We start from the raw sequence: 137,644 nt of genomic DNA, 5'->3' as shown, positions 1-137,644 counted from the left end.
ATTTAACCAGCCCACTCCCAAGTGCACTTCCTCTTTTCAGTCCTAAGACTGCACTTCTATAGCCCTCAGTGAACTGGGCAAAAAAAGAGCAGAGAAGGCCATTGAACTTAGGAAGGAAACAGGATGAATGACGCCCCAGAGTCAGAGGAAGTTAGAGAAAGTGGGAGACAGGCGCACATAAAGAACCAGATCTCGTTTACCTTTAAACTTTCTGCCATTGAGTGCAAACTGAGGTCTCCTCTGTGTTGGTTACAAGCCTGCTGCCAAACACACGAAAGGCCAGTCTGATTCCCTGAAGTCAGGAGAGCATACCTGTTCCAGTCTCAACTGTCTTGTGAAGAAAAGGCAGTGACACTAAAAGGCTGGCTACTTGAATTGTTCTTCTCTGGTTTGGAGTATCACCAGAAGTTTTTGCCAAGACTTTACAAACTTTGCTCAGCTAAATAAGAAGCATGTCAATCCTTCTCTGACCTTATCTTTCGGCTTCGTTTATCTAGCATAAAACTGATTACTTCAAATCAAGAAATGATGTGACATCCTCATGTGAGAAACAACACTGTGGAAATGGATTGGCTTTTCTCTTGCTGAAAAAAGAAATTAAGCTGGTTTTGTAGCTTGTCCTTTTCTGTTAGCGTGCAAGCTACTTTCAGCCCTAGGCCAATCATTGCTCCTGCCTCTTCTTTCCTTCTCTCCTTTTCTCTTTGGTTGCCCTGCTCCGCTGAGAAGTTTTTTCCTGTGCTATATTTGACCATGTCGTATGTTCATTGTTACTTAACCATTTGATCATGACCCATTTTTTGGTCTGACTTTTATCAGGACCTCAGGTCGTAAAATGTATCACAGGGTCCACATTGTGGGCTTCGTGGTCAATTAGAATACATGAATGAGCTTGGTGTTTCTCCAAACATTTTTGTCTTTCATTCCCAGACCGCCACAAAATTCAGAATTATGCACAACTCCCTGTTTCATTTTGCTTTTCCTTTCATTTTCCTTAGAGGACCTTATGCTAGCCTGCTTTTCAGGAGAGTGCAGTTCTTTCTGAGGCCTGTATCCTGGAAACATGCCTGAAATTTACCAGCATGTAACCAATGCGGAAAACTACAGGGGGGGTTCAGTCTCTTTAGGATTATAGAATTAGAGATCAGCTCAGATGTTTTCTTCCAGAAAGGAACAGTGACGTGAAAGGTTCAGTTAAGTGTTGTTTGCAGTTCAGCTACAGCTTTTATTCTCCTGTTGTTTCAGCGTCAAATAGAAAGTATTACGTTCAGGTCCAGAAGAAAAAGAGTGTATTTACTCCTTGGGTGAAAGAAAACAGTTGGCAACTGATTAACCAAAGAATAAACGGAACACTATAAATGCAGAGCTTTTTAGTTTTGAAGTGTTTATTGATGCCCTGAACTAACCCAGAAAGCATTTTTGTATATTTCTGGTACAAACAGGGATTTTGTTAAAAACAGCCACAGTATACCGTATCAGCTATCCTGTGCAGGTAGCTAAGAGATACCTGAAAAGTTGAGGCTACACCAAATAATTTGGTCTCTTTTGAGTTAGCCATCCAATGAAACAGCTGATCTGCTAGCATCCATCACTCACTCGGCCATGTCAGTGCGCAAATACAAAGCTTCCCTTTGGTTAAAAGCACCTGTGTGGCTGTCTGTGCTCTCCTCTCTTCCTCCCTTTTTTGTTGATGGAAAGAAGTGGAATGTGATCCTGTATGACACATCCCATAGCGGCACAAACTCTCTACTGTGGGGGGACTTTCAGTACTCATACTTCTATATGAGGGTAGGAATTTCCATTGACCAGCGCCACAGTGAGTTTTTATTTATAGCACGGGAATGACCCTCGAAGTGTGCTGGCATGAAGTGCTGTTGCAATGTGTGAGGGGTTTCTTCAGCTGTGACCCCCGGACCAACATGTTCTTCTTATGGTTGTTTCTTTTGGTCAGGACAGTACATAATAAGGGTGTTGGCAGATTGCGTGTGTGCATCTCTGTGAGCCAGTAAAGAGATGAGTCTTACTCAGCACTGACTTCAGGGAAAAGAAAATTACATTCAAAGCCTTCACAGTGCTGCAGAACAAAGATAAACGTTTTATAATTCCTCTAAGTCTTGTGATGATAGGCAACCGGGTCCAGCCAAAGCCTGATGATACTCCTCTTCTGATGTTTCAGGGATTCACAGCGAGAAGGGTGTCATCTGCGTAACACCTGTGGCCAACAGGGAGTCACTGACATCGTTTGGGGTTTGCCCTCTGCCAGGTGATATTAAGTGTTGTAGTCCTGTCAGCTCAGCAGAGATGAGGTTTTCCAGACACCAGCTGAAGCGACCACATCTATGCAAGGCTACCAATCATCCACCACCCTGAGAGTGTTTATGCAGACCTAATGTTGTGTATTCAGTGGCTCTGCCTGATGTTTACACAGATCAGACTTGAGCCAGGTAAAGACAGAGAGGGCAGGGTAGGTTATGTCCTGCTGAGTTTGCCAAAGAGGTCCAGACACTGAACTTGCAGTGCTGCAGCAGACAGTAAAACATAATCCAATAAAACACAGTAAAAGAAAAAGAGTTCATGAGCATGATTTTGGTCTTTTGGTTCTACTATTTCAAGTTTTAAAAGCAAACTGTGTAGAAATATCCATGGATCTCAGTACATCAGTCAGTCAGTCTCTCCTGCAAGATTTGTGAAACAGATGGCACAAATGTAACCCATCCCTTTGCTTTATGTTTGATCTTGTGACTTTGTCCAATTGTACCAACTTGCCGCACATGTTTGGTGGAAGAAAAGTAAAAAAAAACATTTAGAATGGGTGGCTGATGTTTATTTTTGCTGCTCTTCAATACCTGAACAACTGTTGCAAAGAATCAGTAAGCAGTATATTCAGGACTTTAGTGAAGGGGTGTTTTGTTGATTATCTTTATTGTATTTAGTGGTTGTTCTTATCAGTGCAAAATAAAAGCACAGTTTCCAAAGCTTCTGAAAAATCAGACATCCTGGAAGGAGTGACTCATGCCTCTGTTGACAGAGCACCAAGTCCACTGAGTATTTTTCCTGCTTCATTTGCTCCAGTTTACTTTGGGCTATGACCTTGATTCATTGCTTTTGTAATATACATCCAGTTCCAGGATCATTCATTGACACCACTTATGCCCCACTTATCAGCATGTTCATCAAATCCTCTTGGTCTTCTCGTCTGTCACACGTGCTGGAACGTTTTCCTCTGGGGTCAGAGTGAGATGAGATCATTTTACTCTATTCTTACCATTTCTCTCAGGGGACTCAAAAACTCCACAGGGACAGTCTTACTATCCCTCTGAACTCATTTCATCTTTCTGTCACAGAGCACAAACACAGAGCTCAAACTGTAGTACTATGCATCTGCATTGATCGCGTGAGGTTCTCTGTGGTGTAAAGTAGCTCGCTGAGTCCACGGGGCCATCACACATCAGAGGTTGCCAGGTGTTGGATTACAGCACTCCTGCGTCTCATTGCACAAAGTGAAGCAGTCTGGATGAATAAATAAATCACTCAGGGCCTGAGAAGCCCAGAGACACACACTATCTTGTGACACCTGCACCATTAGGTCTACTGCACAGGTACAAAAAGCTTTTTAGCTTGATGTATCTAGTAAGTTATTGATCATTAATATTTCTTTTAGCTTCTCTCATCTTATAAACAACCAGCGGAAAAACGCTACATGTTCAGATTCTGAGACGACATAATGAAGCTCTATGTTTGTTGGAATAAGTTAATAATTGAGAAATCTGTAACCAGTGGACAAAGTACATTTATGCAAACATAGACACACATTCAAACATCCATTCATACATAAAACAAAATGAAAGATTCAAATATATGCGGCTCATATTTTTTTTAATGAGTGATGAAAATACACAGCTTCTTATTACATAAAAGATTAAAATTAAAAACTGAATTAAAAGCATCAACAATGACTCAATCTGCAGTTTCTTTTTCCACTTGTTTAATATGAATCATATATTAAGTAAAATGTTTATTCAACAAAAAGTTGCTTGAGAATGTAAGCCTGAATGACAGTACAGTATGCAGTGTTGCAATGATAAGCACTTGTCAATCTCAGACACATTTAAATCTGATGCTGAAGCTGATTGGCTTAAAAAAGAAACACATAATCTATTACAATAATTTAACTTGAAAAAACACTACTATGATTAGTTAGCCATTCAATTAGTTTCCTTTTTTAAGACATTGTGTACAACAACCAGCAATAGACACAGCCCCTGTGTCCAGATGATTCCAAACATGCACAGATCTGTGAAGATTTTCTCTCTTTCCATATGGATAATTCTTTCTGCTGCTACCGCTGAAGGCCTTTTGTTGACCTACCTTCTACTGAAAAATATTCCAAAAATTTGGTTTCAGGCCAGAAAAAATACCTGGTCAAGCTATGATTTCATTACTCCCAGACCTTTAACTTGTAATCTCACCGTTTGATGGATCTTTTTTTTTTTTTTGAGTCACGTATATGTAGAAAATCTAAAGAATTCGGTAAAACCTAATTGGGTTGTCCCTACAATTGAAAGTAGTGTTTTTGTTTTTGTTTTTATTTCTAATCTTATGCACCAACAAACAAATACAAAAATATGTATTTATCTGTTTGTTTGTTTATTGTGTTGCATGGAACATGAAAGGGTTAAAAATTAAATTGACTTCATATTTGAATGTTGCTGGGTGCTGCCCTGTTGGCTATGGCTGCCTTTTGCAGCAGCTCTCTCTTCTTTGTCTGTTTCTTGATATTTTTTTGTCTCTTTTTTTTTTTGTAATCTTTGTATTTGGAGTGGATCATTACTTTGTGTGGCTCATTTGTTGGTCACGGACACCAAACTTTTTGAGGCTTTAGCGATATTTTTACTACTTTTTCTCCCGTGTTTGTCTGGAGATCCTACATGTAACCATGGCTGCATTGTTTACATGCAAACTCAGCTGTTAGCAGCCTGTAGCACGTCAATGCTAACTGGTGTAAGGCCTGATGTCTTCCTACAAGGTGAGGAGAAGGAGGTGAGGACGACATGCTGGTTCTCAGGTGTGAGCTAAGAAGAGACAACATGGACCTGTCCTTCAATCCATCTTTATTGGGAACATAAGATCTATCTCCAATAAGATGGACGAGCTAGCTGTGCTAACCCAGCAACAGAGGGAATACCAGAGGGGAGAGTAGCATCATGCTATTCACAGACATGGCTAACAGAGCTAACATCAGACACCAGCACCACATTTGAAGAGCTTCACCTGCTGTGGGTGAACAGGATCTAGGAGACAGAGATGGAGCATGACTGAAGAAGCTCAGTCCTGGACCCTGTGGTGGTGGACGCTGGCTGAACTGGAGAATGATGGACAAGCTGTCATCATATATTTTCTTATGGACCTTTTTGCACTTTCTATACTCTTTCTTACCTTTGTTTCTTGATTGCTGCTGTGACTTCAATTTTGTTATACTTGTTACAATGACAATAAAGTTCTATTTGTTTCTATCCTATTCTATTCTTTTCTATTCTATTCTATATCCCTTGCATTCAAAAATTAAAAGTCAGGTGTCAAAAGGTTAAAAGGAGAGGTTGTTAAAAGTTTAGACTGAGGATCACCTCTTCATTTTGAGTTCTTCTAAACAAACTGGTATTCATGATACAGTGTATCCACCATCTCCATCCATGCCAAACATGCTGCACCTCATTCAACCCCAATGAAATGTATTTGGTGTAATTTGAACAAAGAATACTCAACCAAAATAACATCAGCCTTCTTTTCATAAACTTTGGCGACATCTTACTGGCATATGTCCATGATGGTTTTCTTCACAAACTTTGTCCTTTGAGGCTGAGTTCATGCAGAGCCTTCCAATCTGTCTGAGCAGACTTTCAAATTCTATTTTCCACAGATTGTCATCATTCAAAGTCAGTCTTTACTTCCCTGTTTTTAAAGCAAATTTGTGAAAATACAGAACTCTCGTCTGGGTGCCACACAAGCTAATGCTGATCTTTATTTACATCATTGCTCCAGGACAGCCAGTGTGCCAGTTATTTGCAGTATAGCTCTTTTAATATCCCCTAACCGCAGCAGTTACTGTGTTTCAGCTATGATCACTTGCCAGCGGTCTTATGTCACTTGCCGTCTTCATGCAGTTTCATAATCTGATATCTTTTTTGATCATTCCTAACCATGTGTGGAGATGATGCATGAAACACAACACATAAGGCCAATTGTTTCAAACAAGTTTTTCAGCATGGTGTTCATGCAGTTTGTCTGATGCTAAAACCACATTGTTTATTTTTTGTTGCTAGGTGGAGGTAGTTGATTGCGAGGTTGACCCAAGTTTTAGTGGTATCGAGAATTTGTTATGCTCAGTTTTTTTAAATTCTGCACATTTCTCGCTTAAAAACAAACATTTTATTTTATTTTATTAATTATTTTTTTTTTACAAAGGAACAAGTTTAAATACAAGTTTAAACAATACAAGTTAAATACAATACAAGTTTAAAGGCTCATCTTAAAGTTTATAATACCTCACTCATATGCACCCGTATGATTGGGTACTGTTCCAATAAAGAAAAAAATCTCAAAAGCAGGTTCCTGAACCCATCGTCTTTTATCTACAGTGAAGACAATAAGCAGAGAGACAAGTCGGGTCACAGGGTCAATTGAAACACAGGCTGTGCTCACAAAGAAACACACGAAACTGTTGTCATCCTAACAAGTCTTCCACATAATTTCCCACTCAACGACTCTCACACCTCCCATTGTCCAGAATAAAGCACAGACACTTCTTACTTTCTGTTTTCTCGAGCCAAGTCTGGAAGGAATCATTGATCTCTCTCTGTGCATTTGCTCTGAGCAGTCCAGGTTTTTTGTGCAGACATGGATCAGTTTCCCTGAACCTTATGTAAGCACAGTTTCTGTGCACAGTCTGTGTAAACAGTGCAATTGACCCTACGGTTGTGCTTACGTTTGCTGCTTGTGGTGATGCCTGCAGGAGTTCTGAGGTTGGCCAAGTTCTGCTGACACACCAGCTCGTCATGGGAGGCAAATGGCTAATTAGGGAGAGCTGTTTGTGCAGTCGTGGAAAAAAACAAAAAACAAAAAACACTACAAATCACAGACTCCTCACAGACACCTCTTTTGTTGTCATTTCCATAATCACGATCAAGGATACATTTTCAACCTTCATAATGTGTTTTGGTGTTTTTTGAAGTAAGGAGGCTTGAGATGTTGACTTTGGCTCATGACAAAATATCTGACATCTCACTTTTCACTTCAGTCTTATGCAACAGAGACCTGAAGGAGCTCTGTGGGGTCTCTGTGGGTCTGAGTGTGCTCTGTGGGAGTCAGGCATGGCATGGAGAGAACGCTGGATGAGGGGTTAATGTCATTAGGGGAGGAAAGTTGAGATGAAGTCATGCATGTGTAAATACCTCAACTTTGCTGACCTATCTGCCTCTTGGCCTGGGATGTACCTAAAAAAAGGGTGTGCAACTTTTACACCCCTTTTTCACATCATTTAATATTGACTTTATATACGTATATATTTTTGTTACCTTTTTGGTCTTTTACTATTCGTTTTTTTAAGTATAATCAAACCAATCCAAAAGCATACAGAGGAAAAAGCTTGGTAAACAAAGCTGAGGCCCCGTTTACGTGACAACATTTCATCTAAAAATGCTAAAACACAGTGAAATCACAGTGAAAAAAATCTGCGTTTACACGAAAACACAGAGGGACTGAAAACACTGTAGTAAGCATGCCAGGCCTCTAGCCTGTGCTATAACTGTATTGTCCAGAAGCCGCTTTTTGGAGATTTTAACCAAAGTAGAGTTGAGCCGATCATCTGGTGTATTGGGGAATACTAAGTGCGAAAGTGGAGCAACAGATGCACATTTTGTTGAAAGACAGTCAACAGATACAGCAGATTGAGCAGCACAAGTACAACATGGTAGTTCGCGACGATCGTAACAAATGTACTGTTGTCTATGCGCTCGCACGGAGTGGATTGTGACGTCAGGGTTTCCAACTGAAAACGCCGGCTTGCTTTTTACACAGCAATGGTGTCAGCAGCGTTTCAGAAAAATCCCACTCTGTAGGCCATTTTCAAAAGTTTGCGTTTTATGGTCGTCTGAAATGCTTTTTCCGTGTAAACGCGAGGCTGAAACGCAACAAAACTCTTGCATATCACCCTTAAACCGTTGTCGTGCAAACGGCCCCTGAATCTGATTAGATTTGTTTCGACCTATGACTTAGGTTTTGGCCGCTTCAATCATCCACCACTTGCTGTTATAAAAAGAGGAAAGATTGAAAATTGAGTGTTTAAATTTTAGATAAGACAATCCTCCACTTGATGAATTTCACCATTTTGTACTCATTTGTCCACATATCTGGTTGACAAGAGATCACTTAATAATAAAGGTGCGTATGAGCAAGAAGCTCCAGGAAAATTGAGTTCTAGGAACTAAATGGTTTCTTTGGCCCATTGTTGTCTGTGTTTACACTGCATCCTGGAGACCTGTGAACATTCTAAATAGAATCAGACTTTTGCCTTGCTTCTGAAGCCCCAAAAGAAATGTGTTGTTGCCCCTTTACTATCTGTGCTGGGCTACAGTGATGTTTTAGATGTGCACCTCTCTGCGTAGAGCTTTCACAATCTGGATACTGTGTATCATTGAGCTCTGAGGTTCATCGCTAATTTTAACCTGCTTTTTTCTCATGTATGATGGTCTTTCCTGTTGTCACGTAGACTAATGTCATTGTGGACAAACAGTGAAATAAAAACTGTGTAGGAGCTCCACCAATCAGAAATGTCTAGCTTGCAGGCCTTGAAAAAGTACTTCCCTACAGGCAGGGCTGTTTTAGGGGATAATTTAGGTAACCCATACCCAAATATAGACACTAGTTCCTGAGATCAAAATGGTCAAAGCTCCTCAAAAAGTCTCTCTTCTCCTTGGAAAGTTACTCCAGTTGAAAAGCATCTTTAGCTCTTGCTAGCTCCCTTACCTCAGGGCTGCTGGATTTGGAAAGCTTTCAAAACTGACTGACGGTGCTCCCCAAATTCCTGCATTGAAATGATGTGGATAGAGGAGGTTTAAGTGTTTGTTCATCCATCTGAAAAGTCAAGTCAGAGTACTGGCACATTTATATAGTGGAAAAAACCACCTATAATGTGTTCCCCCAGGCTTTGTTACTTATTCTTCAATTCTATAATTATCCTTCAGTCGTTGCCACAATGGCACCAAAGACAGCACCAATGAAGAGAGGAACAAGTTCTGTTGTTTATGTATCCAGCAAGGAGTATGTGCATGATCACTGACACATATACATCCCTCTTGGTGTTGAGAATGGAAAGTGTTCCCATGTCTGCACAGATCATATGGAGAGAAGTGTCTGAAAACTCCTTAGGGTCTAGTCTACTCCCCCCTGGTCTCTGGCTATTTTTAAGTTGTTCTCATTAAGAACGAATGTGTCCTCTTATCCTTTGGCACAGGCTATAACTTACCTCTCTTTCTCTCTCACTTAAAGGCCGGCAGGGCTGTTTATAGCATCATCTCTGAACAGTTACTTCCACCATACCACCCTCTGCAATGTAAGTCTGGAGAAGATCTCTGCTCCCTCGATTTTTATAAAAATTCTTTTTTTTTTTTTTTACTTTCTCAGGCACTTCAGCTCACACTTAGAGAGACTTGTCCTAGTTCCCAGCTATTATTTTTGAACTTTGAAGAACTTTGGAAGACAATGGATTGGAAATTGGGATTAGGCAGGAAAATCTTCTTATCTGCCTCAGTTCATTATCTGAAATCAGTGTATTTCCTGCTGGTGTAATTAGGCTGTGCCATTTCTGTGTTGCTGACAGACAAGGCAAATGGACATGAAGTTCATTCAGGCGTTTGTGTGTTGACATTTGTTTTCACAGTACTAGGATCTCTCTCTCTCCTAACAGGGACCTGCTGCCAAAATGTCCTGAGCCAGTCTGTGTTCTCTGAGGAGGAAGGGCAAACACCCTGTATTGTCTACCAGTTGAACAGCTTTACATATGCAGCCCCTGCCATTTGATCCCATGTCATCATTGTTCTCTCTGTCCTTCTTTTGTCTGATCCCTTTCGTGATCTCTGGGATTTAGTACTGGTAGATGTGGTGGTGGGTTCTGGGGTCAGAGTTACGTAACATCAGGATTATTCCAAGGGACAAATTGAGTTGGACAGGCTGAAACTACTGGAGACTGCAGATACATTGTTTAAGAGGAGCCAAAGGCAAGGATCCACTTTTCTTTTAAAGAAAAAGCTAAGGAAAAAAAATATTTTATTCAGCTGGGGAAATTTGTTGAAGCTTTTCAAACCCCTCTTCCCTTCCCTTCCCTTCTCTTCTCTTCTCTTCTCTTCTCTTCTCTTCTCTTCTCTTCTCTTCTCTTCTCTTCTCTTGTGGTGCACTCTGATTTGGACACTGTCCTTTACCCTGTGCATACAAAGACAGATGAGTGGCACCTGTGGCAGTGGCCTTCTCTGGCCTGAATCCCAGTCCTGCAAGGATTCCCAAAAACCCCGCCCTGAACACTCACAGAGTCTGGTTTCTTTTGGCACCATAAAGTGACAGAAAGAGAGCAACAAATATTTAGAGGCTTAAGGGAGGGGTTGAGGAGGTTTTGTAATACTCACATCCATGCTGGTTGGTATTTGTTACCCTGGATTGAACTCATCTCTGTCAAACTGAATTAATGATTTGTCAACATGCTGCCAACTCATCAGTTTCACTGGCCAACATCTCTAACCCCATTCCCTGATAAATGAACAAGCCAGGCTGCAGGCAAAGTAAGTTACTTAACAAACCTATCCAATGTTTCTGACCTTATACAACTCAAATTCTTAAAAAAAAAAAAAATAGGACAGTGAGAAAATGTTGATAAAAATGTGATTGCTTGCAACTAATTCGACCCTATAATATCTAAAAACAGTACAAAAACAACACATCAGACATTGAAACTCAGACAAAATATAACGTTGCGTGATAAATTCATGCTAATTGGAAATTTAATGTCAACAGTCCAATCAAAAGTATTAGGACAGGTGGAATAAATACTAGAGTTGTGTCAACAGTTTAAAAAAGATATTCCTCAGCGTTCTTGTGAAGGATTGAAATCCAAAACCAGATGGCTGTGATCTTCAGGCCTCCAGGCAGCACTGCGTTTCACAACAGACTTAACTCTTGGGTGGAAATCATTGCATGGGCTCATCAACACTTCCATAAACCATTGGCTGAGAACATGCAAAGGGGAAACCAAAATTAAACATGATCCAGAAACAACAACAACTTTTTCTGGGCCCATCTTGAGTTAAGATAGACAACTGTGACTGGAGCAACATGTGCTGCCATCCGAGGACATTTTTAGGAAAGCCTTGCGTACACCAGCAAGATGATGCTTAATCACATCCTGCACATATTACAAAAGCACTAGAAAGTATTTGTGACCCTTGCAGTAGATTTGTGGTAAACATAAAGCATAGTGTTGCTATTCCAAAATAAAAAATGTACAAGCACATGTACATACAGTTATTGGAAATGTATTTAAATACACAACAGACCAAATGGACAGAAAATGCAAGAATCCAATATGGATAGTTTGTCATTTGAAAGGGGGCTGTTGTGTTTTGTTTTGTTTTTTCCTCAGGCTTGATACCATACCTGTGGTACCCCTGTAATAGCCTTACACAATTCAAAGCTAAGAAAAATCCTTCTTTCTCTCTTTGGCTGCTGTGTCTTTGGAAGTTGTCACACTGACCATCCGAACCATGCCTCAACTCAAGCATGATTAGCCCCCCACAACGCCAATCCCCTACTGGTTGCAGAGTTAAGCAGGATTTCGTCTTTTACATAGTCATCACATTGTAATACATTAAAAGGATGGCCCGTTTAAGTCTTCACAAAGCGTCTGTTTACAAGAAGCACCATCTCAGAGTGAGCACATTGGTGAGCACAGATAATATGGCTACGACTTAAGTTACTTTTTGGCCTTATCTTAAGTTGTTTTGGTCCAACACGCTCTCTAACACCCAGAATTAACTGATTAAGCAAGGCTGTGATTTTTCAGTGGTCAGTGGTTTCAGGGATTATATGTCACGGATATTTATCTCATATGTATATTTTTATGATGTGTGCTGCTGCGGTCACCGTGATCTCAGTAGGTTATTTACCTGGTTAAATTAAGGTTAAATACAATAAAAATACAATGGAATGTCATGTCCTTATTGCGTACACGGGATTGTGTTGGTGTATGTGAGCAAGATAAGGAGCAGTCACACCAACCAAACAAACTGGATTTTAGAACTGAGGCATGCCTGGGTCAAGCAGCAGCCTGTGGTCTAAGAATATATGACAATACGGAAGTGCTAAAATCTGCTGTTTCTTGAGTGTCCGCTTGAGGCTGGCTGCGTAGGTACCGGAAGTCACATACACACCAAGCCAAAAAAAGCTGTTTTCAAAGCAGAAATTAACTTATTTACAGCCTGGTACAAAAAACATCTCCTGTCTGAATCGCGCATTTCACTATCAGCACACAATTACTGGGGTGATTCTTTTTTTATAACTTGGCGGTTCAATGGATATTAATGTTGTGAGCTCGCCCAATCAGAGGCACAGCTCAGGTCATGTGACCAATAGCTGTACGCAAAGCCCTTGCCACTACCGATATGGCTGCAATAGCCAATGTGCTTCATTTTCTGTTTCAGAAACAGACGGGTGACGTTGGGGAGTTTTATACAGTCTATGAGCTGGGCACGCCATGGATGGCAAGTGTGACCTCTCTCTTAAGGACTCCCCCTCCACAAACCTACTTCCTTATGACTAGCCAGCCCTCTGAAGTTCTGCCAGGGCCAGAGCTATAGGCAGACCTTGGTGCTTGAGGCCTGTGTCATGAACCAGTACTTAAACAGTGTCCTATTTTTTTTTAAGTAAGTCTTGTGAAGATTCTGCGCTATTTTTAGAACAGACCGTTTTTTGCAGTTTATAGACTGATTAAAGGATTTGTAGATCATATCCATAAGTAGTGATAAGAGAATCTACATGTTTAGCATTGACATCCAGCATTATTACATTTAATCCATGTTAAAAAAAATATGGGAAATCAGAATAACCTCTGTTCATAATATGATCCTCTTTTTTCACACTGGCTTTGTGCTAGGCTATATCCTGTATGCCTCATGTACACAAAGCATTTGCTGATGAGCTAACTATGAATGAGGTGTCTTTGCAGGCAAAAGATGTTATGTCCCACAGACCACCAATGACGTAGTACGGTGACTTGCGCTGTAGTAACTCACACACATTTCCTCCCTCCCCCTCTCCCTCAATACCATTTACAGCATCATCACTGTCACGCTGTCCCAGCATACTGCAGCACAAACCTGCCTGAATCATTCACCCACCAAATGACCTCAACTGCAGCCATCAACACATCACTAGAAGCCTGCTTCCGCACAGCCGTCACAATAGCAGAATGTCATTAACACATTTCCCATCACCTCCTCCACTTTCACACCAAACTAAAGGCTACAGAGTCTGACTCCAGCATGACTGTTTGGAAAGATTACTGCTGGGAACATTTATGTTTTAACAACCAGTTTATGGACATCCTCTGTATTTTATGTCATTACAGTAATCTGTAAATGTCACTGCACTTACCTACTGGAGAGAGCCAGGGGGGTTATTTTGGCCAAGTCCTGTGTTCTAAGATTGGCCTTTAAAACTCCTGCTCCTTTGCTCATAATGAGGATACATACAGTGATTTTACCAGAAATTATTTCACTATGTATTAGCCCCCCTGGCCTCCACAGTCGCCAGATCTCAATCCAATAGAGCACCTTTGGGATGTGATGGAACGGGAGATTCATGGATGTGCAGCCGACAAATCTACAGCAACTGTGTGATGCTAAAATGTCAATTTGAACCAAACTCTCTAAGAAATGTTTCGAGTACCTTGTTGAATGAATCCAGGCCATGAAGGATTGAGGCAGTTCAAAAAGGGGTCCAACCTGGTACTAGCAAGGTGTACCTTATAAAGTGGCTAGTGAGTGTGTGTGTGTGTTGTGTGTATATATATATATATATATATATATATATATATATATATATATATATATATATATATATATATATATATATATATATATATATATATATATATATATATATATTTAAACATTATTGTTGCTCATACATGTTCGCTGCTATCAATATGTGTCTCTCTTACTCTGAAATGCTAGGTGCCTCCCTGTTGGTTGTGGCTGCCTGTTGCAGCAGCTCTCTCTTCTTTGTCAGTTTCTCATTACTTTTCTGTCTCTTTTTGGTCATCTTTGTATTTAGAGTGGTTCATTACTTGGTATGGCTCATTTGTTGGTCATGGACACCAACTGGTTATGTCTTAACTGATATTTTACTATTTTTGCTCCTGGTTTGTCTGAAGATCTTACATGTAACCATGGCTGCATTATTTACATGTGAAATCAGCTGTTAGCAGCCTGTAGCACGTCAATGCTAACTGGTGCAAGGCCTGATGTCTTCCCACAACTCATTGTCATGTTAAAGGAACCAGTCAGAGATGATTCCAGCTTTACAACATGGCGCATTATCCTGCTGGAAGTAGCCAACAGAAGATGAGTGCACTGTGGTCATAAAAGGATGGAGATGGTCAGCAACAATACTCGGGTAGGCTGTTCAGAAATGCTTTATAGCAGCTCTCTCTTTTTTGTCTGTTTCTTGTTATTTCCGTCTCTTTTTGGTCATCTTTGTATATTAGAGTATATATATATCCCACCGAGGAGGACAAGAAAGTATACTACTTGGTTTACATTTAAAATCAAACGCCCTCTCTAAGTAGTTTACAATAATAATAATTACAATAACATCAACAAAAGAAAAGAGTGCCATATAGAAAAATATTCTTCTCTTGTAGCATAGAGTTCTTTTTAACAGACAGAAACTTTGTGCAGATTCAAACTTATTGGTGAACAGTGATGTGCCCCAAATGGACAGCCTTAGCAAGTGACAGAAAGAGAAATTTATAAAAACAAAGTTATTTGACCTTTTTCAACAGTTGCCAGAAATGAAAGGTTATGGCTCATGCTTACTAATGCTAGATACATATTTACTTTTCTCTCTGCAAAGCATATGAGTTTGCATGTGTGTGACAGGTGTACTGTGTTGAATCCTTTAATAGATTAATCTAGCCATGCATTTGTTCCTGTAATGCACCAAATTTGTCTAATATTAACTCTGTATTGTGTTTACATACAAAAAAAAGGTTTACGACGATATTTGCTTTGAATGTATAAGAATAGGGGCACTGACATAGATTGTGTGCCATCTAGTTGTATACACTTTGCCACAACTTGCCCACATCCACCTCCTCTCTTTGTCTTGTGGGACTTGCCATCTCAGCTGCTTCTGCATCTTCACGTCTGTGTGGTATTTTTCCACTAAACCTGTGGAGACACATGAGAGGCCTGGCCCTTCATCACAATAGCTCAGTGTTTTTTCTGTGTGTGTTTTTTGTAAAGTAGCTTTCACCCTTTATCCTGCCTTCTCTCTCTCCTTGTCATCTTCCTCTGTAGCATCACTGCAGCGCTCTCTGTGCTCGGAAATTTCCACACTGCAGCAAAGAGAGGGGCGCAGAGGAGGGAGGGGGAGAGAGGGAGGGAGGAGGAGACTTTGGATGATGATGGTGGGAAAGTATGAAAAAGGTATTCAAAAATTTTAAGATGTTGTGGGAGTTGGGAGATGTTTACATGTTGTAAAACAGTAAGATAAAGACTTAAATAAAAGAGACAAATGAGCTGTATGTATCTACAGTAATGAATCAGGGCTTCTGCTGGGGTGACAGGAAACATAACATGGAAAGCAGAATATGCATGCAATGATCATCTATTTTCTAAATGTTTTCAGTATATCTTTATAACAGAAGAAGGAAACTAGGACAGTTTCATAGATTAGAAAAAAATTAAAGGGTGAATTGCTTTGATATTACCAGCCAAGAAAATATTTGAAGAGGAGGCAGAGCAGTGTTTATGCAGAGAGGAGCAGCTCTTTGGTCATGGTAACCTCTGCAGAAACGTGCAGCCATCATCACGTGTGCTGAGTATAAGCAGAAAAGCACTGCAGTACCCCAATACTAAAGCTCAGAGCTGGCACTTATCATCACTCCACTCAGAGCCGCAGCTTTAATCCACACCACTGCTCCCACACATATACCCACTTCTTCAAATTATTGTTGCACTTCTGACAGACAGACAGAGCTGTCTGATCAAGCACATTTTCTGATGATTCATGCAAATTTAGGACTTAAAACTTAAGACAGTGGATGATATAAATGTCAATACGGCAATCCCTGTGGTATCATGACATCTTTTTGACTTATTCTTCAATTTATTAATCCCTTGTTCGATCCTTTGTTGGATGTGTATCAAAAGAAACGTAACCTGGCTATTTCTTCCTTTTGATCAGTTGTGGAAACAAGTTGTAGGTCAGATATTTTTTTCCCCTTTATCTCTGAGTTTAGTCTTCACCAACTTATGAGGTATACATTTCACTTTTCATCCTTAATTAGTTGTTTGCATACAGATATTTGCTGCAGAGGTCTTGTACAGGAAACTTCATGAGGTTCAGCTATGCCTGTTGAGGCTGAGAGCTGCAATCGTGAATCATAACAGTAAAGCAATTAGGTTGCAGGCTGGAAAGCTGAACAACAACCATAAAGAGAGCTTGATATAGTGAAAGCCAGTGTTCGTACGAGGTTTGTCCGTGTGAGTTTTCGTTTTATTCAGTTTTGAAATCAAAGTGAGGGTTCTGGCTGCTGTAATCATTTTTATATCAAAATTTAAAGTGATAATGACCAACAAGTCCACAGCAGCTTTCTGAAGATGTAATTTAGGATCTTAACCCATATTTTGGAAATTCTAGTCAACCAAAGACTGAATATTGTCTGAAGTTTCTGCAAATCTTTTTAATGAAAGGTTTTGAGTGTCAATGTTGTTTCGGGGTATTTTTCCCCAAAACGATTGTCTAGACTCCCCAGTCCAGGTTTATGAAATCCACCAGGCAGTTGTTAACACCCACAGTTTGGATCTCATTCCAAGTGGTTTCATCCACCGGTCTAAAGCCGCGTTTCCACCAAGCAGACCGGTTCGGTTCGTATCGGCACGGTGCGCTTTTTGCAGCGTGTCCACTGACTCATCCCCGGACAGATCCCAAAAAAACTGAGACGAGCCGACCTACTTTTTTAGCTGCGTTTCCACCAAGCAGTCCGGGTCGGTTCAGTACGGTTTGGGACGGTTTGGGTCAGTTAAGTCTGATCCCGTTTGCGTTTCCAAAGAAAACTGTGCCCTCTCGTGGTGGGCGGAGTGTAAGCCGGATGCAGAAAGCCGCAGCTGGTAAACAATAGCGCGACGCTGTAGCAGCTTACCCCGCTAATAAATCCAACAAAGAAGAAAAATGCGACACAGTAAACAAAGAGCCTGGATGGAAGACATGCAGCATTTCGTCCTCTCTGTGATTGGCATGTAACTCTCTGTTACTCTTCCAGCATCTGGCTTACACGGCGCCCACCACGAGAGGGCACAGTTTGCTGTGGAAACCCAAACAGGATCAGGCTTAACTGTACCAAACCGTCCCAAACCGTACTGAACCGACCCGGACTGCTTAGTGGAAACGCAGCTGTAGTCTGTGGAGAGCAGTAGGGACAGGATGCAAACTCAGCTATGCAATCCCTGAACTCCTGAGCTCCCTTTCATTCATGTTGACTTAGTCCCCATTTACAAGCTTTAAATGACATAGAAATAATGTCAGCTAACTATTCAGCCCTAAAATGTTTCCAATTGCTTCCAGAAGCTAGAATCATTTGACAATACCAGTCAGCTGCTGGGTTCTAAGTTTGGATCATAGACTGTATAATTAATGGACAAAGTCTGTTTCCGAAGTTGATTTTTTAAGCAAGTCTGCTGGTGCGGTCCTATTGGAGGTGACACAGGCTTGGAATCTTCATACTAACAGTGACAGGGCGCTCATCAGTCAATAGAATGCAGACTTTTATCAGCAGGTAGAGCACTGAAGCTAACACTTAAGAGCCAACATTTAGCAGTAAAAATACTAAGGCCTTAGTAATCTCAGTTATTTTTGCACATACATGCTGGCTACTAACAATAAGTGCTTCTCTTACTCTGAAATGCTAGGCACCACCCTGTTGGTTGTGGCTGCCTGTTGCAGCAGCTCTCTCTTCTTTGTCAGTTTCTCATTACTTTTCTGTCTCTTTTTGGTCATCTTTGTATTTGGAGTGGATCATTACTTGGTATGGCTCATTTGTTGGTCGTGGGCACCAAATTGGTTTTGTCTTAAGTGATATTTTTACTATTTTTGCTCCTGTGTTTTTCTGAAGAATTTACATGTAACATGGCTGCAGTGTTTACATGTGAAATTAGCTGTTAGCAGCTTGTAGCATGTCAATGCTAACTAGTGCAAGGCCTGATGTCTTCCCACAAGGTGAGGAGAAGGAGGTGAGGATGGCGTGCTGGTTCTCAGGTGTGAACTAAGAAGTGATGTCATCGACCTGTCTTTCCATCCATCGTTATTGGGAACCAGCACGCCATCCTCAGAGATCTATCTCCAGTAAGATGGAAAAGCTAGCTGTGCTAACCCAGCAACAGAGGGAATACCAGAGGGCAGAGAAGCATCATGCTATTCACAGACATGGCTGACAGCCAAACACCAGACACCAGTGCCACGTTGGAAGAATTTCACTCTATTCTATTCTATTCTATTCTATTCTATTCTATTCTATTCTATTCTATTCTATTCTATTCTATGTGGTATTATCAATTGCATCTTTTATATTTCGAACCAAATAAGAAGAGGCTTTGACAAATCTTTCTCAAATACAGACTAGATTCCAGTGTCATGTTAAGGATTTAGGGATGTACCAACAGACGTCACAACACTGTAAATCAATAAACCTGCCCCAGGGATTTGTTCCGAACAGATAGATTGAATTGGACAAATTTAATGTGTTATTGATCTGCATCACCCATTGTGCGGGAGGACTGACGTGTGGCTTTAAAATTAGGGACGATTGAGACACGTGCACTTCTTGTGCTAATTATATTTTTTATTTTATCCAGTTCCCAATCTGAGATGCTTCTATTAATAATGGGAGCCTGCCCTAAGTGCCACTCATTTCAGTTAAAAGCAGAGCTGTTTGAGGCCTCATTTAGATTGCAGATAGAAGCTCACGCTGCAGAGACTATCAAGATGGCTTTTTGGGTCAGCACTTGATTAGACTCAGGTATTATCACGATAATGAAATAACATTTTGTGATGCTATGCCACATGACAGAGTAGTTTCTATGATTTATATACGAAGGAAAAATATAAAAGACATGAACAGACACATGCCCTTAAGCTGCAATGCTGAGAATTAACATAACATTTTTCAGTTTAATCCGTGTCTCCCAAAGCATCTATGAGAAAACACGAACAAACACAACTTTTAAGTTCAGAACAGTACATAGATAAAAGAAAATGGGAAACTTACATCAGAGCAGGTATGTTTCCAATATTTGTCTACTTTAAAAGTTCTGTTGGTTGCTTGTCAGTATAAACAATGCATGTTGCAATGTTAGCTTATAAAAAGCAATTTTAATATCATTTTGAAGATGTTCTGTCTCATAAAATAGAATATGGTGCCTTCCCTGAACCCTTGTTCTTGCATAATCCTGCTTCTAATTGATGACATGAAAATAAGACCAGACCTAAGATAGGACTTGCTGTTGGTATCCCCACGTGTTAATTTCTTTGCTTATTTGCATCATGGAAATGCTGCTACTCAGCCTCTTGTCTATTGCTGTGAATTATTCAATCTTCAGATGGGCAGTGAAACCTAAACAGCTGAGCTCTTGTTACAGTCACAAACAGATCTTAGTTTCTCAGTCAGTCCATCCACAGTTTTCAGAGATGCTCAGACTGTTCAGACAGGGGCATGTTTGCATAGGTAAAATGTCAGAGGATATTTCTGCATTGCTTCCTATTTAGAGGAAGGGTGTGGTCCAGTTAACTCTTCAGGCTCTTACATTGCCTCTTATTATATATCAGTGTAAAGAACCAGTGCAGAGTGGGCTAATGTGCACAACTAAGTACTTAAATGAATTTAAATATACCCCAATTACTCATAAATACTGAGACTCTGACATAAAACCATTAACATACAGCTCTGGATCTCATCCACATGAACTTTCTCAACTGCATTTCTAAGAAATGTAATACAAGGAACCCGTCTTTGTTTGGATAATAAATGCTGTTTGGGAAATGTGTGATAGCTCCCAGAACACTCAGCAGTAACTCATTTCAGTCAGCAGTCCTGGAAAACACATGAAGTCAGACTTCTCTCTTCCCCTCTAACTCACAACAGATAACTTTCAGGTGCTGTTTTTCAAATAGACTCCTGATATTCACAATGTTGGCAGTGAGTCTCAAAGTCAACTAAATCATATGGACAGTGTGTTATGTAATTAAAGATTAAATGTGGGAGCAGTGACAGTATGTTTATGGGCTGCAAGTTGAGAAGCAAACTCTCAGCTCCTGGCAGTCACTGCCTCAGGGACTGTCCACCAACATCCATTTCCCCAGCATCTGACTGGGAGTGCAGGCCCAGAAATGAAAGCAGCCTGGTTTAATGTGTCTGACAGCGTGAGAAATCCATAGTTTCTCACCATGATAGAACTACGACCATGGTGTTAAGTAAAATCAAATTAAACCTGTGCCTAGCTGCCAGCTGGTGTTGTCTCAACTGGTCTGCATAGTGCCAGCTCTTGTACAAATCAGCACGTCCTCACTGCTCTGCAGACAGAGTAAAGTTCAGCATCTTGTGAATTCTTCTGAAACATGAAAAACAGGAAAAAGAAGCGATTCAAAAACAACTCTTACTATGCCCGTCCATACATAGATACAGTCAGGCCCTTCACATTTGCAGAGAGACAGTTCAGTGGCCTGATTCAATCAGAAGTTTAAATAACTTCAATTTGCTTCAAGACTTTAAATAAAGCAGCATCAACTCTTAGTTAACTTCACAGCTGAGATGACCAGTAAAGCAAAAATGGAAATATCAAAAACTGTAGTTCCTTTAGTGTCCACTTGAGGCTGACTCTAAAAGTGAGTCAAACCTTTTAAAATACTTAATTTTTTAAATATGAAATATTAAAATTTAACTCTTTTAAAGCAAACAATTAAATAGATGAATTTTTGGTCTGATAATCCTAATTTTATGTGAGCTAACAGTGAGGTTGTACTTCTGTCCTGACCTCTTATAATTAAGCCACAAAAAAAAACAAAAAACAAACTCATAAATAATTATATGTAAGTTCACAAGATGTGAACGCTAAATGCTGTTAGCATTCTGTTGTGTTTGGAGCCTTGTTACCTGTGGGAGTAACAGTATGGGGATTGCATAATCTTACTGTTACATTATTATCAGACATAATCCAGATTTGATGTGATTTTAATACGATTGTTTGGGATCTTTGTTGCATGTTTCTTCCTGTTCTTCTGATGCCCCATGGTTTAAAGACTTAATCTCACATCCACACAGAGGTACTGTGTCTTTACATAGTAGGCTTACGAGTTATACACTTGGAGCTTAAACTAGAGCCTCTCATTTTGAAATTGGTTGTGAAAGGGTATTTGTGCGTTTTTGCCCAACACTGTCTTGTACAGGCTGTGCTGCATGTCAATATAATGTCATGGGGTTTGGATACAGCCAGATTGGATTCAGTGGATGGTTACATAATACAACAGGAACACACAGGAACTATATTCACCCCTTCCTCTTAACCACACACACACACACACACACACACACACACACACACACACACACACACACACACACACACACACACACACACACACACACACACACACACACACACACACACACACACAGACATAGTCACACACACCAAGGCATGTACACACAAGCCCAAACCACAAAATACACACTTACACACTCACACTCTCACACAGCCCTGATATGTGAGGGAACTCCAAAAGCTCTTCCATCTGCAGACTGAAAACAAAAACACCCCTTCCTCACCGCGCCAAGTGGGGAGGAGTCTTGCTTCTGACTTTTACCAGATGATGTTTATCCAACTTTTCCTGGAAAAAGAAAAAACTGCTCTCCACCAACTTTTCGGAGACAACTGCACAAAGGGGTGAGCACGGTCATGTTCACGACCTTTGACCCAGTAAAGAATCGACACTGCAGTTTTGACTGGCCGTAAGCATGTTTACATCAGAGCAGAAAGGAAGTTAAAGAACACAAAGCCAGCATTTTGTTTCTGCTCATTAATTTGGATTTTAGAGATAAGCAGGTGTAGTCTTTGTTCTAGATGCAGGGCTGAATCCCTCACTTTACCATTTGTCAACTCCCCATTCCATGTAATCCTATACAGTGCCTCAAGGATTGCAAAAACAAAAACAAAAAAAACTTGAAAGAAACATTAATCTCCAGGAGTTAAGCTCCACTGCACAGATTGAAAGTCTGGTCAGCTATTGTTACTTTTAGCCACAAGAAACTGTTGAAAGCATGGTTTCTGCAGCATGTTTTTAAAGCTCAGACCCCTCTCAAGTTAACTGAAGCAGCTCAGTCCATGTATGGTAAACCACCCCCAGCTCTGTTTGTTTTGGGTCAAATCTTCACTGTGCTTGAGTTTGAGCTCAGACAGCATCTATATTTTAAGTGTGTGGGACGTGCATGTGTGCACGAAAAATCAAAATATTATGCTTTCTAGATTTTGGCAGAGATAGGATACACGTGACCTTCTGGTTTGCACGTGGAGGGCTGAGTAAAAGTTTTGTTTATATAAATCTGACCTTTTTCTTGGCTCACTCTTCACATGTTTGGGTCATATGGAACTTGTTAAACTATGGAGGGCTGCAGGGAGAGAGCTAAAAGATCTGCAAGCTCACATAGTAAACACATAAAAGAGCCACAGATTCAGGGCAGTATTTATCACGCCAGATTAGTGAGTTTAAGCTCAAAAGCAACAGTAGTTGATCATTGCCTTTGAGTTGTTGTCTATTAACTCCAGGTTGAGAGAAAGCCTGCAGGGTAGATAGCAGAGATAAAGCTACTCATGTTTCTTCCTGATAGAAAAAAGTGATGTAGGCCATGACGTCTGAAAGTTTGTTTTCTTGACTCAGTCTCCTCCCACTGTGCTTTCCTCCCATGCAGGACTCTGCAGCATGTATATGTTTTCTGTTAGCATTGAACTTGAGCCAAAACACATTCCAGCAGTTAGTTGCCAAATAATTGATCATTTTAGCACCAAGAGGATTTTATTTTATTACAGTGATCTGTTCTGTACTTTTTCAGGTTTTCAGGGACATTTGTGTTTTAAAGAACAATGTCTGCTTGACTTGCAACTCTCAACCACAGACCTGGTGCGCCATGACAGTAACACTCATTAGAAAGGAAAAGGAAACTTTACAGTAAAGCCAGACTTTAGTCTTGCTGTTTCTGTTCATGTGTAAACAACAACGTAACTTTCGGATTCGTCTTGCTTTGATTTGTTCCTGTATTGAAGCTTGTATCTTTACGCCTCTCAGGAAGGAATTTATATGGGTGCTTCAGCCTGGTCCTAAATAGTAAAGGTGGTGACAGCAAGCTGGACTGCTAATGAGACGTCTCAGGAAGCATTGCTGAGGCGAAAAGGGAACTTTCTTTGTTCAGAAGAAGAGGATTCTATGTTAAGTGTTAACGCTGACTTTCAGTTCTCCTCCAATTCGCCAATAACATTAGAAAAACAGATTCATCATTGGTAGGTTTGATTTTATTTTCTTAAAAACAGGCAAATCCTATCATTTTCTGATAAGTCTGGGCAGTGTCAAAGAGCGAGAAAAATGTTGCTACATGCAGAATTCAAACTACTTTTAATACTTTATCATTTCAAATGTGATTAAGATAAAAGCAAAGCATTAAGCTAAGCTTAAACAAAGAAAGGAACAAACACATTAAATTACACATGAAATAAATCTAAAATTAAATTTAAAACATATATGTTGTAATGTACCAAATTATATTAGACCAAAAGCTAAAAAACATTTTACTCAAACACCCTCACAGAGATGTTTTGTGGTATGCAGCACAGAACTGGAAACATACACATCCATCCAAATAATCCATATGGGCTGTTAAAAACATTATTTTGTGTTGTGTTATGCATTGTATGTCTTTTAACTGGTTTTATTTATGTTTTACAGACTGAAGTTGTAAAAGAACAATGTTTACTTTTTCTAAAATGCTGCTATTGCTCCTGAGTTAGCTTAATGCTAATTTAAACTGCAGTCCCTTGGCAGGTTGGAACAACTAAGTGAACTGAATTATTGAATTCCTTGCTATGTTATGCCACTATATGCCACGCCACAGCATGGAACATCACTGAATGTTCATTACATGATGTATATGTCACGTCATGTCATATTGTGTTGTCACGTCATTTCACATCATATCATAAGTAGCTAAAAAAACAAGACTAAAGGATATGTTAGGACATGTCCTAACATATCCTTTAGTCTTGTTTCCTTTGATCTCTCATTGTATTGAATTATGTATCATAATTTACAGTATCTGTAATATAATGGAAAAGAAGAGGGACCAGAAGACTTTTTTTAAAGTAACTTTTTTGGCACTGTTTGAAATGTTCTACTGGACAGATTTCCAGGTTAGAAAAGGGTTCAAACTGCCAGGTTTGAATTACAGGATGTGTGAAATGGTTCAAATGCTGCACTTGTTGGAGATATTCTCTGTATATCCCCTGCCAGTGCCCCATCAGGCTGTCCTACTTGTCCATGAGTGACCCTTGACTTTGGAAGGATATTGAGTGGCCTGCAGGATGTGGGGCAGAAGGAGGAGGCTGGGCACTAGAGATCTGTCTTAGTCTGAGCACGAGGAGCAGACTTGAAGTTTGGAGAGTACCCAAAAGCCTGCATGCTGACGGAACCTGTCCACCCAAATCCCGGACATGACCTGATTTTACCTCCAGGGGAAATCAGACCTCAGGGATTCAGTATCAATTCACAGCTCCCCCCTCTTGGGGGTCAAGAGTCAAATCTATGGTTGATTGAGGGGGGTTGCTAATTTGGCAGGGTGAAGATGTGGATTTGTGTGTCAGCAAGGCTGGTGACAGACTGGATAGAAGTCCCTGGGTCTATATATAACCTCAGGCTGAAGTGTGATATGAATGCTGTTTATGTTTACATGAAGACTTAAATTAAAAAGATAACTCAGAAGAAAAAAATTAATTTAAAAGTCATGAAGTTAGTTTGATAGTGTTTACTTGCACCTCCTTCCTGGAAGCGTAGAAGTTAAAGTCGCAACCTTTCTGCATCCTAAACCTCATTTTTTAAAAACCTATGCAACCTTGATGATCTCTTCCCACACTGCTCATACACATGCAGACCTCATGAGGCTGTTCCCATGGTGATGTGTGAAGCATTGATCTGCTGGCTGCCGAAACTAGGACATGACAGTGAGGCTGTTGAACACATCTTTTTATTTCCACCACAAGCAAGTGATATCCAGCTCAAAACATAAACAGTGATGCGCCCTGTGTTGTTTTTTTTGTCCACAGCTTCACCTTTATCTGTTAACCTTAAATACTCTACATGACTCATGTTACATGTGAGACTTGAGTTTGTTTACCAACCTTATTCCCCCACCTTTCACAAAACCCAACCCTGAGGATGCAGATATGCTCTGTTGCTTTCATCAAACTGGGTCAGGTTCCTGTTGTCTGTTAGCAAGGTGTTATCTCTAATAACGTATGGAGAGGGGTGTGTTTAAAAGATTGTAAACACTGTGCGTCAAGACATCTCGTGACTGCGTATATTTATCTTGGTCACTTGCCTCTGCCAATTTCTGATGACCAAAAATATATGCTGCTTGTATTGACCCAGATCCAAAAGGGCAGGGTTGTATTTTTTTACAACTTCCACTTGTGAATATGCAATAATATGCATTAATGTCCACAACTTTGTTTTAGTCGAATCAGAGTTTCAAGTGCACGTGAGTGTACTTGTCTTATATGGTAATACCAAGCTGCTAGTAGTCCAGCCAGTTTGGGCAGTCACTCTGCCTCAGAGAAAGAATGTGCTCCTATTAAAGGGCTGCAAGAATGCTCTTTAGGAACGTGTCAGTGTCCTTGAAGTATGTGGGGTTGCACTTTGGAGGTTGCATAGGTGCCCTTAATTCCTTTGCTTTACAAAATGAAAAGATTTGAAAGATCAAAACAACTGAGTTACTACAGGAGGGTTTTTACTCAGCCAGCAAACATTATCTCATGACTTATGAATACTGTTTGTTATATTCTTTAAGAGACCTGACATCAATTCAGCATGAGTATACGTCTTGCAACTTTGCCAAATAACTTCAAGCAGGCAGCCCTAGCCTTGGTCCTGGTTTCCTGTCCAATCCTCTACAATAAAAGGCATAAAAGCTTTGAAATACCATGGGATTTGGATGTGTGCCACAGTTTGAAAAAAAAAAAGTAATTTGGGAACAGATTTATATGTTTTCAACTATAAAGGTGGATTGTTTTGAGATCAAAGTCATGTCAATGTCAATGTCATAGGAAAAAAAACTTACAACATTATAAGAATTAAGTCAAAATGTGATAAGAATAAGGTTGCTGGAGTCAAGATTGAAGCTTTTAATTTCCGGGATCAAAATCACGAGGTTAAGAGAATCAAGTATTTATGTCACCAGAGTAAAGTTGTCAGGTATGATATTCAACTTGTAATGCTTTAAGAAAAAAAACAAAAAAACAACGCAAGTGTGATGTTACAAGACTTTGGTAATGGTATCAGGAGAATAAAGTCAAAATGTTGCAAAATAAAAGTTGTCTTGACACAAGAAAATTTGTAATGTTATTAAATTAAAGCAATAATGCAAAGATATTTAAGTTATTATTTCACAAAATGTAAGTTGAAATTTGTACGAGAAATAAAGCTGTTATGTTATTAGACTAAGTACTATTATAAGGGAAAAAGTTTTAATGTTACAGGTTGTAATTTTAAAGGATTTATGAAAAGGAAGTTTTGATACCAAATGACAGACATAATTCCTGTAACACAACAACTGTAATCTTGAGTTAATGTTTTGTTACAAAAAACACAACAAATAATGACTAGGAAAATCATAATAAAAAGTACGGCTGACTATTACAATCTTTGTAGCGCTCACATTGACACAAATAGTAGATGTAGCAAATACAAGTTGTCTTTTTTATTGATTCAGTTTATATATAACTGTCTTGACAGTTGATTATTTATCAAACTGTCATCAAGATAAAAATAGAAGGTCCCCACAATAAAATCTGTGTGCAAAGTACCCATCTACTTTTTCACTCTTCAGATGTTGTATCTGACAGCCCTTCCTCGTGTAAACAATACTTTGAGTTTATGACCCTGTCTCTTGGCTCTATAAGGTTTTATTACCAAGTCTCATGTTTCAATATTTGCCAGAGAATGTGCAGCATCATTAGAGGAAGTCTTGACCACACAATGGATTATTTACTGACTGTATACTGCCCTGCCTCACGTTTTATGGTTTTTTCGTTACTGTTTAACCAAACCAGGTCCCATCATTGAGGAACCCTGAATCCTGCTTATTCACCTTCTGATGCTAACAGATTGTTACAGTGATACTCATATTTCAGTTACAGAGTAAAAGGATCTTTTCTTGACACAACTTCAGCCTTTGCTTTTTCCCTTCTTTTACTTAAAGAAAATTAAGTCTCCTTTGGAAACAATGAGGACAATTTCCAAGATGTGTGACTCACAGGAAATGAATTGTGTATTTTATGATGATGGCTGATAACAGAAAGATGCTTTAATTGAATCATCATCATCCAGCAGCCTGTGTCTTGTTGTCAGATGAGCATTACTTTCCGTTGTAGAAAAGCAAAGGGAATGCTATTTGGAGCGTGGGTGGTAAGGGGGAGTACGGGGATAAACAGCTTTGTCCTTGACTTCTCAGTCAGAGTGCCAACAGCACTCATCACCATCAACACACTTATATTTACAAAAGCAGCCTGTAGTCTAAATGAAGGAGTATATGGGCCCATCCCTTTCTCTGGCAAGCTCACCCGTGTTCCTCTTCCTCACGTGTCTGGGAATGAGGGGGAAGGGCTCAAGGAAACGCTGGAAAAGGGGATGTCAGAATGGAGCAATAATCCTTTGTGATTTCCCCCATGAGAGAATTTTAGGGCAGTCTTTACCTCACAGCTTGGATAGAGCCCCTAAATTCGATCTTTTTAAATCTTTATTCAAAATCAGTGCAAAGGGAGTCCATTAGAAGTCCATGAAAAGGCTTGAATCCCCACAAAACCAAAACTGTTTTTGATATAGTCTGGTTTAAAACATTGATAGTTGTTATAGTTTTTTTTCTCCCTTCAAAGAGCCAATAACAGGTTGAAAACATTGCTGACAATGCAGCATACTTCTTTGTCTTTTGTTTGTGTTGGATATTTAACAGGCTCAGTGTCACCCCTTGTGTCCACTGGCAAAATCAGTCACCAAAGCTGATGTTTTCACCAACCACAGGGTTTTGTTTGCCTCTTTGGGTCAATAATAGGCCAAAGATTGTGGATAAAAGTAATCAAAACATCTTTGGTTTACACCTGAATTAAATGCAGGTTTCTTAAACCTTAAGTGCTTCTGTCGCCTTGCAGGGGTTGATTGCGCTGATAGCACAAAGAAGCAATGTCAGATTACTTGTGATAATTTTGTCTTTTTCAAAACAGCAAGTACAGTTCCCAACATAGTAGGTGAAACTTTAGTGCCAGAGTAGTTACTGACACCACTGATTTGCCAACAAGGGCTATGATCATTTGTGTTAGTGAAAAAGGAAACCAATGGATGGAATGGGGATCTTGAAGCTTAAAAATTGGAATTCATTAATCAACAGGTTGTCCCAAATTCTTCTGTCCAGTCTGTGAAATAGACCTTTTAGAGCATGGTACAACACGACAGCCCCTTATATGCTATGATTGCACTCAACAGGCTGTTCTGCCCTGAAAGTTCTGATGCCTTCTTTCCCCACATCCCACCACTGTTATTACAAAACAGCAACCTTAAGATGTTGAGCAATTGTGGACAAAATAATAATAATACAAGGGCATGACTGACTTTAACAGACGGACACATCAGTTACTGTTTGCGAGGAGGCAAAAGGCTTGCCTTGAATTAGTGTCTGTACAACATACTAGATCACAAGTTGGGTTGAGTCAGCATTTGTAATTTGAAAACCACAAGGGAAAGATGTCTAGGATAGGAACTCTGCCAATGAATAACAGAGACTTGTCTATAGATTGCTCTGTCTACAGTTGTTACCTCAGAGGAAAGATCAGAGCCAGAATGGCTTTGCTCCACCATTTCACCTCTTTGTCTTGGACAAAGCATAACACGACATACGTTTTCTGCCTTGAATTAGTGATATTTAACCAACCAATGAAAACACAATGCAAACACAAACATGGGCATACAACCAGATAAGATTAAAGCTTGGCAGCAACTATTACAGGCAGCTCTATATTTGCTTCCTACTCATAGGCAGTAAGAATGAAGACTAGCTTGTTGGTTAGGCAAATAGTTATATAAATATCTTCATAATTTTAAGAAAGAGCACAGCACATTTACGTTTCTAACTTCTGCATACCAATTAAAAAAATGATTGGTGTCAGATGAGTAGATACTTTACTGAGAGACTATGCAATATTCAAATAATCCATTATGCATACTGGACCAAGCTTTGGTCAAATGAGAGATGAGCTGGAATGATTGTTAATCTTAAGGGGACAAAGAGGTGCAGAAAGATGGGTCACACTCCCTGTGTCACACAATCCAGAACAGTTTCATTTTTCTCTTGATCATGTGATTTATTGATTCATTTTGTTCTTGTACATACAGCAGTGAGAGAGACTCCATTTGGTCAGCTGATTATAGATTTCTCTGTGTTATTGTTACACTTTCTTTCCATGTAGAAAGGATCAGTTAGTTGCTCAACAAAAGAAAAAGGTCAAATCAAGGGATTCACTTCCTGCCCCACGTTTGATACATTTCTGTTAGTGCTGATATGGCTGTATGAGAAAACATCGAGAAACTTCAACTAGGTTACTGGTTTGTGGGTTTTACAATGACCACTGTGTTTGTAGAAGGACATGCACGATACAGTGTGCACAGTGGAGGCTGCTGGCCATTGCATCATTGGATTGAGGGCCCTGTGGCACAGCCTGGACCTTTTGTTCAGAGGCACGGACCCATGATATGAGAGGGGAAGCCGTCTAAGCTGACATAACTCTGACGCATCAGTGAGGACGGGATGACTGGGCGAGTAAGACTGCAACTCATCTACATGGACACTATTCATCGCTTGTTTTATGCTGAGACAAAAAAAAATGAAGTAATCACTGGTTGTCACAGTAAAAAAGCTAAAACTTCAATGCTTTACTTTGGTTACCAGTACAATACACCGTAAATGAGTCTTCATATATGGTTCTTGAATGACTGCTAATGCTGGACATGTTCATCTATTGGGGCTTTGGCAATCACACAAAGTGGCCTGGGTTGTCTAGCATGATTACATTACCATTATTCTGTTGATCCTGGGATCAGAAAATTTAAAAAAGCCCTGTTCAAACATAGATTTCTTGACCCACACTACATCTTCGCTTCTTGTTCTCCTCAACATTTCAAGCTGGACATGAGTGAGTCCCACCTTTGAGGCCAGCCCCTTGTTCCAATGCTGATCATTTAATCCCCTGCATGCCCGCGTCTGGGATCTTTTCTTTCCATTTGTAATCCCAGTGCAGAACTGGAACATCAGAGATTAGTGCGTGATCAGGCTATAACTGTCCACTGACCTGAGCTGTCTGCCGGACTCAGGCTTTGTCTTGCCCCGGCAGACAAACTCATTAGGTCTACTGTCTGTCACCCAGTTCACAGTTTGCTTTGCTTGGTGGGCTGAGCAAAAATCTTTTACTTAACACTAAGCCAAAAAAAAAAAAAAACTGGTGGAGCTGCTTTAATATGTAAGATACTTTCAGAGACACTTGTCTCAAAAACCAGCTTTGACTTGCAGACGAAGCATACCTCATGGTAGTTTTGCATTTACTCAACTGCAGTCCACATTGATTTGCTGGAATTTGAGCTTGCATTGTCTTGATTTGCTTTCCCTTCAAACAAAACTGTAAGACAGGATGTCCAAAAATATTTCTATGTGGGTATTATTTAAAGCAACCACTGGGATGTGTGTTGTGGTGCCAGAGGATGTTGCTCTCTTATTTCTAGGACACAAATAGGAAAATGTTTCAACAGCACTTTGTGTGTCAGAGTAAAACACTTGACCTGCATTTGTGGAATTACTTGTATTATGTAGGATTGTGCCTATGGCTGGCTGTAATGGGTTTTTTGACACTATGATAACTTTCAACAGTTATAAATTGCTGCCTTGTTGGGGATTAAAATACAACTTATTTATTTATCTATCTATCTATCTTATATTTATTTATTTTCTGCATGGGATCAGAAAATGTTTTGTGTTAAGAGACCTGTATTTGGGCAACATCTATCTAAGCAAGAAAATAGCATATTACGTCATTCCCACACACCAATAAATATGCTGTCTGGAAAGACTTGGGCAAGGACTCTTAAAGTTATTATCAATAATTTTTTTTGTATTATAAACTTACATTTTTTATTGTTTTGGTAAATGAAATTGTCCTTTAGAGCCCAGAAACCTTTTACTAACCACTTAAAGTCACCTCAAAGTGAGTGGGTGAAGTGAGTCACTGGTTGTAAAGCCTTAAAGTCTACCTGGAAGTATTTGGCAAAGTCCCTCATTGACCAACTTAGCTTTCAATATCACAGTGCTATATATGAACTTGCATAAGTGCTTGCCGACATGTTATGATGATACTTTGTGTTGCATTAATTGTAAGTGGTATCATCAGTGACAACGTTGTGGGAAGTGTTTTGTGTTGCATTCAGCAAAATCTTGGGTTTCTCTGTTGGTTTGTTTGTTTGTTTTAACTTAATCAAAACGCAGTTTTTGCGACCATAAACGTGTCCCCAACCTAAAGTTTAAACCCTCACATGGCCAACTACTTTAAGATGCCTGATGTCGGGCACAACCAAAAATTGTGTCATCACAATTGTCACGTGACATGACCATAGTTTTAACTCTGACATGTTTTAGTGAAAAAAGGTGAAGGTTGTTTTTTTCAAGTATTTTTTAAAGCCAAACAGGTCAGTACATCAGTAACACTCAAGTCTAAAACACACACACACACACACACACACACACACACACACACACACACACACACACACACACACAGGAAACTGTGTAAACTGACTAAACGTTGGGGTGTTTTCTCCTCTAGTTTGTGCTCACTGTTGACTGAAATGAAGGACCTTTAGTTCAAACTGTATTGGTTTCTGGTTTTTATCTTCCTTTCTTGCCTCTATGGTATTTTGTCCCCCAGGTATCAAATAAATATCCCAATATAAGAGGAAACATGGAGGGTAAATAAGTTTTTTTTTCTCCTCAGCAACAGTGGCGATTTAACTTGTGAGATTACTGTCAATGTTCTGTTTTTCTATCTCGTATTTTTCCTGTTCTCCCCTCCCCCAGTTTTCTCTTCTTCCTCTTTGTTTGCCTGATCTGCTTGATCCTCTCATAGGTGCTTCGTCTCCTCCCAGCGACAGCAGCGGCTCCGCCATTGGCTGGTTATCATATGGGGCGGGACCTCAGCGCTGCCTGTGCTGGTTTTCTGTCTGGGCGACAAGCTCTGCCCTCAGTTTCGGTAACAGCTACAGGAAGTAGAAGGCAAAATCACACGTATTTTCTAGACCCTTTTAGGCAGCTTCAGGGCTTAAAACGGAGCCTTTAATTTTACGTACAAACACGGAGATTATACAGCCAAACGAAGGAGGTGTTACATTTCTCCTCCAACAAGGAATAGAAAGGGAATACGGCATTTTTTTCGCTGCCTCTGTCCTTCCTGTACAGTCCTTTGTTTTTCAGTGCTGCGCTCGAGCAGGCGACCAGTAGCGCCCCCGTGCGAGCCAACGGAGAAAATCTTGAGGATAGGGAGCCTAACGAGCGGTCGAGCCTGTAGCCTCCCGAGCACCGTGGGCCCCCCCAGTTCATTTATCCGATGCGGAGTGAGGATGAGTCCCGCCCTGGAAGCCCTCATGCAGGCGGACGGGTCTCCTTATCCCGGGAAAGGGGTCATGCTTGAACCCTTCGTGCACCAGGTAGGAGGACACTCCTGTGTGCTACGTTTCGGGGAACAAACAATCTGCAAGCCCCTCATCCCCCGGGAGCACCTGTTCTACAAGAGCCTCCCTCCGGAGATGCGGAAATTCACCCCTCAGTTTAAAGGTAAGACTCCCCATCCTGTATCCGTGGAGGTTGTCAAGCTGTACGGTTGAACTGCGCATGTGTGAAGTTGTTTTGATACCAAGCTTAAATCCGTTCTCCTTTCTTGTCCTCCTTGTATTATCAGCTTGCATTATATAATACACTCTTTGCATTATCATTACTCTTTAGAAACACATCTGTTCAGGTGATAAGGCTTTATGTTGCTTTGATTGAAGTGTTGTGTAATGGATTGATATAAGGGCTCATGGTGGAACATGGTGTACATAACAATAAAAAAATGTACATGGCTATTTCCTGCAGCCTCATAACGTGACTTGTGTACGGTGTCACCGTGTCCAATTTTCTGGATGAGATCTTCATGTTAAGAAGGCAGTGGGGGGTTCGTGTAGCATCCAACGGCCTGACTACCTGCCAGAGGCCTTAAAAGAGCCGTCTATCTTTCAAGATGACTATGGTTGCAGGATAATGTTTCCATGGAAGATCAAAAATAAATGAGACTGATTACTAAGAAAAAGAGCCGAGGATCTTGTTTCAGGTTCATCACAGGAAAAAACATGGATACACATATTCACCCACAGGCATGCTTTTCATTAATCATATCATGTTCCCTGGCTGAGTCCAGGTCCAGGATCTTTCACAGTCACACCCACAATCAATGACACCCAGTAAATGCTCTTTACAGACGTCTTGAGGTGGCCTTATGACGGTGGCAAGACGCACGCGTGGTATCTGATCCCCAGTAATTTAGTGTAGGACTATAAAAAGACCCTGGATGAGGAGTGGGACTGAAAGAGAAGGTTGTAGAGGACCTGTGAACTTGAGATACTCAATGGTTTTTCTGTGCTTCACATAAAGAGGAAGGGTTCTTCTGTGGTAGTAAAAGAGTCATTTCTGGGGTTCATTGAACTCACACAGATATGGACAAAAATATTTTGACACCTCTTCTTCTGGACTGCTGCTTGTCAGATCGTCCAGGCAGCTGGGCTATGATCATTTCCAAGAATGCATTTTTCATTAAATTGCTGGACTTTTTTAACTGAATTAACACAGGCACTCATTACTTCCCACACTCACTGAGGTGTTTGGTGACAGTGCAGCTCTTCCATTAGGACAGACTTAGGGGGTGGGGCCTCCTGCAGGCTGGTGATGTCAGCACTTATGACATCAGCTGAGCCTCCAGCTGCTGAAGACACTTGGAAGCTGGGTCCTCAGGCCGACAGTGTTACATGTGAAAACACCTTGCTGCAGTGGAAACATTTGTCTCCATAAACTGAGGTTTACTGTTTTATCCTCTGCTTTACCTGTTCAACTGCAGCTGTTAGTGTTGGGATCACGTTTCAACTTGTACACTGCGTTCCTGTCAAGCGCTCTCTGTATCTCTTCGATCATTTTGACCACTTCCCCTCCTTCCTGTCTGTGGTTCTTCTGTCTCAGCTGCTGCAGTGGTGATGTTTATTCTCGGAGCGACACCTCCCCCACACTGCACAGGGATGTGTAGCACACAGCCCCTTCAAGGGTCTGCTAGAAAGTGACTGGGGTGGGGGTCAGGTGATAAGGATGTTTGTGGACTGCGTCATAAATTTGAAGCGTTCTGGTTTGGTTTTGAGCTTGTAAAACAGGTTGAAGATGGATGAAACAATCACATCCAAACAATGGTTGGGATTCTCTTTCAGTGAAGGACTGTGTTATAAACTTTGTGGAGTCAGGCTGATGAACTGTCACTGATCCAAATGTTGTATGAATTGTTTAAAACATCATTGTAGCAGATCTGGCTGTATTGGTGATCACACAGTATGTTTCTGTTTTTGTGGAACGTGAGAACTGGACTTCATCTTTTTCATCTTACTCAAGACTGCTTTAATTCTGTATTGTGAGCTATTTGTGTTTGCTCATGAAGATGTCTTGGTTGTTCAATAAACGCCATGCATGGGAAGACAGTCAAGCCTTGTGTGGTATTTTGTGTCTCATTTCTTGTACATTCACCTGAACACAGTCTGTACACACTCAGATGTGACTAACTCTATTTTGTAAATGCTTCTCTTACACCTGCTTGTCATTTCTTTAGCCTCATCCTTCATGGTGTGAGTGTTTGAAGAAACATCTGCATGACAGTGTTATTCTAGTTCTGGGAGTGTACTTGAAATGTGAATAATACAAGATCGTATCACCTCTGTTCTAGGTTAGTTGCTTGTTCCCCTGAGTATTGCTAACAACAATCCCTCCATGGTGCTCCTTTTTACCCCTGTCCAGGTGTGGTGTCAGTCAGTTTTGAAGAAGATGAGGAAGGAAACCTGTGCCTCATTGCATACCCCCTCCACAGCGAGCTGGGGGATCTAGAAAACAAAGACCCCTCAGCAGACTGCGAGCCAAAGACCAAGATGCTGAAGTGGAGCAAGAAGAAGCAGTCCTCATTACTCCTGGAAAACGACAACTACAGCAAAGAGAGAACTCGACACAGCAGGAAAGAAGACAAGATCATAAGGTGAGGAGGATAACTGCTGAATGCTTAAAGGAGAAACAGTTAAAAGAAAAACCTCTGTAACTTTTTGTTCCCTTTGTTTCCTTTATAACAGTTACAACCGTGATGAGACACAGCAGCACCAACAGCCAGAGGTTCTCTACTTCAGCATGGATAAAGGAAATGTAGTGCCACAGATCAAACACAACCCCTGGAGTCTCAAATGTCACCAGCAGCACCTGCAGAGGATGAAGGAGAATGCAAAGCACCGTAATCAATACAGTATCCTTTCTATGATTGAACAGCCCCTTCTGGTTGTTGCAGTGTGCAGTGGAGTCATCAGATGGGTAAAAAAAAGTACATGCATGTGGTTTTTCTTTTATGGTCCTTGACCCCCTTTCACAGAATTTATACTTTTGGAGAACCTGACATGGCGCTACACTGTACCATGTGTCTTAGACTTGAAAATGGGAACTCGCCAACACGGTGATGATGCTTCAGAAGAGAAGAAAGCTCATCAAATACGCAAGTGTCAACAGAGCACGTCTGCCTCTATTGGAGTGCGATTGTGTGGCATGCAGGTATGGATAAACCTAGGACACATCTCTTCTTTGATGAAGTTTTTGTCTTCGTAGTGCTCATGTTTCCCTGTGTCCTGCAGGTATACCAGTCAGACTCAGGCCAGCTGATGTTCATGAATAAATACCATGGCCGTAAGCTGACACTCGCAGGCTTCAAGGAGGCTCTGTACCAGTTCTTCCATGACGGGCGCCGCCTGCGTCGAGAGCTGCTGTCCCCAGTGCTCCGCAGACTCCGGGAAATGCAAGCTGCCCTCGAGGCCTGCGAGTCCTACCGCTTCTACTCCAGCTCCCTGCTCATCATCTATGACGGTGACCCTCCCAGGAACCCCACCAGACCTAGACACCGTGGTGGGGAAGAAGGGGATGAAGATGAGCCATCTGATGAAGACGAAGATGATGAAGAGGAGGGAGGGGCTTTTGGTTTTCCCCGATCCTCTTCAGCAGGCAGCAGTGGCAGTGTGGCAGCAGGGAGCAGCAACAGCAGCAGTGGCCGCTCGTCCCACAGCGCAGGAGAGGCCAGTAGCCCAGCAGTGGACGTGCGCATGATTGACTTTGCTCACACAACCTGCCGGCACTATGGGGAGGACAGCGTGGTGCATGAAGGACAGGACAGCGGCTTCATCTTCGGCCTCCAGAACCTCATCACCATCATCTCTCAGCTGGAGGATCACAGCACAGACTGAGGCCCAAGCAGAGCCAACCTGGTCTTAATTTGAAGCATGGGAAAAGCTCTATGTGGCTGAAACCCTGCTAACCCAAGGCGCAATGCCTACATGGGGTCTGAGCCTCCTCTGCTTGGAGGGAACCTCAGACGCCTCGGGGACTTGGTCTTAGGGGCGGGGGAGGGTGTGCCTGTGCAGTAGTTACTGCTCCCTCCCTCACCTGCTAGAGGACAGGGCTGCCTGAGCCCTCACTTGCACTTTCCTCTTTCTGAGACTGCTCCTTTTCTTGGTTGTATATGGCCGGAGGATTCTTGTGGGAGATGGTGGTCTTTTACAAACACAGGGACTCCTGTAGCTAACCACTCCCCATCCCCGCCCTCCACCCTGCTTTGGTACAGACGTGTTTTTTCATTGTTAAGTTCTCTCTGAGAGAGAAAGAGTTAGACAGAGGTCATTGAAGCTCAAGTGTAGTTCTAGGAGCCTGACGTGGTGCTTTACCTGTGATAAGACATGGATTTCGTTTTTACTTTCATATTTGGATGAAGTTTGGACTTTACTCCCCCAACAGCACAGCACATTATTGTGGGGAAGTTGACTGTACAAGCCCTTGGCTGGCTGGGTCAGCAGCCTTGTAGCATTGGCAACTTAAGCTTCTGAGAAAGACATTTTGTGTTTATACTGGTGTCTCTAAAGACCTCACAACAAACATTTTTTTTCGTCTCGACTGGGCGCTCTGATTTTTGTTAGAAGATCAAGATTATTACGTTTAGAAGAAGAAGGGATTTGCCTTTTTTCAACAGTCTTTCTCCTGTACCTTCTTGCCTATAAACTGAAGACTTTTTCAGAGGATAATTTCCTTGATTTGTCACTGTCTTTGTTTCCTTCTGACTTTCTCCTCTTCATTCCTTTAAACCTTTGACTAAACAAAGAGAATATATTGATTTAAACACTAGCTACAAAGACTATTAAAAGACTATTTATTTGAAAGGATTGTTTAAAAATAAAAAAAAGGAAAACAGCTACATTCCATATTACCACTTTAAATGTTCTGTTCTGATACTGACTCTTGATTTATTTTATTATTGCAGGAGCTGATACCTCTGTTGTGTACCTGTGTGTTAACAGTGTCTTGAAAAAATAAAGGCATTCATTTGTGGTAAAACCTTGATTGTGTTTGTGTTTATTGTTAGTTAATTGTAAGACCTAAGGAGGCAGTGTGATGGAGTACATGACTCATTGTCATAGAGAAACAATGAGTTCATACCATAACTTCATCAACCTTTACCTTATGCGGCACAACTACAGAGAAGTGACGTTCATCTCTTTCATGACACATCTTAGGGACCAAAAGACCCTTTTAGTGAGCAATGCTTTAAAAATGATGCCCTAAGAAGGAAATCCCTCCAAGCCTCACCCTGTGTTCCACTAATATCAACCAGTGGAGATGGTTTTAACACACACCTCCCATCACAGCACTGTATTTAAATGACAACTGATTAACTCTCCTGGTTAGTGATATGATTAAAAGAGATCAATTCATTAAAAAAAACAAAGGGTGGACTGGCATACTGTGATTTAATCAAGTGTGGTTTAGAATTTTACAAATGCCTGGACAGTGGGAACATTGGTTAATGAGATAATGATAGTATCCAGAGCTTTTCACTGCTAAATAATCAAAACTGAGGATTTTCCCCAGAAGACTGAAGACATATTGTGTTTATGAGAACACAATGTTCTGTTTATTTACATAATTTACACCGATCTGATCAACAAGGAAGTCTCTGCCAGCAGAATAGGGTTTCCTCCCACGGTGTTTTTCTGTGTGTTCACAAATATTGTGAAAGGTTGCAACCCTCACATTGCATGCGTCAGTGTGGGTCCATAAGTAATCTGTTTAGTCAAAGCATTTGGCCTGGTTGCTACTCAGTCGCGACATCGGTGCCTGATCTGTGTTAGTCCAGCTCACATTGCACACTTCAAACAGGAACAAACTTCCAGCTTTAATACTAAGTAGGAAGTATTACCTGAAAGCAAGGCTCAACGTGCACCAACAGCTCCGAAGCAGCAACCTCAGATGACCATTGTTGCTTGAACTCCACAGCTGAAGATGTTGGCTGTCAACATCATCAGCTTGGTAGCAGGCCTAATCAGCTCTCCAGCAACGGAAAACACTCGGAGCTAAGGAGGCTATGTGAGTGGAAATACCAGCTGTGTGCGGCAGAGAAAGCTGCATCATACTTCCCAAACTTAGCAAACCTGCCTCAAGCAGAGGGTTGAGTCTCTGTTGACAGTGCAGCAGATACCTGATTTCATTCCTGGACAATTGGCAAATGTTCAAAACAAAGACCAATTAATTAAAAATAATTTAAACAATAGCTTCTCCTTATTTTTAAGTCCTTTTGTTGTTTCTGCAGGTGAAAAAAAAAGTGTGAGTGTCAGCTGACGTTCAGTAAACAAACTCCAGGCCCTCAGGAACAACATGCAACATTCACTTGTCATGGAAAGACTGACTCAGACTTTCTCAAGCCTATGTTTTGTTAATGCAAAATTCAATGACAACAATACTTGTGCAAATATTCTTGAAAAAGCCAAAAGAGTTCATTAGTTGTATCTGTCACTTTACCGCGATGGTTTGTAAACGTTAGTTATGGCTGTGCATTTTAAACTAGGCATGTCTCAAAAGCTTTTTTTCTGCTCTATGCCATGCTGGCTCATATCTCTTTGTCAGTTAGAGGTGTTTATGCAGTATTTTTAACTTTCTTGAACTTTCATTTAACATGATTTAAAATGGAACATTGAACTGAAATATAGAATCTGTCTTCACAAGTGAGTCCTGGGCCAGACAGTGAAACTTTAAAAACAAAGCACACACACACACACACACACACACACACACACACACACACACACACACACACACACACACACACACACACACACACACACACACACACACACACACAAAAAAAAATAAATAAACAGATTACACCAAGCATAAGTTACGTCAAAAATAAATCAAAGAATTCTACTGCAAGACATGTGCATGCACTGCTCACATAATCCTTAATCCTGTGCTTAGTATATTTTATATTAATAAAATAATCTTATTTGGAGGAAATTTGTAACTCAAAGCAAGGTGAGTGAGGAATTTTATAATAAAAAAAAAACACTTTAATGCACGTGCAGACATATGACGAATGGCCACAGGTCTGGAACATTGTCGGAGTCCTCCGTTTTTGTGCATTTATCATCAAAGGGAAGCAGAGGGAGACACCGACAGTTTAGTCAAAGCACGAGAGCCACCAGATGAAAAGGATTACCATTTCCTGTTTTCTGATCTAAAAATAGCGAAATGTTTCCTGCTCATCTGCTGCAAGCTGCAGAATCGACTCAGATGATTATTTTCTGCTCCAAAATAAGACTTGGACTGAAGCTTGTTTGAATTTTTTGAACTGTGTATCTAAGAACTCATAGAGGCAGAATTTTTCAGTTTATTTTGTACAAGACATTTCTGCTCCTGTTTGCATTTTCAATAAGTGTCTTTTCTGTGTTGTGGCTAAATAGATGTGTACTTAATGAAAACAAATCATGTAAAATTGAGAAGAAAAGTAAAAAAATAAAAGGGTGAATTGAGCAATTAGCATCTATTTGTTTTCACAGGGTGAGAAGTCTGGCCTGATTTCAAAGGTTTAAATTTAATCAGGCTGTTGGGCCAATGTAGCTGTTGTGCAATGTGCAAACAGATCTAATAAAGCTGCACTGACCCTAATAGCTTGCAGGAAAGTGTGAGTAATGATGTAACCACTGATGATAACGCTTGGTAGTACATTTCTGACGTGGAGACATACATGCAGGTGTTTGTGTTGGCTTCAACTAGGCCTTCAGTGAGTATGCTGTCGGTGCACATGGTGGGTTCAAAGGTAAATGAGAATCTAATCTGATGGCTTGATTGTCCCTCTGGCTACCTGAGCTTATCTCTTAGAGGGCTCTAAATCACAGTCTACAGAGATGATCTTGTGTTTAAAAAAAAAAACAGAAGCCGCTCCCTGTGTGACAGACCGGTGAAGTGGGATGTGAAAAAATGTGATTTCTGGAGTGCAGCACATGCTGTCACGCTCTCCCTGCAGCAACAACAGAGAAGTCTATGAGAGCTGAAAATAACACAGACAGCAGCTTGAAAGCAGGGGCGCTCACTCAACAAACATACCAAATGTTTGGAAATAAATGTCTATGACCAAAAAGTTTTTAATTTTAAAATTTTATTCTACATTACTTTGTTACAAGAACGTTTTTTTGTTTTCATACAAGGTACAACAGTTGTAAAATTTTAGTTTTGTTTTATTATAAATTAATGTTCCTTCTCCAGCTTTGACAATCACACAGGCCAAGAGAGGCATCATTGATATATTTGTCCTCTCATGATATTAAGTTCACAAGGCAAAGAACAACAGGTCTTAGAGTTAAACAGACACACACACATTGGCAAGCGTATAAAGAAATGTAGTGGTTGTGCTGCCAAGCAACAGTGTTGTGACAGTCAAGCTGAACTAGTTTTGTTGCTTCAGCCAAATGAAAGATTAAATAAACGATAAATAAGCCCTCACTGCTATCAATCGTTCATACATCATAATATACTGTATGTTACAGCAGCTCTTGCTCATGTGTAAAAGCTTCAGAGAAGACCTTCTTTTATCCCTTTATATTCATTTCCCTGTCTTATTTAAGAAGTGATGAATGGTCCAAGCACGAATGTGTGTGTTATAATTGGATGAGGGAAGATGACAGCTGAAGCAAATGATCATGTGGCATTACCAAATGGAAGTAATAGCTAAAGGTTGAAATCAAAGTTATGGTATGACAAGTGTAAATGTGTGAAATACATTTTTACCAAACAAGGCATTATGGCATCCAATAATATGTATTACCTTGATACAACTGTGTTGTGATGAGTCAACAGTACATTACAATTTTTTCCCGGTGGATTGGCTCATTGACTGAAACTCTCAAAATAACATGGACAAACCTCCAAACAACTTTGCAGTTGTTCACAACATAATTGAATTTCCCATTCATTTATTAAATTGCAAATGTCTCAGCACATCTTTGCAAATGTTTATAGTTTTTCTCAGTCGCTTTAGTACATTTCTCAAATTACCCTCACCATTTGCAAAACATTCTCAAAACCCTTAGTTCATCCCTAAAAGGAAATTTCTGTGTCAGTGAACATGTCAGGGCATCAGAATGACAAGTCCTTGTGTCGTCAGCATAACAGTGTACTCTGGAAGGACTTTCTGATGTAAACTGCCTAAAGTTTTGATGACAGTTATTGTAAATTATCAGATACATTTTCGTGGATGTGGGAGGTTGGTTGAAAGAGACTGTACGAAATTCACATTTTGACTTTCACTGTTTGTGCTGTAATTGTTGACTGATCCCATCACTGTGATACATAAAGGAGAAGAAGGTTCCTCATAGCACAAAGAAAAAACAAAACAAAAATAAAAGAAGAAATGTTGAATATAGGACAGTGCTGTGGGAATTACAGTACAGTGCAGTTTTCCTACACCTTCTCATGTTCCTATGTGCTGGGCTACAAATTCTCATCCACAACACAGCAAATATCTTCTCTGTCCACAAAAAGTCTGAATGATTGTGGACACAGTTGTTCTCCCAACTTTTGGCTGCATCCTTCAGCCAAAAGAGACTATTCAACCGAGACCCATGATAGTCCATTTTGAGTAACATGTTTTAGCAGCAAACAGCAGAAAATTGTACAACAATCATTTGCATGGATGTCCCAAAGCATTTGTAACATGTTCAAAGAAATGAGAAACTCCTTTTTTGAGCAATGTGTGATGTCCTTGTGACCTTGGAGGCCACTCTTCCTGTAATTTTTTGTTGTTGTTGTTGTCTTTGATTTTTTTATACATTGTATAATTTATATACATTGTATAAATTATACATAATTTTAGCAAGACAAAAAATGAGAGCAGTACCCATTGTCAATGAAGGACTAGGCTAAGACTGAGGTATATTTCAATGGTCCTCTGCCAATGTGACAAATCAACTGGACATTTTTACTTGCTGTGCTTAATGTTATGGAATCTTAATGCCAGAGGAACAATGTTTTTGGTGGTACTGACTATTTATATGAGAAAGACATTCAGTTCCGAGGCATGAGTGAACAGATTTGGGAGAGATATGAGCTTTGCAAGTGAGCTATGGTGTTATGCTGAACTGTAAGACTGTTTAGCCCAATGATCTCAGAGTTTTGAGAATGTAATTTTGGTTTCAAGAAAAGAGCCAAACCAATGAAGAAAAACTGTAAACTGGTCATACAGGAAGAGATGTACACATATGCAATGTGTAAACATACATGAAACACACATCCCATACAGCTTGTCATATAGCCAAACACTGTGATGTCACAGCGTGTTACACAACCCTCCTTGAACAGGGGTCAAAAACACGGTCAGATAACACTGCCAACCAGTGTGTTGGATCAAGTGACTGTGGATCTGAGAGAGAATTTATGATTCAATAAACCAAATCATGATGTGCCGAGTCCCTAGAGCTGTTGGCCCATTTTCATATCAGGCCTTTTGTATCACATGTATAACACCTCTATAGGTTTTCATGTCTGAATCTTATCACTTTAATAACCTTTGTAACTGAAAATCCAAGGACAATATTAATAACAGGGGATCTGCTGAAGACATGAAGATAGATAGATAGATAGATAGATAGATAGATAGATAGATAGATAGATAGATAGATAGATAGATAGATAGATAGATAGATAGATAGATAGATAGATAGATAGATAGATAGATAGATAGATAGATAGATAGATAGATAGATAGATAGATAGAAAACAATGTGGTTTCATAAGCAGAGTACATACAGAGAAAACCAGTCTTTGTCAGTTTTGTTTTGGACAGGGACAAATGAGGGTTGGATCAGTGTTATGTAACTCCTCGCTGGTGTCAAAGAGTGTATTGTCTTATTGCTTAGCCATCAGGGGTTCTGTCAGGCCATCACACATTCTTATCTCCAAATCCACAAGAGTCAACTGTTGTTTCATAGTCATCTGTCAAACAATGCCACATAGTCTATTCCAGATACTTGGAAGAGATCCTCCAATGAATGAACACAACTCTCTGACAAATGTTCTGACCCATGGTGTTTTGACGATGGTAGTGGAGGGCTGTTTCATAAGCATTTAGACAAAGAGATTTTCAGTCATATCCAGCGGTATCAGCAGACATTTCAAAAATAGCTCTGGTTTAAATTTTGTGTGCTTATGTTTACACTGGAAACAAGCAGAGTATGTGTAACCAACAGTCATATTTTTTGCGATTTTGTGACAAACACAAACTTAAAAACTTATTAAATTAGTTGATTTTCTGTTAATCTATACACAAGTCAGTCTTTCAGATTGACGTGTCTGCTGTATTATGTTTTATTTATGTTTACAGTATGTCAAACATCCCACTTTACAGTTACTTGGCAAAAATGTTGATTACCTAATCATATTGTGCAGTGCACATGCATGGAAGCACTTTTGTTTGCTGTGCAATTTCAATATCAATTTCTGTATGGCCTATTGTTAAAGTGCCAAAGAGACAAAGTCCCTCACTAACCAAGACATGGATTAAATGACTCACCCATTCACGCTACACTAAGATTCTATTCGGAGGGCTAGCTCATTCTCCCTTCAACCACCATAAAGATGTGTACGAGTATGAATTCTTAAAATAACCCAGAATAGGACATGACAAGCACTCTGAGCTGTATGTGTACAGTTCATAGTCTGCAGGCATCTGGATTAAACTTGACGACTGCTGTCCAGGACAGGGCACTGACCCTTGTAAGTTAATGTTGTGGCTTTTCCCCCCACATCACATGGACTCGTTTTGGTTCTCTACTGACTGCATTAAATTTCCCATACATACATTTTCCACTTCATATAAGCAGTGACTTCAGGCACTGTTCCTATGTTAACTACAGTGCCCATAGAAGGATTATAATGAGTGGGTTGTCTGTTCGTGGGAGGAGGAGGTGTCCTTAGTAGTCACTGAACACTTTTTTAATTACTGTAATAAAGATTATATCACTGAATGCTGACAGTAGTTTAATGTCACTGTGGATTGTACAGATAGTCAGGACATGTGGAAAAGACAATTCTTCAGATTGTTTCATGCTTTTTAATTCTTTTTTTATTATTATTATTATTACATTTTAGGCATGATCACAGGAACACCTGTCATTTAAAGACATTTCTTGTTCATGTGGTCAAGCCAAGAGAAACATCTCTGACCTTGTGTCAATTGGTCAGTTGTATTTATGTTAAGAACAGAGATAAACAGGTTATATAAGACAGATATATTGGCACTGCTCTAAGCACAGCTGTTAAAGCAAGATTAGCAGGGGGACAAAAGCAAAAACAGAACACACACTTCCTCGCTGCAGTGGTTAAGGATTTAAAGGTGCTATTATTCACAAAGCCTCATCACCATGCTAGACACATCCCACGTCATTTCTGTTCTGTTCTCCCTCAAACTCTCTCTTTCTACGGATCTAACAGGACTAAAGGTTTAAGTATAGCCACACCTGTTATAGTTGTGCTAGCTGAAAGGCTCCAGACAACTAGTTAACCTGTAATAAATTCTGTCCCTCTTTATCACCAGTAAGTAGAAAATGTTTTTTTGTTTTGTTTTGTTTTGTTTTGTTTTGTTTTGTTTTGTTTTGTTTTGTTCTGAGATTATATAGAAGTTTCATAACCTGACAGATCATGTCAGGTTTGAGAAAAATGTACTAAAAAAAATAAAATTTTAAAATTTCTCTCTCATTCAGCTCCACTAGCTGATAGCTAATTCTACCAGCCCCTCAGTCATTTTTGTTTTAAGTCATGCTAACTATCAAGTATGAGCAGATTCAAAATGCTCAAGTAAGACTGGAACACGAGAAACAGTAAACTACTAAACATGCTAGCATTGTAGCTGTGGTTACGTTAGCATGCTAACAGAAGTTGTCACTATGCATTGAGAATGCATTCCTTAATTCCCTAGCTTGATTTCCTCCTTACGTCACCAAAGAATGATACCTTCACATTGGCAGAAAATTGATTTACTCTATAAACCTGAAGACTTATAAATAAAAATAAAAACCATGGGTAGCCCATAAGATAATGACAGCAAAACGTTCTCTGATAGCATTTTGCTCACTTAAACTGTAGCTGGCAGTGTTTATTCATGCTAATATGACTGAGCTGCTCTTTATTAACTCTGCTTAGACTGTGTGAGAAAATGTCTGGGGGGTGTTAGGGCTCTAAATGATTACTAGATGATTATGTAACCTGGTGCGTGAGGTCAAGGACATAATGTTCCTATGTCTGCTGGACCACTAGTGTGGACTAAATCCACCAGTTAAGAACCATCAGCCTTACCCCGTGACCTCTGGTACAACATACTGTTTGATTTTCATGGTGAACATCCGAGATTGTAACAGCTGTTTGCCACAAAGAGGACCTGCTGAATCAGAGGAATCAAGGCAGCTTGGGAATCAGAACCTATGTCTTTAAACAGCAGGATCAAAGAAATCTGCACTATATCAAGGAAATCAGAGTCTTTGGGTGCATGAGAACTTTTTCAGACAGGAAACCAGAGAAACATAGGAAGGTATTTTGAAAATGCCTGGACTACTTCAGGTTGCATTGCTGTGTTTCTGTTACACAGTGACAGCCAACAGCAAACACATTGGGATAGGAAAGCTGAGCTTGGAGTGACTCACGCTGCTGGATCTCATGGAGGTCTTGTGATCAGTACACCCACCCAGATACTGGATGCATCGACTGTTCTCCCCCTCCCCCCAGGGAGCCCCATGGACAGTAGTGGGTGTTGGGAGATGTCACAGAACATAGTATTATCCTGTCACTGTACATCCGATTATGGCCTTTGTAAGTTGCTTGCATCTGCCCCTTTTTTCATCTTAAGCTCAGAATCTCTCTGTCCTGGTGGCCTGACAGCATGGCAGTCAGTTCAATATGCACAAGAGCAGCAATTAAAGCATAAACATAAAGAAAATGTTAAAATAGAAGGGGAATGTGTGCCATTACACTATGCAAAGCGGGGGATTGGGAGTACAATCAGTACAATAGATTTTATGTATGAGTGGATGGTGAACCATGAGGAATGATACAAATGTTAGAAACAAAGCAGAGGGGAAAAAAGAAACAATAGGCGCAGGAAGAAGTGGGAGAAAGAACTCGACATTTCTCTATGTTACCGTAAAATACTCTTATGTAACCCCAGCTTCCAAATTACCTACATTACACATACGCTGAAGCATGTGTGAAAAGTTTTGGGAGAAATATACATATTTCATGAATCTGGTATCTCACTGACATAAAATTAATGTAGCTGGGTAGTTCAAGCCGAAGATACAGCTAGCTTCAACCTTAACTTAAAAAGATAAAATTCAACAAAGATCATCCATTAGCATCCTTTCACCTCCCAAGATTGCAGCGTACAAAACATGTGCACAACATGCCAAAAAAGAAAAGGAAATAGAAATCACATACTTTGATTATTTAGCAGGAAAGCCCAACAATGGCAACACAAAGACAATGCAATGTCAGACACAGCAAAACCAATACTGTTTTAATGCCTGCTACAGCTGAGGTCAAAATTATAAAGCACCTCCATGAAACCTTGTGATTTTTTGTTTGCAAAAAAATACCATGTGCTGTTCAATAGGTCAATTAATTTACACAGCTTTTCCAGTCTAGCTTTATTTTAAATGCTTACATTATTTTTATTTGCTTATAAGAGCCCAAAGCTACCAGGGTCAACATCATCATACCCCTTTAACCCTTTAGCTTTCACTTTTTAAATGCAATGGATATGAAGACTATTCAAATTTTAACCCTTTAACCCTTTTAACCTTTTTACCCCTCAATTTGAAAATGAAGGTCATCCCACACTTTATACAGAATAAAAACCTCTCTATGGTTTTGAGCTGTCACTTAAGAAAGCATCATGCCAAAAATAAAATCTGGAGAAAAGAATTGCTGGTATGTACAAAGCAGAAGAAGCATGCCAAACCAGGCAGTGGTAGGAAGCAAAACATGCAAAGACTCTGGAATGAAAACTAGTGAGTGTCTAAAGACCCTACAACCACCAAAAATGAATTAATGACTAAGCCGAGTCAGGAATTGTAGTGTCAAACAAGACAGTCACTAGAGACCAGTACAAAACGGGACAGTAAAACTTTCACTTTGAACATCTTGCGTCATCTTTACACTATCTTCAGTTAAACATTGGTTTTAATTGATTTGCAATTTGTTAATTCAAAAAAAAATCAGTCAACAACTTATACAGTTTTATTATGGTGTTTTGGAATTGAGGTTGTGGTATAACTTCATAACTGAGGTTTCATAACTGAGGACACCTTATTTATGATCATGTCTGACCACACTTGTTGTGTCTTGTAATAACAGCTTGTGTCCAAACACAAATGCTTAACTTGTTGCTGTTACTCATTGACCGGTTAGTATTTTATAACATTTTTATTTTTCTAACTTACTTATTTTATTTTATTTTTTAGATCAAACCTGTTGTTGTGTTACCATTGGCAGGATCAGTTATGGTGTTCTGCTTGGCTGACTAGGTACACATGCAGACTGGGTGGCTTTTAAGCTCCACTCGCTGATTTGAACACCAACACCATGTATTCTGCTGGATATAAGCATTTATTTTGTACAATCAGCTGTCAACATGCCTCATTGGTAATATTAAGTCAAATGGACAAGGACAAGACAAGACAAGACAACTCCAGCTGTAGAAGTCCGTTGAATCCACATCCTCATGAATGTTACAACTCCACTGTAACATCAACAGAGGTTTGCTTACTCTTAGCTATGTGTGGCACTTTCAGTTGGGCATGAAATGACCCCACCCTAATGTAAAACAAGTGCTCTTGCTGCCAGAGGGAATATCTATGAGACAGGTGCTTTTAAGGACTATGCTCTTCAGTATCATGTTTTGTATGCGCTTTATTTATGATCTCAACACAAATGACATCCTCATTTCAACTCCACCCATTTAACGTTGTAGTCTGACATAGATTTGTCTTGTGACTTTTGTTTATTTGAGAGAGCACATCATCACTTGTGTCAATAGGTCAGTTTGGTAATGAACAGAGGGTCCAGTACTTTATGTGATGATCTGTATTTACTGTTCCTGGAGGCTGTTTCAGGTAAGAAAAACTGGCATGTTCTTTAAAAAAGACACCCCTGCATTTCATCATAGATGTCTTGCAGCATGAAAATCCAGTTCAGACTCCTTTTGGTTGGTAAAATCGTAGACAATTCTTAGCTGAGCTTTGGCTCTCTCCAAGTTAATTTCCCCCCCCCCATGCGCTGACCTGGTGGGCACTCTGCCATCAGAGAGTGCTCTGAACGACTGATGTTCTTTTTCTGCTTCGCTCTTTGTCCTGCCTTCCTTTCAGCTATGCTTTAGACATGCTTTTACATAACCCTGTTGACTATATCAGTATTAGTTATTGCATTGTCAAAAAAAAGAATAAAACAATGATTAAAAATGGAAAGAAAAGTTATTTTTGTGGCTTAGAAGTACTTGATTTCAGTGAATACATCTTGCGGTCATAGAATGACAGTTTTACTGACAAACAGTAGATCAAACTGCAACAGGTGACATCTAAATTGATTTACTGCTACTCTTCTTATGTTATTGATTAAGTAGGCCATTAACAAACTTCCACTCAGAGTTCACCACAGGTTGTACCCCAGTGCAGAGTTTTTCAAACCTTCATATCTCTAACCCATCTCAGCTTCCTCAGTGCTTTCCTTTCACTTTGACAGTTGTTACATACAACATAATTATCTTTCCAAATGAGGCATTCATTGCAGGGACCTAGTGTCCCACTTGTTTTGGCAACAACTTTGTACGCCACCATTTAACTCTGGTTGATGGTCTGGTTTGCTCCTTGCAAGTGCCTTTACCAGTTTGATCTTTTTCAGGTCACTGCTGCTCTCTAGTGGACATGTTCATCTTTACACAAAACGAGATCACAGGTTAGGGAACAAAACCTTCTTCTGTAAACTTAAAACTTGTAGGAACTAATTAATTTTATAACCTGTTATCATCTGTTATATTCTTACATTGTGCTAGTTTTTATGTTGGCATGCTACTCCTGTGAGATCACTTAAATATTATACAAATAAGAGTATTATTATAAAATTATTTTAAAATGTGTGGACCAAGGAAAAAGTGAGTTTATGCAAGATGAAAATTTGTTCTAACAAGACAATTCTGCTGTCATGTGTTAACCAGTCAATAAGCTAAAGGACAGGGGGATTTGTATGGAAAATGCATCAAAAGGGCCCTCATGGATTTACCTGTCAGAAAAAAATATATATATATATTTGGAGGCACTAATCATTCATATATGTATACACAACATTCTAGTCCATAAATCATACAAGATCCTGATGCCTGTCCAGTGGACCTTCCTTGTGCTAAGTGGCATGACCAGGTTCCCTCTAGTGGCCTGAAGGGTGAAAACTTGATAAACTCTCTGAAGTGCTTTAAACAGGTCAACAAGGCAATAGAGCGGCTGAGAGAAATATAGGTAGATAGATAGATAGATAGATAGATAGATAGATAGATAGATAGATAGATAGATAGATAGATAGATAGATAGATAGATAGATAGATAGATAGATAGATAGATAGATAGATAGATAGATAGATAGATAGATAGATAGATAGATAGACAGACAGAGAGAAGAGTTAGTGTGCTAAGGTTAGATAATATTTGCTAAAGTTAGTTTTATTAATAGCTGTCTGTGGGGTCTCTTGAAAAGGTATAAGGTTCAAAAGTTTTTGTGCTAGAAATTAAGTCATTTTTAAAATACAAACACTGATGTAGATGCCTTTAATAACAGGAAGACACTTAAGTTATTTGGGTACCTGTTGTGTTCCATATTGATGCAGATGGAAAATAAGGACAGTTCTCATACAAATGCTGCTAAAAAATAAATAAATAAACATTCTAATTATATATTAAAAAAGGATAAACTCTTGTCACCGGGCAAAGGAGGAAGCCGACTGACTGGGAACAAGGTGGGTGCTTAACAGGACAAGCTCAACAGTTGGTTGCAGCCCCCTTAGGACATGCCATGCAGTTTTAAAATGAAATGTAACACTTATGTCACCTCATAGTTTTTATGCTGCTAACAAACAGATGAACTCATGACTGATGGAGTTGCAGTTAGCAACAATACATGTGCATAAAGAGGAAAATAGTGCTGTGAGGCAATATATCACATTCAGGACCTCCCTCTGTAAAACACTGTGTTCTTCCTGTAAAGCTTCTAGTCCTTTAGTCCACAGAAACGCAACCCCACCGCCACCTTTGTACTTTCATATTGATTCCAGATGGCATCATATATATGTACAAGTTTTCACAGAAGCATGAGAGCTAATCACACAGTGTGTGCTTCAATGCACATTTGGCCATGTACATACAGTAATGCTCTGCCCTTTCTGCTCTGCCATTTCACAATTATCCCATCCTGACTCTTATGTTGCTGTTTACATTAATTCTATGACACTTTCTGAAGATAGCACAGCTATTGGGCATGAGTGAATGAGCACTTGGAGTGTCAGTGCTTACATGGTAAGTACTTGTGCTTGAGTAAAGTGTGCAATTTGGAACTTGAAATGCAGTTTTTTTAAAGTTCTTTTTGACATAAATTGTAAAACTATAGAATTTTATAAACATCATATATCTTACCTTTTCAATTCAAAGAAATGATATGGTAATCCATAAAAAAATAAGATGAACAACAAGATAAATCCATTATACTTTGTCACATAAAATTATTTATGACATGCGTGCTAAATAAAAGAAAGATGAATTTTTTTTGCAAAGAAGTAAGTAAGGTTTACATTAAAGCTTGATGAAGTGATTGCTTGACAAAAATTCTGTCAGTTGTAGTCTCTTTTTTCCCTGCTTTTCAAGCTTAGGTTGATTTTTCTACAGTATAGGCCTATATATATTTACAAAATGTTTTTAATTCAAAAAGATAAAAGAAGTCCTGGTACATTTTTGAGTTCTGGTGATTTAAAAAGTGCTAGACAACAGGCCTTATTCATAAACATGTATTACATCTCTTAAACAACAATTTAGGTAGAAGACCAAGTTTTAAGTGTAATTTAAAAAAAATATAAAATTAAAAAAAATAATAAAATAAAACTAAAAACAGGCAGAATCAGACTTCCATATAATACTGATTTATAATTTCATATCAGTGTCAGATAATTTGGAATAAGTATCTCAATTGCTGTGTGTGTGTGTGTGTGTGTGTGTGTGTGTGTGTGTGTGTGTGTGTGTGTGTGTGTGTGTGTGTGTGTGTGTGTGTGTGTGTGTGTGTGTGTGTGTGTGTGTGTGTGTGTGTGTGTTTGTGTGTGTGCGTGCAAGTTTCGACTATTTTACCTGGCAGAAACAGGGTTCCTTAAGTGTCATATAGTAGACCTTTCAGACTTGAGGACTATAGCCCTATTTTTCTGTAGACAGGGGGGGAAAGGAATCAGACAGTCAAAAGTGTGTCTCGAGCTTGTAAGTCAAACCCTCACACAGCTTATGCGGCACAGTTCTCTTAGTCCCCAAGAAGAAAAGTAAATAAGTCCCACCCAGAAACTCTAAAAGGCTTCACCACTTATAGGAGTTCATGTCACTGCAACCTTATCTTTAAGAAAGCTTCATGACATTTCATTGTAATTTAGCAGCCTGTCTCTTTAAATCGTTTGTGTGCGTGTCTGTAGTGGTGACGTGTCTCTACAGTGTCTACGGTCTCCTCCTTCTCCTCTCCTCCGGTGTCTCTGTAGTGTGTGGTCAGATTTACTCAGTAAAGGAGGACACAGGAAGACAGCTTGACCAACATGGGCAGTAAGTAAGACTATGGCATTCAGCTTCTATGACACTGTTTAATGGCTCTATAGAGAAAAGACTAAAATACTCTTTGAACTGTTTAAACTTTGTCAGCTATCATTGTTAGCGCTAGCATTCATAGCAGGCTAACTCAGCTAGCGTTGCCTCCTGGTTATACGTGCTTGTGTACAACTGTGACTGTTTTCTCTATACAATATAAAGAATAACTCCCCTAATCTTTTATGTAGGCTAACGTTCTTCCTCTGAAAAAGAGGATACTTACGGGTTGACAGCTTCTCTAATGCTAACTTGTTAGCCACTCATTCAAAGGCACTGACAGTCTAAGTGATGACGACGCATAACAACGCTGGTATCATCCCCAGGCTGCAGGACGTACACCAGCAGTTTTGTGTCAAAAAGAAACGTGTGAAGTTAGTCATTTAGAGATCCGATGATGAACCTGGAAGCACTTTTATGAATCACGTCATATTTGACGTGTAATTTATGCTAGTGCCGTACCATTGTAAGAATGACTGTGTGTTGAGTCCGCCCACCATTCACTGCCACGTCCTACTGATGGCCCGCTTTTATTTCACGTTAACTCACAAACACACTCATTTCTGTCTGTTTTCAGTCAAATTCCTGGAGGTGATAAAGCCATTCTGTGCAGTGCTGCCAGAAATCCAAAAACCGGAGAGAAGGGTGTGTTGTCATACTTGTGTTTGGTGTTTATACATGTTTGTTCAAATTGTGCTACGTCGTTTTTTGTAACATTCCATAATGTGATCAACCAACAGATCCAGTTCAGAGAGAAGGTTCTATGGACTGCCATCACTCTTTTCATCTTTCTGGTCTGCTGCCAGGTGAGAGTCCCCCATGTCTTATCACTTTATCTGTTCCTGCAGTAAGCTTAGTTTCAACTAGTCCTAAAGTAAGGTTTATTCTAGAGCCCGACCAATATGGGATTTTTGGGGCCGATGCCGACACTGGGGGCAAAAAAAGCCGATATCCTATATATCGGCTGATATATATAATAAATTTATTGATATACACGGGATATATACTGTATATAATCACAAATCATTATAATACCCATATGATTCAAGACAGTGACAGAACACTATTAAATTAAAACAAGGAACTTTAATTATACAACTGTCAAAATAAGAACTGTAGTGTAAACCAATGATAAATAAGAACAAGCTGTAAACACAATAAGAAGTCAAACTGTAAACACCTTTAATAAATAAGTCAAACTTTCAACACAGTAAGTATAAAAAAATTACAAATGTAAACACACAATGAGCAACTTACACGACGTTAAAACGCCAAATTATAGTCGACTATTATTATATTATAGTTACAATTATATTATATATAATTATATTATAGTTACAATAGATAATGGTGGACGTGTGAAATAACAGTAGCATTTATCTCTATTTTAAAAAAAAGCAACTTACAAGATGTTAGAACGTCATTCTATAGTCTTACATTAGATAATGGTGGATGGAGGGGGCGGGCACAAGGGCAGTGTGCAGCCCAACACACAGACACACAGGAACAGGAGCCACAGAATCTCCGTGGAGCAAAAATTTTTCTAATCGGCTACATTTTGGCCGATGTCGATTAATTGGTGACAGGCATAATCGGCCGACCGATTAATCGGTCGGGCTGTAGTTTATTCCATATCCGTAAGACTAGTTTATAAAACTTTTACGGTATAATGCACGCTATGACCACTTATGATTCTAGACCACCTGGTTCTCAGACCTTTATTAGTGATGATCCATGTTATGTCATCAAGTCTGACTAAAATTTTGTTGATAAAAAGTGTTTTCTGTGTTCCACTGTTGTTTTCGCTATAACCTTATTATGTTTTTTTTAATTAATTCTCAAATATCTGGTACAATATTTGTTAACAAAACAGAAAAAATGTGCCTAATTTTGTTCCAGAGATCAGCATGTGTTATAATTTTGTCTAACAACTTTAATGTTGAAATGTGGGATGATGTGGGGGTGAGAAAGGTGTTGAAAAAAAATAGAATTTTCTGAAAAATTAATGTAAAAGTGGGGTTATTCTAATTGATCTGTTGTTGAACTGTTGTCTTTCCAGATTCCTCTCTTTGGCATCATGTCATCAGATTCTGCAGATCCCTTCTACTGGATGAGAGTAATCCTAGCCTCCAACAGAGGTATCCCCCCAGCCAATAACTCAATCGTGTTTGAAACGCAGCTGCCCTCTCTTGCCGGTGTATCCTAACCTGAGGTGTCTTCTTCCAGGTACCCTGATGGAGCTGGGTATCTCCCCAATCGTCACCTCAGGTCTGATCATGCAGCTGCTGGCTGGAGCAAAGATCATTGAAGTTGGAGACACACCAAAGGACAGAGCCCTCTTCAATGGGGCTCAGAAATGTGAGTAAGATCTTATCAGGTTGTTATCTGTGAACATGTGGTAAGAAGTAGTTTAACCGCTCTTCTCTTTTTTTTTCAGTGTTTGGAATGATCATCACAATTGGTCAGGCAATTGTATATGTGATGACTGGCATGTACGGTGACCCTTCAGAGATGGGTGCAGGGATCTGTCTGCTCATCATCATTCAGGTATGATGTTTTTCTTTCAGTAACCATCAGTTTCTCAACCTTTGTTTTCATCTGTATCAGCTTTTAGTCTACCCTGAAGTTCTCTGAGTCTGTTTTTATGATCATAAAACACCAGGGCAGCTATGATATCAACTTTTAAACAAGTACTAATAAAAGGAATATACATTTCTCTTCAGATAGAAGTAAGAAACTGATGTCACTGGCAAACAGAATTCAAAGTGAAGCAAGGTGTGCATGTTGGGTAATCCTCATATGTCAGCACATGACATTAAAGTTGTCACTGTCTAATGATTGTGAAGGGAGTCAGTAGTTTTGATTGTTGAGTTAACAAAGTGAAATATGCTGCAGTGCCACTCCTTGAAGCTGTCATTGTTATAAAGTCCTGTAATAAAAAAAAAATCCATTATTCTGTCTTCTTAAGTGCTTTCTTAGCTGACTGTACCTGTTGTGTGTTTTTCTCCCCTCAGCTCTTTGTGGCTGGACTGATAGTCCTGCTGTTGGATGAGTTGCTCCAGAAGGGCTACGGTCTGGGTTCAGGTATCTCACTCTTCATTGCCACCAACATCTGTGAGACAATTGTGTGGAAGGCCTTCAGCCCAACAACTGTGAACACAGGAAGAGGTAAAAAAAAAAACACAGAATACTATTTGAACCTGTGTTTTGTACTGTTGCAGCTCTTCTGTTCTCTGCAGAGCTGAGCATCATCCCTGTGTCCTCTTGTGATTTTAGGTACTGAGTTTGAGGGAGCCATTATTGCCCTTTTCCACCTCCTGGCCACTCGCACAGACAAAGTGCGTGCTTTGAGGGAGGCCTTCTATAGGCAGAACCTTCCCAACCTCATGAACCTCATAGCCACTGTATTTGTTTTTGCTGTTGTCATATACTTCCAGGTAAGCTTCTGTCTTTTCACAGAGTTTAAAATAAGAAAGTAAAGTTTAAGACACTGTAAAAAGTTGAATAAATCTCACATTTCACCTCTTCCCATAGGGATTCAGAGTTGATCTGCCCATCAAGTCAGCACGCTATCGCGGCCAATACAACACCTACCCCATCAAGCTCTTCTACACTTCAAACATTCCCATCATCCTCCAGTCTGCTCTGGTCTCCAACTTATACGTTATCTCCCAGATGCTTTCCACACGCTTCAGTGGCAACTTCTTGGTTAATCTGCTTGGTACTTGGTCTGTAAGTAATTTTTTAGTCCCACATATATTTTTCCATTTATCTAGCCCAATACAGAAAATGCCTTTAAAATGATCATTTCAAATACTTTCATTTACCCTCCAGCTTATTGAAGCTTGTTTCTTCTCTTATGTTTGTAGGATGCAACATCAGGTGGTCCAGCCCGTGCCTACCCCGTAGGTGGTCTCTGCTACTACCTCTCTCCCCCAGAGTCCTTTACCTCAGTCCTGGACGACCCGGTCCATGCCGTCATTTACATTGTCTTCATGCTTGGATCATGTGCCTTTTTCTCCAAAACCTGGATTGAAGTTTCAGGCTCCTCTGCCAAAGATGTAAGTTGTAACCCTCTATAGAACAAGTGAAGGGTTTATTTTGAGCAGACTGTTGTAAAGCCCATCTTTTTTTCACTTTTGTGCAGGTGGCCAAACAGCTGAAAGAGCAGCAGATGGTGATGAGGGGACACAGAGAAACCTCAATGGTCCATGAACTGAACAGGTGAGCTTCTCTTTGAAAGGATCATTCTTGCCATTCATTTACATAAAGTCTGACTGGTTTGAATGGTTTTCAACTTTTATCTTTTAAGTTAAACTTTAAAGTTTTTGCCCATTTTTTATTCAATGCTAAATGCTTCATCAACTTAGGAGCACAAACCCAGAATAATTAAGGTCCAGATTCTACCTTTCAAAGATTTTGTCTTAGATGTCAGTAAGTTGTCCACACCAAGTTTTGATCCTTACACATACTGATTCATAGTGTGATAAACACATTTTGGTTTTTAAGAACAAGTCCACATATAAGAATGATTAAGTCCTTTGGCTCAGAGTCATCTGTTGATTTGTTTCAGCTGTTTTGAAAGATTTTTTTTTTTTATAAAATCAAAACGCTGCCTCACAAGAAGGGAAAAAAAAGTTATGACCTTTATAATCTAAAAGCAAAAAGGTCACTTTTTTATTTTTTATTGAAGTCAAAAAGTAGAGTAGAAATTTAAGGATACTGTACTCTTTGTCACTTGTCTCTTTCTTCCCAGTAAATATGCTGAGCGAACTAACCACTGTCTTGTTTAGTCCATATATCTTACCTCCAGACTCGAGAGTGGACATTTAACTCTGCAGTATTTGCCTGAACTTGATGTGTAACCTCAGTTGTTGGGCCTTTTTTTAGAAATAACTTTACAGCATCTGTGATGAGTGTTTTGAAATCTGTATCTCTTCCATCTGCTGCTCAAAAATTCAGAGCAAAGCCCGTGTGATTCAGTTTTTTTTTAATAACGTCTATGTTTAATCTTCCAGGTACATTCCTACTGCTGCTGCCTTTGGTGGACTGTGTATAGGTGGTCTATCAGTGATGGCAGACTTTCTGGGAGCCATTGGCTCTGGCACTGGGATCCTGCTGGCTGTCACCATCATCTATCAGTACTTTGAGATCTTTGTGAAAGAACAGAGTGAAGTGGGCAGCATGGGCGCTCTACTTTTCTAAAAAAATGAACAGTATCAACCTACCTTTATAAACTTTCTAAGAATTACCAACATTGAATTTATTCCACATCCACGTGAAGCTCCAGCATTGTCAGCTCCCATGTTTCTCTGCAGTTTGAAGAGTCTTGGGGGATCTCCACTACAACAGGAGCTGCTCAGCGTATTGCTCCTCCACCCACTTCCATTGTAACAGAGAGAGCAACATTTCAGTACACCAGAGTTTTCTCCGACTTGATCTCCCTGAGATTCATGTAAAGGCTTCCTCTCCTCTGCATGAAATGAAGTCCTTTTGGAGTTTAGTCTTTTTTTCCAGACTGACTATAGAGCACTTCAGTATGCAGGCATACTTGACACAGAGGACAGTGTGTGCATAAAAACATTTGGTGTTACCTTAGTTTATACATTTACTTTCATCTTTTTCATGATTTCTGTGCACCTGTCAGTTATGAGAGGTGTGGACAAGCGAACGCTGAGTTAAATGCTGTAATTTTCTGGATGTGAGGTCATGCGTCATGGCTGCTGTTTGAACAGGGTCTTGAAGAAGAGGAAGTGGAGCTCACCCTGGGGTCCAACTGTCAAAAGAAGTCATTATTTTTGTAAAGTCATCTATAAATGATTAAAAATGGGTCCCTCCTTGATTTATGGCATTTCCAAAGGGATGCAGTATCAACTCACATCACATCTTATGTTTGTTACGTTATTGCTCACATTTATGTTGTGTTTTGTTTTTAATTAGTTGCTGTTAATGTCTTGGCATTCATTTCCATCCACACCTGGCAAACTGTGTTTTTTCTGTACATAGGCTATAGATTACATAACTTTTAATTTGTCATATGTGTAAGATAAAAGCTTTTGAATACGTAAAAATAACACATTTCAGAACAAACATTCACAGTAAAACTTTTGTGAACAAGGATTGATCTCTCGACTCTGTTTCTTGTCTGGAGTGTTCTCCAAATTTGCACCAAGTCACTTGTTGGTCCTGTGTGCAGCTGTTTCTGACATCAGAGGAACACATTGTGCTTTGCTGCTATCATAGCAACAAAATAATTACCCTCAACAGATTGAAACTCCACAACAGAGCCTTAATAAAGACAAATCTCTGTACTTTAATATTTCATCCTAAATAGCTTATTACTGGTGTCCTAGTGTGTGATGTTTACATGGCTCTACAACTTTGCCAAAGCAGGAGGGGTAAACCACCGTGCACACAAACATTGTTTCAGTGATGCTTGCTTGGACAGAAAACTTTTGGATCTTATGTATCAGTAGCACAGGACAGAACATTACAACAGTTACACATTGTCCATACTTGGGAAGCATCAACCTCAAGCAGTGAGAAATAAAGTAAATGGAAATGCAAGAACTGCAATTCTTTGATTTTACCCCAATTCTCATGTAACCCAACTGGTTTAATGGGCCTTACTCGCTTTGGTTAAAAATGGTACAGTGAAATTAGCTGAACCCTTCTGTAATGACCCTGGGTTATGGGTTCAGTGAATTGTTCCTGTGAGCGGCGCAGCTCTGTCTCCTCCAACACAGAGCATGAGTGTGGCTGTGAGTGTGTGCGTGAGTGAATCAGGTGCTGACCCAGGTGTGGCCTCTGATTGGCCAGTTCAAACCAAATCGCTGATTCATGATTGGATGAGCTTAGATTTAGTGACTTAACCATTAAATCCTACTGGCAACATAGTTGCTGAATTTTTTTAAATTTATGGAATCTCTTAAAGTGTTGGTTAGACTTTGGGTAGCTAAATTAAGGTTTAAAATGAATTAATTATACATAAAAATAATCATACATATTGTGTACTGTGGAGGTCTAAGGAATCAAACACGTGCTTAATTTGCAGGGAAAACCATGGATTAGATGGGTTAATACTGATGTGTGTGAAAATTGTAGACCTGCTTTTGCAAAAGAGCAAAAGAACCCACTGGGTGATGGGGAATGAGGGGGTGGCAAGAACTATTTACAACTGTATATATCATTCACTGTTTTCAAGGCTAAACAAAAGTGAAGGTTGATTTAATAAATAAATAAAAGTACGCATACAGATTTTTTTTTAAATCTTTTTTTAACATTTCTTTGTTTCAACAGGTACATGCAAGAGAGTTAGCAAGGAACGACTGTATCAATGGTGGCAGATTAGTTTTGAAAACAGCGCAATGTGGATATTCTAATGTTTCATCAATTAGCTAAATTAAATATCCTAACTCTCTTTTTGTTTGTTTGACTGTTTGTGTTTGTTTGTTTGTTTGTTTGTTTGTTTGTTTGTTTGTTTGTTTGTTTGTTTGTTTGTTTGTTTGTTTGTTTGTTGTGAAAAGTCACTCCTACCCTCCTGAACCTTGTGTCCGGATGGTTTGTTTTTTTCTTTTTCCGGAACAATAACGAACAACAGCTATGTTGCAAAGAAGAACCTGCACTGTTACTTTTAACCACTGAGTGGCGCCAGTTTATCATTTGAAACTATAGACAGAGCACTGAAACCATTTGCTGCGCACATAAGAGCTTCCACAAATTTTCTCCTGCAGTGGCTGTTCCTTTGTTTTGACATTCATGTATCAGAATCAGAAATACTTTAATGATCCCCGTGGAAAAATTAGTTAGTTCCATCCCTTCCAAGAAATATAAAGGACAATAACATGAGGAGGACAGGAGTGGGGGTACTGAATAAGAATCAGCTTTTTTCTCCAAGTATTTCCAGAATACAAGGAATTTGACTTCGGTTTAAGCTGAACTCTGTTCAATTGTTGTGAATAGAAAAACACTGAGAAACACTAAATATTAAAAAGTAGAAAAAAAAAACTTAAGTAGTAGATAATAACAATAATTTCAATATTAAATAAAGAACTTTGTACAGAGTAGAATAAAGATATATACACAATTTAAGTTAAAAGGTTAAAAAGTAGTGGACTACTGCGGATCAGAATTCAAAAATCATTCAAAAAATGTTTACATTAAGTCATGTTATGAAAAAATTGAATATATCTAATTCTGTGTGAAAATAGAAGGGGGATCAGAGCAGAAATCAATATGGTAAATAATTATGATACAAGTTACACAACTTTTAGAAATCAATACACTGAAATGTGTTGTGCTGTGCTGTGATGTGACATGTTGTGTTGTGTTGTGTTGTGTTGTGTTGTGTTGTGTTGTGTTGTGTTGTGTTGTGTTGTGTTGTGTTGTGTTGTGTTGTGTTGTGTTGTGTTGTGTTGTGTTGTGTTGTGTTGTGTTGTGTTGTGTTGTGTTGTAGAATGGATTTAATCAAAGTGTTGACCAACACTAATGTTCTGTTCAGTTTTGTTTAGCATTGAAAAATGTTTTGATTTGTAAAAAGGAAATCAAATGTGCTCTTGATGGAGCTAACATTATATTTAAAATAGATAATCACTTAAGAATCCTCTGATCTACTTACTGATTCATGAGTCTTGTCTTTTGATATAGGATGGATGGGGCCTCCACAAACTTTTACAGTTTAAAATGTAGTGTAAGTGGCAGATGTAGCTGTATGGATGTTGTTTGCAAGTGTAATATTTAACATGATGGCTTACTAAAGAGATTTTAATGAAATTAAGTACAAATTACAATATCTCTTCCTTTAATTAAGCAAATAAGGATGATCCAGCAACATGGAAAAAAACTCAGTTTAACTTCACAAAAACAAACAAGGCTTTAAATGGCAATGGGAGGGAATGAGTGACAATCATATACACCTCTGGTTGAATCATTTCTCAATTTTGTTGTAATGATTTGTCATCAAGACTTTGCAAGACCAAACAACACACACTGTTATCCCCAGCATTTTTACTTGACTGCAGTCAGTCAAAGGTCAGGGGTCATACTAGATGACTTTATTGCAAACGACTGTTATGTTGGTTGAAATACTCCAGATTTTGGAGATTTTACAAGAAAAGTTATTTTTAAATATTAATAAGTTTGTATATTGATTAAAAACAATTAAAAAATAGTTCTGCAACAGAGTTTGATTGATTCATTTCTGTTATTTGAAATGTTTTTTCCTCCCTGCCTACAACTGCTCTTTCAAAAAAGAAAAATTTAATATTGTTACATATAACATTTATAGCATTTTCTTTAGATGTGCATAGAAGGCACTAACCCTCTTTTCATCACAGTCATAATAATCTTGCATAGCAAAAATTCCAAACATATGAGATTAACTGTTGTAGCTCATACCATAGTATTCAAGTAGCTTCTTTCCTAAAGGTGAACTAAGACTTAATGAAACTCATCATCCAGTGTGAGCTAGGGGTCTGAGTGGCTATATTAAACACTATAGCTGTGCTGCAAAATGTCCTAAAGAAATGTTCTTGTTCAGCATGTCGAACATTTCATTCAACTGAAGTGACAGATTCATTTGTCTTTTTAGGATATCCTCAGCCTGGCAATACCAGATTAAACTAACACATAATCCTCTGTTACAATGTTTAAATAAGAATGTTTATTAGAGATTTATCATATTCTAAATCACTTCCTTGCAGTTATTACTTTTTCTAAATGGAATTACTTAGCGTTAGCTAATCAAAACAATTGAATCAAGTATTACTTATTGGCTCTCTTACAATAACTCCTCTCTCAAGACGCAATTTAAAAATTGTTGCACCTGTTAGCAAACACTTATTATAGTATCTGAGTGTATGTAACCTACTTTAAAAGATTATGTCTATTTTTTCATTTCATCAAGTATGCATTGTGTCTGGGCAGAAAAGAAAATGTACAGAATAATGTGAATGGTCTTCTTCAGTGGTGGAGAAAAATACCAGGAACAGGAATTCATACATCATAGTATAATTGTGGTATCAGTGGATAAAAAAAAGCAGTTTTGTTATATCTGTGAAAAGAAAAAGCTGTGCTGTCACTAGATCCCTGACTGTAACTGAAGCTGCAAGCAGGTGACACTGTAATCCAAAGAAGGTGATGAGTTTCATATCAAACACTCTGTGACCCCATAGCCTATTTTCTGACAAGTTTAGCAAAGAGTTTATCATGCAGCTCACCTATGGGGGATGAGGAAAGGTTTTGAATATAAACATCACGCCCTTCCCCCACGGTTATGTTACGTGACCTAAATATAATTCAGTATGAAGCTTCTAGCAACAGGCGGTCTTTTGAGGGGTTTCTGTGAGGACACTGCGGTTTCAGGCACATTTGGGCTATTTCACGACGCTCATGTTTGCACAAGCAGCTTCTGACCTACATTCTCTCTGTCCCAGCCAATCTCCAGCGATATTTTGGCTTTCAGCAAACACAATCTGTAGAGAGAAAGGAAACGTGACGGGGAGTGGGAGGGTCTGTGGGAGTCACGGTGAGCACCGCCCAATTCGCACGTGCCAGCTTTTCCCTGCAAAGATCGTCTATTGTAGCACTCGGTCCACTCCTCACTCCAAAGACTGTATTAAATTCCGGTTTGAATGAGTGGGCGTCGTCTCTGGCTCAAGCGTCTGCTTATGCAGCACCCCGGAAGGTAAGGCACGTGGACAGGCTTTGACACAAGTATTTGTAGCATTTACTTTGTTACCATATGGCTTATAAGTGGGTTTACTTCCAAGACCTTACATTTGTCCCTTTTCTTACTTCTTTACATATGACACTGGAAAAAAGGAAAAATAGATAAATAAATAGATAAAACAGAGCATTGTTTACTACAATGTGAGGTGAGTGTGTCATAGCGTATTCACGTGCCTTTAACTGCTGGATAGATGGCTAACAGCATGTGATGGGTGTGGACCACAGAATCCTTGTAAAATCTAAAAATATTTTCTGTTTGTTAAAGTGGGACATAATAATGTACGGCCTTGCTACCTTCAATCTATCATATCATACTTAATTTTCTTTCGTAGTTCTCCATTCTTTCATCCATCTGTGCACATGTTAAATCATAGTGTTTAATCTGACCTTAATAAAGACATCAGAGTCTGGGATCTTCCTAAATTTACTGACAAACATAAATCAGCTATTCCAAAAAGTTCTTTAAAGCTACAGTAAGAGAAAAGTGAAAATGTTTTTAGAAACATACGTGAATACGAGACAGGTGTACTTCAATATTAGCAATAAGTCTGGCAGTGGCTTGCACATAAAGATTAAATTTTGTTTTTACTATATTTTTTGTTGTTTTATAACAAATATTTAACAAACAGTCCAGAGGGTCAAGGTCAAGTGTTGATGAGTTGAATGATATGCCACATAGAAAATGAATTTTTAAACCATTAGGTGAAGGTAAGCTGTTCTACTCTGTGGTGTAAATGTCTAGAACCTTAGTATCCAAGATTCTCTTATGAAATCCTTATTAGTCCAAGAATGTTATTCCGGAAAAGCAACAAAGTTGTTCTTCACAGTTACTACCAGCATATAGTATCAGTGATAAATATGTTTCTTGCATTTTGAGCCCAGTTGGTGAATTTCCCAGGTGTAAGACTTTAAAACTTTAAAAATACAGTTAATTTCTGAGTTGATTATTGATTTAATTCATTTACTGCATCTCTCCAGTTAGGGGTATTTTTAGGACTTTCCCAAAATACATTGACTAGGGATCTACCGATCCAGGTACTGGGTATCTGATCCAGTGCCTCAAAGCTGGCTCATTATCAGTAGGAAAGGGCCAATCCATAGTGACAAGGCAGGCAACCAGCTCTATGCTTTTTTTTTTTAACTGCACTCTTGGTTTCTTGATTTGGATTTTTACCTCTGATGCACTTTCTTTGTGTTTTGCTGCATTGCCAGTCTACAGGCTACAAGACAGTTGAATACTAATTTCTGTAAGTTCTGAAGCATTGTTTTGCTGGCAAACATTTAAATATTTTATAGTTATGAATGTATATAAAAATATCAACTTCAGTAGTTCCATATACTAATTTATTGCCTTTTACTCTAAACATTACCTGTCTTATTCCATGATTGGGCATGCTGGTTATTATTTAACACTGGCATCGGATCAGGACACCCAAAGCCCAGGTATTGGTATCGGCAAAACAACTAGCTCGTATACAGCCACGCGTCTTCCAGCACTGAAGACACTCAAAATTGCTTCTTTAATTATTTTGTTTATTAAACACCTTAATGTAAGATTCTCCCCAATCCCCCTCAGCCAACTAAGCATTAGTAGCATATACAGCAATGGTTCTGGCCTGGTCCCTTTCACTCAGAGAGTTCTCCCAGTTTCTCCAGTTTCTCAGAACCTAGTTAAAGATATTACATACTGCAGATGATGAAATTTGCAGTCATGTTATGAAATTGGTTCAAATTTAATTCACAAGTTGTAATACTTAAATGAAACACAGAACTATCACGTGTTTTAATGTTTTGCCCAAGCTTATTAAAAATGTCCTGCCAACATTTATCAAAAAAAAAAGAAAAGAAAAAGTGTACAGTCCTCAACAATGTATAAATATTTTTCTTTAGTTTTAAGTTTGATGTATTTTTTGGCATTGCAACAGATAACTTTCCTGAAAACATAAAAATAAATCAATAAATAAATGTTAAAATTGAATTATTCCCCCTGGGGAGGCTAGCACAACGTGCCTTTGGCACAAATATAATGTGATCAACACTTGGTGATGTTATTGTTTATAGAGGCTTATCTAGTATGTTCAAAGCCCATGGTCACCTGTCTCACCGATGATAACAGTGAGTGGCAACAAGAAACGCTACAGGAGTGAGACCTCTCGCGCTCTTCCCCTCTCTTCCGCTTGTCGCCGAGCCCATGCAGCTCATTTGCATAAAATGTGTGTCAGTAGGGCAGCGTGAGCTCACATGCCATGCGCACATGCTGTAGAGCTTTAACCAGCATTCCAATGTCGAACGAGCCCAATGTGCCGTCTCCACGCGGGGCTCTCGGCCAATGAAAAAGTGCGAAAGAGTAAAAAAGAGTGGGGGCATGAAGAGAGGAGGTGGGTGAAATGTTTTCAGAGAGCGTGACAGAAAGAGGAAAGGAGGGGGAGAAAGAAAGAGAGAGAGACATCCCTGATACACATCAACAAACAGGCGGTTGACGGGACACACAAAAAGAGAGCAGAAAAAATGGTCACATTTCTCAGGCACCTGAAAACGTGCTGGTTATTTTAAGACGCGTGTTGCTTATTGATGAGTGGGGAGTGTTTAAACTACTTCTACTCTGGTCATGTTTTAATGGTGACTGTACATGGCAAGCAGTTGAATGCTTTGGGACGTCTGTAATTTAGAGAAGCTCAGTTCATTGCCACCTTACCACTAGCTTGGTAACTATCGTAGGGTGAGAAGACGAGGAGCCGTGTTGCCCTGCATCACATTGAAAGATATTTGGATCAAGACGAGACCTGTTCCAGTTTTTCTCTCAGTAATAGCCTAGTGATTTTATTTATCGTCGCTGATTGGGTTTCCTAGAGACCCCCAATGCCCTGTGCACACTCGTGTTGGTCTATTTTTTTGGATAACCTCTATATGCCTTGGCAGTTCATGACTCTTTCACCTATATCAACGAAACTCCTCGGTGACAAGCAAAGGCAGTCAGTCCAGCATTGAACGTCTACATTTTAACAGCACGGAGCAGCAGAACAGCGGTCTATTGGAAATCATGGAAAACAGTCCTGGTGGTAAGTAAAGATATTATGTCTACTTATCCTGAAATATAATTTAAAGAGCTCTAATTTCAGAGAAATGGACAATGTTGAATTATGATGGGAGTTAACATTGCACAGTTAGATATTAAATATAAGGGGTAAAGCTGGAATATGAATTTTATTCGAATGATTTATCAGCCAATGTATGCATTCAGCAAATGTGTTTGTAAAAAAAAAAAAAAAAAAAAACATAGATACCACAAATGTACCACATACATTTAAAAGGTTTTTTACTTGTTTCAGTGCAAGCAATTTTTAACAATATGTATTGCATGTATGCAGTTAAAATGAGAGAATTCCCATGCTCAAGTCTTACATGGATATTTTTCTGCAGCTTTGAGCTCTGAAGTTGCTTTATTTTCAACTTTCTGTGCAGCTTTTGGTTGCCTCACTATTGATCTTCAGCTGAGACTTGATATATAATTCAGGGTATAAAATGTCATAGTTTCTGTGTAATTTAGCAGTGTAACATATGGCCAGTTGCCAAGTGCTTCTGGGCTGCAGTCAGGGAAGAGTTTTGAGCCAGTGAGCTGAGCACCGGGAGGAAAGTCCTTTCTCGTCAATCTTTGTGGTGGACTTCCGATTCTCTGCATGTAAACAAACTCCCGCGCAACCCCAAACGCCCCCTGACCGGGCGCGTTCTCGCGCCATACAGTAGAAAACCACTTATCAGATCTTTAATAATTGTTTTTCTTATGTTGCTGAATATCACTACGTACAGGATGGGTTCAAATTTAGAAGGAGCTGTAAAGTGTGCCCTCCAGTCGTAACGACCCGAGGCATACACTGAGGGTTGTAGTGTCGTTTGTCTTTTTCCCTTTTTTTTTTTTCTTCCAATGAGTGAGTCATTACACTTGGCTGTCTCATGTCTTCGGTTGAGGTGCAGCTTTTCAAACACATGTGAGTATGTCTAGAGCAGTCACGCCCACTGGGTCAAAGCATAAAACCGTTGCCAGGTTTTTTTCACCCATATACTGGACATGACCGGAAGAAACATTTAACTTTGTAAACGTCCAGTTAAAGTCCGTTTTACTAGAATCCGGACCGCAAATTGTTCTCTCAAACAAGTAAAGCGTATCTAGTTTACGTCGTAGCTCAGTTGTGGGTTTCTTCTCTAAAGCTTAATTTAAACAACTTGTGTAGAAATGAATAGATTTGGACCGAACCAGCCAGAGGCTACTGTATTTCAACACCAGTCTATAACCTACTATACATATAGGTCAAGAGAGCAATCTATTTCCACATCAACTCAAGTCATACATATGAACAAAACAGACCCCCGCTATCATTATCAACACCTTTTTCATCTTTTAGATCTTACAGCCAAGGCAGGGTATTCCTATAACATCAGACAATAAAACGACCTTGATTAGCAATGGGTGTTTTGACCGGCATTACTTTTCATCTGCTTTCGCACAAGTGCACCATGGGAAGTAGCCTAACCGTCGTGATAATATTCAGAATCATGCGCCTGGTTTTTAATACGCAGTTACCCCGCCTCAAGCGATAGCACGTGTATACAGCCTCAGTATCCACGTGCCGCGCCTGATTCCCAAGCAGCCCGCCCCCCCTCCGTCGCTCCTCTCCACCGCGTGCACCCTGCTCGCGCTCAGCTCGCACGGGGATTCCTCTTTATTTGTAGATAGCTTGGTCAGTGGGTCAGAAGGGTTTAACAGTGTTTTCTCTCGTTCTGGCTACCATAACTGGTTTAAAATATTTACGTTATTACAGTCGGTCATATTAAATGTGATATATCTCTGTTTGGTTTGTGATAGGCTTATTAACCCACATTTGGCTGCTACAACCGTTTTTTTGGGAGGGAGGGGTGGCTTGACTAACCCGTTCTTGTCATTTTGCCCATGTGCCACCAATATTCAGAGGTTGAAGTGTTGCAACAATAACAAGCTGTCTTCCATACAAGTCAGTATTATGCAGGATTTGAATTATGTCATGAATCACAACATGGGCTTTTACCTTTATTAACACAATTCTACACAGATCATTTAAATTAAACATAAATAAGTTGTAGTAGCTTTAAATTGGTATAGATGTGGTTACTTTTCTCTGATTTGATTTATGGGGATTTGTTTTTCTGCTGTGTATGAAGGAATGTCATTTAGTTAATGTTTCATCTTTTTCTTGCATGTTTTTCAAGGGCAGCAGGTTAACTGGTTTTGTAAGCATTTCATACCACTGTATGGTAACTGTTTGAGCACATAGAATATACAAAAGCATTATGGAGGTAATTGAAGTTTCTGTTGAGGGGAATTCTATGGTGAGGACTAATGACAAAATACAATGTAACCACCAGAGTACAGGGAGCTGACCTTGTGACCTAAAGTTACCACAAGAAAATAATATCACAAGAAAATAAAGATAATCAAATTGGTCAGTTTTCACTGGAACAGAGGACATTGTAGCATTTATCAAAGTATCAAACATTAAGTTTGTTTAAGTAGATCAATGTGTCACATGTCTCTCTTACAAACCTGACAATAAGCTTAATGTTAAGCTCTGATGTCAATCCTGAAACTAGATTCGCTGCAGTTGTCAGCGTGACAGATGATCCCACACCTAGATAATTCATATTAAAAGCCAATGTTGATTCAGTTACAGATTGTGTTTCTGTGTAAGGATAGAGTGTAGCCGTCCACCCTTTATGGGTATGGACTAACAAGACCTGCATGTAAACAGCTTTAAAATTCCATAACACTCTCAAGTTTAACAACATGCAACAGAATCATTAATGTCTGGCAATGAAAATAAGTTGGAGGCTCATGTGACAAAAAATATAAATTGCTCTCTGTTGCTTTCAGAGAACAGTCCCCCTCTATAGCTCCCCCAGAATGTATACACATGACATGCAGCCCAGTTTTTCACGTGCAGTGAGGCTTACTGCCCGTGCACAGATGTATATGTTCACATGAGAGAGTACAGACTAGAGTTCAGAGTGGGTGTCTCCGCCCCAGACATCATGGGAACATGGTGTCTATAGTTTTCCTTCCATGCATGCATGTCCTGACATGAGAGGGGAAGTCATAGTGAAAGGAGGGGCGATTGAGTGTTTTGTTTATGCTAGAGTTCTTATGGCTCTGTGTGTATGCACAGGTCACATGTTGTAACCTGTGCAGGGATGATATTCCCAGAGCACGTTCTGGCACCCAGTCAAACCAGATTCCAGGAAATGCTTACGAGGGGAAGTATATGGAATGTTTTTATGCCACGGGGCTGGAGAATATGAATGTGAAGGGTGGGTGTGGAGTTCATGTGGCAGTCGGGTGTGACCTGGTCCCCTGCAGGTACAACACATGTCCAATAAAACTTTATCTTCCTCTGACAAACACACCAGAAACTTGCACATGCAACATTTGTGTGTGAGGTCAAGTCACCGTCTGACACTGGAGCTGCAACCACACACAGGCCATTAGGCTTAGTGTACCTCACATTCAGTGTGTTGACACGTGTGGGCAGTGGAATTAAGGAGGCTCTTAGAGATACACAGAAATAAAGCACGTGTGTTCTCAAGGAGAGAAAGCGCAAGAGCTGAGGGAGACTTTTTCTCTGATGAGTCAAGGTCCTTAAGAGGAAATGTGCACAGAATGACAGAGTGAGAAGTCCAAGGATATTGTCAGAGATAACATTGCCTACCACTACTGTTAGACAAATTATTTACTCTTCTTAAACTGCAGCTGTGTTATCAAGGCTTGCTGCTCAGTAAAAATACAGCTATTTGCCCAATAGTAACCTAGAAAGTGCTGTTATGATCATCATGACATGAGCCCTGATTGTGAATGAAGATTGGGACACACAGTTTCTCTACAGACGCAACATTTGGGTTGGTAGGCTGTTATGCTCCAGTATTCAGATACCTGACACAGTGATCTAATAGCAAATAAAGGAGGGCAAACTTGAAATTGAGGACATTGGTAACATATATCAGCAGAAATGGGCCTTGAAAATTGTATTAGTAAGTTGAGATAAGGGTTATTTAGTGATATAGATGTATAAAATTGCTTAATATCTAACTAAAAACCTGAAGTAAATCTAAATAAATTGTGTCATGAAATGGCTGTGAACAACATGACTGCAACCCTCTGCACAGTTTCAGGAATGCAGAGATTCGAGGTAACTGTGCCCCACTCTCTTCCCTCTGTGTCTGTAGTCACATCATTAAAGCAGCTCTCTCTCTATTCCAAACGTGATCAGCCCCAGCGCTTGTTATTGTGCTGCTGCTGTTGTCTACACGGGACTGCGCAAAGAGCCTTGTGAGCCGGGCGGGAACTGTGTCAAGAGTCCATGTGAGCTCCCGGTCAGGTGGCTGGCGGATAGATGGGTCTGCAGGCCCGCAGCCAGAGAGGGGAGGGTGGGAGGGAGGCGGAGGTTTAGAGGGGAGGTGGTTAGAGAAGAAGGGGAGGAGGGAAGGGAGGAAAGACTGGATGCTGAAAGCAGGCAGGCAGCTGGCTGGCTCAGCCTGCACGTGAGGGGCAGTCTTTCACATTGAAATAGAAGAATACTGTCTTCAAAACAAGGGGGTGTTTCGGGAAGGGGGGGGTTACGGGTAATGGGGCATTTCCGACTTGATGTGACAGCCAAAACAAAGGCGTGTTTATATCCTGTAATAATACATAATGTCAATGATTTACTGTTATTTTATGATACATATGTTAGGGTATAACATAAAGATTTTTTTTTTTGTGAGTAATTCAATGATAAGCAGGTATATTTATCACATTGATGTGATGCTTGTGTTTCCAATCGGATCCTAAGATTTATCCAAACCTGGGTGTGAGTGCTGGCTCACCCAGTAGATCTGTGTATCAATCTTTCAGAGTCTTTGTGTGTTTAGATTCTGTTTATTCTCATAGAAGTCTTCAACTGGCACCAAGCCTATTGGCATACAAAGCTTTTAAACAGATATCCAGGTCAGAGCTTTTGTTTCTCTTGCTGACATTTTTTCTCAATAATTCATCAGATCAAATATCTGTCGTCCAAACATGATCAGGGGTTGTGTGAGTGTGTGTTAAAGTCTGCCAAGTAAGCTCACTGAATCAAAGTGGAGCATTGCTCAACGCTTGTACTCCCACTCACATGTGAACACCGACCTAGATGAAGATGGGTGAACTGAGTTCTTGCCTCTTTCTGTTTCTCCAGGTGGTGTTATCTTGTACGCTGGCTCGTCCGGCAGTGCCAGCCCCAGCCCTGGCAGCCCCTCAAGTGGATACCAGACCCAGTCTCCCTCCTCCCATTCGCAGCCCTCCTCACCAGAGGGCGCTTCCTTTCAGGAGATCGGGGCTCTGAAGCAGAGAGGGGAACAGGGGGGAGGAACTCCTCCCCCAAGAATGGTCTTCCAGTTTCCTGAAGTAAACAATGCTCCAGTTGCCCAAATAACTACTGTATCATCCGCAACCTACGGCCACCCAACAGTGGCCAAAAGACCTTGTGGATTCACTGGCACATTTACCAGTAGGTACCCCCCACTCTCTTTCATGTTGGCCTGCAGGCTCTTTCTTTTTGTTTGTCCTTTCTGATGTTGGATTTGTGCATCGTTCATAGAAACCGGAGGTATGGTGCTTCTGTGTAAGGTGTGTGGAGACATTGCATCTGGGTTCCATTACGGCGTTCATGCCTGCGAAGGCTGCAAGGTATGTGTGAACAAAGATTGTATTATGTCATGTCTTTGTGTTGAGAAGGTCAAAGCACTTACACTATGACAGAAAGATAAACTCTAAACTCCTTATCCCTTTGTGTCTCCTCCAGGGTTTCTTCAGACGGAGCATTCAGCAGAATATCCACTACAAGATGTGTGTGAAGAATGAGAAGTGTCTCATTATGCGCATGAACCGAAATCGATGCCAACACTGTCGCTTTAAGAAGTGTCTCTCCGTGGGCATGTCCAGAGATGGTGAGAGACGTGTTACATGTTTGAAACAGTGTTTACACACGTCGCAACCAGGACTGATTTTTTTTGTGAAAGTGGAGATAGAAATGTGGTCCAAACATGCAAACAAAGTGGAACATGATTAATGTTTACTACCTGATTGGCGTGATGGCAATTAAAAAAGGCTGCCAAGCAGGTCTCATTCCTCCTACCAGAACTTTCTTTCTGTGCTCCTTTTCCTTTGCCTGTTTTTCTTCCCTGTCTCCCTCTCTCTGTGCCCTGCTTTCTGATTTATGGCGAGAGGAGCTCTGGAGTCCCAGCAGTCATCATTCACAGAGAAACTGTGACAAATATAGTGTATTTTGGGAAATTGGGGCACAAAGTTGTTGATTACTCGATGTGCTCACCAAGAAGTAAAATCTTGCTCTTTTTTTTCCTACGCCCTGACATTTACAAACAATGATATTCTGCCATGTTAATCACTGGTACATCCAAAGCTTGAGTTGAAATGGAAAAATTTCCTCACACAGTTAATCTGCTCCCTTGCATTAGTTCACTGCACCACAGGACTCTAATCTCTGGGGATGTGAGGAACTAGGTGATAATAAATCATGTTTTTTTGAGGGAGCTAACATTTTTAGCTGACCCAAAAAAGCCAAAATGCGAGGCTGAAAAATCATCTCCTAATTTATCTGGTCACAGGAGGCCACAGGCAGGTTTATACAAGTTTTAATTATCTAAAAATGTGAAGAAAAGTCAAAGTTAGAAAAAAAAAGATTCTATGTAGACTAAGAATAATTCTTTTACAGAGCCACATAGCCACTTTTCATTTTCACATCATGTCTTTGACTTGACAGAATGATCCCCGCTCACCGATTCCTTTCTGAACACCCAATCTTTTTTCCTTCCCCTCCACCTTTCCTACCTGCCTCTCTCTTTATTTTTGACCTTTCCACTTCTCAATATGTTACTTTGATAATGACATCATGTTCAGCTTTGTTGACCCAGTGACCTACTTCCACTGAAAAAAAGAGTGAGCGAGTGTTCAACGTCAAGGCAGAAGGAGAAAGAGAGGGAGGGAGCGCAACTGGGGGAGGTGGAGTAGAGTACAAGGAGCTATAAATAGGGCTGTCAGTGGAGGTGCTGTACTGAAAAGGGGGAAGGGAGGTTTGCAAAGGCTGGAGAGGAGGAGGATGAGATGAAGGCTTAAATGTCTGAATTGGGGTGAAACAGCTGTGATGGACAGAGAATAGTTACAGACAGCGTTGAGGTCTATGGATTAGTAATCCCTATGGCGATTATAGCCTGAGTGTCAACTGTAGTATCCGTATTAAAACAAGATGTGGTGTGTCTATGTGTTGTCCAAATGTGTCAACAGTTTTAAATGTCCTACGCGTTTGCTGTGTAGGTAGCTGCCAGTAAGAATTTAGTGGTGACATCTAAGTTCAGTGCCAGCAAGTGCTAACAGAGAATGCTCTCCTCTGTTTCCTTCAGCTGTGCGTTTTGGCCGCATTCCTAAACGGGAGAAGCAGAGGCTACTGGATGAGATGCAGAGCTACATGAACAGTCTCAACGAATCAGCTTCCATGGACATGGAGGTGTCACCTCCTCATGACGCCCCCTGTAGTCCACAGAATCAGACAAACGAAGGAGCAGGCTCCATATCGCAGTCTTACCGCAGCAACATGATGAACAATGATGAGAACCCACCCAAGATGGCCGCCGGCAACAGCAATAGCAATGTAGGCACTCCTTCCTTCCAAAACAGCACAGTGCAAGAAGCTCCCCTGTCACATTCTGCAACCCAGACTCAGCACGCAGCTCAGGCGGAGCAGGCGAATGTCGCATCAAGCTACCATGTCCCCATAACCTGCCCTGTAACCCACAACAACAACAACAACAACAGCGAAAACTCCTCTTCTAACACCAATGTAGACAACGCAAAGTACACCTTCTCCTCCAATCAGAATCAGTGCCCCTTCAGTGGCAGTCAGTCATCTCAAGCCTACTCAGCCAATCAAAGCAGCTACTCAGCCAGAGACTCCCAGAACCAAAGTCCCTGCCCCTGGAAGCTAAATGGAGGAGCCAAAGTGCTGGTAAGATCTTTTTTCACATCAAAAATTTGAACACGTTTTTATTCAAGTCAAAGAAAAAGGTTTTAACACTTCCTTTCCTGTATTCTTTTTCGCCTCCTCTCCAGGCTTGTCCTCTCAATTCCTGTCCAGTGGCTCCTGCCAGCCGCTCCAGTCAGGAGGTGTGGGAGTCTTTCTCCCAGTGTTTCACCCCTGCTGTCAAAGAAGTAGTGGAGTTTGCAAAGAGCATCCCAGGCTTCCAGACTCTCAGCCAGCATGATCAGGTCATGCTGCTCAAATCTGGCACTTTTCAGGTAAATTCAGTCACAGTGGGAAGTGGCAGTTTTTATTATCTACTCCTCCCATACTCCTCCTGATGCTGACCTGGTCTCGTTGTGTCCACAGGTTTTGATGGTGAGGTTCTGCTCACTGTTTGACCCCAAGGAGAGGACAGTAACGTTCCTCAATGGGCAGACGTACTCTCTGGCGTCACTTAGGGCTCTTGGTATGGGCTCCCTACTCGATGCTATGTTTGAATTCAGTGAGAAGCTTGGATCTTTGGGTCTGGAGCCGGATGAGATGGCCCTTTTCATGGCTGTTGTGCTGGTTTCAGCAGGTAAGATGCGGACTTGTGCATGTCAACAAGCGCACACTGTAAACCCACTTTGCTTGTCTAACCCGTATTTCTCCTTGCCTCTTTTCTCCAGATCGTTCTGGAATAGTTGAGGTGGGAGCAGTAGAGCAGCTGCAGGAGAACCTTATAAAAGCACTGCGTTCTCTAATCACCAGCCGCCGCCCAGACGACAGCACCCTTTTTCCAAAGCTGCTGCTACGTCTGCCGGACCTGCGCACCTTGAACAACCACCACTCTGACAAGCTTTTGGCTTTCCGCATTGATCCTTGAGCTCAAAGAGCTAGAGCTAACTGAGGCATTTGCTTTGGGAGAATTCCCTGTTCCCATGCAAGCCTGGCCTGCCACATACAGCACACTGGCCTATGCATGATGGACAGCTGTTGTGGGAAACGTGCCAGGTCCGATGCTGTGAAACAGCAAACTGGGAAAAGAAATCAGTGAAGGATGTAGGCACAGTGGAGTTGGAGGCTCCTGAACTCAAACCGATTCCTCCTCCTCCTCCAGTTGTTTCCAGGTTTGCTCAACAAAAAACCAAGACTGTGTTCTTCCTCGAGTTTTTCAAATACACATAAGACCATCAAGTCATCCCTTCTCCCTCCTGAGGCTTGTCAGAGTTATCAGTTTTTGTTCTGAAGACCAAAAAGACGAAGAAGTCTGCTGTTCCTCTTTAGACTTTGCTCTCCTTTACCAGCTCTTAAAGCCAACAAGAGAGAAGCGCATACTCCGGCCCAGAGAACCAGGAACAGAAACGAACATTCACCAACAATGATTTAAAGCTAAAGTCATGCTACATTGTGTAAAGGGCACTTTCCATACATCACAAAGACCTCTTACATCAATATTTTACATAGCAATAGATACACCTGATAAGTTGGACTGACAGTTTGTGTGTACCCTGCTCAAATGGAATAAGCTATTTTCACAAAATGTCACCCTGTGGGAAATCTCTATTAAAATTATCAGTGATTGAGAAGTGTGTAACATTTTTCAGAAATGAGATTAAGCTGCATTTTCTTTATATGCGGTAATCAGGGAGAAATTATCGGTCATTTTAGACCGCTCTGAGGGGTTATGTGTTTCAATGTTTTGTTGTATATTTTGTATATAACCTTTATTCTTGGTTCTTGATAGTTTGCAGATTATTGAGTATGTAAATGAAGTTAGTGTTGAGTTATTGTATAATGTCACAAATAATAGATTGCTATACAGGAAGAAGCATTTAAATTGAAGATATATTATTGAAATAAATGTATTGTCAACTGACTGCATCACCTTGTGAATATTTTGTAAATGTTTTATGGCGACAACATAGAGTATCATTATTAAAATAACAATATATAGCATTTATTTCCTTGTGCTCATTTTTTTTCCCATTTCTCTACTTTCTTTAATGTTACAAATATCCTCCCCATGGCGGCATACTATGGAGCTGTAGCCTAGCAACAGAAGCAATGAGCCAATCATGCTCCAGGGCTGGGAGCCATTGAGGTCCTCATTACTAACAAGGAACAACACTTGATTATTTGCATATGTGATAACAAGTAAATGAATTTTCAAAGAGCAGAAGGACAAAAAGTGATGTTCTTTGCCACCTTTAGACTGAAGACAAAAGGTGGCTGCTTTGAATAAGACTCACCAGAGATGGATGATGTCTGAAGGAGCGTGATTCATTATGACTGTAGGAACAATCATAGGCTGGAGGTCATAAATGTGGTTTGAAAGTTTTCTGGAGTTTGATAGCCAGGGTGTCAGACAACAAGGGGCCCAGCTCCTATCACTGTTATCAGCACAGTAAGTCCTGGCAGAAACATACAATTTATTAATTTCAATAAACAGCTACTCTGGCCTTCAAACTATTTCATATAATCCTGCCATGTTTATGATTCATGCACTTGGGATATCTTACATAGTGCTCAAATCAGAAAAGAAACAAAATATTCTCTTTAAGACAAACAAAAAAAGCAAAGATTCAGAATTAGTACTCTTGAAGGAGTTTGAATTGACAGCTCTCCACCCATATGTACTCTAAATCAAATCATATGGGACAGAATTTTGATGAATTTATCAGGATAAAAACAACAACTAGTTAAAAGCAAAAAATCAGCTCCAAATGTATGAATGCCTTCACAGCTGATAGTCTCAAATCAGTGGCATGGATCTCCCCCCAGGTGTCAGGAAAAAGAAAATAGCTGTCAACAAAAAGTTGCCCAGTCCACTTAAGTTCTTTATGCAGCTTTACAAAAAAAAAAAAAAAAAAAAAACAGCCCCTGCTGCAGCTCAGGCAAAGCCAGTGTTCTAGTCATTTCTATGAAACAATCAATGATCTTCATGCGCCACCTGCTGGACAGAATTAAAACAGCAATAACTAATTTTAGCTAAGGCAAAATAACGTGTTTCAGTTGACAGTAAGGCAAAGACTATTTCTGAATCCAGCTTCAGTTATTTATAAATCAAGTTCACACCTTTGATTAGAATACAACACAGCCCCATGAGATGCACGACTGACACATCATTGTGCAGCGATACACTAACTTCTCTGTACTCTCTTAGTTTACTCCTCAGTCTTGGACAAAAAAGATAATTTCAACTGTTTTTTTTAACTATTCCATTTTCAGTTTTGTGGAGTACACAAACGATACAAATAAACCAACAGTATAAAGGCATACTGTAAACATAATATATGCATACAAAGGAAGTGTCAGTGTTGAACCTGAGGCACATCCCTGACAGGTCAGATTTGAATGAATGTAATTTTCTGGGGTAGAGTATAGTTAATGTAGAAAATAATAGTTAATCATTCCATAACAGGCATTTATAGTAGTTGACAAGCTGTCTTGAAATAAACCTTCCCATAACTGTTAATCAGTTGCAACATTGAGATCTTTCTCTCATTTCACTCTAGACTTGTGCAAACCCGGTTTGGGGCCCCCATTCATCAATAGGTGATACATTCCAGAGATGAAGATGTTTATTATAAATCTTTGAATAACAAGTGGAGAAACACCCATTACCCTATGTATGCACAATGGCTGTCAGGAGCTTTTGATAAAACTACATGGGCTTAAATCAACAGATAGCGCTTTTGAATTCAATGTTAAGTTTGACGTTAATGTTTATCCAGAGAAGAAGTGTCAGTTAAGACGGTGCATGTGGTTTATGTGATGAAACAAAGCATCCACTTGCACTCAGTCCAGTCTAAAAAGTCAAAGGGAGAATGTGTTTGTCCTTGGTATCTTTCTTTCTTTACTCAAACAGCAAAGAAGCAGAGGAGAGATTTGATAACATTTTAACTGATTCAGCGTTTTAACTGATGTAGAAGTGTGTGTCTGGAGTGTTCTCTGCAAAATACTGAAAATACTGTTTCTTATTTTCTGATGCCACCTGGTGGCTACAAACATGAAGTGCATATTTAGAAGCACACAGTAAAAAAGCTTTTTATTCTATATTGATGGGAAATAAAATCATGAAAATCAATAACCTCGAGTTATACTAATGAAACAATAAATCAATTACCACGTTAAATTGAGATTTGATTTCAGAGCCCCGAAATGCTTTCTCCACTTTGAAACAACCCTACTTCTGTGATCTGGCTTTTGTTTGTTAATAATTCCCTTTTCTAAACAAATGTAATAATTATTGAAAAGTTAATAAAAGCTAGAAAAAATATTCTTAAAGTTGAAATTTCTTCACGTACTTTGAAGCATAGTCTGCTGGTTTCCAAAGGGGGTTCCCAGCCAGAAGCAAATACTGTTGGGGGGGCCTTGGCATAGTATAGTTTGGGAACCCAGGGGCTAAATGAATCGACGTCACACCTGCCAATCAAGCTACTACCTGCGTCTTTCCTTTTTGTGCACGTTTCGCTCGCTAACCCTAACCAAATTCGAACAGCTGTGTCTAACGAAGAAGCCGGATTTATCTGCTAAAAGTCGGAAAACAATGGAAAGGGAAGAGCAGAAAAAGTTTTTAGCTCCACTACAACTTCTGCCTCACAGCAAGAGAAGACATGTAAAGAGTCACCTGGGCTACCTTCCGGCGATGGTGAAAGCGCAAGAGTGCAAAGTGGCTTGAAAGTGAGGTAGGGATTGCTGTGTTCCTTATAGGCACAGGTATATCAATTTTTTTTAATTTTTTTTTTTGCTCTGAAATTTGTTTAAACGTGTCCAAATGTGCTAAGCTAACAGGCTAGCTTACACACTGTGTTTTCACCAAAGCCATGTGTGTTGATTTCTTCTGGCTTTCTTTCTGGTCAGATGAGGAGTCTTCTCACCTGAGGATTACATTTTAGTTTTTTGGATACCAATATTATGAAGAAAGTAACACGACTGTCATCTCCACCTGTTGTCTGCCAGTGTTTCTTTTTATGTTTTGGGAGGTTCAACCTAGCTAAGAGAGGACGGGGTGGATTCTTGATGATTGTGTCTGGAGACTGAATAGATTATAGATGTAGCGTCCATGACGTCACCCACATGTTTCTGATACAGACGTTTGAGGCCCACTGTGGATGGACACCATATTGCAAATGCTGAAATTAACTTAGCCCCGATGAGTTTGGTTAGGTCTAAGAGGCAGGCCTTTACCCTCCTCACAGACAGGCGCAGGGTGCCCGCCTGTCAGTCAAGTCAGCCCTTGCTCTAAACACACAGATAGATAGCTAGTTTAGAAGACAACCCATTGTGTTTTGTTCTGGTTCCAGGATTGTGTGCTTTCCTTTGGGTGAAGAGGAGTGATAGAGTCTCACACACACATAAAAACACACGAAAATGATAAGTAACAGGAAGTCTTTGAGTTATAGAACAAGTGTTGTATATGGATGAATATGAATCAAAAGCTTGTCATCAATTTTTTCTGTCTTGTGGAGAGAAAATGGTTGGCAAGGCATTTTTGGAGTGTGGGAGAGTCCTGTTCTGTGGGCATTTATCTTCATTCTGAAGGATCCTGCTTGTCTTTAGTAAGATGAGTATAGCTTTTCTTTATGTCTTAAGTTCTTCTTTGTCTTCTACTGAAGGGCCCCACCTTCTCTCGATATTAAAAGGTCCTGTCTGGCCTCATGTCAAAAAACCCTGTCCACCTTTATGTGAAAGGGCCCATGTGTCTTCATGTTCAAGCTTCCTGTCTGTCTTAATTGCGAAGGATACTGTTGCTCTTTGTAAGGTCCTGTTTGTCCATGTTGGAGAGTCTGGCAAGTGACTTATAGGTCCCATTGAGATGTTGGCCAATGTTTACTTCTGGTGTAAAGCTGTGCTTTTTTTAATAGGTATATATGTGAACTGCAGTTTTAACTGTTACAAATCAGCTTTATGTTTTAAGACCAGATGTTGCCACTTAATCAACTGTGATCTGTGATTCAATCCAACCCTTTCTCACAGTTTAGACCACTTTCAGATAAATGAAATTGATTCAGGAGACAGCATTTAATCAGAATCAGAATCAGAATCAGAATCAGAATACTTTATTGATCTCCCGAGGGGGACATTCCATTTCAGTTACAACCCCTCCAAGACATATAAGAAAACAAACATGGGGAAAAACAGAAATGAGATGAAACGTAGGAGCTGCCAGCTACCCAGCGCCCCTTTGCAATAGGTAAGAAATGACAACATTGGGAGAGGAGAGGGGAAAAAAAAGGTCAATTTCAGGCTTTGTCCCAGGGGGGCGTAGTTTGAGATCAAGAAAAAAACACCTCAGCATGAAGCACATAACAGGTGCTTTGTTTGCAATGTACAGATATAAAAAACAATCTTTCGAAACCTATTTTTGCTTAATGTTTGGAGACCTAACATCAGTAATGCCACTCTTTTTGTAAAGCCTAACAAGCTGTATTAGTCCTAAACTCCACTAGTTGTATTTAAAAGCACTTTCCAAGTAAGAAGGAATTTCAGCCACGTGTCTTGATTAGGATTGTATTCAATTTTCAGTTAGAGTCATTGCTTGCGAAGAAGTGAAAAAATTCTATTTACGATTTTTTTCTATTAGCCAATCTTATAAAACAAAAATAACAAAAACAAAAGGAAAAAGCATCTGATCTGTGACAGAAATCTCATATCAGATCCATGGCATATGTAAGCTGTTGTGTCAGTCGTCAAGAGTTTTGCCAGCTTTGTGTATGTGGGAGGGGTGAGAACTTGTCTGAGATCAAAGAAGGACAGGAGTGCCATGAAGTCACTTTTCCTGGATCGGTCATTGTGGTTCCCGTCCCTCATGACCATCAGCTGCATGCCTTTGTCGATAATGTCTGAGAGGACCTGAATTTTGGCTTTTCATGGTGACATATTAGACGTCTTTGTGGTCTTGTGTCATGTTTACGTTCAGTTGGCCTCTTGGTCTGGCAACGAAAGCTTAAATGAATATTTGTGAAGTAGATCAAAGGTGGGAGCTGTCAGTAAATCTCATTATTAAGGTTATGTGTGTGTGCGCCATAATGTTCTTAACTTTAATCTCATTAGTCTGACGTACCTGTGACTCAAAAAGTCCCTTATACAAAAAAGTGATGATCCTTAAATTACTCCAGTGTAGCCACAAATAAAACAACTCTGAATAGATCTGTAGAATTTTTACAACACACACAAATCTAGATAAAAAATGCAATAAAGAAAACATTTGATAATGTGTTTGATTTAAATGGGACCAAAAGTTATGCATCAGAAGTATCTTTGATTAAAATACATAGTTTTGCTTTGTAATATATAAGTTGGAATAAAAACAAATAAATATACTGCTGTGATCTTTATTCTGCACCACTAAAATCAAGATTACCATGAAATATCTTTTAACATTTCTTTGCCCCTAAGTTTTCCCTAACTGGGGCAAATACTTGTGTAATACATATGTAATTCAGATATGCAACTGCTATGAGTCACTCTGGAGAGCACTGGGATGATTAACTGCGCCCAAACACTGTTGACACAGTAGAAAGAATCCTAAATGACACCCCTGCTCAGAGACAACAGTGGTACAGTCTGGCTTCATCTCAGTGTTTTTGACTACCTGGAATTTGCTAGAATGTCCTTGTTGGACAGATGATAGGGGTGGCCTGGGATCAGGGTTAGAGAGAGATTAACCACATGGAGGCCTTTAAAGCTTCAGTGTAATCCTTACGCAGGAGATAAATTCAGAGCAACAACTACTCTGGAGACAGCATTTGTACTTGCAGTGTTTACCACGAACGAAACCAGATCAAAAAAGAAGAGAAGAACATAATTTATTTTTTGTCCAAACACTGGATTCACAGGACGACCAACAAGATAGTTCTATTTGATCTGCCGTTTGAGAAGAAGTTACATTGTCAGCACAAAACTACAAAGAGGGGAGATCATGAAGAAGGGAAAGGTGAGTTTTTTACTTTCCTGCGTACACTTGTGAATATATTTCAATTGAATTTATATGTAAAGATTGTAACATTGAATGCTAGTTTTGGATATTTTATTCTGTAAAGACAAAAAAGACAAAAGAAAGAATCAAAACAATCAACCGACCAAACAATAATAATTAGATTAGGTTTGATGTCTTGAAATAAGTGTGAAGAAGTCTCTGAAATGAACATTGTACTGTATACATCTGCTTTAACATTCTCTGCAACGGCTATAAAAAGATGGAGGCCCATCACATCATTCGTAATCCTTTGAACTGATGAATTGCAGAGGCAGCTCTGTAGAGAAATCTAAAGGAAATTCTGTCCAGATGTAGTAAATGAGATGTTGTGTGTACTAGTAAACAGATTGATATATTTTAAAAACAACAGATTTTTTGATACAAATTATTTTAAAGACCCTACTAACCATCCTTTTATCCCAGCAGGTAATTGATGAAAATGAGCCACCTACTTATCAGGAGGCCACAGCAGGTAAATGATTTCTCACTGTGTGTTTGATGTGTTTGATTACCTGTGATTGTAATAACAGTGGCTTATTTTCTTTGTTTTTCGAAAAAAAAAAAAACAATTTAAAAATAATCACATCCTTTTCTGTTCCTGTTCCAAAGCTTTAAGTGAAAAGGGGATTGTTTTTCCTGTTCAGTGTTTTGTGTCTGAAATGTTGTGTCTGACCATATCAGATGTTAAAAAGTACTTTCCCATGAGACAACCTCATTTTAAGAAAACTGCTGAAGCATCTCTGAAAGATTTGATTTCTTAGCTGTTCTTTGTGATCTTTCTCCAGGCTACGGCGAGATGGAGGCTCAGTTTTCCTGGGATGACAAAAATATCAGACGGACCTTCATCAGGAAGGTAAAAATTGGTTCACGTGAGCAATAAATGCAGATGAACCTTCACAGGGACAACTACTGTTTTCCTGACACAATTTATGTTTTCCTGTAGGTCTACGCCATCCTCATGGTCCAGCTGCTTGTGACTGTGGGAATTGTGGCTTTATTCTCATTCTGGTACTTATACTCCTGTTCTAGTGGCTCAAACTTGTATATACACACAAACATATATGTTAAATATGTTGTATAATATTTAAGTGAAGTGGGGTTTTTTTTTAAATTCGGATAAAAGTGTTGATCAAATGTATCGTGTTTTGTCCCTACAGTGCCCCTGTGAGGTTTTATATCCAGACTCATCCTGGCTTGTACATGGCGTCTTAGTAAGTGCTATTCAATAAATACTCCAAATACAGTACCACCCTTTTCTGTTGATTTATGTATTAAAACTATCTTTTCCTCCCTTTTTTGACAGTTTAATGTTTTTTGCCACATACATCGCACTGAGTTGCTGTGGTGATCTGAGGTAAGCCTTTGCTCTAACATAGGAGCAAAAAAAAAAAAAAAGAAATCTTACACTGTGTAACAAATGTGTAAAAAATAAGCTGACAAACTGTTCTTCCTCCACAGGAGGCAGTTTCCTTGGAACCTCATGTTGTTAGTCCTCTTCGTAAGTATCCTTCACCAAGAAAGCTTTAAAACACTCACCATGAACTAAGTATACATGCTTCCTGTGGTAACTTATCTTTTACATTTCCAACAGACTCTGAGCATGGCCTTCATGATGGGATTTGTTTCAAGGTAAATAATAAGTTGTCACACAGATGTTTTTTTTAAGTAGCTGTCAGTGAAATTTCCAAAGTGAAGGCTTCTGTAATGAATGTCATTTTCTTTTTCTCCTCCAGCTTTTATAACACCAAGTCAGTGGTTCTGTGTTTGGGAATCACAGCTGTGGTGTGTTTGTCTGTCACTCTCTTCAGCTTCCAGAGCAAGGTGAGAAAAAGACCATAAACCTCACTTATTAGGTAAAAAAAAAAAAAAAAGAAAAAAGAAAACCAACCATCATCTGCCTCTGTTCTTTTTTTATTTGCTTTAGATTGATGTCACATCCTATCAAGGCGTCCTGTTTTCTTTGTGCATGGTCATGCTTCTCTGTGCCATCACCATCTCCATTGTTGTCCCTTTTGGATACGTGAGTAAACCCTGCAGCCTTCTAGAAACGCTCCAGAGCAGTTAGCTAAACAGCATTTACAGCTTAAGGCCTCAGGTGTTGTTGTCTGTATTTGGGTGTGTAAGAGTGGATTAGCCTCACAGATAATCTTGCGGAGCACTGTGCCGTCTTTCTTTAATTAGCATCTTACGATCCTTCTTATCAGTGTTTTGTAATGTATTTTATTTTTTGCCTCAGGTTCCTTGGTTACATGCCACTTACGCAGTGTTAGGAGCCATTCTTTTTACTCTGGTAAGAACTAGACACATAACCACCATCAAAGCCATCAAAAGAAAGTATAAAATGTTTTTTCTTAACACATTATTTGACGTTTGTCTCCTTTCATCTTTCTTTGTTACAGTTCCTCGCATTTGACACCCAGATGCTGCTTGGGAACAAGCGCTACGCTATAAGTCCAGAGGAGTACATCTTTGCTACTCTCAGCCTCTACCTGGACATTATCTATCTGTTCAGCTTCCTACTACAAATCATGGGAGGAGGCCGCGATTGAAAAGCTGCTATTTTGACTCTTAGAAGCTCAATCTGGATTTATTACCTCCATGAAGACAAGAAGACATCAGGGCTTTACGGTTTACTAAATCACCATTTTATGGTTTTGTCACTTTTCTTTGACGTAAGAGCAGTGTGTTTGTTCCTGGTGTTTGGTTGTGTAAACTCATCCATGTAACCCTGCTGCTGATTTGCCACTGCGCTCTGGCAGAATTCACATTCATCTCATACCTAACTGTAACTTCCTGTTGACAAGTTTTTATATTGATCAGGGTCTGTTGTGAAATCACCACCCACCATGTGTTCCAACACTCATTCCATCCGTAGACAACATTCCAATAACAGTTGAGATGTAAAGATTATTTTTGCTGCACTAGAATGTTTATTCATCATGGAGCCAAAAATAGGAACATTCAGGAAGTTTTCACTTTTTAGCTTCAGCAGGGATGATATGATACAGTGTTTTGTACTTGTTTAAACATTTGTAAAATGTTTTCATACTAAAAGCTCAGTTTGAGTGTGGCTGAGTCACAGTTGACAAACTGTATGAGTGACACCTAAAGTATTGTTGAGATGCTTGACTAACATTCGGCAACAACTGACTGGGTAAAGAATAGCATTTAAACTTTATTATACCACTTAACTTATAAGACATCTGTTGCAATATCTGTTGTAACTTTAATGTGGCCTTTGGAATGTGATAGAAAACTATTATTTTGTCTAGAGACGTCCTGACTGTACAGTGAAATCAGAGCATGTTACCTTTTTTTAGACACTAACTTGTCTATTAACCTCTTGAATAGTCATAACTCAATAAAACGTGTTACTGTGATGTGCAGTGTCTTTTGACAGAAAGTGATAAATTATGGTTATAATTTCAGCATGCAGCACCTGGTTGTCTAAAATTAACAAAGTCTTCTAGCAGGCCTCCCTGCGTGTACATTTAAACCTCTGCAGATGATCGAGAATGCAGCAGCACATCTGGTCTTTAACCAGCCCAAAACAACACATCACCCCATGGTTAATCTCTCTCTTCTGATCAAATTCATAGCTCTTCTTCTGGCTTACAAAACATTGACAAGAATGGCTCCTACCTACTTGGGATCCCTCATCCAGGTCTACACTCCTTCTTGCCCACTCCGCTCTGCTTGTGAAAGACACCTGGTGCTCCCAGCCCAGCGCTGCTCCAAATCTCAAGCCAGACTCTTCTCCTCTGTTGTTCCAAAACAGTGGAATGTATTACATGACTCCACCCAATCCACAGAGTCCCTCTCTACTTTTACGAGATGTCTGAAGACTCATCTGCTCAGGGAACACTTAGGCTCTTAAGCTGACCCTTCTCCTCCTCGATCTCAGGGACCCAGCTTATTTAATGTTGTTGAATGATCAACAATATTGTTGACCTTGAATTATTAGTTGTGGCTACATTATTTTATTCTGGCAATAGACAGCAGCCAATCAAACTTAAAGAACTTTGCTGGGCTTACTAAGGTTTCTCCCTCCAGTCCAAATTCTTGGTTGTGTTGTATGTCGCTTTGGACAAAAGCGTTAGCTAAATGAAATTGTATAAGTGTTGAAAATCATGTTGTAAAGGATAAATACACCACCTTAATGTTTGGATCTGCATCAGCCCTGAATAAAAGTGGTGGCTTTTGTAGCAGGTATCCTACCCCTGTTGCATGCTGGGGTGGTTCTAATCAAGGGCTGGGTTATGCTCCCCCCAAAAAATGTATTTTGTATTTTTTATTTCTTAGTTTTTAGAGACACGTTATTACAACTCAAAGCTTTTCAAATACAGTATATGCTGGTCCAACATAAACTACAGATATTTTAGAAACCAGAGTGGGGGAGCAGGACTGAAAGCATTGTCTCACCATGGAGCAAATTTTTTCCCCCTAAACAACCTGCTCATGCTACATTTTCCACTGACAACTTTTCTTACATTACAATAGTTGAACATAAAATCTTCATTTGGCTGTTTTTACAGATATCAGAACGTATAGAATAAATTGCCTCTTTCTTAAACATTCAATATGAAAAAACCTGCCTTGCCTAAAATAATATATCTTAACTACTAAATTTTCTTAATAAACATTTAATATTGAAGTACACATGTAAGTTCGATTTGATCCACAGCAACTTTAAAACACTCCTGATACATGTTAAGCGACAACATAGTCTCCACACTCTAAAAGTTAGCTCAGACAGTTTAAAGACACAGTTTGCTCACTCATTGAAACGCGGCTTTTATTAAAAAAGGAAAAATTGACATATTCAAATTCAAAGAGAAAACCAAGAAAGAAAGAAAATCTTATCTCAATCAATAAAAAAACACAAGTTACAGACAATTTAGCATCTCTGGCACAGGAAGACAAAAGGAGCCAAGTGGCTTTGCAAAATAACCAAATATCAAAACCTCTTTCCTCTAACAAAACTGTACAAAATGAGTTCTTGTATAAATAAGAAAACTGTTCACAAGCAGAGTAAGACGAGCCCACGGGATTCCCAAAATGTCGGCACTTCACACTAACTGGATTTATTTTGTGTTGGGAAAGAAGGTCATTCATATCTTGATCATAAATGTCCTTACAAAACTTTAAAACATGTAATTCACAATACTGGGAAACCCTTTTCTGTACATTAGTGTCATGATGAAAGAACTGGAAACACCTGATGGTTGCTCTTAACCAAGTGGGCACATTTTGAAGATCCAGATAGGGCAACATCTTAAAGCCTGCTTGGAAATCCTGTTTTAGCAGCAAAACATTTTGAATCTATGAAACAAGCCATTGAATGGACATTGCTAACAAAAAGCGCATTTCAAATAAGAATGGACTGAAAAAAATAAGTGCAAGCTGATATTTTTTGTCTTTGAAATGTGATGTGCTGTTTACATTGCACACCACTGATCTGAGAAGTCCTCAAATTTTCACCAATTTTAAGATTTCAATGATTTTCCTAATGCTGTCTCAATTTAGAGCATCAAAATTTCTTTTATATAACCTCTTTAAAAAACACAAAATAAATAACACGGCATTGTAAAAAGTGGTCATTTCATAGTTTCAAAATCCTGTATTTTGTATTAAAAGTGATGGCTAATACATGGAATATCATTTCTCCAAACATATAAACAATATCCATGACATTTTCCTTCATGGTGCACTGAATCTGAACAACTTGCTTATCACTGTGTTTTTCTGGACAGGCCATAAATCACAAAAAAAAAACAACATCACAAAAAACACACATAAAGAAACAAACACAAATGGTGTGAAGAGGAAGGGAAAGAAGAGAAAGAAAGAAGACTTTTTACAGAATTAGCTCTCATGTCAAAAAACTGTTCTCTATAACTTGTGGGTGTCTGCAGCAGACATTCAGATCGGTAATGAGTTCGATAATGTGTACTCAAATCTTCCATGGTGGAAATTGTTGAAAACTGTAAATGTGAAATTGTCACATTTAATCAAAAGCAGACTGTGAAATAGTTTGCGTGTTGAGTCGTTACCACCAAAAATAAAAAGCAGGTTGAACTACAACAGAGAGCTAGGACAATGGGCGGTGACATCTTTGGTTGTGGAGAATTACAGAAATACACAGCAAAACATGTGAGAAGAAATATCCTGACAAAAACAGAATCATTAAACTGTGAGCTTTGAAAATGTTCTTTGTTTAAACATTGATGGTTTATGGAGCAGGAAGAAAAAGCTCCCAGCGACTCTACAGCTAACACCACTTCTGACCATAAACTTGATGTCATTGGAACAAGCCTGTTGTCATTTCCACAGTATATACAACTCAGTATGGATCCTACGAGAGATGAGGCAGTTCATCCAGAGAGAAAACATTAAGGCTTAGCTTCAAATAGTTTTTGCAAAATTTTGGATCACCCTCAATTTCATTCAGACAAGCTGTCTCACTAAAGGCTATAAGAATCGTCTTTAATGGCACTTCCATGGTCTAGTGAGCAGTCCTTTTGTAAAACCATGATTTCTCATATCTACATATCTACAGTTTATGATGTCTGTATAAATTAAAGTTCAACACATTTGGATGTACTGTTGAAACACACCAGGGCTTGTGCAAACCAAGCTTTTTTGAGCCACAACACGAGTGCAGCATCACTATGAATCTTTTGGATCAGCACTGAAAAGAAGTCATCGTTTGGTTCAGCTCACCATGCCCAAAGGCTTCTTATAAACAGGCCTGACAAAACATGAGGACAGATGACTTGAGGTTTAGAATGGAAATTAGTATGAAGACAAAACAAGAGAAAACATGTGCACGAGAAAACAGCGTCGATCGTCAGGTGGGGAAAAGAACTAAGCTCTACTCTAATAAAGACACATCTACAAAGCTAAACTCTACAGCTAAAATCCAATCTACTTCAAAGATAAAATCATCAAAAATAAGGCAAATTAGCTCAAAAGATTTTCAAGTGACAGACACAAGAAAAAAACCCAGAAACATTGAACTTTCTACAAACTAAAAAAAAAATCACTGACAGAATCAAACTCAGGTGACAACAGCAGCATTGAAAAAAAGACAACTCCCTTTCCTTTACAACAAATTACTCTCAGGGATTGTGTAAATCCTATTTGATTTCCCTCACTGCGTTTGCTAACCTACATCTTAATTTAGTAACTGCATTGCTCTTTGTACACATAATCTCTCAGTAACAAATCAAATCTGAGACACATCCTCTTTTTTTTCCTACAACAGAGGATGGATTCAATGATACCTGAAGGTTTGCCACAACAAAACCGCTTAAAACCACTTCTCATGGACACAGATGCAACAATGCAGAACAGGACAGCTGTTAGTGAGAAGAGGTGTCATCTGGTCAAATATACTAAGTTATCCTTTCTGTTGGGTAGAGTTCAGTAATGTCCATTTCATCTGGTCTTTAAAGACTAGTATTAAATAACTTGTTTTTATAAATGTACGGTTGAATGATCTACAAACTCTAAAAAATAGAACTATAATTCAATATAAATAGAAATAATTGATTGTCTTTTGTTCTCTTATGGAAGAATGGTTTAACGTAAAAAAAATAATTTGTCTAAACTATAAACAATGTTAATATCATCATCTGTGCGTGAGTAGAAATCTCTGCAGCAGTTACAGGAAGAAGTAGCTTTAAACGGTTAATGACTCGACACATCAGAGCAACAAAGTGTGTTTCGGATCCTAAATCTGTACAAGTTCTCGCCCCCCTGCTGCAAAAAGAACATCAAACATCAGACATCAGGAAATAAAAATGGAAAGTTTGCATATTTTACAAAAAAAAGAAATCAAAGACACATTGTGTTTCAACTCTTCCTTAAATCACCCTGAAACATCCAGAATGCTTTTTAAAAATAAGGATTTGTTATATTACGTGCACAAAAATATGCTCTGTGTCTTTTCCTCCTCTCATATTTTTTTCCTTTTTTAGCTTCTCGCTGTTCCTTTTTTTCAGTTATCAAAATAGATCTTAGCTTCTGTGAGGAAGACCCCCAGCCTTTGGTTGATCAACTCTTGAGGATGTGAGCAGTAAAGTCCAATGATGTGAGTGTTGTCCTCTTTTTTAGAAAAAAAAAAATACAGGAAAACAACAGACATGCACGCACACACACATACACATATGCACACTCACACATACACAACTTTCACACACTCACACGAACACACACACTCACAAACATACGTGTTCCTTTTGTTATCCATGTTCAAGTCTGGGATGCTTGGTGTTGGAGCACAGATCTTTCCAGCTGAATCCTGCTTGGTTGGATTCATCTCGTGCCCTCGGCCCCACCCTGCTGGGAGCTACAGAAAACATCCAAAACTCAGTACCAAAGCATTGAACTAGCTTTATTGGTTCATTAGTAAGTACTCATAAACATGAGTCATGGACTACAGAGTTTCCTTCAGCAGCCATGGCAGATTTAATCAGATTCTTTAAAATGAAGATAAACCTGGTATGCCTAAAACAAGAAGAGGGGAGAGGAGCTAGCCTCACTCTATCAGAGCTGAACTAATTAAGCTTAGGGCTGGTTAAGGCAGGCCAGGAAGAGCACATGAAAGTCGATCAGCCCATATGAGCTGACAGCTTAACTGATTACTTCTACAAATTCAACTGCCAAATAGCAATAGAGGGTTTATTTGTTTATCAACAACGGTGGATGCGCGTGCAACTTGGGTGCAGAAGCACTGCGGAGTATAATGGTTTGTCAACTGATGTGGAGGAGTTGACCACCAAAAAACACATTCTTTAACTTAATGTCATCACTTTGACGGACAGCGAAATGCTGAAATAGCAGTGAGTGGATAGAAGAGATCAGCAAGTGGTCAGATATTAGGTGGACAGACGTTTTTTGCAGCGAAACCTAGCGTGTACCCAGAGAGGAAACACAACTCACTCGATGCTCATGACTGCATTATCCGTGGACACTTATCAGACTGTGACAGACCAGGATGTAAACATCGTTTCATAATATTCCCTTACTTTATTTGGCCATAAAATCAGTTTCTGTTAATCATAATTTATAGGTTCACTCATTATTTAATGTCCATATTGAGTCCATGTTTGGTCAGATCCTCAGCCCCAAACCAACTGTTTCATTTAATAATCAAAGTCAAATCTGTATTTTGAATATCAGCAGTTAATATTTCTTGTGTGCAGTCAAACCTGCTTAACTGAGGTTGGATAAAGAATGCACATTTAATTACAAACATGCAGATGTTGCTGGTGTATCAGTGTAAAGCGTGACCCTGTTAACTGGTGACTCTCGGCCGTTAATCACGGCTGCCGTCGGCTGAAAGTCACCAGTTTGCATGGTCGCTGTTGACGTCAAAACACTGGTTGCGCTGTAATGGTCGAAAATTGACAGAGTTGCCTCTATTGTGTAGTTGTGCTTTTGTGTATTGTATTGTTTTTGACAGCTGTCCACAGAACAACCGTACATTTTGATGCTTCTAACAGGTTGAATTTAGAGTTAAAAAAACACTAACTCATCTGAATGAATGGAGCTAAATGCTGCTTCTGCGGTCAAGATGCGTGCACATTATTATACTCTGGCTTTGCAACTAACGTAAACCTCAATGACGTGGCACATTTTACCAGTGTCATATGTATTGTCCCTGATTGCCTACTTTTTTTCTGTGCCCCAGTGGTCTTTGCTGCTGTTCTCCCTGCTTAAGCTGGCCTGAATGGATGTGCAATACCTTGCAAGTCATTTCATAAGCTTTATTTGTATCAATCTCATCAGGTGCACAGTCTACACCTGTCGTAAACTTTGACTGTCTTTGGATAAATGTGTTTTATTTGGGGGTTATCTGCATGAAAAGTTGATGATGTCCAGTTGAGTGCACAGAAACATCCTCTGTCCTACCTTAGTTTCACTTGTTGTGTTGGTATGAGTAGTTTGTGTGTTCTGCTGGGGTCTCCATGGCAACCTGTTGCTGTTGACCGCCATTCTCCTAAAAGAGGTAAAGGTGTGTTATCCTACAGGTTCCATTTCTTGATGAAATTGCCAACACTTGAGAAATAAATAGTTTTTCATCAAAAGATAAAGATGACAAAAGCCAATATTTTCTCAATAACATCTCAGTTGAAAAAGACACAATAATCTGTTGAGCACATGAACCAAAAGTCTGACTTTATGAATGAAATCTGGCTAGAGGGGATTCTTTGAATTAAGGAGTGGCTGGAGTTCACCACACTTCCTTCCTTCTGGTACCTTCCTCTTGAATTCATCAAACCAATCACAGCCTGAGTTCCTAATATGCTAAACCTGTGTCTCTGTGAATTTATAACCTGCTTTCTGTCTTATTCACTGTTTTGCTCATGCACAGTCACAGGGGTTTTTCGTTTGATTTGGCTGCCAGCTAAGACACCCTTCTTTGCATACTGTATTTAGTGTTAAGTTAGCAACCTAATAAACAGTTGTATGTGTTTAAACTGAAAGCAAATCAAAATCTGCCTCCTCAGATCGTCTGTTCGGTAAGTCTGTGTTCCCCTGTAAATAGTAAGTTACACTGAGGCTTTAAGTACCACCCCCACCCCCTTGGTCTTGTGCCTCAAGCTGCCATATCTAAAAATAGCTGAGACCAGGTAGCAGACTCTTTTGAGCACAAAGATGTCTGAAGCTTCAGTAAATACAGTTTTACGAAGGTTTTGACGGTCACTCTTCCTTGTCACGAACATAATAAATGTAAGCAGCTGAGATCGAGGGTAGCTTCATACCTCGACTGCGACACTGGAGGGAGGCACTGGGGTGTACTGGGGGAGGTAGGTCCCCTGCATAGATGTGTTGGCCGGAATATACTATGGGGAAGGCAAAGAGGAAAACATGAATTGTAAATGCAATTTGACAACAGTAATGGACTTTGTGTATTTCAGGGCAGTTAGCTACCGAGACAGTTTTCTGCCTCTTTTAATATGTGTTCATGTGTTTTTTTTTGTTTTTGTGTGTGTGTGTGTGTGTGTGTGTGTGTGTGTGTGTGTGTGTGTGTGTGTGTGATTAGTACTGACTGTGCCCGTGCTGCCCAGGGAAAGGTGGCTCAGCTGCTGGGTGAGAGGTCCCATCATCGATGTGGGCTGGATGGACATGGCGTGATCCATTGTTGGGGTTAGAACTGTACCCTGTGAGTGCGTCAGAAACAAGAACAAACATTAATAGCCGAGTTTGGTTCTTCAGCTTCACCTCCCATTTTCTATCTTTAAATGCCTTGTGGTTGTTTTTCTCTTGGCTCCTTGTCTTCCAAATATCTGATCAGTCTTGACAAACACATACACAGTGGAGGAGGTGGTGAGGGGGGAGATACTCACAGCTGGCTGCATGAGGTATGACTGATGGTGCATCCAGGACGGGCTGTGTACCTACAGGGCAGAAATGATCAATGGTCTGCATTAGTGTGGTGCAGTTAACACACATTTGTTCACTTTTCAGTAACACACATACACATTCTGAAAGGTGTGTAACTACAGTCTTTGACACTGTACTTCTTGGCTGCTCAACAGTTGTTTAGTGTGTCTGCTGCATTAATAACTATTACCTTACAATCTGCAACACAATTTGACACAGATGATGAATAACTTGGCATACTTATGAGCCACTTGCAATGGATGATCAACATCTCATTCCATTTTTCATTTTCCTGGCTGGTAGCAGGGAATGATGGCTGACTTAAGCCATGAGGGGGATGCTTACTTTGCGGATTAAGTTATGGATATGTGTGAATCCTGGGTTGTGAATTTTAGACCCCTGGTATATGATGATCCGGCTGTTATTGGATCTATTTTGAGGGGGGGAAAAGCTGTCTTCTATTTCAATCAAAAGTTTCATCTTCGTCACAGACTGAACCCAATGGCACTGAAGCCGGTGGGTTCTGAAAGCAGAAACTAGAAACCAAACCACTAACTATCTCAAAGTAACAACACCATCATTGAGCCATGAGCACTCAAAATCACATCTTGAAGTTCTGTGGCCAAACTTATCTGTTGCCTCTGCATACCCTTGGGACCCTAATTGTGACATTTTGTGGGCCTTATCTAATAACAAGTGTGTAATAGTTTAAAGCAGCTAAGAGTACATTTTATTATGTGTTGACTTTGGCAGCCCCTGTGGGACAAGCTATGCATCTTATCTCTCTGCTGATACTGTGCAGTACATGGGAGTTGTGTTTTCTAAGAAAGTCTCCAGAACCCTTTGAGTGGGTTAATGAGACACTTAGTGTGAAGTTCTGCCAAGAAAAAGTAAACAAAAGGAACTTTGTTTGCTGCTGTATATACTTTTGTCGTAATCTGTCCTAAAAGCAGCAATAGAGGGTGTTGAAACATTACTTTTGGAAATAGCCCTTCATCTGGTTTATTTTAAGTATCTATGAATTTAGGCTAAGTTCCAGTTACTCCTTGTAAATATATACAATATTTATATTAAGTGATTTGGCAAAGAAAAGCATCAGAAAATTTGAAGTTAAGACTTTGAGGTATATGGATATGTGTAAATGATGTAAAGCAGAAAAATCTACCTGGTAGGATGAAACAGGAGAATGCATGTAGGGGGGAAGCGAAGTCTGGGCGATCATTCTGTTTGGAGCCAGACTGTAGGGTGAGGAGTAGAAGCTGGCAAACAGTCAGAGCAAAGTCAGAAAAAAAAAACTTTAAACAGCCTCACCATGTCAACCATCTGCAGCATTTGTCCAGCCACATTGACAACATTTTTAAATTCCTGTTGCATACAGCAGAGGGCAGCACTTAACCACAGTTTGAATACTACACTTTCTTTCCTGGAGGGTTGGGACTGTTTTCAGTCAGTGTGTGCATACCACTCACCCATTTTGTAAGGCTGTGGGGTCATACGCAAGCGTCATTCCTCCCTAGGAAAACAATACACAGGATTCACAACCAGTGAGGTCATGCAAACACCGGCGCAGTTTGAGCTGAAACAGTCCACTAGCACAGTTAGACTGACCAAACTGGAAACTTTTTAGCCACTTTATGTAACAAGTAAACAGAAAAGTTTCACTCAGAGAATTATGTGCGAGTATTAGCCAGCTTACTGTGTCACCATCTCTAGCCCAGGGCCTTCCATTCTGCAGGTACTTCCCCTGGTTCTGCCTCTTCTTCTGACCTCCGTCTGCAAACTTACATAATAAGGGCTCTGAGGGCACTGTGAAAACAACAGATCAAACAAGAAGAGGGGATTCAGTGATCACAGCAGGGAACAGAAAACACAGCACAGACACATCCAGAAACAATATCAGGTTCCTATAATACAAAGCAAACAGTCCACGCACCAGGCACTCCCGGTGGAGTCTTGATAAATTTGCCATTGAAATGCTGAATTATGGCCTCGCACTTCTCTGTGGACTCCATTCTGAAACACAAATTCACATTTAATCCTTCAAACATCTACTTTTTATTCGTGGCACAGATGTATAAACCTACGCTACCATGAAGCAGTTTTTCATATCAAAGGCAAACTCTATATTTTACCTGGCAAATCCCACACCCCGGCTGGTCCCATTAGCATCCCTCAGAATACGTGTGGAGATGACCTGACCGAAGGACTTGAGCATGCTCTCCAGCTCCTGCTCATCCATAGATACTGGCAGGTTGGAGATGTAGAGGTTGGTGGGGTCCTGTTCTTGTTGCTGTTGAGTTAAGACATCAAAGTATGTTCACAAAAAGATCTTTGTAGGATCTGAAAAGTTTTTCTTTAAGCAAAATGCCAGTATGTGTTGATGTAAAGGTTTCTATAAGGTATCTCTCTGGAGGAAGTGCGTCTAAAGTACTTCATTAGGCTGTTATTTTAGCAGAGCACTTTCAAACATCTCTGCAAATGCATTTGCATTTGCTAATGGAAAATTTTCTTGTCACTTTCAAAATCTTTTTCGCACCGCAGAAATTCCTGTGTAGGCTGCAGTGTGACCTGTCTTTCCATCAACACCTGCCATCACTCCCAGCACATTAGTGCTTCATCATATCCGTGCACCATGTCAGGCTTCATTTTAAAAAGGGACAGGATATGGATGAAATGTTTTTAGGTAATTAGTGCCTGACAAATAAACTGAAACCCTGAATAATCTGCCTTCCTGTGGTAGCTCAACTAAGACTTCTTTTAATCTAAAGACACATGATTTTACTGACACATGCAAATATGAATTTATCTGCAAAGATTAAGTTGCACGTTTCTGATGAGGGTTGTCTAATTAAGTGATCCAGGTATCCTCAAGGAAATTAAAGTGGAAAGGGATTATTCAGAGCCTTATTTTGCAGCATTGGCTTGACAGTGAAACCTTGTGTGACTGTGCTGGAGCAGACAGGAAGCCAGGCATGAAGTTAAAGAGTACAGGGAGCAACAGGAGCCTGGCAACCAGGAGAAAAGAGGCTGGGCTAAAAAGAGGGGAAGGGAAAACAAGTGAGCAAAGGACAAGTACAGAGAAGAGGGAGGGTGGGAGAAATGAGTGGCAAAGACTGATATTTTTTACAGAAGGAGGGAACTGACATGATAGGAAGTGGTGGGAGTCTTGAGTAATTTGGGTAATGAAAGAGGAGGATGACAGAAAAGAGCAAAGAAGGAAAAGCGGATAAATCAGTGCTCGCTGATTAAAAGGGCTCTTCTCTTTCATCAAAGTCTCTTTTATCTCTTTCATTTTATATTTTGTCTTCGCCGTTCTAACACTTGGTGCTATTACAGAGTTCTGCAGTGTGAATAGAACAACACAAAGGTTGAGCTTTTGAACTGGTCTGACCCACACATCACACATGAGAGAACAGTCAATTCCAGATGCTGTTGCAGCACAGGGGGCAGGTTTGACATCTGTAAAGTTTACAAAGCCAGGGAAAAAATAAAGTAGATTAATGTTATTCAAGTTTGATGACAGCTGTCGCTGATGATGATTTATTTCACAAACAAGTGGCCTCTGTCCTCGGCTTCCAGACACCTGGCAAAGAGGTAACCTTTCTTACTGTCGTCACTCTAGGTGTGGCAACAAGACTGTTATGTAACCCAGTGGCACACTGCAGATGAGATTAAAAGAGAGCATGTCTTACTGACAAAGGACCTTTTGATCCTTATATTTAACTTCTGTCACTGCTTGCATACACAACGTCCATATCTTACTCAAACAGAATCCACCCTAGTGCAAATATAAAATAATATAAGCACAATTGAATCCAAGCCAGGCAGATTTGTTGAGCCATGGTGCATTTTTTGTGCCCGGCCCTAGGTGAGCCTAGTCTGTTGAGGTGTGTCTCTGTACATTTGCTTTCTGAATGTTGCACAGTGTGTGCAAGCTGACGTATGGGTTTGATCAGGGAGGTGCTGGCAAGTCATAAAGGGATCTATTTTTAAGTCTGCCATGGTTCCCCTGTCCCTTGTGCACGCTGCGCCTCTGGGACCACAGCCTGGGGACCGGGTCGGCTCGATCAGGGACCAATGTGTACTCTGAGGATAGCAAATATGAGGTGTGGCTTGTTGTGTTTGTGAACAACAGTGTGCACCAGCTATGGTGATGGCGCCAACTGGTGAAACACCCCTTAATGGTTTGATATTGACCTGATTTTAGACTGCAGGTTGTTTTTTGTGACCCAAGGTAACCCAGTGACTCTGGACCAGTGGTGTATATTTAGGTTTTTATTGTGGCTATCAACACCTCTGACTTAGCACATGCTGTCTGGGTGAGTCTAGTCTTGGTGTCCAGTTACATGTGTCGAGTATTGAGATACACAGGACTGTGTGGCACTCTGACACAGTAGCTGCAGCGAACTTAGACTCCGGGTTTAGTTGCACTGGACTGGTTCAGGTCAGCTGGCAGCATGGATCTGTTACACTTTTCCAGGGCCGGGCTGAGGGAGACCCTGGTGTTACATTGCAGTGGGTCTGTTTGGGTGCACAACAAGGGGGGTGGGGGCAGGGACACTGGGGCGGAGTGTATTAAGTGCTGGTGTCAGCCCCAGGCCTGGGCCCAGACGATGGACAATGCCAGCCCATTGTGCCGGTCCCATTGACAGTGGGTGTAGTGGCACCCTCCCCTGGGTTCCCTCAATGGGAAGCCCGAGAGCCGGAGGGATCAGCTTAATGGGCCGACAAGAACTGCTTTGACTGCAGACACTTGGACAAAGAGCTCAGAACAAGCACTACGACAGGAGCAGGTCAGCAACATACACAAGCACAGAGACAAGGGCGGACAAGGGGAGGTGGAGAAAGAAAGTGGAGAGGAAAAAAGGAACAACATGAGGATAAAGGGAAGAAATTACTGGATTGACAAAGCAAAGACTATCAAAAACTGGTCAAGAATGAGAGAAACTTTGTTAACAGCCCATTACTGGTAGAGAGTCACCCACTGAAATGTATTTAAGCCCAAACCCACCTCAAGACCTGAGGTCTTGAACCCTTGCCAACAGGTGCAACATTTCACCTTTTACCTGCCAGGATTAGTCAACACTCATTGAGACAGGAGCTACATCTCTTAAGAGGGGTGGAGTTTGGCTGCTTGCTGTTTGACAAGTGTCATTGCAGAGAATGACCAACGGGGAACAGACCATACAGTGAATTTGGCAAGTCTAACCATACTGTGATTGGTTAATTTTGGAGTAAAAGCTGTGATGTTACAGCTGAACGAGAGTCATCTTATTCTTACTTTAGCCATCTGAGCCTGGACCCCACTAGACTTCAGGGCTGTAACAGCTTTCTGTGCTGCAGCGGGACTGTCAAAGTCAACAAAGCCATAGCCTGTGGAATAAAAATAGACCAAATAGAAAGTGAAAGCATGTTACTAATTGTTGGAAGTTTTTTTTAAGAGAATCAATGCTTCCATCATAGCATGAATGTCAGAAATGAGAAACCAAAACAACTAACCTTTACATTTGTTGGTGGTTTTATCCAAGATGGCCTTAGTTGACACAATCTTGCCATACCTTTAGGGCAAAAAAAGAAAAGAAAAAGGAAGAGGAAAACAGGATTAGTGATGGATGAGGTGACCGTGAGCCAAACAGAGGAATCTGCTCCAATCATATGCATACCGATCCGTCACACTTCCTCCAGCTGTATGACTACAGGTGTAAACATGAACTATTTCGTGCGATCAACTGTGTCAATCATGTGTCACAGAAAACTTTGTCTGCCTCCGCCCTTCTCTCCTTGGTCTGCCAGTGCAGACTGCTGTGCAGCTACTTGTGTTTTCAACAGACAGGAGACAGCACCTGAGGGCCAAAAACAATTTGTCCCAAGCCGAACTTCACCACGCACACTACTCATAAACACACACGTCCCTACTAAATACAGCTTGGCTCTTGAGTATTTTTAGTTCAAACAAAGCTCTCAGGTGTTGTCACAAGAAATGTCTGACTCGGAAATAGATTTTTTTTTTTTTTTTTTGCACTACAAAGGGAGACAACAATATGCCTAGTGCACTTTTCATGTAATAATGAAACATGAGCTATTGTCTAGTTTCAGCCAACCACTGAAAAAAACAACCCAGTAAAAGAAAAATCAATTAATGGATTGATTCAGAATCATCAAATACTCACGGTGTTGAAATCATGTTAGAGGACAAAAATAAGAGGTGTTACGTAATGTTTTGGGACTAATGGTTGACACTGTAATAAGGCTGTGCATGTGCTACAGTAACGTCTGGTAAATTCAGCCAGCGAGGGCTGCTGGTGCTCTTCTGTTTGGGCGACATGGCGTCTGGGCGGAATGTACACTGTAACCTGATGCTTCACCCCTCTGGTTCGCCTTCCTTCCCACCACCTCCCTCTCCCTCGCTCTTTTTTTCCACCCTCACACCACAGGACGCCCCTGGGTCCTACACTCCCACCTGCTTCTGATGGACATTTGCCCAGATGACTCAGATGAGACAAGACGATCATACAGAAAACAACCTACATCATGATATGTTTTTTACACCTAATTTTATCCATGTTTCTCCATTTATACATACACACAAACAAGCAATACCTATTCGAATTAAAACCAAGAAGGTCAATCCTTCATATATATGCAAAAGAGAAAACAAGCAGAGGTCTCTGATCCTGATTCGCATTGAATTTTGACATGAGGGTTGGATACATAAATTGAACTTTCTTTCTGCGGGACTTAATGAGCTACCAAATAGCTGAATGACCCTTGCATAAGCTATAGTTATAGTTTCTTACTGTCACTTCGGGGCTGCAGAGTAGTCATTAGGCAAGAAAATACACACAATAAATATAGTTTCTTTAATGGAAAGAAAGAGCTTACATTTTCCAGCACAAAAAAAGTTGCAGCTTACTTTTCAAGAATCTGTAGAAGGTTTTTAGGCTTGTGAGTTTTAAAGAGCCCCACTCCTTCAACAATGTCAGAGGAAAAGGTTTTTCTCTGTAAAATAATCAGAAAGTTCTGTCCCAGCTTGGCATTATCTTCATCTTTAGTTAGTGACCCATATATGAAGCCGTGAAGTGCTCTGTTTTGGTAGACTTTGCCCTGTGCATGCACACACACATACACACACAACCAAAGATTGTTTCACTTTGTCTTATTTCCAAAACGTATTTACAAACTGAAAACTTTGAACACACACTAAATGAAATCTTAAAGTGTTTTCATAGAAATAGGATACATATGTCAAACATTTTCAATGACTTTTATATTGATTTTTTTTACAAAATAAGCTACAGTTGGATCATGTTTTTTTTAACTTCTGGAGTAGTCAATAATCGCATCAAAGAGGAAGATAACATCTGTGCCAGGTACGCCATTTCTATAAAACTTGGGAAACCACGCCAAATGTAATAAAAACAGGTTTTATGGTTCAGAAAACAAATTAATACTTGAAATTGCAACCAAAAGAGTGACATTTTCATACTAAAAAGTTCATTATTTTGTTTTAATATGCAAAGTCAAGGTCTGAAGCACATTTGAAAACAATTTCAACAAGTATAACAAAACCCTGCAAAGTTGTTTAATGTTAAAAGAAAAAATTATACCTCATTTGTACCCCAAATGGTTCAATCAATGACAAGAGTGTTCCTGGCTGAAGTGTATTTAATGCAAAAGTTGGTTTTGGGCCAAGTAAAACTATGGTAAATTTATTTTGATTTTGGGGGTTTTATTGATCATTGACAGAAGTTCATGTCTTTATATTTCACAGTCTGGTAATTGTCAACAGATAAAGGAGTAATAAGCATCGAGTGACTTGTGTGTAAACTCTACTCGGGGTACATGCTGCATTTCTCGACTTAAAACCTCTGTCCACTGAATATCTGTCAACTTGTTGATGTTTTCCATCCATCAAACTGGTGTTATTTTGGTTAAAAAAAAATGTGATTTTTGGTGGTGAACACCCTCACATCGCTTGACAAACCATCATACTCTACTGCACTTCTGTTGCCACGATGCCTGGGCAGCCGTAACTGTTTACAAGCAGTAAATTGGTCTTTAATGTTTGGAATCATAAAACAAAATAAAAAAGTACATAATACTGCAGAGTAAGAGAAAATCTCTATACAAAAACAAGAAGGTTGATATCTGATACTATATGGCTGTGATCTTCAGGTTCAGGTGTCGCTGCACTGACAACAGATATGACTCTGCAGTGGAAACCACTGCATGGGCTCGTAAAAACGGCTGAAGCTGCGTCCTCTTCTCGGAAGAGCAGTGCACAGTTCAAAGGCCAGTATCACATTTATGGTGACATTATGGTGATGCCTAGGTGCCTGGCCTTTGGTTAAAAACATTTGATGAAAAAAACTCCCAAGAGACCCCAAATTGTTGAGCATCTGAAATTCTGTATCAGCCATGAATAGGAGAACTTTTCACTTTTGTTTCAGAACTCCCAGAAATGTTTTCCACAGTGTTAATAGAAGAACTGATGCAACACTGTTGTAAAAATGTCCCAAACCTATCTAACTTTTGAAACTTGTTCCTGACATTAAACTTGAATACCACACATTTTCTTCTCTATTAAAAAAATCCTTTTTTGGTTTTAATTGTTTATGTGTTCTCTTTGCTGTACTTTCTATCCAGTACAGTCTTCTGATGCAAATGATGAGCTAACTTAAGGCTGAGAATAACATTTTCTGGGACAAAAAAAACTAGCTGATCAAAGTATGGGACATTTTATCTATCTCTGCCTGATGTAAAAAAAAAAAAAAAAGAGGAAGAAACTGCATGTTTGAGCCTGTTCTCAACATCAATTACTCAACACTAAGATGTTTGCATCGCTAGAAGGCACCAGTCACATAATTGTCAAATATTTCCAGATTGGAAGTACCTGCTCAAATAAACTGATCCCTATTCCTGTACCAGTAGATCCTTAACAGAAAAAAATGTGGTTTATTGTACATTATCAACATTATTACCAGCTGTAAGGTTCACAGAAAAGAGTGAAAAATGATGATAATCAAAAGAATCTGTTGTATGCGTTCAGGCGAGTTCACAGGTCAGAAGGTATTGTGACCCTTCATTCACCTCATACCGTCTGTGGCCCATTGGCCCACCACACTGTGAAGCAAACAGGGACTTAAAAGACACTTCTGACCCATATACAGCTTTCTGACATTCTTTCCCAGCATGCTGTGCTACTCTTTTCCCACTCGTTTAAGTTTCCTTTTTCAAGGGTAGCAATCCCACCCACCCCTAAAGTCTCCATCTCCTCTCCACAAAGACTTCTCTGTTAATCCTGTCCGTGTGTTTCACATACCAACTGCAGATTTCAGATTTTCTATGATTGTTCCAGCTTTGACAGTGTGTGTCTGTGCAGTGCACCAATCCTCAAATATTAACATAATTATCAGATGCTAGCTGAGTAAATTTGCTCTGAGGATTTAGAAGCTTCCTCTTGTAGGGTCAGAATGAAAAACAAATATTAATCAGGGAGGGGTTGTGTTGTTGATATAATTAAGTCAGATCTTATTAGCTACTGCCAGGGATGGTTAAAGGTTCAGTGTTGTACCTGTTGCTGCTGACCCACAGAGATGATGGATGCATGGCTAGAGTTCAAAAATCACATCTCTGACATACAACACAGCTCTGATCTGGCCAAACCAGTTTGGGAGCTCTATAACTGGGTTTTATCTCTGAGCGTACGTGTGTACATGTGTTTGTAAAGCTGACATAATATAGAGGCTAGGCTGTTTGTCTAGGGGTGTGTACGTTCACAGCTGTCAGAGCAAAGTCTGCCTCACAGAAAGTAGAGGGTTAGATCAGGACATGAGAAGGCAATGCGCTGAACCCTTCTCCGGCCCCTTCTCGTCGTCTTCACCCCCATCCCAACCTTTCCCTGACTCTCACTCATTCCATCTTGGGTCTGTTTCTCAGTCAGGCAGTATTCATTTGCTGACAATTTCTTCTGTTTCTTGCTTGTGTCTTGTGTTCCTGTGATTGTCAAGATTTCATCAGTGTGACTTTTGTTGTGGTTATTCAACATCTTTATTTGCAAACCATGATTTCTTCCTTCCTGCCTAGACAGCTTCTTTTTCTGAACATCAAATTACAGTTTCAAACACTTTAATTTCATCTGTCCAACAGATGAAGAGAAAAGCTCAAGAAAGCACAGATGTTATCCGCTCATTTAAAGTTTTCTAATTTTCTCTAAGTCGCTCTCCAACGTGAGCCAGAAGTGAGTACCTGAAGGATACTTGCTCGAATTTCTGAGAAAAAGGATGTAGCTTTGTGTTACTCTAACAACGTAACTACGCTAAAAGCTACATTAAGGGCCATCTAATTTATTTAAACAACATTTTCAACACGTTTTATCAAGGGCCTTAACCCTACACAGGTTGCTGCTGTTCAACATGACCATGTTTTTTTTTCTTATAAACCCGAAAAGATCAAAGGCCTACATTTGTTAGGCATTTTCGGAGAGGGATTTTTTTCCTACAAACAAATCTGGAGCCTTGAACTAATAAGCATAATCACTAATCGTGGGAAACAATTCGGCTAGGACTCTCTCTGTGTTATGCACTTGTTGCTAGAGTTGTCACGAGACTAGAATTTTAACTTCAATATAATATCAATACCTTATACCTGATACTTATTCCTAAAGTAATGCATAGATTTAAAGAAAAAAAAACTCTTTCCGTTCTTTTGCATTGGCATAGAAGAGTTGGCTTTTTTTTCATGGGCACAACTCACACACTCAGCTCGACTGACTCATTTGTGACTCATCTCACAAATACATGTTCCTTACAAATGTGGTACCAGTATAAGATTTATTGCCAAAAAGCATTGAGACATCAAAGAAATAACCTGGAAAGCACAAATTGCCTTACTTTCTGTGCTAAGTAGATATGAGACTCCAGAAACTTTTGACAGATCAATAGCATTTGCCAACCCTTGATTTGAACAAGCAGCGGTATAGAGACTGTGACAGAGGGAGGAGCAGAGACACACCTCAGATAGAGGGGAAAAGAGAGACATCAGCGGTAAACAGAACTCAGTTCCTGCTTCTTGTTTGTGAGCAAGTGTGGATTTGTTTACAATAATCAACAAACAACCAGAAAATATCTTGTTAGTCTGTCTTTTTCATAGCTTTGTCCTCTCTACTGGTGCTCTCTCTATACCTTGTGTTTTGTAGACCACCCACCGCTCTCTCTGTCATTCACAGCTACTGATCTGTTTTACATCAGGTTCTATTGTCCAATAGCGTGTGGCACTGAATGTATCAAAAACCCTTTAAAAAATTGTGAATCCGCATCTGTACTGTCATGCAGCTCTGCTTTGGCACACCTTTGTGTTTTCATACTGATCCTTCAGCAGCAGAATATTGGTGTCACAGATGTCATTTGACATTGCACTGAAGCGTTGAGGAGGCAGGAGAGGAAAACACACGGCTGGAGCTCCAAATAAACTCACTATCATGCTCAAAATAAATGCCATAGCACAGTGCCTTCATCACATAAAGAGAAAAGTGAGGATAAATTGGCAACCCTTTTTGGCCCCAGCAATTAAACACTAATTTCAGTTTAACAAACTTTTGAAACTTGTCTATTGAATAATAATACCTAAAAGATCTTTGCTTCTAGAGGTTGTGAAGGACATCACATACAGTTGTACAACCAGCCAAAAAATCCTGACAGGGACTTTGAGTATTAAGCTGCTGAAGCAGGTGCATATTCAACCTTCAGACTGAGGTTAGCTGATGTGATATTTAACTCATTAAGGTCGACCCAAAATATAAATAATGTATTTCCCAACGTGTAACCCCAATCCAGGGAAATATACGAAGCTCATCAGCTTAACAAAATACTTCTGGGTTGATCTTACTTGAAAAAGAATCTTCAAAGTCACTTACGGTTGGCAGAGCTTGACCAGGTCTTGGTCTGTGGTCCCGGGATGAAGGCCACGAATATACAGGTTAGTTTTACTCAGCTGTTCCCCTCCCCCACCGCCGCTGCTGTTGCTACTGCTGTTAGTGTTGGGACTGGGGGGCGCCATCTGGTGGCCGGAGGACACATAGGACTGCTGAAATAAGAAAATAAAGTCAGCGTTAGTTCACTGTTCGTAAACACAAACTATTGAGTCACTGTTAAACTCAGTAATGATATAAAACATGGGCAAACGATAAAGATACATAACAACCTCCGATTCTCTACAGCTCAGAAACTAAAAAAAGTGTTTGGAGATGTTGAGAGATGGAAGGTAATCCTGCATGAGGCAGATGATTATGTGGGAGCTGAAAAAGTGGTATCACACAGCTCTCATGTCAACACTCACCAATACTGCTTTCTGAGGGGAATGCGGGGCCTCTTGGCTGCCTACTCCATATAGGGAAAAAGGGGCCTCTTATGCTTTCTCTGTGTTGAGTAACTTCTTTTTTTCTTTGAAAACCACAAAAAAATGTTGCGGTGGATTTCAAAACCAAGTCTCCACAGATCTAAAGCTAACATGTAATCACTCTGATGGGACAAAATGATGAGAAATGGCTTCAAAAATTTCTACTCTGTGACATTTTATTTGAAAGTACTTTTGCCCATGAAAGCATTTCTAATTGAATCGTTGCCATCTGTAGAGTGATGGTTCCACATTTTCTTTAAGTCAGGCCTAAGGTTAACAGTTAATAAGATCCTGAGTGGAATAATAAAAAACAGAGTTTGGTGGAGTCATTTCATTGAAAAAGGCAGGGGAATATAAAAGGATGAGTAAGAATAGCTCACCAGGACTTTTTAATGACAAAACAAAGAAACATGCTCATGTTTGGACCATCTGTTCAGGACAGATACCAAGCCCAACCACTCTTGATCCCCTTTCTCATGTCTTTAGTTGGCCTGTTTTCTTTTATCAGTTTACAAGGACTCCTCAGTGCCGGTGAATACTCGTCGTAAACTCTGGCAGTCAACTAGTCCATGACTCACGGCTGGAAACATGAAAGACTCTTGCACAACAACCAGTGCATCATCTCCTCTCACTATGGGATCGTTGCCCTCCTTGGAGAACTCAGACAAAAGATTGTGTAACCATGCAGAGCAATATTTTTTATTGGGATAAATGTAGTTTCATTATCACTTTGGCTGTCAAGAAGTCACATAAAAGTGCTCTCTCTCCAGGAATAGATTTATTGGCTGTCTTCCAAACAAGACTCAGGGAATAAATAGCAGCACTTGAGTGCAGACCGGGCACGCCAGAACTGGCAAATGTTGTGACTGTTTGCTTTGAGAAAAGGACTTAAATCTCATTAATCTTGCAGCCAAAGGTTTTAATTCAATGTTGGATAACAAAAGGAATGAGAACAAACACGGTTCCTGCCAGAGATCAGAGCCGTGAGGCCAGAGTGTCTCAGTCAAGAGAGCGATTGGGGGGAGGCGGCAAAAGGACCATGGGTTAATTTGAGCAGAGAGGACGGGGTCACTGATCAGACCGGTGGTGTTTAGGAAAAGCCCAGCAGGAAGCAACGGTCACACCAGGACCACCAGCAACATCAACCAATCCCCCTAATTAGACACTACCCATAAGGCCCCTCTGACCTCTGCTCTGCCAGCAGCGTAGCCATCATTCAACAACAGGCCCAATTATGCAAAGGAAACCCTCTCTTCCTTTACTCATGTAAGGCAACATGGAGACACAACTGAATTCATTAGACCAAAATAAGGCCATCCAGATTTTTTATTGATGCAATTCAAAGAATATTCAGTTTGTGAATTAAATTGAAAGATGGTGAAAGTGTGGAATAATTGATATTTATTTAATAAATCAATGAATCTCAACCCTGACTTTGAACGCTCCTAGTGAAAATTTAATATAAATATTCAAAAAAAAAGTATGAAACTCTAGCCTTAAAAATAATTTTTCAAGTTTTCCTCTTTTTATATCACACCTCAAAAATCTTTAGAAGGCCTGAAGAAAACCTCAAACACAGCACGAGCCAGCCTTTAGGGGTTCTTTCCAACTTGTTGTAGTGTAACTCATGATAAATACCATGTTGGAGTCAGCTAATTTGTGAATGAGCAAAGAACAGGACAGCAGAGACCTATAATCTCATTCAAGCACTCTTAACCAAAGTGCCAATTCCCAATCAAGCTCTAACTGTAGCAGGAGAAATCATTGCAGCAGCACCCCTAAAATCACCACTCTGCACCAACACGCGTGCAATCATACGCCCACAAACACACGCACACATTTTAACTGCTTCAGTATGCCTGGTTGTAAAGTTTCAAAAAGCTGCATGTCAAAAAATACTTCAGCTCTTTACTATCAAACATGCTTTTAATCTTTAATTAAAAGTAGAGACTGATAACATGTTACCCCTCAAGTAATCAGACGTTGTTAACTGACACTTTAAAGCTTGATCCAGTGAAGGACAAATTGGTGCAGAAATGCTCAGGAAGCCTTACTCACACACAAGTTTAATTGACTTCATTACATTCAAGCACTTTAAAGCTTATAACCACTCTGTCAGCTGTCATCAAATTTAAAGTATTATGGGAAAAAAGTCACTCTATGACCTTCCTGTCAAAGTAAGGATGTGTCTTTTAAACAGCTTATGAAATATGATTACACACATCTCCTTATTTTAACTACTGGCACTTAAAAATGTTTTTGCTTCTCTGATTTTGGATGATTACCTTCTGAGCTATTTCTGCATCATCCCCACAGATTTGGTCATGTTAATGTGAATAAAAGGTGCTGAAAATCCTCGACTGACACCATTAACCCAGTCGTGCTGTTTTTATTTTTTTTTTCGATGTTGTATTTTTCAACAAACTACCATTTCACCAGGTAAGCAAACTGCTGACCTGGTTCTCACAAGTTTAAAACCTGAACCTCATGAAGATAAATAACACATATTTTTTCAACAAAAGGGAGCTAGCTTACCCAAATTGACATAGTTTCAAAATCAAACTGAATATGACAATAAATCAAAGCAGACAGAAGGGGCCTGCAGGCTTACACAAGTCTGTGAAAGTATCACTATTTCAGATACAGATGCTATCAATGCATCATTTTTCTCTGCAGAGCTGCTCCAGCTGCATGACAAAAGGCTCAAAAATATCACAGGGTATTTTTAGGACCAAAGTCAGGATAAAAATGAGGATAACTTCTATAAATAAAACCTTTTTTCCTCATCTAAAGTAAAACTGATACACTAATCTTGTTTATTAATAGGACTGATTGATTTCAACCTCAGTATATCAAACTTTTCAACACTGTTTTGATTTGTGACATCACAAAAGTTATGACAAACTTTGAGCACCCCAAACGATGGCTCATGCATCTTTGCACATCTAGCATCTGTTTCGATGTTCCACCCTCTTTAGTCTCTTGCTGCCTCTGTTTTTATCTCCGTCTTTCCCTGTGGGGCTCTTCCAGTCGACCCCAGTTTGACCCCCTGAATTCCATGGATTTCCTGGCTGACGGGGGGTCTGCCTGCCTTGCTCCCCACCAGTGCTCCTGTCTTCTCCTCTGGCAGGAAAGAGCCATGACTGTCTGACCAGCTGACTAACATGCTAATGCACAGATTTATAGCCCAGCGAGCTGAATGAGGACACAGCTTCCAGCTCGAATAGAATTACCCTGCTGAGCACCCGCTTTGCACTGGCTCCACTTCAGGACCAAGGAAAGCTAGTCATGGGGAAACCACTCAATACTTACCTTAGAGATGAAAAAAAAAACATTTTGAATTTAGAATTGTGACACCTTAATGTTCCCTGTTTTTAATGTTAACAGATAAACAAACAATAATTAGTCTGTAAAGTCAGGGATTTCCGAACTTTCAGCCTTGGTACCAGAGATGAGCGACCCCCTGGCATGGTACAGCAATAATGCACAAAAGGGACGGGAATTTACAGTAATTCCTGTGTTCAAATGCTCTAAATATCAAATAAAGATATATTGGAATACTTGCAGATTATTTTTATTGCTCTAAACGTGAACAAAAAAAGGGTCAGTTGGACACTGACCTGCTAGGCTGTAATTAAAGTCTTTGCCATGGAAAACAACATCTACAAGAGTGGAAAAAATGACAAGGCTTGTATTCTGGATCAACAAATGCCATCAGCTTTGAGCATTTGGTTAAAGGGGACATATCATGCTTGTTTCTCCTTTACACTATGCCAGACAAGGATGCCTGTAAAGCATTTCTGCCCTCAGTACAAGTCATTTAGTTCCTTCATTTCCCCACAATAGCGTTCTCAAGATCCTCAGTTTAGGCCATTCTGAAGATCGTTGAAACGCTCCATTTCAAGAATGACCTCCAGTAACCTCGCAACGTCACAGCCCTTTGTGCTCTGATTGGTCAGTTCTATCAGAGGGGCGGAGGGGGTAGAGCCAGGGGGCGGTTTTTGCAGCATGGCAGTATTTACAAAATTGCCATGTTGAATGGGGCAGACCGAGCGAGTTTGCTGTTTGCCAAAACTTCACCGTAAGGCATTGATAGCACTAATAAAACGGCAGAGTGTCAGACCCGGGCGGTTCTGCAGCTCAGGAGGAAGAAAATCCACCTCAACACAGATCATCTCAGGACACTTCAGTGTGGCAAGTCAAACCGGTACTGTAACATGTATAGTTTATACGTTTATACTCGGCTCTTGGTGGGTGTATACCTCTGTGGCGGTTGTGTGACTAACTGACATCACAGAGGAGGAGCTGCTTTATCAGATTACTCCAATAAAAAGAAAGGATCCTCGTGTCGTCACGAAGGTCGAAATCTCGCAGCCAAATGGCAATGACCTATTTTCAGAGGCATCAAATCTCGTTCTTGGATATCAGAAAAAATACAATATCTCATTTTTTGAAAATTCAGGGGGTGAAAGGTCTTGTTTTCAACTTTATTATTTTATATGTAAGTATTAAATCACGGATCAACATGATATGTACGCTTTAAGCATCGAACCAGTTATTCTTTGGCATGCAAATTTAAAGCTACACATCTTGCACTGCACATTAACTTCATAGTTTTTGTCAAAGTACTTCTAGACATCACTTTTCTTGACTGAAATGTTGCAGGTGTAGCAGACGTTTCTGTATTTGTTGTGCTTTTGCTTTCGGTGTAATAAAATTTTCCTACAGAGTTGTCATAGCTGCTGTAAAACAGTTGTTTTTGCCAAAATCTGCCTCGGTGTGCTGAAGCTGCAGCCAGAGAAGTCACAGGTCGATATCCTGCCAGTAATTTTCCCACCTAGTACATTCAGCTAGGTGAAGACAAAAAGCTGGATCACACGTGTAACCCTATATGTGTTCAAGTTGTCGCCAAAAGTAGAGCTTGCACAGGTGGGCGAATAACAAAATGTAACCCAAATAATGGGGTAAACGGCATACAATAATCCCTACTTTGATGAAATCCATAATTTTAAATAGATTTTGAATTTGGACAGCACATAGCGACCCCCAGTCCCCTTCTTTAGTACGTGATGCTGTTACCCCAATTAAACTAATTCCTGCAAATTTTGTGTGACTATGCATTTTTGTCCAGCAATTTTAAAACAAAAAGTATTTTAAAAGCAGGGAACAATCAAGTACCATGCCAAAAAAAAAAAAAAAGATTTGCAGCTGCTTTAGTTCCCACATTTTGCAATCCATGTGTATTGATTAAAATCCACAGCCACGGACTCATATTCTGTGGAAACAGATTTCCAAACCAGGCACCCTGGATTTGAAATCGTCCACACAGCAAATCTGGGCACGTGGGTTAAAGTCTGTTCACACAGAACCCAAATCTACACCCACATATTCTTTTTCCATCTGCAAAAATTACAAATCCATTTTCACTGTTGACAAATCTTGGCACACCGCATGTTAACTCCTCGGAGATTGGTCAAGTGCTTTTTTTCATGACCTGGCACCCAGAGGCCCTGTACAAAACTTTAAACAGCTAAAATGTTTTCTTTTTGCTTTTTTAACTTTCTATATACTAATACTAATTAGTATTAAATTACATCTTAAAACATAAAAAATTATCAAAAATTCTTAAGTTACTCAGTAATTTAAGTAACAATCTTATCTCTGAGGCTATAGAGAGTTAAAGTAACAGCTGGAGAGAACTAGCAGGCTTTGTCTTGAGAAGTATAATAGCCACATTCTGTTAGCTAAAGGTGAAGTGAGGACTGGGTCTAGTACAGCTGCAGTATGGCAGCAGGCAGGAAATCCTCTGTGTCTGCTCCTGATCTTATCACACGTCCATTTGGATGAGAAGATCTGCATTCCAACCAGGTGACAGGGACACCAGACTCACGCCCAGACTCGCTCCTGAACCTCCTTCCTTTCTGTCTGTAACACTCCCCTTCCCTGTGTCCCCACCCCCACCACCACCACCACCACCACCTTTTAATCCTCAAACTGTCTGCCTCTTAATGTTGATCACAACTCAATGCACCGTGCAAATGCATGCTTGGCCTCCATGCCAGGTCGGGTGTCCAGAGCTCAGGAGCTTGGAATCAGATACGTCCAAACAGCGACCCTGGGCTCAGCTCGAGATCTAACAAACTGTGAGGCACACCGAGTGTCTGGCATCACTGCGGTACCTGGCATCAGATTTCTGACAGCTGTGCTTTCTCCAAGGACTCAGTCTCCCTCTCTACCTGTTCACCTTGGCTGGTTCATGTGACTGGCACTGAAGTGAGGGGCTAATCCGAAGCATCTGACACATTAAACACAGAGATAGACAAACATATACCTGGCAGAGGGCCAGAGGGACAAAGGTCAGTGTAGAGAGTTCAGTGAGGATAGACTCACTGCAGTGGAACAGCTGGTTTGATACAAAGAAAGAAACGTAGCCGCGTAGACTCAAGTTAGTCATGCATTCCCTGTGGTAGGATCAATAAACACATGTCCACTACCCTTTATATTACATTTATTTCAGAAAAATAAAATATTACTTTAGCAGGGAAACCTTTTTCAAACTTTCTATGACATGGTTCACACTCTTTTTCCACTTCTTTTTGGTGTGAAAAAAAATGTACTGCTTTTTCTGTCTTTATTACTCTGTCTGGTTGTTTGTAGATCTGCATTGACACTAATTTACAAACAACTTCCCTTTTCATTAAGTCCATTCAATTTGTCGCCAATAGGTGACCAATTTAATGGTGAAGGGGCCAAATTAGATTACCCAAAGGGTTGTTGGCTACTTAACTCCTCTGTTTATACCAAGATTCCTTATGTTTGTTTGTTTTTTTTCACTGAACTAGTGCTGTCCTAGTAATGATAAAATCCTCCTTAACACATAAACTCCTGTTATTTTTATTCAGGTATTTACAGAACGTTCAGGTCCTGATATTTAAAGGGACTTTTGCTTCACTGCAAAATGGTTTGACGGACAGTCTGCCACAACTTGACAGGTTCTGATTGGATGAAGAGAGGGGTCAGGCGCAGCCGGGGAACGTGTTGCAGACACAAATGGAGAAGTTTTTTCACATATTAGGGATTGTTTCTGTCAAAGTATTACTTAATGTATTTTAGGGGTGTAACGGTCGCAAAAATCACAGTTGGGTATGTACCTCAGTTTTAGGGTCACGGTTCGGTACATTTTTCGGAACAGTATGGAACAACGCAAAACCATTTGCTTGTTTAGCATGTTTACTAAACCAAAAACTTGCCATTATACAGCGAGGGGGGAGGCTCTTCAAGCGCCGGTTGGTCGTTAGCAGCAGCCATGATGCACAATTCAGACACAAGCTCCTGTGGCTACGGAAGCTCTTTGACATTCATCTTCTGATTGGCTCACCGTGAGACGTCACATCCACATGATATGCACATGATCGCAAAGCACGAATCACAGACCACTTTCCTCATGAATATTAAAACGCCTTCCCTGCTCAGCCAATCATAGACGAGTACTCACGTGAATATTAAAGAGCCATGTGCAGCGGCTAACGTAAACTTACTGTACTCGTTCGAATACAGCACTGTACCGAACTGAACGGCCTTATGGAGCGGTTCGGCACGGATACATGTACCGTTACACCCCTAATGTATTTAGATGAAGAATAGACAAAGAAATAATGGCATAAAAGCAGAAATGAGTAAACGTTGCTTATCATGAACATCACTAATTCAGATTTTCCTGAGAATTACCAGAGACTGATGATCTTTGGATGTAGTCTCTGTGATTTTACCCATCTGCTCCTGATACAAAATAATGAAGTCTATTATCAGCTAGTGTGGTAAATCTGCCTGATTTCCTGATTCATTTACGGTTATTGAGGTCTGGATATGATATGACCAGCCCATTTTTGATTACCAACAATTTTTGATTCTCGATTCGAAATTTGACTGTTACTCAAAATTAGTGCACCATTAAAAAACAGTCGGTTGCTGAATTACATCTGTTTTTATTGAGAAACAACTCAAAACCCTTTCTGTGTAGTGTAACTTGAAACAAATGTTCACACCTGGAGATTTTTTTTCCTGTCGAACAAAAATGCAGCTTTGGAACTTTGTGTGTTCACAGCTGTGTAATGCCTTGCACATTTTGCAGATTTACTGGCTTATATGCTGGAGAACACAGAAATGAACTAGGGGATCTAAACGCAACTCTGACGAGACTACAAATGTAAGTATCAGACACTAAAACAACTGCTTCATGTTTTCTCCTATCATTGAAATTTTTATTTGTCTCAAACTGGATTACAACTTCACCTGACTTGAATCATCAAAACTAGAAAGTAAAGGAATCAATCCAGTTTGTCTCAGCAGAAACACAGGGCAAACACATGTTGTCAAACTAATCACATCATGTTTGAATCACATGTTGTCACAGACTGTGCTGCACAGCTCCAGTGAGGCAGGACAAGAAACCAAATATCTGCATGGCAGGACACACCAGGTGTGCTGTCTTTAAATTAAAGCAATTCACAGTTGGGTTTCAGAAATAGTGACAGAGTGACTGCTCTGTATCTGTTTTTGTTTGGTTTTCAAAAGTAGTGCTGGAGTTTTGCTAGCTTCTGTGTCTAGTTGAGAGAGTGCAGAGGGATAAACAGAGCTGACTTCACCTCGTTAATGTTTTCATTCTCATAACACTTCATTTGACACATGCTGCAGGACAGAGCATACTGTGGATAACAGAGATAAAATTCTTAAAAAGACCAGAAACAGGGGCGCTGAGGGCAACGTTGAAATTGCAGAATCAAGAGGTGGGCTTTGGTGCTCCTCACTGACAGCTAAAGAGTGTAGAGATGGATAGAAGATAACTGTGTCCTATAGGGATGGATACCGAATTAGGTACTTTTAGAGGTACCAACCTAATTCTGTCAAAGTACCGGGTATCGATTCATGTAAAACCAAAAGGTACCATGTTTAGGTACCTAAATGCATCTTTGTGACTGTGAGGGAGTAGAAGAGTAGATGCTTTTCCATGCTGGACATGAACACAGCATTGCAAGGTTATATACTGTAGAATAATTATACTAAATTGAAAAATAAAATATTTTTTTATTAAACAAATTAATATTTTTTACCACATAAACACAAATAAGTACCGAAAAGTGGTACCGTTGAGTACCGGGACCGATTGCCAGGTATCGGGCATCAGTACCGTATCGTTTCAAATGTGAAAGGTACCCATCCCTAGTGTCCTATTAGAAATGGTTCGATCCATCAAAATCATTAGCCTTGATACTTGATGATTCCCTTGTTGATTCTTTGTATCACCTCAGAGCAGCCAGTCCTTGCACCAACAACACATGACTTGCCACAAACCAATCATGCTACGCTCGCTCAAGACAATCACGTAGAGATCAAAACAATGAAAAGCTTGGCTTCATTATACCAAAAAGGACACAAACAACGCAAAGAGCAATGTGTTCAACGCTGTAAGATCATGCAAGGGTGGCAACACCTAACCTGACACACCATACGGACAGTTTCATATATCCGCCACGGAAATATTTCACTAGTCCATCTGGGTAGCGGCTCTTCAGATTTGTTTTCAGAGGACCTTCAAAAAAAATCAGCAGCTGGTGATTGGAGGACCGTTCTGATTGACACACTCACCACAGACCAATCCGCATCAAGCCACGGTATGACGTAGCTTATGTGTGCCGCTGCTGAGAAACAATAGACTAACAACTACAGGAACATGAGAAACAGCTGTGATAATGGTGTTAGAGGACTGCTGCTGCTTTTGTTAAGTTAACTTAAGAATCAAAGGAACGCTGACAAGTACAAAAGTCTGCCAACATCACGTCTTCTCGTCACTTACGCTGCTCCCACAGCTCCCGCCTCTCTTCCCTGATTGGGCGGGTTAGAATTTAGACGAGTGAAATCGTTGGTCATTGGAGCCTGGCAAGATGGACTTGCAGGATTTCAGAAACTGAATCAGGCAGGTCCTTCTGTCCATCAAGGTTAGGCAACACCAGTGACATGTTAAAACATTTGTCGACACACAGCCTTAAATACCGAGAGTATCATGTCATATTTATTTACTTAACTCAATAAAATGTTGACACACAAAACCTGCAAAGCCTACTCTTGGTAAACATAATATTTACAGGAGGAATTGATAAGGGAGTCAATAAAGAATTGGGTTGATAAGCAGTATTGGTGCCAATAAAATCTTATCAATACCCACCCCTGACAGGGCGCCAGACTTGTTGGTCACGTGAGCTGTGCCTCTGATTCGAAACCTCAATTTCTCTCGGGATCAGTAAAGTATCTATTCATCTATATGTCCATCAATCCATCCGTCTGATCAGACAAATTTATGATCTTAATATCTTCTAAACCACCGAGTTAGATAAAAATTCACCCTGACAGTGTGTGCTGATGGTTGTAAACATGTTTAAACGCTGGGAAAGTTTGCTTATTTTGCTTGGGGCGTATGTGGTCCCCAGCTTTTCTATAGCCAGTCTCAAGCAGAGTGTCGAAGAACTGTAGTGTTCAACAAACTGCAACTTCCAGCGCTTCTGTATTGGCTTCATTTTCCAAACCTAACCAGATGTTGCCCCTTGAGTGTTACCTGCGTTTTGATACATCAGCCAATCCCTTACAAAGAAACTGGCAAGTAAAAAAGACACAAAAAAGTCAGGGTAAAAAATCTTGCTGTTGATGTTTGGAAGCCTACCCAGATACAGTCAGGAAAGGTTCTTAAGTTTGAGCTCAGAGGCAAAAGATTCACACATTTGCACTTCACTGTCATATCCTACTCAGACACTGATTCTGCATACTAATTATCTTTCATACTAAACTTTTTGTACAATAGCGAGATGGAATAAAAGCATAAAAATTTTACCTTAAGCAGGTTGTGTAAAGCAACTGAGAGTCAGTGACACTGCACCTTGCATTAACCTCACATGTAGTTATTCAATTTGACTGTTTACTGGCCACCAGAGGAAACAGAACACCAAAACAAAACAACAAACCTACGCAACACACACACGCAACAAAATGATAAGCCTGTTAAATGAGTGTTTATGTCTGTCTGATGAGTAGGAGACCAGTATTTATGAATTCACTCAAAGGTCAGATGGTGATGGCACAAAACGCTCATGGCTTTGTTCAGAAAGAAAGCAAATTAGAATTCTCAAATCACGTCTTTAAGACACAACCAATCATCATGTGCTGCTGTTGTGACGACACAGGCATAATAACCAAACAAATGTGGTGCAGCTTTTACAAAGGAAGTACAGGAGATAGAGATCTGTCGCTTCACTGTGAAGATAGTCGTCTGTCATGGTGCAGAACTCTTCCGTCACGCCAGACAAGCCCAGCAAGCTGCTGCTGCGGGAGCAGCATGGATTCTGCTCGGCCAGTCTGACGCACTTCTGTCACTCTGATTTTGACGTCTTCACTTAGCGTCATTTCGTAATGTGACATGGGAGACACTAAAAGCTGATTTGAGCAGCTTGAGCTTTTAGACTGGAACGCAAACTCAGACGTCTGATTGGAACCAAACTTCAAACTAACTCCAAATGTGGCTTGGATCTGATTAGTGAAAATCTCATGTGATGGGTTTTTCTTCTGCCCAGAATTTCTCAAATTGATGAAGACACAGACTGGATACGTCAACCATGATTACCCAAAATAAGAAAACAGTGTTCTGATTAGATACTGTTTGATTAGTACATCCCCAAACAATCATAATACTGCCTGGATGGAATGATTTTTTCTGCTGTTAGTGGAGCTTTTAAAGATCAAACCCAAATGGATGGGAGCTGCAACTCAACCATACACTATAAGAACAGGAGCTGCTGAACACAAGAGAAACTAGCTCAGAAGCTAAAACACTAAGTCTGTTTTTTGTTAATTTAATATTGATTGGTAAAGCTGTAATATTCTAGATGAAACTTTATAACACTCCCTAACACTGTTTCTTTCACCTCCTTTCATTACTGATGTGCTGGAGTTCCTCCACAGACAGCCAACCATCTAATCTCTGAAGAAGTTGTTTTTTCCTGTGTTTTTGAAAACGTACTTAAAATCATATTTAATTTCAGTTTATGTTGGAATGAGAGAAAAATCTGCTTGCTCTGACTTGTGTCCTGTTTTAGCAAACTGTTGTTTCAACAATCAATCACACTGAACATCCAGTTAGCTCTTCTTTTAGTCAAAATAACACAACTGCTGTGGGGTTAAAGATTAAATCAAGTACTGTCTGGAAAATTCCCCTTGTTGGATCATTTCGAAGACACTTGACATCTGACATTTGACACGTATGATGGCTTTTCAGATTAGACAGAAATTTTAGAAAGAAGCAATATCCTGTGAGAGAATCTAATTCAGAGCAATTTGAGCTCAGAGGCTGTAATGAGTGGATGTTTGCTGTGTTGATGGACCCAAATGTCTTTGCTGATAAGCATGTTAATATCATCTGAAACCAACAACTTAGGAAACCAAAAAGATGGTGAAAAATAAAGTATATTTGTCTTTCGCTTGAGCTGGATCTCCACTTTCAGATCAGTGATAATGTCATGGAAAGTTATTTGTGCAACTGTTTTAGACAGTCTCGTGAAATTAGTTTCATACCTATGTTTTTTTTTCTGAGGACTGGCCAATCGTGCCATGCCTAAGCACGCTTCAGCCCTAAAGCATGTTTGGAATGGCCAGTGTGACCACAACTGTGCCGTGCTTGAGCACTTGAGCTTCCGTGCTCGCTCCGGGCACGCTTCGAAGAGGTGGGCTTCGGCACGGTTTACTTCATGCACGAGCACAAGCACGCAGACAGCGCGTGCGATCCATTATGTAAGATCACCGCGAGCGCATCTCTTGACGATCACTTAAATCAAAGCAGGGGCGTTAGAGGGCTGTGTCGGGCAAAAACGACTTACTATTAGTCCAAAAGTCTCTAAAGTTGCAGCAGTGTTCTCTGTGTCTCATGACTCTGATGAGATCGTGCTTCATGTCAACAGACGCGTCACGATGACGTAGGCGGGCCGTGCGCGTGTCTGATACCCGCTAAAATCTGGTTGACGGAGGGGTAGTGTGACCGCTGGCCGTACTCTCCAGCTGGGGAACAGCTCTGCAGGGGGGCAATCGTGCTTAAGCACGGCACAGTTTGGATGGCCAGTGTGGCCGCGCTCTGAATATCCAGATTACGCTTACATGAAAAAACAGGGTAAGCTCTTTGCAGGTTGCAGGGCACTCTCCTTTCAAGTGTATCTATGAATAACAACCTTCTCCAAAGGAACTCTTGAGATCGAATGGCTAGCCTGAGATTTTTTTTTTAATTCATTATTTCTCACAAAAGCAAACATACTTTGAGGTAGTGTTTTTTTTTTTCCTTTATTAGACAAGACAGTGAGAAAGAATTAGGAAATTTGGGCAGCAGAGCATGTAAGGAGACATACAGCACAGGGAGGGGGCCATGGGTCGAACCAGTGCCTGTTGTGATGTGAACTATAACTCTTGATCCTGTGCCCCATAAAAGCAGGTACACTAACTGCAGGCCAAACTGTTGCCTTTACAGCTTTGATTCAAATCTATGGACCAAAACAACCATGAATAGGTCAGGGGTTCCCAAACTTTCCCAAAAAAAAGATCCAAACAGAAAAAGAAACGTAATGTAGCTTTGCTGTTAGTCTTTGTTGATAGTCCTTATTTGATCTGCCGCTACTGATACCCTCAGAGTTTTTTGCTACAAAAACATGTGGAAAATAGATCAAGCATTTTCTGTTTGCATGGTTTTACATAACCTTTAACCCCAGTTTTGTTTATATTTTACCATGATGGATAAAATATGCAGTGACTCAAACTGGATTTTTCCTCTGGGGGACTTTTAAATAGGATACATGATGGCAAACACTGTGTTTAAACCACTAATTGTTGTTCAATGTTGTCTTTTTTATCTCAGACATCTTTTACCAATCAAAACCAAATCTAATTGTTAACAAGCCACAAGATCATACAAAATATGAATCTGTGTTAACATTTCTTCTTTGGGCTGCCACTGCTACCAAAAACTATCTCCTATTGTTGTTGAGCAGTCAGTCCCATACATAAAAAAGCTTTTGGTTCACATGAGGCAAGAATTATGAAACAGTGGTGACGTCTAGAAGCTTCTGGGGGTGGAAGAGGAAGGGTGGGAAACCTCTGAGTTTTATTAAAACCCTTTACATCATGCGACAACTGCACCAGTTAATGTGTTCCTTTCATTTCTTTTACAACTCTCTGTGTGGATCCTTCCAGTTTGTGATCTTTGAGTCACAGCATCAAGATGACATTTGTTGGAAAAGAACCCAACCTAGAGAAGAGCAAAAATATGACTGACAACAACAAGCGGTGTGACAGAGCCCTGTGAGAGGAACGTGTGATACCTTGAGACACAACAAACCTTCTGGTATTCATCTTAGCAAGGGGCTTTACACATAAACCGAACAAATTCAATTTCAGAACATTAATTCTGTTAGTTCCAGGAGGAAATGAGGTGCTGAGTAAGCGGGGGAGCAGCTGGATTTACGCACAACAGAAACCAAACACCTTTCGGTCGTCTGGGTTGGTATTCACCTGGCAAACACAAAGGGCTCTTTTCTCACCCGACTGTGTGTTTATTTTGCAACGAGACTTTTATTTGGTGTACTCACGCAGCTCAGGTATGGCAGAATGTGAGAGAGATAACACAGAGGGAGGAGGAGGTGGAAGTGGGAGGAGGAAATGTTAAAAATCAAAACACATGGACTTGACCTCTTGGTGAACTCTGGAGATGCTGGGAATCACTAAAACAATACACGGAGAAAACTTGACTTCCTTTTTTATGCCCTGCATCCTTCATTATGTATTTGTAAGTAAATTGGAATTTATGATAAGTGATACTTTCCTGCTTGTCCTGAAGTCTTTCAAATTGTCTTCATCCAGTTCAATCAATCAATCCTGTCTCAGTTGAGCAGTTTGTCTTGTTTTGAGTCTCCACAGTAATTTTACTGTAACGCACCCTGTTTTACATTTAATTTTTTTTTCTAGTTCTTTTCTCAGTGCCTCAATGACCGAGAATAGCACGTGTCTCCCATGTGTGCCGGGAGATGATTATTGAAGAGGAAAAAATGCATTCATGGCATTCAAAAAACAGTTATCATAGAAAAGACTGCTTGGTGTGTAGTGGTTGTAGTAAGGAAGGAAAGTCATCTGATCTGTAAGATCTTTTAAGATGACATATTTTTGTAAGACTTCTCTAATACCCAAAATATAAACAATTAGTGGATTTTTAGTTCTATAAGTCAGCAAATTTGTCAAGTTTGGACAATAAATTTAACTTTTCCAAACCAAAATAAGTCCTTCAATTAGTTTGTGTAGTCCAGGTATGGGCAAACTACTGCCCGGGGGGCCACATGCGGCCCGTTAAATGCTTTAATCAGCCCCACCGAACTTGAAAAAATTAAATGAATAAACCTTGTTAATGTTTTATTTTCCCTGCAATTCTGATGTTTTCTATATATAAAGTTCACATTTAATATCAAATTATCACACAAAAGATTTTGACACAATCTTTTATTATTTTTTGTTTTTTCATTTTTTAAACCAGGACAGAAAAAACGCGTTTTTCTGTTTTTCTGTTTTTCTGTAATTCCGTTTTTCCGTTTTGGTTTTAAAACAGAAAAACAAAAAAACAAGTCAGTTTTTTCATTTTTTAAAATTTTGTTTTGAAACACAATAACAAAAGAAAGAACCATACACGGATTAAAAATCCCATTATAATTCCATTCTCTCATATTCTTATTTTAATTTCAAAACAAAATCAAAACAGCAAAAAATAGACTGCTATTTGTTTTCCGATTTTGGATTCTAAAATGGTTATGGAATGAACAAATGATACCCTGATAGTTACCAAAGCACTCCATCCATCTGCTCCTGGTCCGGCCCCTTTGTCAAATGTTAGAACCCGTTGTGGCCCACGAATCAAAAAGTTTGCCCACCCCTGGTGTAGTCCCTAACACGATGATATTCCACTAGCCAATAAAAACACAGAAAACAAGCAAATTCAAGAAGTAGGGATGTCTCGATTCTGATCCATAACCATCCCAAAGATCAATCATGTTAGGAGGGCATGTAATACAGATCAGATGACTTTAACATCAAAGCTAGCTGGACTAAGTTAAATGGATTTAATCAGCTCAAGACATATTTCAGCTATTATTCATTAAAGATTCTGAATTGTTAAAACACAGACCAAAAAAAGTGTGCAGCTTTACTTTCTTACCTCTTGAGCAAAGTTTATCTTTCAAACCCAAGAATTGGAATCGAGACTTAGTTATCAGCCGGTACTCAATGCTAAAAATTGTACGGGTATCGGGGGCAAAAAATGCTGATCCCTATCAAGATGCTTAATACAGAAACTTAAACCAAATTTTCTTTAAAAAAAGTATTAAGGCTGAATAATCAATAAGAAAAGTATTTGGCCTTTACTAAGTAATTCAACATTTGACACCTGATTGATTCATGTATTAATGGCCGCAGCCTTGAGATAAAATATATAAACAAATCCCAATTTTTTACTACCACCATTAAATATGTGGGGTTATATTTCTTTGACCTATGAAATTGTAGTTCTCCATCAATAAACTCAAATTTGCAACAGTATGGCTTTTGGAACATAATTTGTGTTGGGAGTGACAGAGTTTAAAAAATGGCTTAATGACTTAAGGCAAAAATCTTTTTGACATAGATTCTTGTTAAAACATCAAGACGTGTTTCTCATCAAACAAATCTTTTAAAAACTCAATAACCCTTTTTCTTTGTTAAATCGTCACCCAATACATTTCTGCAGTATTTCTATTGTATTATGCATCTATTACACAATAGACCAGAAAGGACTGAATTAATCCATGAAAGACTTTTCTTCTGATATCTCATAAAGACCTCTCTTTTGAAGACTGATGCTCAGTGTTTTTTTATTGTTTCCCCCTGCTGTGCTAAAAATGGTTTGCTTTGATAGCTTATTACAAAAAGATGTTTTTCAAATAGTCTCTTTGCAGCAATAAACAAGCTCTGACCAAGTAATGGCTCGGATAGAATATTGCATACGAATGTACATCCAGTGAAAAGTTGCAATGAGTTCAAAATAAATAAACTCCTGTGTGTGTGTGTGTGTGTGTGTGTGTGTGTGTGTGTGTGTGTGTGTGTGCACGCACGAGCTAGGTTGTAGAGCAAACAATTCAAACAATGCTGTTCTCCTCAGACAGGCGTGAGTGTTGACATCAGATCTGGGAGGATGAGCAGCCAGGCGGTGCCCAAGATCACAGGAAGACAATATGTACATCTACATTTTCAAAATGCCATTCAGAGGCAGCAGCATACACAGTGAGAGCAGGCTCAGCACACTGAGGCGACTTCAAATCTCATAATATAGCCTACTTCAACATCTTCTACAACACAAAATGTTCAGAAGAGCGAATACCCAAGATGCATTTAAACTCTGAATGCCTGTTTTAGAAACACAACAGAGGAAGAGGGAATTCATGGATCAAAAAAACTTCTTTATGGAAGTGAGATTCCCGTTTTGACATCGATTAACCGAACAATGTAGCATTTAAACCTACATGTAATCAAGGTTAACTGTAGTTGTTTTCCTGTTTCTTTTCCGTTTTGTTAATACAGACGTATCCGTGCCGGACGTATCAGTTTGAAAGGTGACAAAGTCAACATTTAATGCAACCACGAGAGCGCGATTCATAATTCTGGGAATGTAGTCCTGAAGGTCTGGTGGGATTTTTCGAGGGGTGGGGCATATTCCGCTTTCAGATGGGAAACGAGGAAAAAAAAAACTTTGCAAACTTAGGCGGCAGTGGAGACAATGAAGACCTGATTTAACACCAGATATGAGAGTCCGGAGCTCGCAGGAAAAAAAAGATGCAGAAACGATTTTGTACCATGTTTCGCTCTCGTGCTGCCTCCGCTCACCCTACCCCCACTTACACAAACACATCCAGGCTCAGCACCGACGCGCTATCCCGACGCGGCACAGTTACCCATAAAAGTTGCTCTCCACCATTGACTTTTTTCAAATGAGTGAGCAGAGCCATATCCACATCCTTTACTGTACTACTCACACACGCACAAACACTAAAAACACCAGGCGGCAAATATGACAGGACCGAGCGCGAGCTCATTTCCCACCTACACATACACACGGAGCTCGGCTGCCCTGCTGGCTGTGTTTTCACTCCAAGTCTTAAGTTAAATTCAGTACGTTTCGCTTTCAAGGACACTGCAGCCCACTGTCACAAGCCGTTTTATGTGGCGACAGACGCGGGCGACTTGTCCTGCTGGACGAACAAGCCGAAAACAATGGAAAATCCTGAAAGCGTTTACCTTTTTGCTGTTTCTGCTGTTATAGCCGTTGTATGGGTTGATTCCTGCCCTTGGCGGCACGGAGAGCAGCATTTTTCTCGGCGCTATGTCCGGAGCCGCGAGCTCAGCCCAGGCTGCCAGCTGACGTCAGCAGCTGGGGAAGTGAGAGCCTGGAGTCCCGCTGACTGACTGCGAGTGGTGCTGCTGCTGCGGCAGGACAGGCAGGCAGGGGCCCCCACTGCTGGCCCCCGGGCTACTTCAGGGGTCCCACCACGAGACTCCAAGGGGGTCCACACAGAGAAGGGGGGTTGGTTTGACTTTTTTCACCACCCACTATAGACTATTGGGGACATACGGTGGAGACTGTCGAATAGAAAGCTGTAACAACTGTGACTCTAGGACAAAAAGGTGGTTCTGTCACTTCATGTGGGCTTATGTGTAGATTTTGGGGGTCCATAAACACTGCTAAGCTTCCCTTAACTTATTCTCACATATGTAGTTCATTTTTGGAGTTTAATAACTCATCAACAGTTCCTTTTTTTACACTCAAACTTTGAAGAAACAAATGAAGAGTTCATTTGCAAAAGCAGGTAACTCAGTTTTAATAAATTTTCAAAAAAAAAAAACCCTTTTTTTATTGTTTATTCTAGATGATATCAGTCAAACCAAGGTCCAGTGTCTTTGACAAAGGAGATATGACATAACAAAATAGAGGTAACTCAAAAATTCAATACAAACAGTAAATCACAAGCATCAGCTCATTTTTTTTCCAAAATGGCGTTTATCTGTTTTTGCCAAAAAAAACTCTTCAAATATTTAAAGCTGTCTTAACTTGGGATATTATGCTTTTCCTATTTCTTTATATTCCAAATACATGTTCAAAATAAAAGTATTGGGTCAAAAACTGAAAGTGCATTGCAGCTCAATTAACGAAAAAATTTAGAAATCCAATGCTTTTTATATGCATTCAAACATCCCTGAGTGAACAAAAATCTATTATCTTGTGTGATAAAATGAAAACTGTATTTTGAAAAAACAAACACATACACGTACCAGTTACTACTTAGATATTGGGACAAAAAAGTACAAGAGAAGAAATTATTTTAATGACAGTTATTTTGTACCTTTTGTTAAGTAATAAGGAGTCATTAAAGAATTTTGTGTCAGAGATTCTGGTGATAGCGTTCAAGAGAATAATATACCTGTAAAACAACTCCTGCATTGTTAAACCTCCTCACAGTGTGTCCTCTCACTGTCCTCTTCTCTGTATGTCTAACCTTCTCGCTGTGTTTGTTTGTATTGATTGCTCAGCACTCTTTAACCTTTGTAGTAGAAGTTAGCTACACAAACTATACCATCCATACAAAGTTAAAATAAGAGCAGCAACATTACCTTGATTGATCAGACTGCTCACATATGCAAAACCAGTCGTTATTTTAACACTTAGCACATTCGCAACAAAGATCTCCTGTTTGTCTGTGCTTACTTTTTGCCATGTTTGTTTTGAAAAATTAGATGTTAATTCCATTTCATGAACGGTCATTCAGAAATAATCCATGTGAGCTTTACCAATATATGTGAGAGATACCAAAATTAGCTGTTAGAGTGTATATTCCCCCTAAGAGAAGAAAGAACACACCCTTTTTTCAGATAATTAATGTCAAGAGCAAGAGGAGATTAGTGTCCCAATCTACTCAACCTGTAAAATGTCTTAAATTAGCACAGTGGCAAAAAGCCTAATCTTTATGTCATTTTTATTAAAGCTTTTTTTAAAGTCACCATGCCTCTCTCAATGCCGACATTACCTCATCAGTTAACTCAAAGAAAGAAACAAGTAAGTTTCTGTACTTTTTATACAAACCGAAGTTGAAGCTTTTGCCACTGTGGTTGATGTACAGAGAATGTGTTGTCATCTGTTAATCTACATGGTGTCATTTGCACATTTAATAACTGTAAATACATACAGGAGTAAAACAGCTGCTATTTGATTTGACAGGTTGAAAATCTAATTTTGTTAAGTAAGCCTGAACAGAAAATATTTGCAGCTCTTTCTGTTCATAGAAGTGTATACAGATTCGGATCTCAAGTGTTTTGCCTCATCCTGCAATTATGATCAAAGGCCTTTTGTATAGCTACTCTTGATTTTTCTTAAACTGATATTTGTTTTTCACCTCCATTAAAATGCTGATTAATTCTGCAGCAAAACAGTGATACAAGGCAGTCTCACCAATATTCCCTGATTCAGACAAGGTGAGGTTTGAGGCTTAAACCAGGTTGGAAACCTGTGCAGTGATAGCACCTTTCAAATGGTCCAAAGTAAACACATCTGATTTGGTGAGCTGGACAGGTCCTGGTTTACTGCAGCAGGTCCTTGGCATCTGGTTCCCGCGCTAACATCGTCCTACAGCTTCCCCTGAAGGTCACAGACTAATAAGGCTGTTAAACAGCAGACACACACATACACACACACACATGGGGTACTAAACTTAAACATTTGCCATCAGAGTGTGAATGAGCCCTGTCCTGAAGTTACCTCTCACATCTTTTTCATGTCTGACCACTCAGTGGGTCGTGCTTGTTATCCCCTTCTGCTATATTTAAAAGGCCTCTTACTTTCTCTGGTTGCAGTGATTGGAAGGGGGTGTCGTCCAACACACATTGCTACTGATACCTGATGCTTAAAATCTTGTGGCATCAACAAATTCACCACAGTTTAAACCGCAAAGGAAACCCACTGTAAATATATTGTTTATACAAGAAGTATGTAACTTTCATCATTTTAACATGTATCACTCTGTGTTAACATCTGCTGCTGCAAAAAAGTATGAGTTTTTGTGGAGGGATGGGGGTGGAGCAAGTTTATTGAGAAAGTTGATTTAAACTTTTTCTTACACTGAACTTTTTATTTCTTTTTTTCTTTTCTTTTCTTTTTTAACTGACTGGTGGGCAGACTTGACCTGACTGCCAGTGTGTATGCACTCATTATTTAAATGAGGGAGCTGAGCAAGAAGACCTTGCCAATCCCCAAAATACTAACAATGTCTGCATTTCAAAACTGACAAAAGAAAACAGTTTATACTGTGAAATGTAAACACAATAGCATCATAGTAGAGCAATAAATTCAATTTCATGTCCAGTAAAATCAAAGCTTGATGTCCATGCTGCATTTTTGTCTTATGAAGTTACCCACTTTAATTTATTTCCTTTAAAGCACCATAAACAGCAACCTATCAATTCTGCTTTTTCGTGCTCTGGTTAGTGGATCTGTTCATTCTCCAGTCAAAGCTCTGAACGTAGAAGCAGTCAAATGACAGATCGAGTGATGGAAACAGTATTTCTATAAATTAGCGCTGCTGTTTCATTCGGTGTCAGCCGCCTGTCTGTGGGCTGTTCCTCCGTCTGCATTCAGGAACACACCAGTGACATTGTTGCGCTCAGCAGAACCTCAGTCTGGCACAACCCGCCACTTTGACGACATGAACATTGTTTGGACGTCAACAGGCTGGTTGCTAAGTAACCCAGCCCCCTCCATCCCAAGTGTTTGGCCCTATTACCTCTAGGGTAGCTAAGCTCTCTGCCTGTGTGTGTCTACGTTAAATGTGTGCTTGGGAGTGTGGGAGTGTGAGTTACTAAATAGCCTGACTGTGTTTAATAGAGATAGAAGAGATGCTGCATCACCTCATTTCCCCTGTTCCAGCTTTTTATGACCTGGATGTGGAAGTGAGCTGTAATTTTCCAGAGTTTTGAAACTCAGGTCAAAGGTCATTTCGTAAAACTAAGGCTTAATTTGTTCTACTTTGGTTGTAATATCCTTAAGCTTTGTTTTAATATAGAATAATAAACATGAAATCAGGAAGAAAAACTACTCTCGGTTTGCAACTTTGGAGTAAAAACATCTACCAGCTTTATATAACCTATTTCAGGACTACAGCACATGTTGAGGAAATACCACCCTTCCACCCTTTGCCTGTATTAACGACCAGCACACCCACCCACACACATACAAAGTCACACACACTCACATACGCACACAACAGCATCAATGCCGTGGGGGTTAACCTCTGTCATCAAAGTGGGCTGTTGTTTAGGAGGAAGGGGAGTCTGTGTGTGTGGATGAAAGTGGATGTGAATGGCGTGGAAGAGTTCAGGGAGTTCATGTGTGAGTGAGGGGCACGGTCATTGAGACTGTCGTAAGGGGTTCAAGGCCACAGTGGCTAACAGAAGAGAAGAGACAGCAAGAGGAGAGTGAACATACAGAGAGGAGAAAGGGAAAAGTTCTGAAAGTTAACATCGAGAAGTTATGTGGGGAAAGGAGGCGTATGCTTGTTAATGCTGACAGAAGAAATACACACCCTAATTTTATAGCGAGTTCAGTCTGCTTTACATCAGAAACGTGTCATGTAGAAGGAATTCATGTGAATATGTGGAGCTCAAGCTAAACAAACTGTAGACTTTTTATCTGTGTTTACCCATGATTGTTATCATAAGATATAAACCTTTCATGTACTGGTTAGTGTCTGTAACAATAATCTAAAAATGTCTCTCCTTTTCACTAACTATGAAACATACAGAGCTGCACACTGAAGTCATAAACAGTGAAATCAGCCTGAGGCGAGGCAGTTTGGTGTTACTTACATCCATGTTGTGGCAAATTAAAAACAGTGAAACTGTGTTTAAGACAGCTTCAGACAAACAGATGGATGTGTTCGGTTGCTTCACGTGAGAGAAGTTTCTTTACACGTCCACTGAGTAGACCACACACACACACACACAGCCTCACACTCAGATAGCAGACAATCAGTCAAGCATTGTGGTTGGAATGTGTTTTTGAGGGAGAGTGTGAGAGAGGAAGTTTTGGTGAGGAAGGCTTGAGGGGAATGGCCGGCTAAAACAAAACAAACATTGTGCATGTAGAAGAATCTGATTTTCATGTGTGAACGTGAAGTTGTATGTTAGTGGCAGTGCATGTTGGGGGATGTATATGTTTTGTTTGTCATGGTGAGATAAATGTACAACACCCTATTTAAAATAAGTTGGGGCACTGTGTAAAACGTTGATGAAAATAGAATTTAATGGTATGTAAATTAACAAAATGTTTTCAATGGGTGACAGGTTGGGACTGCAGACAAGTTAGATAGTTTAACACCAGGGCTCTTGCACAGCGCTATTGTTATACGTGTTGAATGTTGTCTGACCAAAATACACCTGAGTAGCAACAAATGTTGCTCCAAACCTGTTTTATTGCTCAGTAGTAAAGCTTTCCTAGACGTATAAGAAGCTACTCGTGTGATGAGCGCTTATGCACCCTAGTACCATCACTGATTGTGTTTTTTACACTGCAAAAACTAAAATCTTATCAAGTGTTTTTGTTTTATTTTCAGTAGAAAATTCCTTTTTAGACTCAATATGAGCCAAATTCACATGACCAATCCAGAAAAATGTCTTGTTTAAAGTTATTTAAGGACAAAAATGAGGTCTGAATTGCTCGTAACCAGTAATAAAATCTGCCAATAGAACAAGAGAAAAGTTACTTGTATCAAGACATTGTTCTAGTCTCAAGGAAATTTTCAAGCAATTTTTTCTTGTTCCATTGGCAGATTTTTTTACTGGTTACAAGCGATTCAAACCTCATTTTTGTACTATGATAACTTGAATTAAGACATTTTTCTGGATTGATAAGTTGAAAGTGGCTCATATCGAGTATAATAAGACAATTTTTACTTAAAAAAGACAAAAACACTTGATGAGATTAAAGGTTTTTGCAGTGTAACTGTGTGCTTATATCTAGCCCAATGATCATTTCCCACTTAAGTGTATTTGTGGATGCTTCAACAAACTGTGACATAGACAATCGTTGTTGAAAGTGATTTCAGCCCATGTAGTGATTTCTACCACAGAGTCATCTCTGTTATAAGGCAGCGCTGCTTGAGGGCTTAATGGTCATTAGAAAACAGCATTTTTTTCTGTCTCTTCCCAGTGTGTTCAGAGATGTTCCCAAGTTCTCTGATTTTTTTTGATGAATCTTTTATGTACTGTAGTTGTTGAAATCCCCAAATTATTTGCAATTTGAGGAAGGGAGACACTATTCTGAGATTGTTGCACATTGATACCCAGTCATTTGCTAACCCTCTACAAACTACTCTGATTAAAAAGAAATGTTCCCTGAGGTGAGGTTTTCTTTTTTCTAGCATTGCTCAACTTTTACAGTAAATTGTTGTCTGAGTCCAAGCTGGCTTTATGCATTACTTTAATGAGAATAAATGGCTGAGATTATGTGCAAACTATCAAAACCTGATTTAAGCCATATTTAACACAGCTTCCTCAACTTTTTGGAATTGCAGTTGTTAAAGATGAACATTTAGTGACACACTGTTTTATTTCATGCATCAACCAAGGTTCGTGTACAGCATTACTTGAAATAAAATGTCTTATTTATCTATTTATTTATTCATTTTTTATTTATTCAGTCAGTAAAGTATAGTATGTAAGTAAGTAAATAAGTAAGTGAAAAAAAGAAAAGCCTGGTAATTGAAGATGTTTGATACATCGTTTCAATTAGAGCTGAGCTAGCTAATCTACGCACTACCCCTTTATATACTGTATTCATTATAATGTCGTCTTCTTGTTGTTGTTGGGAACAACAATCATGAGCTCATATCATGCATAAAAAGTTGTCAACCAGTGCACAGAAAGATAAAAGCCTGGGAGTATTTTTCAACAAACCTTTACTTTAATTTTTAAAGTTTCAGCACTTTTGAATGAGAATTGGGGCTTTGACAGTACAGCGTTTCAAATGTTACGGCTTACTTACAGAGTGGCAGAAACCAAAATCAGGTGTGGGAAATTCAAAGTTTGCTTGTCCAAGTTTGTTTTTGATGAAGCTACACAAACACTACACATCACATAACAGAGGGAAAAGATGTATTTTTACAAACTAGTGAGTTTTCGCACACAAAAAACGTGGTTATTAAATTTGTTACTGTCATTAAAGATAAAAGAAAGCAAAATAAAGTCTCTAACAATATTTTGACTCTGCGACACAACACAACACTCCATTTTTCACTCTAATTTTAGGTACTGTTTCTTTTCTTTTGTCAAATTAGTTTCAAGAATTTCTGGAGCTGCCTAATTATTCCACATCACAGCTGGAAGTAATCCTAGCAACAGATTTGAGTGTAGAGGCAGAAACACAGACAGCCTGGTGTTAGAGCAAGAGGGAGGAAAAGAGAGAAGGAGGGAGGGGGGGTGAGGGCAGGGGTGTAGGAAGGTGGTGGTGGGGGTGGAGGTGGGGGATTCTGATGGGGGAAGGGCTGTTTGTGCATGCCTTGAATTCCTTAGGTGTTATCAGCATTGCCTGCTCCATAATTGTTCCTTTGGAGGAGAAAAAAACTACAGACTGTGCATCATTGTAAAGTTGTGTCTCTGTTAGAAAGAGGGAGGGGACAAGATCTTTGATCTGAGATACCTTCATTTTTTACTTCTCCAGTCTTTCACTGTTAAAAAAAAAAAAAAAAATCAAGCAAGGACCAATTTGTTACTTTTTACATTTGTGATGATAAAAACATAGTTAATAAACAACTGTTACAGGCTTTATCAGGCTCTGGTTCTCTATGGTACCTCAAGTATTATTTTTATTATTGTATTGTTGCAATGTTTTCTATGTTTTTTAAGTGTCTTGAGATTAGAAAACACACCTACAAATTTTGTATTCAACACTTATTGTTGTAAAGCATCAATTAAACCACTGTACTTAATTTCTTTTTTCTTATATTTACGTTGCGTATACTTTTGTTTTTCGTCATTTTTTTAAGCATAGGATCATTGTTTGTACTAACCACAGGGACTGTTCTTAATCCTAGGGTTGTTGCAAAAGAAACACTATAAAGTATAGAACAACAGACAGAAGTAAAGCACAACAAACCAAAAAAAAGCTCTCTTTGAAGACACAGTGTCACCACAGTAATCTGTGCCTTGATCAGCATTTCACATATGTAGTCCTCAGAGCCGAGTAAACAATCAACTTTGAAAAAGATTAAAACTGCAAAAATTTGTTTAGTGATAACCCATCCATTGGTGTAATTGATATAGAATGCTAATATATTTTATTTTTATCTCTTGTGTTAAAAATAGCACAGTAAAAATATCATGCATCAAAGAAATTGACTCCCCTTTATAGCTTTTCCTTCAAAGAGGAAGTTTGTTCAAGTGTTTTCTTCACATCAACCTTACATCAGTGATGTGTCAAACCCTTGAAGTCCCCCCAGCATACTTGAAAATAACACCATCTCCTCAGACACTGAAGAGGGCACCACCAGCAGATCTCCTGTTGTATTTTGAACAGATAATGGGCGAGAAATGATGGAGTCCTCCCGAAAATAACTTTCTCTGTGTTTCAAAATGGCCGCAGTGAGTATATCTGTTTATGTTTTCCTTTCTGAATGGAGCCTCTGCATTGGTGGGACACACACGCACAGGATGTGATTCTGGGAACTTTGATTGATGAGGTAATCCATCTGGCTCTGGAGCAAGCGAGGGGAGGACAAGAGCGCCGGTGGAGGGGAGGAGGGAGGGAGGGTGAGTGATGATGTAGGCCCAAATCATGATGCAGTTTTGAGATTTATGGACGTGTGTAGGCAGATATGTCTGAGTATATGAGGTGCTGTCTTATCTGTGGTCAGATGAAAATAGATATTGATATTAAATCTTTAAAGCTGTCTACACTGGATTGCTTGGATAATTAGGGGCGTCATGTATCTCAACAGTAACGCAGTGACCTGTTTCTCCTCTCCGTAGACTCCAGCCTGGCTTCCATCACAGCTGCAGTGAACTGGGCGGAGGTGCATCATGGGCTTGAGCTGTAGATGAAAGAATGACGCATGAAATAGTTGCTCCAGTCGTGACACAAACCAGATGAATGGTGTTTTCACTTACTCCGACAATAAAAATTGCCCTGGAAAGAAATTTGCCCGCAGAGCAGGAAAGCTTTTTTAGCAGGAGACTAATAACCTGCACTACTCTGAAATTTAAGACTGGAGGCGTGAAAAAATCAATCTTACAAGCAGAAGAATCACTCAGTAACTGTCGATCTGTAGAGAAACATTTAAGTTTTTGTTTTATTTTATAGGTTTTCTGAACAGATGATCCAAAAAATTAACAGGTCAATCATAAAAAAAACAGAGAAAATATTTGTTTGTCTTCTTTTGGAGATAGCCCTTTAAAGCGATACATTCTACACGAGTCATGTGACAGTCAAAGTATGCTGCTACAACATGATACCCCAGAGATATAGATCAATACACACGAGCTGCAGATAGAGGGGGAAATAGCTGAGAGATAAATGAGAAGAGGCAATAATGCAGTGCATAATGTCTGAATAAAATAACGTGTGTATATATAGTATCAGTAAGTCACTTTCTAATGACCGCAGGGTCAAATATCAGCATGAGCCACCACAACTTTTCCTCTTCATCTGTTTGCCTGTAACACCTTCATATCTCATTTGTTTTTAACCATTTTCAAAAGAATGTCAATGTACTTATAGTTTTAAACTGAATTGAATATGCTCAAAACTGCTTTGTTTATAGGACGAAATTAAAGAGATAGTTGAGTGAGTAGGAGTGCTGTCCATCAAGATGACCCTCTGAGTTATGCCTCCATCTGCTGGTAGTTTGTGTTCAACACTCCTCAATGGCTAAACACACAAACATGCCCTCTTTGTGAAAATACTTTAACCTGAGACAGATTTAATACCTCAGCCTGTAGCTGAAGATTTCAAATCTGTTATTCACAAATATCCCTCACAGAGTTTGTCCCTCTCCTGGATGGGAGATGATGGGTGTAGGGGATATTAGAGGAGGGACAGGAAGCTAAAAGGTTGCTGTCTAGCACTATGGTGGAAGTTCTTGCAGTTTCTTAGTTTCTTTGCATTGGCTCCCACCAGTTCTTAGAGGAAAAAGCATTAGATAAAGTCAGGGTGAAGAAATCAGCTGTTAGCCACACACAATGCAGAAAGTGAAATTTCTGTTAATGAAGACCGTCCTACACTACATCTGTTTGTCATGACTGGAGAGAAAGAAAACAAGAAAGAATTACAGATTACTAACTAACTAACTGAACTAATAAATAAATAAAAAGCAGAAGATCTTGAAAAACATAAAAACAACTTTTGGGAGTATGAGATGGATGACATGAACCAACAAAGAAAAGTATAAACAGTCAAATTGAATACACACAGGACATTCAAACTCAGGTGTGAATATAATTCACAGATAAAAAAAAATAAAAATAAAAATAAAAAAAAGCTTAACAAAGTGGAGGGAACAACACAAGAGCAGGAAGTAAAACTAAACCAGACATAAGGACCAAGAACTACAAAATAAACCAGGAAACAAAAAGGAAAAAACTAAGACAGAGGAGTAAACACACAAAGGGCAAAAATTACACATTTAATATCAAATGCCTCTCAGACAGACGCAGAATTATACTGCCACCACTGGTTACACACATTTTGGATTCAACATGCTACTAAATCTCTTCTGCTGCTGCTGCTTGGTTAGAGAAAATTTCTTGACCACCACTTGAAAGGTTTAGGATCAGTATAAAGCAACTGTTAGCTATGTTTGCTTTCTACATGAAAAACATAAAAGAAGATCTTTAAGCCTTGACACAGAATAAAACAGTTCAAGAGAAACACTGAGGACTGAAATATCTGAAACTTCTGGTGAAATGATCACAGAACAAAGCTTCTTTAAGGGATATTTAGCCTGCTTTTCTGAGTGATTCAGCTTCATGTCAATTAATGAAGGATTATTTTTTTTTAACACTGTTTCTCCTCATACTACCTGCAAAGTATGCACTTTTATGTAAGACAGGTCCTAATCCAGAAATGACTACTGAGATTACACTTGTTCAATACAACTGTGAAATTTTTTATAGACTCAGCATAGTAAAACTGTTTTTGTTTCCTTTTTAATCACCATCAAAAAATACAAATAAGGACACAAAGGATCTTTTGTTCTTTCAAATGTAAAACAGGCAATGTAGACCCACTAGATGTCAGTGCTGCGCAGCATTTGACTAACAGGTTCAGCTGTGGTAGTCACTTTAAACCTGAAATATTTGGTTTAAAAACCATAAACTTATTTTAAAAGGGAATGCAGAGCAGCTAAAAAGATTGAGAAATCTTAGGAATACATTAATCAGATATTTATTTGGTTTATGAAAGAAACAGACTGTCTTTTACTAGTTTTAAAGACCTGACAATCTTCTGTACTGTTTCCAGTATTACACATAGAAATGTGAGTATTTTGTAACAGATGTGTTTGAAATCTTACCAAGAATCATTAAAATCTGGAAAGTACAAGGTAAATGGTACTTTCTGAAGCTTTTGACTCGTATCAAATGTATTTTCTTTTGGATTCAGCTCTCGCTTGATTCATGAGATGCTGTTAAACTGTATTCCTATTGAGTTCAGACTCCTTTGACTTTGGAGACTTCATTTAGACTTGAGCCTTGAGTGACTTCTTACTTCTCCAGAGTTCACTGCAGACCAGAAAATATATTCAAAGCAGATGCTGGGCCCTGTTTTTGAAATTTGAAGGTCAGCTGCACTGGAGTTGTTTTTTGACTGATTTTAACAGGATTTTTTTCATCCCTGTCCTTACGTAACAGGAACAGAGAAACGCCTGCCTATGTTTGTAGGATGTGGTTTTGTTGTTGGGAGGCATTTGCTTACCGTGGTTATAAAACTGCCCACATCTGGTTTCTTTTGTAATTACACAACATTTTTTAAGTGTCTCCCAAAAAAAGTATTGGAAAACATGAGCATTTGGAAAAGTTATACAAACAGAGTTGATGAGAAGTGTACTTTTTGTATGAACTTGTGCCTTTTGATTAGACTCCCATTACTTATCCCATTACTTTACTTGTGTTTATCTACTGAAAAGACATTTCTCATGGTGAAATCTACTCTGAGGTCATTTAGACTCCAGGCTCAAAAGACCTGACCTCAATGAAGACATCAGATTAATATGTCAAGAAAGTAACAACACACACGCTCACGCACAACAAAACTGTCTCATTGCACATGCACTCCCTTTTCCTTCCCATTTGAGTTGATCAAGAGTATTCTGCTGTTTGAGATAAGCACTCTTAAAACTATCAGTGTGTGACATTGGACAAGAATATTTACAACAAACTTCTATGTACATTAACCTACCATGCCATGGTTTCAGCTATGATCAGTAAGCTTCGCTGCAGATGAATTTTAATTTGTAACATTATCAAATGTGTAAATTTGTATCACAAAAGATTACCTTTTTGACAGCCATGACCATTTTATGACCCTTTTTCTGTTTCACATAATGCATCGTCAGTTTTTATCAATGCATGTTATTATCCTTTCTGTGAACGAGTGCGGTCTTTAAGAACAATATGGTGTTGTTAAAAAAGCAGCTAAGTCATTTCTTCCAGTCAGATTAACTATATTGTTTTTTAAGTCATTCATCACAACTCA

The 137,644-nt window shown here is 39.7% G+C and overlaps 5 protein-coding genes across 7 annotated transcripts; 4 read left to right on the top strand and 1 right to left on the bottom strand.

The window, feature by feature from the left end:
• Positions 1-33,141: 33,141 nt before the first annotated feature.
• LOC141795186 (inositol hexakisphosphate kinase 2-like) lies at positions 33,142-38,294 on the top strand. Its single transcript, XM_074675986.1, has 5 exons — positions 33,142-33,490; positions 35,741-35,972; positions 36,064-36,230; positions 36,354-36,529; positions 36,610-38,294. Exons 1-5 carry the CDS (start codon positions 33,277-33,279, stop codon positions 37,210-37,212), a joined length of 1,392 nt encoding a protein of 463 aa, XP_074532087.1. The 5' UTR covers positions 33,142-33,276; the 3' UTR covers positions 37,213-38,294.
• Positions 38,295-53,040: 14,746 nt separating this feature from the next.
• On the top strand, positions 53,041-59,677 carry LOC141796880 (protein transport protein Sec61 subunit alpha-like 1). The gene is made up of 12 exons (XM_074678185.1): positions 53,041-53,166; positions 53,783-53,850; positions 53,946-54,011; positions 55,265-55,343; positions 55,432-55,563; positions 55,643-55,752; positions 56,220-56,373; positions 56,482-56,642; positions 56,740-56,937; positions 57,075-57,266; positions 57,353-57,429; positions 58,224-59,677. The coding sequence occupies exons 1-12, from the start codon at positions 53,160-53,162 to the stop codon at positions 58,408-58,410; spliced, it is 1,431 nt and encodes a 476-aa protein (XP_074534286.1). The 5' UTR covers positions 53,041-53,159; the 3' UTR covers positions 58,411-59,677.
• Positions 59,678-66,216: 6,539 nt separating this feature from the next.
• On the top strand, positions 66,217-76,533 carry LOC141794813 (nuclear receptor subfamily 1 group D member 2-like). Its single transcript, XM_074675348.1, has 8 exons — positions 66,217-66,992; positions 72,171-72,482; positions 72,573-72,661; positions 72,777-72,921; positions 74,392-74,993; positions 75,098-75,283; positions 75,375-75,585; positions 75,677-76,533. The coding sequence occupies exons 1-8, from the start codon at positions 66,974-66,976 to the stop codon at positions 75,871-75,873; spliced, it is 1,761 nt and encodes a 586-aa protein (XP_074531449.1). The 5' UTR covers positions 66,217-66,973; the 3' UTR covers positions 75,874-76,533.
• A 6,093-nt stretch (positions 76,534-82,626) lies between these two features.
• Positions 82,627-86,323, top strand: faim2b (Fas apoptotic inhibitory molecule 2b). 3 transcript variants are annotated; one of them, XM_074673853.1, is made up of 12 exons: positions 82,627-82,929; positions 83,398-83,443; positions 83,757-83,824; positions 83,915-83,979; positions 84,129-84,182; positions 84,275-84,325; positions 84,430-84,469; positions 84,563-84,600; positions 84,705-84,792; positions 84,896-84,991; positions 85,208-85,261; positions 85,371-86,323. In XM_074673853.1, the coding sequence occupies exons 1-12, from the start codon at positions 82,915-82,917 to the stop codon at positions 85,518-85,520; spliced, it is 765 nt and encodes a 254-aa protein (XP_074529954.1). In that variant the 5' UTR covers positions 82,627-82,914; the 3' UTR covers positions 85,521-86,323. The 3 variants fall into 3 exon arrangements, with proteins under 3 accessions (XP_074529954.1, XP_074529945.1, XP_074529961.1); XM_074673844.1 differs by having other exon boundaries at positions 83,395-83,443; XM_074673860.1 differs by lacking the exon at positions 84,896-84,991 and having other exon boundaries at positions 83,395-83,443.
• Positions 86,324-87,610: 1,287 nt separating this feature from the next.
• Positions 87,611-125,273, bottom strand: LOC141796661 (RNA-binding motif, single-stranded-interacting protein 2-like). Its single transcript, XM_074677898.1, has 14 exons — positions 125,152-125,273; positions 106,280-106,449; positions 99,865-99,923; positions 99,647-99,738; positions 96,498-96,655; positions 96,299-96,378; positions 96,062-96,171; positions 95,835-95,878; positions 95,531-95,624; positions 94,329-94,379; positions 94,032-94,142; positions 93,744-93,824; positions 92,890-92,977; positions 87,611-91,324 (listed from the first exon to the last, which is right to left on the bottom strand). The coding sequence occupies exons 1-13, from the start codon at positions 125,221-125,223 to the stop codon at positions 92,897-92,899; spliced, it is 1,203 nt and encodes a 400-aa protein (XP_074533999.1). The 5' UTR covers positions 125,224-125,273; the 3' UTR covers positions 87,611-91,324; positions 92,890-92,896.
• Positions 125,274-137,644: the final 12,371 nt, after the last annotated feature.

This window comes from Halichoeres trimaculatus, unplaced genomic scaffold (assembly GCF_033239565.1).
Source record: "Halichoeres trimaculatus isolate MK-OKI-2021-1 unplaced genomic scaffold, fHalTri1.1 fHalTri1_scaffold_1, whole genome shotgun sequence".
Lineage (NCBI taxonomy): Eukaryota > Metazoa > Chordata > Actinopteri > Labriformes > Labridae > Halichoeres > Halichoeres trimaculatus.
The sequence above is the reverse complement of the archived record's forward strand: the minus strand, read 5'-3'. Positions and strand labels throughout refer to the sequence as shown.

Coding starts and splice junctions, on each gene's coding strand:
- LOC141795186 (XM_074675986.1), top strand. CDS start 33,277: ATGAGTCCCGCCCTGGAAGCCCTCATGCAGGCGGACGGGTCTCCTTAT. Junction 33,491..35,740: donor ATTCACCCCTCAGTTTAAAG/GTAAGACTCCCC, acceptor ACCCCTGTCCAG/GTGTGGTGTCAGTCAGTTTT. Junction 36,530..36,609: donor TGCGATTGTGTGGCATGCAG/GTATGGATAAAC, acceptor TGTGTCCTGCAG/GTATACCAGTCAGACTCAGG.
- LOC141796880 (XM_074678185.1), top strand. Junction 56,938..57,074: donor ATCTGCTTGGTACTTGGTCT/GTAAGTAATTTT, acceptor TTATGTTTGTAG/GATGCAACATCAGGTGGTCC. Junction 57,267..57,352: donor CAGGCTCCTCTGCCAAAGAT/GTAAGTTGTAAC, acceptor ACTTTTGTGCAG/GTGGCCAAACAGCTGAAAGA.
- LOC141794813 (XM_074675348.1), top strand. Junction 74,994..75,097: donor ATGGAGGAGCCAAAGTGCTG/GTAAGATCTTTT, acceptor CCTCCTCTCCAG/GCTTGTCCTCTCAATTCCTG. Junction 75,284..75,374: donor TCAAATCTGGCACTTTTCAG/GTAAATTCAGTC, acceptor TTGTGTCCACAG/GTTTTGATGGTGAGGTTCTG.
- faim2b (XM_074673844.1), top strand. Junction 84,326..84,429: donor AGTTGCTGTGGTGATCTGAG/GTAAGCCTTTGC, acceptor CTTCCTCCACAG/GAGGCAGTTTCCTTGGAACC. Junction 84,601..84,704: donor ATGATGGGATTTGTTTCAAG/GTAAATAATAAG, acceptor TTTCTCCTCCAG/CTTTTATAACACCAAGTCAG.
- LOC141796661 (XM_074677898.1), bottom strand. CDS start 125,223: ATGCTGCTCTCCGTGCCGCCAAGGGCAGGAATCAACCCATACAACGGC. Junction 96,656..99,646: donor TCCAGGCTCAGATGGCTAAA/GTAAGAATAAGA, acceptor TTAACTCAACAG/CAACAAGAACAGGACCCCAC. Junction 94,143..94,328: donor CATACCTCATGCAGCCAGCT/GTGAGTATCTCC, acceptor ACGCACTCACAG/GGTACAGTTCTAACCCCAAC.